The sequence below is a fragment of the Biomphalaria glabrata genome, chromosome 11 (genome assembly GCF_947242115.1).
Source record: "Biomphalaria glabrata chromosome 11, xgBioGlab47.1, whole genome shotgun sequence".
NCBI lineage: Eukaryota > Metazoa > Mollusca > Gastropoda > Planorbidae > Biomphalaria > Biomphalaria glabrata.
In genome coordinates, this window is record NC_074721.1 from 7,517,501 (window position 1) to 7,628,294 (window position 110,794).

At 36.7% G+C, this 110,794-nt stretch overlaps 4 protein-coding genes and 1 long non-coding RNA gene across 12 annotated transcripts in view; 1 reads left to right on the forward strand and 4 right to left on the reverse strand.

Moving 5' to 3' along the window:
* LOC106061829 (collagen alpha-1(XII) chain-like) overlaps positions 1–4,513 on the reverse strand; it is a 12,514-nt gene extending 8,001 nt beyond the window's left edge. The window contains exons 1-3 of one of the 3 annotated variants that reach the window (XM_056004169.1): positions 4,439–4,513; positions 2,693–2,774; positions 593–822 (exon numbers count right to left, since the gene is read on the reverse strand). In XM_056004169.1, the coding sequence (XP_055860144.1) occupies positions 593–822; positions 2,693–2,753 (291 nt within the window). In that variant the 5' untranslated portion in view covers positions 2,754–2,774; positions 4,439–4,513. Of the gene's footprint in view, positions 1–592; positions 823–2,692; positions 2,775–3,323; positions 3,583–4,438 lie in introns of those variants that run through there. The other 2 variants (XM_056004168.1, XM_056004170.1) reach the window with 2 other exon arrangements.
* On the forward strand, positions 3,443–6,523 carry LOC129921699 (uncharacterized). The gene is made up of 3 exons (XR_008773683.1): positions 3,443–3,528; positions 4,468–4,669; positions 6,150–6,523. It is a non-coding gene; the product is annotated as an uncharacterized LOC129921699 (long non-coding RNA).
* Positions 6,524–13,848: 7,325 nt separating this feature from the next.
* Positions 13,849–24,592, reverse strand: LOC106075769 (collagen alpha-5(VI) chain-like). Its single transcript, XM_056003990.1, has 6 exons — positions 24,307–24,592; positions 23,705–23,842; positions 20,160–20,392; positions 17,164–17,329; positions 14,821–15,003; positions 13,849–13,931 (listed from the first exon to the last, which is right to left on the reverse strand). Exons 1-6 carry the CDS (start codon positions 24,359–24,361, stop codon positions 13,915–13,917), a joined length of 792 nt encoding a protein of 263 aa, XP_055859965.1. The 5' UTR covers positions 24,362–24,592; the 3' UTR covers positions 13,849–13,914.
* Positions 24,593–34,347: 9,755 nt separating this feature from the next.
* Positions 34,348–55,560, reverse strand: LOC106065374 (collagen alpha-5(VI) chain-like). Of its 4 annotated transcripts, none has more exons than XM_056003987.1 (12): positions 55,422–55,560; positions 51,783–51,858; positions 51,175–51,198; positions 49,139–49,162; positions 45,939–45,965; positions 45,335–45,361; positions 44,312–44,368; positions 42,362–42,544; positions 40,614–40,846; positions 37,234–37,399; positions 36,141–36,323; positions 34,348–34,418 (listed from the first exon to the last, which is right to left on the reverse strand). In XM_056003987.1, exons 2-12 carry the CDS (start codon positions 51,838–51,840, stop codon positions 34,402–34,404), a joined length of 999 nt encoding a protein of 332 aa, XP_055859962.1. In that variant the 5' UTR covers positions 51,841–51,858; positions 55,422–55,560; the 3' UTR covers positions 34,348–34,401. The 4 variants fall into 4 exon arrangements, with proteins under 4 accessions (XP_055859962.1, XP_055859961.1, XP_055859963.1 ...); XM_056003986.1 differs by lacking the exon at positions 55,422–55,560 and adding an exon at positions 53,075–53,201; XM_056003988.1 differs by lacking the exon at positions 55,422–55,560 and adding an exon at positions 52,903–53,032.
* An 8,560-nt stretch (positions 55,561–64,120) lies between these two features.
* LOC106054748 (collagen alpha-6(VI) chain-like) lies at positions 64,121–99,223 on the reverse strand. 3 transcript variants are annotated; one of them, XM_056003984.1, is made up of 18 exons: positions 99,205–99,223; positions 92,283–92,361; positions 90,280–90,294; positions 89,284–89,307; positions 88,681–88,698; positions 88,522–88,536; positions 86,933–86,956; positions 85,937–85,960; positions 84,870–84,899; positions 83,728–83,742; positions 79,977–79,997; positions 79,193–79,216; positions 77,971–77,997; positions 75,325–75,438; positions 71,119–71,351; positions 67,001–67,163; positions 64,473–64,658; positions 64,121–64,326 (listed from the first exon to the last, which is right to left on the reverse strand). In XM_056003984.1, the coding sequence occupies exons 2-18, from the start codon at positions 92,344–92,346 to the stop codon at positions 64,319–64,321; spliced, it is 1,005 nt and encodes a 334-aa protein (XP_055859959.1). In that variant the 5' UTR covers positions 92,347–92,361; positions 99,205–99,223; the 3' UTR covers positions 64,121–64,318. The 3 variants fall into 3 exon arrangements, with proteins under 3 accessions (XP_055859959.1, XP_055859957.1, XP_055859958.1); XM_056003982.1 differs by lacking the exon at positions 99,205–99,223 and adding an exon at positions 93,872–93,999; XM_056003983.1 differs by lacking the exon at positions 99,205–99,223 and adding an exon at positions 93,816–93,835.
* Positions 99,224–110,794: the final 11,571 nt, after the last annotated feature.

Here is a 110,794-nt window from a genome sequence, read left to right on the forward strand (position 1 = left end):
AATATTTGTGCGGGTCTTAGGGACTGTAGTCTGTAGGAAGATTCTAAATCCAAATCTCCGTATCCTTTCGACCAAATCTAACATGGGTAAGAGCCGATTAGAAAGCTAGCCGGAGCTTACAGCACTTTGTGCTATTTTCCTGCAGATTTAGATGACCCAACAGGTGCGTGAAGAGGAATGTGGCAAATATTGTGTGAAACCTTTTTAAAATCTTTTTTTTTATAGGTTTTAGCGTAATTTTCTTCCCACTAGTAGCTAGCCCGAAATCAGATGCATACATATTGTGGCAAAGTCTGCCGCTCCAGAATCGGCTTAATTAGCCACACCAGATTCTGCCCCTTCTCAAGACGAAAACAAAAACCAGTGACTCATCTGGGCGCATTCATTGCCTTCCGAGACAAAAAGGAGCCATGTATTCTGCTCACTAAAATGCCTTCATATACGATAGTGCATTTGGCACCCACTGGGCCCAGATCCTGACAAAAAATAGTGCCAGTCAGCCGAGAATTCGATTGATAAGGAGGCTTCTGTAAAAAGTATTAAAGCAAATATTGTTACCATCTAGACTTTCAAGTTGATATGAGCTACTTACTTTGCTTAAAGAATCGTTGTCCAAGTAGTCTTTCAAGTCAAACTTTTTGGTTGGATTTGTGTCAAATATCAGAGCGCCAAAACGAACTTCAGTTGGACTGACACTAAAAGCCCCAGTTACATTGGCTACGAAGTTCTTCTGAACCTCAAAGTTTTTGTACCCGATGGAGGACGAGGCGTCCATTACAACTAAAATGTCTCCAAGTTTGATATCGCAGGTTCTAATGACACCTGTAAAAATATTAAGGAAACGGATTATTTTTTTTAAATGTGATTTCATAGTAAGTATTTTAATTTTAGCTTTAAAGATCAGCGCCAACTTGCTTTATGAGACATGAAAGAGCGCCCTAGATAGAAGTTTTCTTCCAAACAAGATCTGGCCTTCGTATCTCATACAAAGGCCATAGGTAGCCTACACATTTGAGACCAAAATGACAGGCGTAGACGGCAGAAAGAAAATTTAAACCGACCACCGGCAGACGACGTTAATGTCTGCTCTGGATGTTGCAAAATGTATAGATCACAGCTAGGACCTCGAAAAAAAAAGGGAAGAGGTTTTATAATAATGATGACCATGATAAAAATCAGATATAAAATTACTAGTCTATTAGCATACGAGGTATCAATTTAGTATGGATCAATAAATCAGTTCTAGTCTTCGTCTTAGTATTTAGTCATTTAATACTTAGTGATTAACTCTTTCTCTCCTAACTGACGATACCAACGTTGATTTCACCAGAATGTGGTAAATAATTACGGAGAGAATGAGTTAAATTAATATAATGCTACTACATAGCCAATTTAAGATGTATATTTATTGCATTATATTCTTAACTTCAAAAAGTAATAGCGAGTCTAAAAGATGAAATGGAAAGAGTGTAAGTGTTAAAACGTATAGTTGCGGGAGGTGATGGAGCAATGCAAATCTCTCATATTAAAGTTTTCTATCTATCAATAGATCAAATGAAGGGAGGGTCATATTGTATAAACACTTTTAAAGAGAGATCATATAGATATGGTACGTATTTACGGTCTACACGACTGAAAGTTTAAATCATACTTCTTCCTCGTTCTCATGTTGGAGCGTTCAGTTGACTAGGTCAATACATGAGATGAACTGTTGGTGCGTTCAGATGACTAGGTCAATACATGAGATGAACTGTTGGTGCGTTCAGATGACAAGACCAATACATGAGATGAACTGTTGGTGCGTTCAGATGACTAGACCAATACATGAGATGAACTGTTGGTGCGTTCAGATGACTAGACCTATACATGAGATGAACTGTTGGAGCTTTCAGGTGACTAGACCAAAAGAAGAGAAGAACTGTTGGAGCGTTCAGGTGACTAGACCAATACATGAGATAAGAACTGTTGGAGCGTTCAGGTGACTAGACCAATACATGAGATAAGAACTGTTGGAGCGTTCAGGTGACTAGACCAATACATGAGATGAACTGTTGGTGCGTTCAGATGACTAGACCAATACATGAGATGAACTGTTGGTGCGTTCAGATGACTAGACCAATACATGAGATGAACTGTTGGTGCGTTCAGATGACTAGACCTATACATGAGATGAACTGTTGGAGCGTTCAGGTGACTAGACCAATACATGAGATGAACTGTTGGTGCGTTCAGATGACTAGACCAATACATGAGATGAACTGTTGGTGCGTTCAGATGAGTAGACCTATACATGAGATGAACTGTTGGAGCGTTCAGGTGACTAGACCAAAAGAAGAGAAGAACTGTTGGAGCGTTCAGGTGACTAGACCAAAAGAAGAGAAGAACTGTTGAAGCATTCAGATGACTAGACCAATATATGAGATGAACTATTGGAGCGTTCAGACTAGACGAATATATGAGATGAACTGTGCTGTGGTTTGAATCATAAGTTTGAGGACCTTATTTTGAAGGTCTAAGGGAAGTTTAAACAGACATGTTAAATAAGGAAACACAAACGGGCAACTGTAACATCAAACTGTTAGATCTAGATCTACTCAAACAGTCTATTCGTTGTTGGAATATCTAAATCTCTGACATAGAAATATTAATAATGTTTAATTAATAATTAACCGCATAACTTTAAACTACTTACCCGCTTCAATAAATGACGCCATGGATAAGAGTGATAACGCAATGGCCACTAGCTGAAACATTGTGATAGTCAGCTCGTATTTCTGTTTCCAGACAAAAGGGTACACTATTAGTACACATTTTATGTATAGTTGTTCAACTTACAACAGAACACACATCTTTAAACATTTCAGCTAAATAGAATTTACCCCGTACACCCACTGCTATGGAAGTAGTGCTTTCACGTTTGCTAAATTGCTAGTTGTTATGGTGTGTGTGTGTGTGTTTCATTGTTGACGGTGAGAAGAAGTTAGCGATTGGTTGATGGCTACGCAGTGTGAATGATGCAAGATAAGCGTAACTGTCCTAAGCTATCTTAGACGACTTCAGAATGCCAAAGTGAAAAGACGTGTTTTTGTAGTGAAATAGATTTTATTTAAAATACCATTTTACTTTATTATTTAAGTCTCCTACAAATATGTCATTTCATCTCATGCTGAATTTGTCTATATTGTTATAAAAGTTTTATTTAGTTGTTGTTGTTTTCACAAAAAAGTTATTCAAGTTCAAGTTTTATAAGTTAGAATTGTATATTAATTTTATATAAGTTTATATTAAGTTTATAATACGCCGACAGCGGGTTAGTTATCTACCAGCAGTTTGGTGCTACAAGTCAACGACCTTCCTCAACACTAATTGTATTCTCTTAGAGTGTCAAGATTTAATTCACTCCAGACAGACCTTATGTTCTCAAAAAAAAAAAAAACAGCATAATCAACACTCTGTATGGTAATGTGGAGCAGCCGAGAAGAACAGCACGCTACTTCCAAAGGCCACAGACTGCAAAAGAGCCTCCAGGTAAGCTAAGGTGGCTAAATGAAGATGAGGAATATATAGTAATAGGTGCGTTAAGTAACAAGAACTTTTCGTTGATCAAGGCTTATAAACTGAATGAGAGTATTGGCTGGAGCACATGTGCACATCGACCACAGTATCCAGTCGAGTGTGAACGAAATGTCACGACTAGCCACGCCTACAAATGAGCACAGGTGAACAATATGGCGACATTTAATCTTAATTTAATGCATTATATTTCATTTTAAATGAGTTTTTTTTAATGTACATTTAAACAAAAAAGACTTTATTTATAAAGAACTGTTCTACCCACCCTCTTTAGACCATACGGTCCAAAGGGCAGAGGATGGAAAGGTCATCTATTTCTGTGGTGTCATTGGGTGAGCCCAACCACCCTTACTTTTTTCCAACTAAATTTAGGTGCCCATTAGAGCTGGGTGGACTCAAGGGCGCCCTAAAGATCCCGAAGTTAAAAATCCTTGTGTTCAACAGGATTCAAACCCGGAACCCTCCTGTTCAAAAGCCAGTCTATAAAGCTCGATGTCTGTTTACACTTTTAGCTGGGTCTTGACTCCTTCTCTCATGAAATGTCCGTGTTTCCGCGAATCTGCTTGAAAGTATCAAATGTTAAGGCAACTTTTTCTGGTCTACGGTCAATCCTGTATCATAACAATATCTGTTGTGTGATTCTCTGCAGGCGAGATACATGCTATCAAGATGTCTTTCTATTCCAAAATCTCGGCCAAAAATAGTCACTTTTACAAGACAAGCAGTATCAATAAAACCGTTTCCTCTTGACCCCAAGTCCTTCGCCAAACTACGTAATGATAGCTTCTGTCTTTTTCATCAAAGTACTACGCGTTAGTGAAAAGTTATAATAGTTATCTCATCTAGTTATAAGTACTTTACTCACTCTTTTAGAATCTACCTTGTTCCACAGAGGCTACAGACTAAGCACTATCTCCAGGCTTTTTTATAGTAGAAGGATCTGGATGAACAGAATAGCAACCAACTTAAAAGTATTCTAGCCTGGTGACAGCTTGTCCGTCCCATGCCGAGACCATCTTTTCGAGCCGCCTGCTTGGCGCGGTTACCTAGAATCATTGGCGGATTTAGGTGGTGGCTACAGAGGCGATGACTCAAGGTAGAAAACAAGAAAAAAAAATAAAAATACTTAAAAAAAAAAACAAAGCTTATATTAAGGATACTTTTATTAATTATTTAGAATCAGTCATGTAATTAAATTTGTAAAGATCAAGACTAACAATAAAAAGCATAAATAAAAAAAAAAGGGAACGACCTGAACTCGAACTTTTGAGCTAAAACTTCTCAAGTTTCTCAAGCTAATGCGGTAACCAACTTTACTACAGAGAGTTTATGAACATGGAGGATTGTATAGATATCTATTGTTATCTACTCACGTCTGGCTTCACTAAGCCTGAGACGGCAGCCTAATATAAAGGAAACTTATTCAGCTTATATCACCACTTCAGTCAAGTACTATTTCATTTTCTTGTTAGAGATGCCAAGCTAAGTAATTTATTACCAATAGTTTAATTAACAAATTTTTATTGATTCGGTTGATGTCAGGTAAAAGAAAAAGAAAGAAGGGGAGATGATGTAAAGGTCTGTGGCCTACGGTTAACAAGGATGATATGTGGCCAGCACAACGACCAACCGCCTTTACTTTCCCCAACTAATTAGAGTTGGGTGGACTCAGAGGTGCCCGAAGATACCGAAATTTAAAATCCAAGTCTTCACTAGGATTTGAACCCCAGACCCCGGTTCGGAAGCAAAGCTCTTTACCACCGCGCCTCCTAGGTAAAAAGACATAATTGTGCGAAATTTCAGCTTGATCCGAGATTGGGTGTCGGAGAAATAATGTGTACATACTTTTGGCCAGACAGACAGACAGACAGAGATAGTGAGCTGATATAAGCTTTGGATATTTTGTTTTTCAAATTAAAGTTATTTGCGTTTTCTTTTGTCCAATCTTTCGATTAGGTCTACTTATTACACTTATCTGACTGTGTATAGATGCATGTTCTGTTCTGAAAAGAATGATGGTTTGAATAAGATGAATAATCTATACTATAAATTAGAAAGTAATGCGTATGTATGTATACATGTATGTTTGGAATAGAAATAAAAAACGCTTGACCAATCTTGATAAAACTTGGCAGAAATGTTTCTTGGGTACTAACTTAGACCGTAGTGTATATATTGTAGGCCTAAAACAAACTTAAGACCCTCAAAAAAAAAAGTTGACCGACTCTATTAAAGATATAGTATTATATGGATCTAGGCTTTGTTTACAATGTTGACATGAGAAAAGATCGAAAGGATTTAGATCTAGATCTACTTTTAAGAACTACACTTTGCACATATAGTTTTTTACTATGACACATGAAAATGCAAACTATAGTCTATTGATTTATTTATTTTATTAAAATTAACCTTCAAATGTGTGTTTCAAAAGCTGTACAACAAAATGGACTAATACTTTAAAAGAACACAAACAATTTTTTATAGAATAAATGTTAGACGGCCCCCCCCCAATGTTTAAATCTGCATTTTATGTTATCCGTTATTGATATTATTATTATTTTTTTTTTTTTTTTTAGTTAGAACATGAAAAGAACAAAAGAGAGAACATAGAGAAAAAGAGAGAAAAAGACAGAAAAAAAGACAGAGTTAAGAAAGGGTGATAAAGAGAAAAGATAAAGAGAACTATAAAAGACAAAAGACAAGTTGAAGAGAACTAATCAATGCACAGAGGCACAGACAGAAAAAAAAAGACAGACACAACTAACATAGAATTAAAGAAAAAAGTAACAGTACCGAAAGAAAGAACTAATAGAGAGAATGGAAAGAAAGAACTAACAGAGAGAACTAATAGAGAGAATAGAAAGAGAGAACTAACAGAGAGAATAGAAAGAAAGAACTAGCAGAGAGAAAATAGAGAACTAACAGAGAGAATAGAAAGAGAGAAATAACAGAGAGAATAGAAAGAAAGAACTAACAGAGAGAATAGAAAGAGAGAACTAACAGAGAGAATAGAAAGAGAGAACTAACAGAGAGAATAGAAAGAGAGAACTAACAGAGAGAATAGAAAGAGAGAACTAACAGAGAGAAAGGAAAGAAAGAACTAGCAGAGAGAAAACAGAGAACTAACAGAGAGATGGACATAACTGGGAATAAAAACCAAGATAAAAGACAGAGAGAACAGAGAAACTAGACAGATACAACAAAAACGAAAGAAAACAAAGAAAACAGACACAGACATTAGAACCTATCTGTATGTAAACAAGAGAGCGAAAACTGAAACGTTTCTACTGAGCCTAATTCTGAGAGAGAATTCAGAATTTTCGCACTGTCTATAATTTGACCTTGTTGCGCTAATTTTTTTTAAATTAGAAAAACGTGGCCGGGGTGGTGGGGGAACTGAAAAAAAAAAGAAAGGGTAAGGGTTTAACAGAGTCGACATAAATTCTAGACAACTCCTCATCATTAACGAATTGGCGATTTTGTGACTTCTGCTCACTTATTTCTGAGCCAGTCAAGTGTTAGAAAAAGAATTTAGCCGAATAGCGATTGATTAACTAATTGACATAACTGTCTTCTAAGATAAATCGTCTGGTTGGGGCGGAGTCCAGCAGTAAAAGGTGTCATTATTAATGAGCTTTTAACATTTAAACGTGACGGACGGACAGAAAAACACAAAAAATATTATCGCTTTTCCACTTATGAAGGCCTCTAAAATGAATACAAAATTAAAACGTGGACAAATATGCCCGGACAAGATTGTAACATAAACCCAGTAGCTGGTATGGAGAGACCTAGAAACAGCTTGTGAGGAAGATTGATAACATTTTAATTAATTGTCTTCTTTTTTTAAGTAATGAGGTACTGGATTGTTTAATGCAATTTCAAGTGACCTAAATAAACATTTGATATGATATTCTACCTTTTTTTCTGCATTGTGTGAATTGAACAAAAATAGCCGAAATAGACTTAGTATAACAGCATTTTGTCTTCGACATTCAGTCTTGTAATAAGTCGTTTATCTGCTTCTATGTTTGGACGGCATTAAAAAACTTTGTTTTATGAATCTTTTCTTTTTTGGCTTACTTCTTAAAAAAAAAAGTCTAATAAATACACAATTAATTTTTTTATGTTATGTTTTATTAAACTTATGATTTATCTTATGATCCATTGGCTTATCAGTGGTACATGAAAGCTTGCGATATTTCTTATACACTTAAGTGACTGAAGAGCTCATTTGATCGTTTAGGGGATACGCCCATGTGTCATTCATTCACGTCTGGAATTTAGAGCGTGTTTATTTCAATAGATTTCTGGTTAGCCATTGTCTAATTTCGCAGAGGCGTAACCAGGCTCAGTACTACTTTGTGCGGTTATCTCATGATAACACCCACCCCCTCCTCCAAAGTAAGATTCCCATAAAAACTATGGCTGGTTTTTGCTTTTATTAAACTACAATATAGTAAGCTAATTGTCTACATTCGTTAGTTGTTACACGACTGAAAAAAATAGATACATTTTTCTCTATTTTATAAAATTATATAATATTGTTGTTTATGACATTTTATCAAAAGTTATCAGTTGTATTAAAATGTAATTTCAACACATTTACTGAACATGTTTTCTTTAGTTGACTTTCACATTTATATCCTAAGGTTTTATAAGACGAATGAAACAACGCAACATTTTGTTTTACAATACATCAAAAGGGCAAGTGAAACAAAATAATACAGCAGTGTTTCCCAAAGTGGGGTACGGGTAGGATTACATAACACAGGATTGGGGCAGTTCGCGAATGAGCTTGAAAAACTATTTCCCTGATTTAAACAAATAGTATTGAATTGATCACATTTACAAAGGTTTTTCGCATACAGACGAAAAACAATTGTTGGAATTAGCTTCAGACGCAGTCGCGTTTGTCCCAATAACGATCTTAAAAAATTCTTTAAAAACTTATTAATTATTAGTAAGTGGGTATATAAAGTATCCCTTTCAGAACTTACAGATGATGTCATTAGTTTCTGTGGCTGCTTTTAACGAGGGTGTCATGTTGCCAGCACAACGAACAACCGCCTTTACTTGTCCCTAATTAATGTAAGCTACCCATTTAGCAGGAGGGACTCAGTGGCGCCATAAATATTCCGAAAGATCTTTATCAGGATTCGAACCCGGGGCCTCTAACTTCGGATGCCAAGCGCTTTACAACTCAATTACCACTTAAGTTTGTAAAGTTTCCTTCACATAATGCCATGGATGCGAAAGAACAGTTCAAGCCTGAATTAAAAGGTTGATAGAAATTCTTGGAAGTCCGAGTGGTATGTAAATTGTGAATAACTTATTAAATATTGCCCTGGTTTTTTAGTTTTTCAAGATCAACTTGTGCAGCCTATAGATGTGCCTTCCCAGACTTGGCATTTCTGTTAAATTTTCCTCTTGTGGTATAATTATCATATAAGCGAGTAATTTTGAAACGGACATCTACATTTTTTTTTCATTGTTTGCTGAAATAAATCTTATTGGTACAAATGCATCAAATATATCTGCTACTTCAAGCCAAAGTTGAAGGTCAGCTTAAAAACTATCAATGTACACAGCATTGACCTCTTTTAGTCTAGAATAGGAAGAATGCAATTTTTCTCCTTTTTTTTTTTTTCTTACTTCTTTTGTTTCTGTCAGTTAAATGACCAGCAAGTTATTAAACTAAACTACTACTAAAGGACAGATGATGTAAAGGTCATCTGATTCTGTGGCCTAAGGTTAACGAGGGTGTCATGTGGCCAGGGGAGGAAACAATGAGCTTTCTGTAAATGTTTCCGTGGTCGCTTTTTAAATACATTACTAAAACTTGTATGTCTTGAATTCGAACTCAAGGGAACTAATTCAACTTAAAGCACCACATCGAACTGGTAAATTGTTTTAATTTATTCTCGTATTGTCAGGTACATGAAATAATTGTTAAAAACGTTTGACTCTTCATCACAAAAGTTACACAGACTTAAGGATAGGTGAAGGCCTATTTAAACAACACAAATCAAATTGGAAAGTGCCTTAAGGTGTATTTCATGTATCCACTAGTGCTTATTGTTTCAAAACCAAGTCTGTATTTACTAGGATATATTTTTTTTTTAAAAGAGGGTTTTATGCTTTTGCACCACCAGCCCCACCATCTACTGACGCCACTGTAATCTTAAAGTGTATACCATGTATCCACTAGTGCTTATTGTTTCAAAACCAAGTCTGTATTTACTAGGATATATATTTTTTTTTAAAAGAGGTTTTATGCTTTTGCACCACCAGCCCCACCATCTACTGACGCCACTGTAATCTTAAAGTGTATACCATGTAACCACTAGTGCTTATTGTTTCAAAACCAAGTCTGTATTTACTAGGATATATTTTTTTTTAAAAGAGGTTTTATGCTTTTGCACCACCAGCCCTACAATCTACTGACGCCACTGCAATCTTGTAATACATTTTTGCATTTTTCAAACTCCTGTAGCAGTCAAAACTTTACAACAGAGATGGCAGTACGTAACCGATTGGTAACAAGTTACTGATACCTAGTCGTGGAGGCATTTGTCAGCAACAGTATCATCTGTAACTGACTAAGCATTTAAGGTGTGTCTTTTTACAGGCTCGCTTGATGGTGGGAAGAATAAGGTCCTCCTTCAAAGACATCTCCAATGAGCTTGAAGACGGCTGACAGATGAGAAGTCGGATCCTTGTTTTGAAAAGCCGATTTAACTCTATACCTGTGTAGTTGCCGTCACTAGTTGGGTCCTATAGCATTATTGTCTACGTTTTCGCTGCATTTGGTTTGGGGTGGGGGGCGCGACACGATGGGATATGTTGTTTTTTTTCCAGTCAGAAGTGATATGAAGTGTGCATATGTATATGTTCACAAAGTGACGGGGAAAAATTAGCGATTGGTTGGTCGCTAGGCAGTGAGGATGATGAAATGACAATAGCGTCTGGCGTAATGCAAATGTAAAGTGGCAGACTACCCCGAGATTTGAACAAGTAAAGACGTACTTTTTTATATATTAGTACTACTACATTTAATATATTTCAACTCAATTTGAAGTAGTCTATATTGTAATAAAAGTTGTATTTGGTTTGGGTTATTCAAGTTATTTCAGGCTCCAGAATTTAATTAAAAATGTAAAACGATACATCGGTTTAGTTGGTCTAGTAATAATGGGTGTCATTCTATAAGTCTTTGAGATATCACACGTAGGAACCGCACAGATTATATTCCCAGCCATGTTATGTCGACACTTTTTCTTTCTCTTATAGATTACAGACGTTACTTCAAAATAAGTAGGTAATTAGGTCCTACGCATTTCATGTGGCAATGTAGTCAGACGTGTTAATCAGTGATTTAAACCCAATCTATTCTTTAATGGCACTAGAGAAGAAAGAGCACTACTACGAATTCGTCCTAGTTTAGGAAATAAGAAATGTGACTCTATCTTTGTGTCTTTCTGAGTATCTAGTTAGATAAATTTATTTAGAGACACTGTCTCTGGTGGCTATAATGTTGTAATAATAGCTGAGGAATTGACACAAGAAACGTGGTGGGCATAGCTTAGAGTGGAAAAACCCATTATTTATCGTGGGAAAACTAAAGCGGGTCAGCGGTCAATTTAATTCTGAATCAAAGAATGGAAATAGCCATTATTCATTGTGGGAAAACTAGAGCTGGTCAGAGGTCAATTTAATTCTGATTAAAAGAGTAATTAAATAGTGAAAAAACTGTCAAGAGACCAATCCAGGGGGCTCATCTTTTCATTGTTCATAGTGCAGCAAGGCACGCATGAGCTTTGTATAACGTGACCAAATGGCGCTTATCATCCAATCGTCTATACGGACAAAGTATCCCATGATACATGATGAGGATGAGGGTGATGACATACAAATACAAAAATAAGCGAGAGAGAGAGAGAGAGAGAGGAGACAGAAACGGGTTTGCGGGGGGGGGAAGATTGTATGAGGTAGTAGCAGAGAGAGAAATCGATTAAAAGAGAAAGAAGAGAAATGCAAGAAAAGAGAAGTGCGAAGAGGTGAGGAGAGAATGGAGAGAATAAGAAAGAGAAAGGAGAGAGAGAGGGAGAAAGAATGACAGAAAGAGAAAGGAACAGATAGACGGAAAGAAAAAGAGAGAGAGAACAATTGACATAGAAAGTAACAGAGAGAAGACGACAGATGTAGTCTTGACAATCTGATATTTCACTTTCTCAGTTGACACAATGTTCTCTCAGTATCTTGGATACTGACCATTATAGTTGTATAACCTATTTAAACTATTTTACAACAAACACGATAATTTTAAGTCATAACAGGTCTGATTAAAGGTGTTTGTTTTTGGAGTCGACCAATTCACACAAATTTCTTTTTATTTCTAGAGGCAGAAAGCATTTTCCTTAATTCTTGTATTTTTGTATAAATGTTTCATATATTTTTTTCTAAATTGGTTATATATAGCGCATCTGCCATTGCGTATAACATGCTCAGTGCGCTATGATCAGATATCTTTTGTGGACCATTAAAATGGTGGGTTTCTGGGGGAAGGTTTTCGTGCTACCTTAGGGGCTCAGCAAACAACACTCTGGTGATTTTGGGACTCGAACCTAGCTAGTCAGCCAAGACGTAGTCGAGCGGTTTCGGCCGTTCAGCCACACATCCCACTATTGACCATGTCTGTCGGTGTTTACCCTATACTGTGATAGGGCTATACAAGTGAATGTCTTGGAAACTAGATATTGAAAACTTTTTTTTTTTAGGGCTAGATGTTAGATGTGCGCATGACTCAATTATAACAACGTTCAGATAGAATGGCAGTACGTTTAGGGAACCCGCAGAACAGTTTCACGCATCGTTCACCTTGTAGAATGAAGGAGCAGAAGTCATTAGCGTTAGGTTATTGTTAGCAAACACTGAACAGTGCAGCGCATCTCAAAAGGTTACACTTGGCTTCTACATACATAAACTAAATTGTACATTGTAAACAGCTTGCCGCCCAATGCGGCGAACGGCGATGGAGAATCAAAGTCTAAGTAATTATTACCTTGCAAAGCTTAACAGTAATGATTTGGGAGACAATGTGTTGTCACTTGAAAGAATTTCATTTCATGTGTCATGAGAATCTTGATCAGACACAGGGCCGGTCCTAGCAAATGCGGGGCCCTATGCGAAATGGATTGCGCGGGGGCCTAGTCTGGGTAGGGATAAGCATAATGTCACAATTAAGATTATTTAAGTTAGAAAATACTTTCGTCTTTGCAATGAATTTTTAATAAATGAAAGCCCTCAATGCTGTTTTTATTTAATGGCACCCCAAAAATGACAATATCGTCCATTTTCAGGAGATTTTAATAATTTCAGGAGATTTCAAGGAGTTTTTCGTATATTTTGCTTTTTCAGGAGACTTCATAAAAATCAGGAAGCCGTGAAAACCCTGTAATTATTTAAAATTTATAATGATTTGGGATAATTTATAATAATTTACACTTACAATTAGCGCGGGGCCTATGAAAGAGAGGGGTCCACTGCGACCGCATAGGTTGCAGTGGGCTAGGACCGGCCCTGATCAGATATGACAAGTAAATATTAAAAAACACAACAAAACATACGTTTCTTTAAAAAGACAATTCCTCCTGTATACAGACGCCTGATTTTAATTAAGACTAAGACTAAAACTAAGACTGCTTTATTGATCCTTACGTAAATTTGTTGTGATTACAAGGACTCGTTTCTCATATAAAGACAACACAACAGAAACATACACATAAATACAACAGACAACATGAAGAGTTCATTCAGCGACTACACACAGGTATCTTGGTGCATTTCATGTTCCCTGATCAATGAGTGGCGGTGATAGAGTCTGACCGAGTGAGGTACGAACGAGTTTTTGTACCGCTCCGTTCTTGTTTTGATTGACAGCAGTCGCCCACTTCGCAATGAAATCTTGCTTTTATTAATTAACGAATAATATATTTTAAATAAATTGAGCATTTTTTACTTTGTCTAATTAAGATATATTTCAACACTCCCTAAAATTACAGGCGTATTAAATATATGTGTCTGATTTCAAATATAAATTTGATCATACGTTTTCTCTTTATTTTGCGGTGGGCAGGGTTCAAATCCGGGACCATTGTAAAGACATAAGATCCAGACCAGGTAGCTTAACAAATAAACAAACATAACAAAAAAGAAGTTGACAAACACAAACGCATACAGACAGACAAAAACACAAATAAGAGTCAATACACATTGTACTAGCCCCAATAATGTTAATTTTATTATTATTACAACGAATTCATGTTGTGTCAGAGCTCTCTAGAGACCACTGGCTTCTGTAGAATCAAACAAACAAAATTAATTTAAAGAAAGAGTTGAATAGTTTCACAGTTGTTGTATTTATCAGTTTTACATTTGATCTCATGAGCTACTCTCCTGCTACATCAACAAGAATGATAATGTAATTAAAATTTTAAGAACAAGAAAATGTCTGTCGAAAATGAAATAGGATTTCTATTCACGTTTTAATACATTACAACGGCTGGAGAGAATGAATGATAGGCAGAGAGAGAGAGAGAGAGAGAGTGAGAGAGAGAGAGAGAGAGTGAGAGAGAGAGAGAGAGAGAGAGAGAGAGTGAGAGAGAGAGTAAGAGAAAAGAATTAGGAACGAAAGAAAAGACCTATTCCGAGCGAGAAAAAGCGACAGAAAGAGACATATTAGGATTGCTATGATCTTTGACACAACATTGTTCAGAATACTATGAAGGTATCAAAATATTTGCCATATGGATAGGAAAAACAATTTAAATATAAATAATACTTTTGAAGACCTCGGTTATATTACGTGAATTTAAATGAATTATTTTCAATCAATCATAACTGCAAACAGTGGCGTTACTTATTCTCCTGCTCTTACGACATTTACACATCTGCAAGCCTGCATGTTGACAAGAGACCCATTTTCTTTAGGAAATGATCACCAATGGCTGCCATATCTCTCATTATTACAATACTTATCTCCCATTAGCTTAGTACATTTTTTTACTTATCGGTTTATTTATTATTATTTTTTTTATATAATTCTTGAGTTTACATTGATAATGAAAAATTGTGCAAAGCTTCAACTTACTTTGATTTTGACCAGAGACAGACAGACAGACTGACAGAGTGATTTGATATAATCAAGATAAAAATAAAGCCATAAGAAGGTGTTAAAGCTCTTACTGTCACATGTAAAATTAACAAGTTTATTCTTGATGACGTCCAGTAACTCGTAATTCTCAGCTGTAAACACTTTACTTGAATCACTGGCCATCCCTTGAAGCTCAGAGCTGTCAACAGCGTTCCCGATGCCAACTGCTATAATGACAACTCCTTCTTTTTTCAACAGTTCTGCTTCCTCAATAGCTGTTTGGAGACAAAAGTACAACGTGAGTAGATAATAAAAGAGCAGCATGTTCCTCTGACGCCCAAACTTTTTCCACCCGTGCGCCACATTAATTGTTGTTGACTCGACCTGAGTGCCACGTGCTGCATTATCCAAAAATATAATTGTAGAGTCCCTAGATATCCCTTCAGAAAGAGCCACGCAATGGCCTAATGTAACATAATAAGCATCGCTGACATATAACATAGGGCATAGCTAAGACCCCAATGCATTTTGCAGGGTTGGCCTTAGGCCACTGCAGCCTATGCGGCCACAGTGGGCCACGCACTTTCTTATGCCCAGCGATAATTTCTAGATGTAAATTATTACATTAAACCATTATAACTGATTCTCCTGAAATTGCAAAATATACGAAAAAAAAATCCTGGAAATGTCCCGAAATCATTAAAATCTCCTCAAAGATAAACAAAACTGCCATTTTGGTGTGTCATATTATATGGAAAATGCAATCCTACACGCGGGGAAAAAAAACGGCATTAAATTAATAAAAAAAAAACAGTAAGGCGAATTAAAATCATAACTTGAAGTTCCAACACTTCATGCGCCTCAAACTAAAAAAAAATTACTAGAGGTCAACATTTCACGAAGATAGGTTGAACAATTTGGTCATTCTTGGTGTAGGAAACAGAAATCTGATAATATATCGTATGACTTCGCTACACGCAAGGCTCGTAATGTAAAGTTCAATTGACCGTGATTTTACACATTTTAGAAACCCGCGCAATTTAACGGACACAGAGAAAGACAGAGAGTTAATAATAATAATAATAATTTTATTTATAAAGCGCTGTTAACAAACAAAATGTAGGCTCAAGGCGCTGTAACAACATTACAAACATAAACACAACTGCCGAAATAACAATTGCTAAGAGTTAAAGAAGCAACAATGTGTTTCAAACACAAGTCTTCCAAGCTGCTAAGAAAGCCAAATAATTTCAAAAATACTATAGACTAAAGATCAAACATCATAGAACTAGACTCTATGCTCAAAACAGACAACAGTGATAGGAAAGAAATGGAGATAAGGCGAGATTTCACTTTTAAAAAATTTCATTGTGCTTGCAAGGACTTTCTGTATGGCCTCAACCAGTCGCTAATCGACATTGGCTAATCTCACGGAAATGAGATGAATACCCTACCCCAGCTGATGTATCCAAAGGAACGGCGATTGCCGATACAGTCTGGGTCTGGGATACTTGTTTTGCGACTAAAGAAGAACATTGCTTTCTCATGCTCTAAGGAAGTAATTGTCAACATGATTTTTTACTAATGGGCTTCTGTTACGAGTCTGGTGTCAGCAGCATCGCTGGTTCTGCCAGGCTGTCGCAATGTGCTGCAAGCTAGCTAAGGGTGGCAGGCTCCTATATTTCCTCCGTAATTTGTGTGGTACTCTTTAAATATAGAGAGTTGATAACTTATATAAGAAGTCTGAATACATTGCTCTTGATGACACAACTAACTCATTGTGGAACAATATGTCAGGTAATAATTAAATTTAGTATCAGAAGTTTTATTCACATTCGTTTTAATGCATACATGTAAACAGCACATACATTAAGCAATTAGTTTACCATTGTGGTCCTCCGAAGAAAATGCTTATCCAACCTTTGGATTTTTTATTTTCACTTACTTGAAGAACTCATTTACTTTGGTTTGTAGCTGATTCCCAACAAGTTATGTCTGATATATCTAGTTGTTTCTTTTTTATCTCATAAAATTAGAATCTCCATGGATTGACTGTTGTATCAGTACTTTCATGTGTTTGTCCCAGTGTTTTCGTGTGTGTGTGTGTGTGTGTATGCTTAAGTGCAATGGTGTGTAACAGAGTGTGGAAATGCGTAGTAGTTTGTAAAAGTGTGAACTAGTGTGCACTAGCGTGTGCTAATGTGTACTAATGCATCCTCCTCAAATCAACTAAAGTCTCTACAAATGTGTTCTACGGTCGGTGCATTAGTGTGTAATAAAGAGCTCTAGTGTACAATAGTATTAGTCTGTCATAGTCTATAATAGTGTGTACAAGGTATACTAATGTCTGTCAGAATATTCATTAAATGACTTGAACTGTAACTTAGCTAAAACATTATTCTAATTTTAAAAGACTGACTTATCCATATTCTTACTTTTGGCTTTATCAGACGACTGCCCATCTGTCATGACAATAACGATCTTGCTGGCCGTAGCTCTGCCACCATAAGCAGCTGAGAACAAGGCATCTTCTCGTATTTTCTTAAAACCTTTGTAAGTAAAAGTACCCTGGCCAGTGGGATATTGGATACCTCGGATAGTCTGCAAACAAATAAACAATACAGAAACAGTGAATGCATGCTTAGCATTTATTTCATTTTTTAAAAAATACACATGTATGTAAGGAACTAACATTGATTAGAAAACAATCTTTGAGTGACAGAAACACGTTTATAGAAGTGCAATGCAGTGGCGTAGCTAGGAATTCGACAACATTTGGGGACCCAGGGGGCTTGACCTCTTTGGGGTCCCTGGAATTTTGTGTATTATTAATATTTAATGTAAAAAACACTCCTTTGGGTTTCCCCCTCAAGTGGAGGCCCGGGGGGGGGGGTGAAATTCCTCCCCTTCCTCCCTGTTACGTGCGGAGCATATCGTGAATGTGAAATGGTGCGAATGCTTGTTGAAATGGTCAGAAAGAGAGGAGATCCAAAAATGGAGACATGAAAATGAAGGTGTAATTGACATAGTATTGTTTGTTACTCAAGATTCAAGTCTTCATAACCAATTGGAGATGAGTCTCTTGGTGAATAATTAAGAGTCTCATCTGCCTGTAATACTCCCCCACCCTAACTACCACTCTGGTGCAATGTAACATTGTCTATTTAGTTATTGATTTTTTTTTTATTGATTAATAATTTTGATATTATTTTTTTTTGCTGCTTTTGTTTTAAATGTGTATACTTCCCTGTATATATTTGTATGACTAGCTAGCAAGAACTTAAGATGGCTTAATGTCTAAGAGGTAAGGTGCTTGGCATCAGTTATGGATACCTAAATTTAGTTCTGGGAGGTAAAGCCTGTTGCTCGTCGTTTCGCCACATCACACCTCGTTAACTGTTGGCCATATACGTCTATTCTCTCTGCCTTATTGATTGCAAGGTCTGAAAGGGGTTCTTCTTAACAAAGATTTTCATTACAATTAAAACAAATACATTTTCTAGTCATAACATGTATTACAACAATTAAAAAGACAATTACAATCACACCAGAGTTATGAAACTAATAGCCATTGTCATTATCGTCATTCTGAATGAATTTGACGGTGCGAACAGCGTTCCTAATTTATTAATCAGATGACGCTACCCACCTTTGTGAATAAAGAAACGAGCCAGGTCAGACTAATCAGACTAGAATATTTATTGAAGATGTCTATATAAATTTCACGAGACAGATTTTTTTTTTCAAACGGGAAGATACTTTTGTTCCGTTAATCAATTCCGACATAATCTCGAAAGCATCCAATTCGAATTCAGTATTTAATTGCAAACAAACGTATAGTCATATACAGCATCGGTACCGTGGTCAGGACTGTGATCATACAAAAGTTCAACACCGTAGCCTAGATTTATCATAGACAACATCGAGACGCAAGCAAAGACTGTTTTCACCGTAGCCTAGACTTATCATAGACAACATCGACACGCAAAGACTGTTATCACCGTAGCCTAGATTTATCATAGACAACATCGACACGCAAAGACTGTTATCACCGTAGCCTAGACTTATCATAGACAACATCGACACGCAAAGACTGTTATCACCGTAGCCTAGACTTATCATAGACAACATCGACACGCAAAGACTGTTATCACTGTAGTCAAGAATGGACCTCATTCAGCAATCGACAACAAACATCGAGTCACGTGCTTCCCTATCAATCAATAAAACTTAAGACCTGATTCGAATCAAACATGGACATCATGTGACCTTTTGTTTCTTATCTTATCTTATATAATATAGACGTTACTTCAAAAAAGAAGATGATTACGTCCTACGCCATGTTTTGATGAGTAAGGTCATCAGATCTTAGACAACATCAGCAAGGTAGCAGAGATTGATCCTGAATAACTTTAACACCTTGCCAAGACTGTGCTCAAAAACAGCATCAGTACCATGATCATGGATGTGGTTATAGACAAAATAGAAACTACTTTTGAAAAAGTATCGTTACTAACTACTACTATCTTTAAACTGATCTTAAACAACACACGTGTCTAAACTTATAAGATAAAGGGGTCGTGGTGGCTAAGTGGTAAAGCGCTTAGCTTCCGAAACCAGAGGTCTCGGGTTCGAATCCCTGTGAAAACTGTGTTTTTACATTTCGGAATTTTTATAGCTCCCCTGAGTCCATCTACAACGGGTACAGGACGCAAAGTTGGATGGCTGCCTGGTCTTGCGGTTTGCGCGCTGGACTGTCGTTATGATTTATCGATGGTCGAGGGTTCAAATTCTGCCCGCTCCCATCCCCCGTCGTCCTGCGGGAGGTTTGGACTAGGAAGTAAACTATCTTCAACTCTGAAGGAACATCCGAAACATGTAAAACATTTTACAAACAAACATTTTTTATAAGTTGGGGAAAGTAAAGGTGGTTGGTCGTTGCGCTGACCACATGACACCTTTTTTAACCGTTGGCCACAGAGAACAGATGACCCCTATTGATCGCTTGATCTGAAAGTGGAACTTTACTTTTACTTTACGTACATTGTAAAAAGCTGTTTTCTACTATCTTGAGACAGATCATAGACAATAGACGAATCTAACTTATATAATAAAAAGCTGTTGTCTACTATCTTTAGACAAATCATAGAAAATATACGAATTTAAGCTTACACTGTAAAGAGCTGTTTTCTACTATCTTTAGACTTTAGACATGTCATAGACTATATTTGAATCAAAACTTTCTGTAAAGAGATGTTTTCTACTATCTTTAGACAGATCATAGACAATATACAAATCTTAAGTTATATTGTAAAGAGATGTTTTTTACTATCTTTACACAGATCATAGACTATATATACGAATTTAAACTTACATTGTAAAGAGAAGTCTGATCACAGGCAACCTAAAAGTCTTCATTGTCTAGACTTACATTGTAAAGAGATGTCTTGTCTAAATAGGTGTTCAGGTCGAATATCTTCGTGACGTCATAGTTAAAAATTAAGCAACCAAATAGAATGTCGAGGACTCCAATGGTAAAAGCTTGAGTGATGTCCGCTGCGAATTTCGTCTGATGAGCCCAGTTGGTCAATCCAATACTGCTGGAAGCGTCCAGTATGAACCAAATATCAGACTTGGCTCTCTTCTGACACGGTTGTACTGTGGCTGACAATAGTTAGACAAGTTTCAATATCCAGAGCGAAAGAAAACAATGGGGCTTTTGTAAACAACATTGACAATGTTTAGACATTGCATAAAAAAAAATTTTTACGATATTGCAGCTGTTTAAGTGACACTTTTAGTAGTTGTGGTTATAAGGAACTTTAAAAAAAAATACTTTAGAAAAACAAAGGGCTAATTATTCCAATTAGTCTGAAACTGGTATGGTTAGCTCTCTTTCAACTACGTAAACCAAAATTCATTGATGAGTACTAATTAATTGATTTATTGGTTAATTTATAAATTGATTCATTTATTGTCATCGACTATGAATAATTATGCGAAATTTTAACATGATCCGAGAAGGGGTAGACAAAGCTTGGCAAAACAGAATAATGGGATTGAATTTATTTATACATCCACATCTCTCATTTAGCAGCACTTACTCCCCTTATTTCGATAAAAAACAAAATAATCAATAACCAATAATTCATTAACTAATTGTTTATTATTTTGTATTGAGTCATCTCTTGTCATGTACCATGTATTATTGTGACAAATTTCTGATCCGAGAATGGGAAATGAGAGAAAAAAAACATGTTCACAATTTTTACCAGACAGACAGACATGCAGACAGACAGAGAGAGAGGGAGTTTATAATATACACTTTCTTGTTTTTGTACAAAGGAGACACCAACAAATATTTATTTTTAGCTGTAACGCCGCCAAAGATGAAATTTTCTTATACCATAAAAATGCACTTTTAGAACTACTCTTGTTGCCATGGCAACAATATTACCCATTTCGAATAGAAAAAGTGTCATGTCTCTCTTATTTTGAGTCATTGAGACCTTAGTGGTGTTGTAACGATAGAATCTACGCCTTTTCAAAGTTTAAATTCAATGTACAAATTCATTTACTTCACTCTAGTATTTGAATAGCTTTTAATCCTTGTCTTAAAATTATTTAACTATTTAAATCTGTTAAGTAATAGGTTGACGGGTACATATTCCGTTGGTTTCAAAGGTTGTCATGCCCAAGGGGTCTCAATGGAGATAAGCTCCCTTTGTCTATTAAATACTCCTAATGGCTAGCGTCTCAAATGGCCTCTAACAACTAAGTCCAGCACCTGGCCTGCTCGTGTGGCTCATATATTAAGCCCGGCGAAACTGCTCTTACTAACAGGTGAAGGAGTGAAGGCGGATACCTGGCGCCATAAAACCGTGAGCTTCGGGCAGATGGAGCTCGTCAGCCTAGTAAGGCAATTCATCTAGGAGAGGGGTACTCTGACTTCAAACCCCCGCTGCCTTGTAGTACTGAGGCTTCAGGAGACAACCTCGAGGAAAAATCAGGAGTGAAGACAACCTCGAGGAAAAATCAGAAGTGAAGCCCCTTAGGCATTGGGAATAGTAACTATCACATTCCCTCAAGCAGCTTCTGCAACTAAACTGGTGTCGAATGTAATGCGAAGCGTTCCTTTGGATCTCATCAGCAAGGTCGAGAGAGGGACCATGACGCATGGGCTACCCATGACCCCTCATCTAAGGCCCAGGAATGCACCAAAACCAGGGACTCATCTGGGCGCATCCATTGCCCTTCCGAGACAAAAAGGTACTATATATAGGCCTACATATTCCGCCAATTCTGATGCAGACAAACCTTTTAAATCTTTTTTTTTCTTTTTAAGTTTTATTTTCGTCTTCTGAGCCTCTCTCGGACAAGAGCTCTTCTTTGGGCCTCAAAAGTATGGAGCTCTCCATATATCTCTTTCAGACGTCATCTGATGCTACCTTAAGTACTCTGTGTCAATGAGGTGAAATGGCGCCTTTTGGGCTTCGTTTTTGGCGAAGAATGTAGGTCGAAATTGGGATTGATGAGTGATCAGGGGAATTAATATTTTTTGGCGTAAAAAGTCTGCAGGAGGGTATCTATACCAAATTCAGATCGATCGCTGCGTATTTTACTTACGGCGTTTCTATCCCATACAAAGTGAACGAGATGATTGTCACTGAGCTTCTTTCTGCGAATGCTTGCATCCTTGTATCACACACTTGTTAAAGTAAGTGTTAGAAACGCACTAAAGTAGACAGACATTGAACGCGACATTTTAGTGACGACATAAGCATTGGGTTAGAACAGTGTTTCACAAACTTTTGACCTCTTTTATAATTTTTGTAATGCTGAGTACCTCTCGACTGTCCCCCCCCCCCCCAAACCACCACAATCAGCATAGTTAATGAGGTGCAACGCGTACCCCCCTCCAAAGTCTTCCCGTACCCCTGGGGGTAAGCGTACCCGTTTTGGAAAACACTGGGATGGAGTCTAAAAGAATATTGGTGTAGACTTTTAGGACAGTTACTGCTAGGCGCTTGAAGGGATAACATCGCTATTAGTGACTGACTCGACTGTGGCCCATTCTGTATAAAGTTCTTTATTTGATTTGATCTCGAGTGAACCTCATTACTAGGCATCGACCTTTTGTATTCTGTTTGTAACGATGTATGTCTTAGAAACAGAACTCACATCTGTAATACACCATAGAAGATGGTATCTGGAAATTTAGGCACCGGATATTTAGGCACAGGATATTTAGGCACCGGATATTTAGGCACCCGGATATTTAGGCACCCGGAAATTTAGGCACCTGGATATTTAGGCACCCGGAAATTTAGGCACCCGGATAATTAGGCACCCAGAAATTTAGGCACCCGGATAATTAAGCACTTTTTGACAGGGCGGAAAATTAGGCACCGGATAATAAGGCACTCTTTAATTAGCGACCTTAACCTTAGGGGTTGGTGATGGAGGGAAGCAATGAGCGGAGAACCATCTCTATCTCCCCTCCTCTGAATCCTGTGATGTCTATATTATATAATGATCAGGAGTCATTTTTTTCCACACATTCTCATGATTGTCATTTTCCCCCATTTTGTCAGCATTTCTTTCGTTAGAATCGTTATAGTTGCTATTTATTATAATGTCACCAATAGCCCATAGCCAAAGGTTAAAATATACGTTAAAATTTTTAAATTATTTTCAAAATTAAGGTCGCTAATTAAAGAGTGCCTAATTATCCGGGTTCCTAAATTTCCGGGTGCCTAAATATCCGGTGCCTAAATATCCGTAAATATGCGGTGCCTAAATTTCCTAAATTCCATAGAAGATACCCAAGTATTTAGGATGACTATCAAAGTACTGTAGAAATAGGTCAAGCACACACTCACATATATATCCGTTACTCACCGTGCAGGAGCTTCAATCAAACAGGCTGTTAATTAGAAGTACATTTATATATTAAAAACGCGTCAATGTACTTACTGGTTGTGGTTGGTCTAGTTGTCGTTGCTGGTCTTGGGGTTGTGGTAGCTCTAGATGGCGTTGTTGTCGATGGAGCAGCAGTGGTCTTGGGCTTACACTGACACGCGCACGCACGTTTGGCTAGTGTCGAAGAAGCATCTAAATTAGAAATAACAAAACTGCCCCAAATAATACGACCAAATGCAAGGATGAAATTTTATTGAAGCAATTTTAAAAGATTGTTTGCTTCAACCGTATGGAGGCACACACAAAATGTTTAAAATAGTTATGAAAGAGTTTGTCTTTTATTTTTGCTCTTGGATTTCTATCTATCTATCTATCTATCTATCTATCTATCTATCTATCTATCTATCTATCTATCTATCTATCTATCTATCTATCTATCTATCTATCTATCTATCTATCTATCTATCTATCTATCTATCTATCTATCTATCTTTCTTTCTTTTTCTAATACTATCTTCCTATTTACAAAATTTGTTAAAATCGCTAAATATTTTTTGGGGCCTCTTTAATTATGGAAATTCTTTATTTGTAATCTTACACAGAGGAGTAGCCTACATACGATGTCATTTTCCAAATATGCTTGCACATCTACTTACCATGTACTAGAAACGCTAAGGCCAAATAACACACCAGGAAAATTGATGATCGCATTCTCTGCTCTTTGGTTGCACTCTATGAGAAACAATTGGATTACCTGGTTAGCAGTGTCAAAACTGTTACAAATATTTGACAACAAAACCTGCGGACGTTGACAACTGTCTATTTATTTATTTGTAATGACTGACACAGATAACTAGATATAGTGTGTGTGTTTTTTTTTTTTAATAAGTATAGGTTAAAGTAAAAGGGTAATCAGGCTATGTACATGTTCCGGCAGGTCGTTCAGCCCTCAATGCGAGAGAATTTAATGATCTTTATATTTGGGATCCATTCGTCACAGCTTGTCAATAGGCATCAATTTGAAATGTACTTTCTAAAGGTGCACAGTATACATATGTTTTTTTTGTTTGTTTTTAAATTACTGTCTATGTTTTTGTCTCTAAATAAAACTTGTGTATTTTGTTGATAACCAAAGTTAATAATAACGAGGCTCTCTAGAGTGTCGCTAATGGAGGCTAAATCCATAAATATCCAGCTTTCGGTGTGTCGGGCGTTCATGTTACATGTAATAAAGAGATCTGAAAAAGATTTATTCTTCTTACAAAATTAGATAAATTGGCAACACGAAATGCACTTTCTAAAGGTGCACAGTATACATATGTTTTTTTCTGTTTTTTTTTTTTAAATTACTGTCTATGTTTTTGTCTCTAAATAAAACTTGTGTATTTTGTTGATAACCAAAGTTAATAATAACGAGGCTTTCTAGAGTGTCGCTAATGGAGGCTAAATCCATAAATATCTAGCTTTCGGTGTGTCCGGCGTTCATGTTACATGTAATAAAGAGAATCTGAAAAAGATTTATTCTTCTTACAAAATTAGATAAATTGGCAACACGAAATGCACTTTCTAAAGGTGCACAGTATACATATGTTTTTTTTCTGTTTTTTTTTTTTTAAATTACTGTCTATGTTTTTGTCTCTAAATAAAACTTGTGTATTTTGTTGATAACCAAAGTTAATAATAACGAGGCTCTCTAGAGTGTCGCTAATGGAGGCTAAATCCATAAATATCCAGCTTTCGGTGTGTCGGGCGTTCATGTTACATGTAATAAAGAGATCTGAAAAAGATTTATTCTTCTTACAAAATTAGATAAATTGGCAACACGAAATGCACTTTCTAAAGGTGCACAGTATACATATGTTTTTTTCTGTTGTTTTTTTTTAAATTACTGTCTATGTTTTTGTCTCTAAATAAAACTTGTGTATTTTGTTGATAACCAAAGTTAATAATAACGAGGCTTTCTAGAGTGTCGCTAATGGAGGCTAAATCCATAAATATCTAGCTTTCGGTGTGTCCGGCGTTCATGTTACATGTAATAAAGAGAATCTGAAAAAGATTTATTCTTCTTACAAAATTAGATAAATTGGCAACACGAAAAAAAAATAATCCTTGACCCACTTTAGGTAGTGAGCTAGCTAGCTAGAAATGATCCCAATAGGTGGTTGGCGCGATTTTTGTGTGTATGTGGGTTGGGGGGGGGAGAGAAATGCCAGTGGTAAAAACTTTTCTGGTTTCTTTACTTATCAAATATAGCTACACTAAATACCGACCAAATGGTGGGGGTCCTGTGTTTGAACCCTAGTGAAGAATGTGATTTTAAACATCGTGATTTTTAGATACCTGCTGAGTCCACCAACTTGAATTGGAACCTAATGGACGATCTGTATCTCGGTTGGTCGTTTTGCTGTCTATATAGCACCCTCGTTAACCGTCGGTCAGTTAAAAAACAGTTGTGCTTTACCTCGGTTCCTCATAGATTGCAAGGTCTGAAAAGAGGACCTACTTATCATTTAATGGATAAAGGCTTCTTGAGTTTCAGTAACTACGATGGTTAGCGTGTAGGCCACATCGTCGTGTGCTATGATCTCGATTCAATATTTTAACTCATTACTAGTTGTCATCGACGCCATTACACTTTTTTTAAAATTTACACTTATATCGAGAAATCTTGCTGATTAAAAACCAACATTTGTTACCAATGTCAAGAGTCTAAGAAGGCTGACGAGTTGGGTTTTATTTCATTTTGTTAATGTTGTCTCCTTTATCAGGGCTTGTTCTCACATCAGTCTACACCAATGTACAGCTAACCATTGTCTAACAATGTGGGGTGGGGGGTGGCTAGTAGCAATAGTACAATGAGTCACTGCCTAAAGGCTAGGACGCCCTGTTGTTGTCGATTTGCTGAGCAACTAATGTCATTTTAATAAGTTTAGATTAAACTTCCAATGTTGTTGTTTTTTTTCAATTATTAAGCAGTTTGCAAGTGTGCTAACCGCTAGGCTATTAACTCCACATGTAGGTTTAACTGGCTGATTCATTATAAGATCGAAGTAATGTATAAAGTATACTTCAGCTAGACAGTTCTTGGTCTACCTCGTTCATACCCAAACCATCTTACAATAATTACCAAATATAGTGGCGATAATTCACATACATCATCATGGGCGCCTTCAAAGGGTGCAAGGTGGTGCACTTGCACCCCCCTGGATTCTGAGTAGCTAACTTGTAGCAAATTTTTGCACCATCGAATCAAAAAACTTTTTAGCAGCAAAAAAATGAATTACAATTGTAAGGATAAGATAGACTAGCCTTGGCTTATTAGGATCTGATGGCCTACCAAGTACCTGCTATTTTTTGCACCATCAAATCAATTAACTTCTAAGAAATAATGTAGGAGGCAGTATTTCCGCTGACGTACAGTGTGACCTAGAATTAGGATAGGTCATAAGACCAGTGACTTCTGCTGTACTGGCAAGTTAGTCTAGTGATATTTTGTGGTCCCAAATTATACTACCCAGGCTATTAATTATAACCTCTAGGTATATAACTTACTAAGACATACAAGTAATAACTTTGAGATTTCAGTACAACTAATAAAGTGTTTATTAAGGAACAAAAGAAAAAGATCATTAAAAGAAAATGGGCATAAAGGCCAACAAAAGCAAGTCAAATAATGAAAAAAAAATCAAGGATCTGCCATCTCAAAACAAACAATGGATTACAATATATAATACAGGTCCTAACAGTCAAATGACCGTCATCCATGAGACACACAACTGTCTCTTATCAAGACAAAAGTTTGTCTTTTACATACTATACGACCCAAATCTGTTTTTTATATAAAAAAAAAACACATACAGGAAAGGATAAGAGACTAAGTAGACATAATATTTACATAAACTAACTTATTAACAACAAATAAATAAAGTCTACTTAGCTCGTTAGTGAAAGATACATTCCTATAAAGTGGCACACTCCTTGATTAACACAGTCAGAGCCGAACAACACAGTCAGAGCCGAACAACAAAACTTTTATATAAACATTATGGAGATTTAGTTCACAATAATGTACAGTGGTCAGCTCAAAGACTCAACAGGAAGTGGCAATTGTACACAGTTAACAGGGACTTAAATCAAGTAATAAAGGGGACTAACTCTAATATAAAATATAGGTAGCCACCCTTATTGTCCCTCTTGTCACATACAGTTATAAAGATAAATAAATGTTCTAGAGGAATAGCCTTAGATAAACAGAAATTGGTGGCCAACCATGTGGGCCTCCGTGCACCCCACTGGATTCTGGGTAGTAAAATTTTAGCCAATTTGTTTACACCTTCAAATTAATTAGCTTCTTTAGAAATTTAACAAGTAGTGCTTCCACTGAATTATAAGTCCGTGAGCTTATAAGTATAAGGTATTATTGTAATAAACTAGAATGAGCTAATCAGGATGGCCAACCATGTACGCTTTATTATAGGCTTGCAATTGTTTGCACTATAAAGGAAGTGAAATATTCTATGGCGCGTTAGTCATGACGATTGTTTTCATTTGCACATAATTATTATTATTATTTATATTATTATAGTTATTATTATATTTAATTAAGGCCTAGAATAGGCTATTTTTTTTTTTTGGCTCTGGAGGAGAAATGCTTGCCAGCTGTCTTTCGATGTGATAAATTTGAAAGTCTCTTTGAGCAAGAGTGAAGAGTGCAGACATCGTATTAAATGTGATTACGTCTTGCCGAGTTACGGTTGGCGATAGCGCTAGATAAATAGCAGTTTAAACATGTCCACCAGATGACGATGGTAGAGGATTTAAGAAAGTTCTTCTCCCTAGTCGGAGTCAAATGGAGCATTGACAGCAGCAACAAATCAAAGGAAAAAAAAAACGAGCAGCAGCTTCATGAATTGATTGCTGGGTATTTTGTGGATGAAACTGCAAATATCTCAGACCCTGGCTTTGGGCGTTCGGTTTGTAGATGGCGATCAATTCGAGTGTCTAATGTCTTTGACAAGAATACATTATGTACAGTCTAGGAAAACCAGTGACTTAGCAGAATTTAGGTCATTGGTTAATATGCATGACTAAATGCATGTCGCGTAGAACGTAATCATCTTCTTTTTTGAAGTAACAAGGACAAACTACTTGGCCAAGGCTAGAATGGCTACCCGTGAAAGCAGCATTAAGAACCTTGTTCAGGCAAGGATTCATTAAAAATATTCTAAAGCAGACTTAACCTTGTTATCAATGACCTGAATGATGTTTCGGACATACGTAATGCTGTTGGTGTCGTCAAGAAGATTATCTATTTCTTTCGTAAAGTCTTAAGTGAGACCATTGGTGCTAAATTTATCTCGTTTGTGTGAGACACAATAGACTGGGAAATACGAATCCATTCGCGCTTTAAATCTCAACTTTGAGAAGATCTTTGACTGTTTGGCTGATTTTAAAATATCGAAACCAAATTGCGCATGTACAATAAGAGCCTGCTTGTCACATGTTTCTGACTTGTCTTTTCATTGTTGTCAGTTTTTCCTTCACTGTGCTCTTGGAATTTGGAGATTGTCGCTTGCTTTTTTTTTTGTTTTGTTTTATAGAAGAGAGGGATTTAACTGCAAAGCCTCGGTAGGAGGTTTTAAACTCAAAGCCCCATGGTAGGGGGTTTAAACTCAAAACCCCCTTGGTTAACCGCCCCCCCCCCGGCTACTCACATGGATGAACAATAAAAGCAAACATTAATCCAAACATGGAACCAAAGGCAGTGCCGGTGGCTGTTATGTCCCTTTATCTCTGAAGATCTATCCGTTAGTTTATGTTAGCTTAGCTATTTCAATAAATTATTATGTTAATACATGAATCACTTAAAAGTTATGTATGTTCTGCTTTAGATAAAGAAAACAATTGTTTTAAACCATGATATAGTTTCAAAATTGTAAAACAGAACAGGTAAACAATATTTATATCATTTTTACTAAGTAATGGTAAGAGGGGGGGGGGATAAGAAAGAAAAATAAACCATGCCAAATTCTGGATGCCTTCCCCTTAGGTATACGAAATGTCTCTGACACCATCAAGTAGCCATAGCTTCTGGAGGAATCATTTTGTAGGCCCTGCGACGATTTGTCTGTTATAGCTTTTAACAGGTGTCTATTAGAGTCGATGGTACTTTTCAAATTGGAAATAATTGAGATGGTTGAGTACTTTTCTCATTTATAATCAGACTAAATTAAAGGTTTTGAGGTCCCTTCGTGATAAATAGATTCACAGAAGTAATTTCTGTTTATAAATCCTTTTTTTTTGTTTCTTAATTTCCCTTTCTTCCTTTACATATTATACCAGGGATGTACCACACACAAATTGGGTCATTAGTTTTTATGATTTGTATTTGAGTCGCTGTAAATGTAGTATGTTGAACATTTATTTTTATATTGGACAGCTTGTAACTCTTCATTATTATATATCAACACCTGCTCAAGTTTTTGTCCGGGGTATTTTTATCTCAAGCATTTCTCCTTCTTTCCATACAAAATTCTGAACAACTGAAATTAACGCTCAGTAACAACAACAAAATTGCATTACTATAATCATTTCTAACATATATATAAGATGTACATTTTGGGTATATTTTTTTAAAAGACTTGGTCTCTTACTGATCCAATACCAGGTCCCCCGTTGGCTTCACTTGTAATTTTCTGCTCTTGTATAAATTCTATATGATTATTTTAGTTTTTGTTGTTTTGTTCCTATAGGCTCTTCAATGGCTCTGACAGGTGTTCGTCAGGGCCGGCCTTAGTACACTGAAACCTATCCAGCCGCAGTGGGCCCCGCACTTTCATAGGCCGCGCGCGAATTCTAGGTGTAAATTATTCAATTGAACCATTTTAACTTATTATTAAATAAAGGGTTACCGCGAGTTCCTGATTTTTTAAGGAGATCCAGGAATTCTACTGAAATTGCTAAATATACGAAAAAGTCATGAAAATCTCCTGAAATTATTAAAATCTTCTGCAAATCTCTTTAAAAACAGACAAAATTGTCATTCAATATGGAAAACGCCAATCCTTCTCGCGATAAAAAAAAATTGCCATTGTCAGCTTTCATTTAATAAGAATGTAATAATAAGGCGAATTTTAGCCAAAACAAGAAGTTCAAATATTTTATGTACTTTAATAGTAAAGGTAAATAGTCAGTGGCATACAAATATATAATTAAATATATCTGGACCTTTAAAAAAAATCAAAAGCGATATTTTGCTAGTCGATAGTAAATCTTAAAGGCAGATCTGAATGTTTATTGGCTTATCTCTACTGTAGATGGCTCGTAAAGTCAATTTGACAGTGGTTTTGTACTTAGTAAAGTATGAATAAAATGCAAAGACGAATTTATGTTTTTAATACAAAATCTTAATTTTCACTTATTATCTTTATCCCTACCCAGACTGGGCCTCACGCAATCCGTTTCGCATAGGGCCTTTGTTCTATCAGCGGCCCTATTTGTTTTGTTTGTCTAGTTCCAAGGGATGCAATTCTTGCGACGCTTCACTTTTGGTGTATCTAAACAGTTGCGTCCCTTTATACACTTCTAAGGCTGCGGGTTACTCTCCATTTTATATCATGGGGATTGAGGTCATTGCTTAGTTGCATTGTTGACCCAATGGTAAATGAATATTAGTTAAAAATTCATGCAATAAGTTTGATTTTTTTTTAACTTGTTAGTATTTTGCATAAATCTTAAATTCTTATGTTTAGAATGCACTTCAAAGTGCGTACCGCTAAAATTATTTTACACTTAGAACTAACTAGCATTGCCCACAACCTTCGTCCGTTGATATTGTCCCAGGCTATATATTGGTTATTCTGGGCCATTCTGGGGCCCTAACGTACTCCCGTTATGTTGTTTGGCACTTCAAATAAAAGCTTGTGAATAGAACTACGTGCTCTTTCTCTCACTTAATCTCCTTCTCTCTTTCTCTCTCTTTAATTATCATTTTATCTCTCTCTCTCTTCTCTTTCCCATTCTCTCTCTCTTTTTCCCTCATTCTTAATTAATCTCTCTCTCTCTCTCTCTCTTTTTCTCACATTCTTCCTTTATCTCTCTCTCTCTCTCTTTTTCTGAACCTGCGCTTTTTTTTGCACGCTACGCCTTGAAATAACTGCTAGTTAGACTTTAAATAGTTCTCTCTTTGTGTTTTTCTACACATTTGTTTCATTCGCATTATCTCCCTGAATCTTGTGCTCTCTCTTCATCTCTCTCTATATCTATCTATCTATATATCTATCTCACTCTCTCTCTCTCTCTCCTCACTCTCTCATACTCTCTCACTCTCTCTGGTCTCTAACCTTTTTTTTTGGCACCTTGCTTGTCGTCATGGTCTCCCATATATATATTTGACTTGAGCTCTGGAAATGGCCGATGTATACACATATCACACATCACACATATCACACATATCACACATACACATATCACACATACACATATCACACATACACATATCACACATCACACATAATGTAGCCAATGAATTCTAGTTCCCGTTCTCCCACAAACACACAACAACAACAAAAATAGTTTTAAATATTGTCTCTGACTTTTCCCGAGTTCTCCTTTCAATATCGAAAGTTTTAAAGGCTCTATGTTGCTTTTTGTCCCCACTGACACAATCTGTAACATAAGGCATCTCCCCAAAACACACTGACACAATCTGTAACATAAGGGATCTCCCCAAAACACACTGACACAATCTGTAACATAAGGGATCTCCCCAAAACACACTGACACAATCTGTAACATAAGGGATCTCCCCAAAACACACTGACACAATCTGTAACATAAGGGATCTCCCCAAAACACACTGACACAATCTGTAACATAAGGGATCTCCCCAAAACACACTGACACAATCTGTAACATAAGGGATCTCCCCAAAACACACTGACACAATCTGTAACATAAGGGATCTCCCCAAAACACACTGACACAATCTGTAACATAAGGGATCTCCCCAAAACACACTGACACAATCTGTAACATAAGGGATCTCCCCAAAACACACTGACACAATCTGTAACATAAGGGATCTCCCCAAAACACACTGACACAATCTGTAACATAAGGGATCTCCCCAAAACACACTGACACAATCTGTAACATAAGGGATCTCCCCAAAACACACTGACACAATCTGTAACATAAGGGATCTCCCCAAAACACACTGACACAATCTGTAACATAAGGGATCTCCCCAAAACACACTGACACAATCTGTAACATAAGGGATCTCAACAAAGCACATTCACACAGCTTTAATAAGCCCCTTTGTATTGTTGTGTATTGTTTAAGATAAAAAAAAATATATTAATCTGCTTTTTTTAGTAAACTTTTTACAGTGTCCACAATCACAATGGAGAGTTATGCATCAAAGAATATTCATTTTATTTTTAATTTAGTTTGTATAAACTTTGAACACTCGCATTCATGCAGTAGTTTCTTTTTTTTTTTAGGGAAAAAAAGAAAGTATGCTTAGAATAAAAAATAAGAATTTCTATTTTGCTTTATTAAACATTTGTATTTATTGTTTATATATAGAATTAGGATTTATGGCTTCTCTCGATAGAAAGGAACCATAGATCTAATATATTCTACTTTCTAGTATATCAATCGTAGACTGTAATAAAAATTGTATCAATATATTTGAAGCCCATACCCCACCCCCAACATCATTTTTAGCAGCCCCTGAAAGGGAAATAGAAGCTATTAGTTTTGTGTGGTATGTCTGTACGTCTGTCCGCCCCATTTAGATCTCGCAAACTAGAAAGGATATTTGAAATCCGACATCATGATATTGTAGACATTTCAAAGTACTGATGCAACGGCTACTTTTTTCTTTTCTGAAATCAACTATGCAAGCAGTTTTTTCATAAAAATACACCATTGTTACTATTAATAGTAACAAATACGGAAGGCGTTTAGTAAGGGAATCTTTCATCAGCAATATTTTTAACAAATTTATGCAAACGGTTTTAGATTTTTTGTCAATTTTTTTTTTACCATGTATTGCTAAGTAGATTAAGTTCTGTTCTAATTTATTTTTTAAAAAAATGTTTACTTATCTTTTTAAAAAGAAAAAATCTATTTAGTATACCTATAAGTGAAACATAGTTTAAAACAACAATTACTAAGTAGTTTTTCATATTATCGTGAGAACTAAAATGCATAGGGAAATGTATATACAACAATCTTCTGCAATTTGTGCGCCAGTTCTCACAGCGCGACGCCATGATGCTCTATCATGTACTTCTATCTCCATGGTGGCAGGGGTTTTAGAGAAACTTCGAGGGTGTTCCTGAAGCTTTTTCTTTGTCCGCCTGTGATCGCTTCCCTTTCCTTAATTGGTCTTATCTTATCTTATCTTTTATATTACATAAGTTACTTGATGATTACGTTCTACGCGTCATACACTTAGTCAAACAGAAGTCGTCTAGTGATGCGGGGGTCTTCCATTCTCTAGCTGTGTCCAGCCCATCCCAAGTTGGGACTGCATCAGGATTGTGTGGATGCTTTGCAGGCCTGCTCTTCATATGACTTCTAGATTAAATAAACAGACACAGCCCGCCCCACATACATTTGATAATGTTTAATTTAAGAAAGACTAACCAAAACCAAAAAAAAAAAAAAAAAGAAAGACGACGTAGTAGTGTTTGTAACATATTTTAATCTTCAAAATATTCTTCAGTCTGTACACATTGCTAACTCCTGCCAGTTTCTGTTATGAATATATATATATATATATATATATATATATATATATATATATATATATATATATATATATATATATATATATATAAATATATATATATATATATATATATACATATATGTATATATATATATATATATATATATATATATATATATAAATATATATATATATATATATATATACATATATGTATAAATATTAATAAAATGTAATAAAATTCATTTTTAAATTATATATGAGAGCGAGACAGAGACACAGACAGACAGAGACACACACACAGAGAGAGACAGAGAGACAGATTTTTTTTACAACTCCGTGGACAAAATTATAAAGAGAAAAGGCATTAGTGTCTTAAAACAGTAGCAAGCACATATACGAAAATAAGGGGGTCCTTTGAATGCGCAATTTTAATACTTTGCTTCTTATCAAGTTTCCTAAGTAGGTAGGCCTTAATCAGATTATTATCTATTGTCATATTAAATACAAGCAATACTGAATCTCAGTCTAATTACTGTTAGGCCCTTCCGAGCTGTGTCTAATGGAGATAAGTCAAACGAGGTAACACCCAAATAACAAAATCACATAACACTGTTTATTTTTTAAATGGGTTCATATATTTATTTAATGGTTTTGTTTATTTTCTGTTATGTGGCCTGCGACACGAGTGCTGGAAATTAAAATGGCCCACCGGCCCACCGGCCGACTAATGTTTCACATCGCTGTTTTATCTCATTAATAATTGAATTAAACATTATTGCATGTACCTAGTTTTTGCTATTACCTAATTTCATAACATCGAACCAAACCCGAATCCAAACTATAGACCTGACTGAACCGAACTCGAACAATATATGTCATCAAAACGAACTGAACTTAAATCTTGCCGAACCGAACCGAGCCCGAACTTAAAAATAGTTTTCAAATTCCAATTTCTACCTAAAATCTTAGTTTTGTTTTGACTAGTCACGTCATTGTTTCTAAGCCAGTAAGCTTCGGGGAGGAGTGGCTCGTTAGCCAGGGCTGGCTACCCACCTAAGAGAAGTAAAACTCTGAATTCAAACCTCTGTTGCCTTGCAGCTATACCCAATCATGGAAAAGCTTCGAGAGTCAACCCTGAGGAGAAAATCAGGAGCTGGCGACCCTAAGGCAGTTTGCAGTACCCGGTGCTACACTCTGGCAGAACCTGCGACGCCGCTGACTTCAAACTGTTTCGGCACTGCCGTTCCTTTGGATACATCAGCTTCGTGGAGAAGGGGGGGGGAACTATGTGTGGGCGACATCGTTCCGTACACAGCTAATGCCCAGGCATTCATTTCATTTCCATGAGATGATCCATAGTCGCTTGGCGACTGAAGGAGGCCATAGCCTTGTTTCTAAGTCAAAACTTTCCCTTTCCTAGAAAGAAATAACTATTTCCCAATCGTTCCATAACATTACGCAAGTACTTTGAAGTGAACTCAAGCAAAACCCAATTAACCATCGACTGACTGATTCAACGGTTTGTAAAGAAAAATAAAAAGGAGTTAGGTAAAGAGTGGGTTTGTAGACCTATGTTATTGCGTAGCCGAAAGGTAGCGAAAATCAAGACATCTATTTGGTTAACATTAAAAACAAATAAACAAAGACCATTGGACAAAGAACAATGAAAATAGGTTGGCATACTTGTAAAAACATAATATTTCAACTCTACTTCGGTTAAATCTATGACATTAGTACACTTACGTTCGCAGGTAAAATTGACCAGTTCTTTCTTTATGACATCCAACAGGGTAAAGTTTTCAGCGGAGAACACCTTGTTAGGGTCAGTGGCAATTGCCTTCAGCTCTGTAGTGTCCACCTCGCTCCCAATACCAACGGCTATGATAGTGACCCCGGACTTCTTCAGAAGTTCTGCTTCACTGATTGCTGCAATTATAACATTCGCACTATTGTTTATATCATCTATTGATCTATCTATCTATCTATCTATCTATCTATCTATCTATCTATCTATCTATCTATCTATCTATCTATCTATCTATCTATCTATCTATCTATCTGTCTGTCTGTCTGTCTGTCTGTCTGTCTGTCTGTCTGTCTATCTATCTATCTATCTGTCTAAATATCTATCTATCTATTTATCTATCTATCTATCTATCTATCTATCTATCTATCTATCTATCTATCTATCTATCTATCTATCTATCTATCTATCTATCTATCTATCTATTTATCTATCTATCTATCTATCTATCTATCTATCTATCTATCTATCTATCTATCTATCTATCTATTTATCTATCTATCTATCTATCTATCTATCTATCTATCTATCTATCTATCTATCTATCTATCTATCTATCTATCTATCTAAGTAAATATCTATCTATCTATCTATCTATTTATCTATCTATCTATCTATCTATCTATCTATCTATCTATCTATCTATCTATCTATCTATCTATCTATCTATCTATCTATCTACCTATCTAAGTAAATATCTATCTATCTATCTATTTATCTATCTATCTATCTATCTATCTACCTATCTAAGTAAATATCTATCTATCTATCTATCTATTTATCTATCTATCTATCTATCTATCTATCTATCTATCTATCTATCTATCTATCTATCTATCTATCTATCTATCTATCTATCTATCTATCTATCTACCTATCTAAGTAAATATCTATCTATCTATCTATCTATTTATCTATCTATCTCTTTTTTCTCTCTCTCCATATATATATATATATATATATATATATTTCTCTATCTTTCTCTTCCTCTCTCTCTCTCTCTCTCTCTCTCTCTTTATCTTCGAAGTTTACTTTTTGCCTTGTCACTAGACTGCCCATCTGTCATGACAATTACGATCTTGCTGGCTCCCGGTCTGCCGCCATAAAATGGAGAAAACAATCCTTCTTCCCTGATCTTCCTGAGCGCCCTGTACGTAAATGTGCCCTGGTTGGTGGGATAAGCAATGCTTCTGATTTTCTGTGGAGATATGGAAAATAGTGTTCAGCATTAGAACTTTAGAACATTGGTTTTGGTTTTAGTGAATCTTTCTAGACTCAGGACACGGATTGCAGAACGTTTGAGTAGAAGAGATCAAAGGGTCGATCTGTGAATGTGTACATATCATTTTTTTTAAACAACTTGACGTGTAATCCAAACACCAGTGACTAACAAACAGATAATTAACAAGCAATTCTCCTATCTTAAAATTTTAGTAATAGAATTTGTTAACAAAGATTTGAAGTGTGGTTGATTTAAAACCGTTTGAAGCGTACGGATTTTTTGTTTTCGTGTTTGACAAGATCCATTGTGTTAGCTGGTTGATTTAAGAGCTATAGTGTCATGTAAGACCAAAGATAAGGCTACAGTGGCATGTAGGACCTATCCATTGAGCAGGCTATGGTGGCATGTAAGACCAAAGCTAATAATAAGGCTACAGTAGCATGTAGGACCTATCCATTGAGCAGGCTATAGATGCATGTAAGACCAAAGCTACTAATAAGGCTACAGAGGCATGTAGGACCTATCCACTGAGCAGGCTATAGATGCATGTAAGACCAAAGCTACTGATAAGGCTACAGAGGCATGTAGGACCTATCCACTGAGCAGGCTATAGTGGCATGTAAGACCAAAGCTACTAATAAGGCTATAGTGGCATGTAAGACCAAAGCTACTAATAAGGCTACAGGGGCATGTAGGACCTATTCATTGAGCAGGCTATAGTGGCATGTAAGACCAAAGCTACTAATAAGGCTACAGTGGCATGCAGGACCTATCCATTGAGCAGGCTATAATGGCATGTAAAACCACAGCTCTGAGCAAGCTCTAGGAACATGCTATAAAAAAAAGTGTTATGAAAAAAAATTTAATAGCTTTGAGCTAGAGGTGTGTTTTCTTGCTGTTGCAGAAATTTTATTTTATTAGAACAAATGTTTCATAGCAATGTAATAAACTTACGGTTACCAAACAAGAACAAAAAAACACAAAAAAAACAAGATCTCTTGTTGAGGTTGTTACATCGGGCCAGGAGGTAACAGACCAAAAAGTATAAATGTCCGACTTTCACTTGGTTGTTTACTGTGGAAGTTTGTTATCAAACAATCTATCTATATATATAATTCTCTTCTTCCCTAAACAGGTCAAACAAGAAGTAAAGGAAAGATCACTCTCTTATTTCTGCGGATAGTCACCCCACGAAAAAAAACAAGAGGGGGGGGCGGGAAACACGTTTTCACAGCTCGCTACGGATGGCTGCGCGCTGGACTGTCAAACCCTGCCTACTCCCATCCCCCTTCGTCTTGCGGGAGGTTTGGACTAGGAAGTAAACTATCGTCAACTCTGAAGGAACATCCGAAACATGTAAAACATTTTACAAACACTAAAAAGCAGGGCCGGACTTAAGCATTGTGGGGCCCTATTCGAAACGGATTTCGCAGGGCCAAGTTTGGGTAGGAAAGCGGACAATAAGTCAAATTTAAGAGTTTGTATTAGAAAATAAATTCGTCTATGTATTTCATTCATTCTTTACTACTTACAGAATTACTTTACGAGCCTTGCGTGTAGCAAAGTTATACAGTATATCATAATAATTCTGTTTCCCACATAGATCCCGCTCAATAGCAAGAATTACCAAATGCTTCAATCTATCTATGAGAATTGTTGACCTCAAGTAATTCTTCATTAGTTATAGGCGCGAGAAGCTTCTTTCACCTGATTACACAGTTACGGCTAATGCATAATGTCGTTTCTATTAATAGCGCGTAGGGTTGACGTTTTCCATATTGAATGACACCCCAAAAGGACAATTTTTTCTATGTATTTCCGTATATTTTAAGGACATTTTCGTATATTTTACAATTTCGGGAGATTTCCAGGAGCTCCTGGTAAATCTACAGGAGTGCGCGGGAAATCTGTTTTAAGTTATAAAATGGTTTAATTTAAGAATTTATACACCTTGAATTAAAAATGCGGATCCTTCGGTCACATAGGTCGCAGTGGCCTAAGACCGGCCCTGCAAAATAGCGGCGTATGCTATACCGCCGGTCGACTAGTAAAATTAAATCCTTCAGATCCTCTGGTGGACACAACACATATGTTCAAGTCAAAGCTAATACTTAGAGATCTTTAAGATCTTTAAGATCTGTAAATTGTTCATTTAAAGAAAGAGTTTTAGCTGATCAATACATCGCCTCGCTGATTGAATGGACGAGAGAGACTCTAAGACAACGTGAACACGGAGGCACTCTTTTAACAAAGCACAATCTGAAGAGAATGTCTTGAGAAAAATTAATATGCAGATTATGATTTATGACGTCTCATTAATTAAAAGCTTTAGCCGACTTTTCTTTGTTCTTCTTTGGACATGCGTCGTCTTTCTGTTCTCCTTTGGACATGCGTCGTCTTTCTGTCCTCCTTTGGACATGCGGATGTATGTTAACCCTAAACTATATAAACCTTGACTTCGAGTCCGAAGATTAATGAGGAGTGCAATATTTCACTTGGTTATGCAGTCCAAGCTGCGACCTACATATTTAGCCACTTCTAGCGCAGACGCAAACATTGTCCGCCGATGGTCGATTTTGATTATCTTTTCGACGTCTACGTCTGTCCTAGGCTGTGGATTTTCTTGTGGGCTCAAATGTGTTTCCCGCGGCGTTTGTAAGTGACCTCCATCTGTATCGTTTCGAAACCAACTGCAGCCTAATGTTCTCTTCTATATAAGTTAAAGCAAGATGGCGCCTAAACTGGTCTGTCTAGCGTTTCCCTGGGGTACCTCTGTTACGCCGACCACCTTTCAGATTACCAAAAAAAAAAGACTGCCTTTTGGCATACGTTCGTCCCGCCTTCCCAATATGGATACGTGTTCATAGTATCTGTCGAACAGTCTCGGACTATAAGAAATCTCTTCCATACCGGCATTCGCTAGAACATCGCTGTTTGTAGTGCGGTCTTGCCACCATATGTGTGGGATAGAATGCAGAGATCTATGAAGCAAGCGATCAAGATGTCTTAGTTGCTCTCTGTATAGTACCTGTGTATAAAACTCATATAGAACTGATCTGGCCGTGGTTTCCATTCCCTCAAACCAAGGTTAAACTAACTCTTGACCCAAATACGTCTGCTAGTTTTACGCAGTCAATAATTCTGTTTAAATAGTTTAAGTAAAGGTTAGCAGCTCCTACAAGTTACCTACATTATAAAGAGATGTCTTGTCACTGAATGTTTTCAAATCAAATATCTTTGTGGTTTCATTGTTGAAGATCAAACATCCGAATTGAATGTCGTTTGGTCCGATTTTGAAGGCCTGTGTAATATCTGCAGCGAATTTCGTCTGATGACCCCAGTTCGTTTCTCCAATACTGCTGGAGGCGTCCAGTACTTCCATTATATCGGATTTCGCCGTTTTTTCACAAGGCTTCACAGTTGCTATAGAAAAATAGTAAATAGTGATTAGGCTTAACCAGCAAAATAAACCTAGCAAAATAGACCTACCAAAATAAACCTACAAAAATAAACCTACCAAAAAAAAAAACAGTAAAAAAGCAAAGAAAAGTACAATATATATAAAATTATATCAAATATATTGATATTGAAAGCGAAATTTTCAACGGGAACCAAAAATAATTCAATATCAACTGATTATGAAATGGCCCAGAACTATCGTATTGCTCGTAATGTTAAAACCAGACAAATCAATACAAATGTCCGTGATACCAACAGAAAGCTCTGTTCACTCTCGGTCTTAGCCTTTTGGCTTCCCCGTGCGGACGGTGGTGCCACGCTCCGAAGATGAAAAAAAGATGAAAATAATCACATGATTATGCAGACCCAGTGTTGACCTTTTAGCTATTCAATTTGTTTTTTTTAATAAACACTATACGTTACATTAATAGTGCTTCCCAATGTTTCGTCTTAACTCTTTCTCTCCTAGCTGACGATATCAGCGTGGATTCCACCAGAATGTGGTATAAATGACGGAGAGAAAGAGTTAAATAAAAGACAATGTAAGTACGATGATCTCTTGGTAGTCTTGATTTACTTCTTGCCAATATGGCCCTGTGGCTAAATAGCCTTGTAGCTATTCACCATAGGAACTTCAGAATTTTTTTGTAGAGACACTATACATGACATTATTAGTGTTTCTCTAGTTTGTATCTAGCAAGACAATTCGAATACGATGGTGTCTCATAGTCTTGATTTACTAGTTGCCAATATGGCCCTGTGGCTAAATAACCTTGTAACTATTCACCATAGGAACTTCAGAATTTTTTTAATGTTTTTGTAGAGACACTATACATGACATTATTAGTGTTTCTCTACTCTGTATTTAACAAGACAATTCGAATAGGATGATGTCTCATAGTCTTGATTTACTAGTTGCCAGTTTGGCCCAGTAGCTAAAAGAAAGTCTGAATATGATGATCGCTCATTAAAAATACTTTTTTCTATCTAAGGAAAATAGTGTCTGACCATTAAAATTTTCTACTAAAACATTGGAGTGGGCACTTTCAGAAAACGTAAATTTTCGACTAAAACATTGGAGTGGGCACTTTCAGGAAAAGTAAATTTTCGACTAAAACATTGGAGTGGGCACTTTCAGGAAAAGTAAATTTTCGACTAAAACATTGGAGTGGGCACTTTCAGGAAAAGTAAATTTTCGACTAAAACATTGGAGTGGGCACTTTCAGGAAAAGTAAATTTTCGACTAAAACATTGGAGTGGGCACTTTCAGGAAAAGTAAATTTTCGACTAAAACATTGGAGTGGGCACTTTCCGGCAATGTAACTCTCTTAAGAAGAAAATACAAAGAGTCAAAGAAAGGGCGACAAGTCATGTTATATTCTTTTGATACGTTTACTTTATTTGTTTTTCAGCACATTTGGTCCCCCCTTTTTTTATTTTTTTTTCTGCTGAAGAGGAAAAAAAAAAACAACAACTTACTTGTTGTCGGGGCAGGTGGATTTGTAGTAGTAGGTTTAGGCGTCGTTTTGGTCGTTGTTGGTGCTGCTGTAGTTGTTGTTGGTGCTGCTGTAGTTGTTGTTGGTGCTGGTTTAGTTGTTGTTGGTGCTGGTTTAGTTGTTGTAGGTTTCGCTGTTGATGAGGCACATGGTCGTCTAGTAGTTTCTTAAAAATAAAAAATAAAACAATTTAAGAATTAATATAAAATTTAAAAAAAATAGAGATCTAAGATTTCATTAGTTCTTTTGTGAAAGATAAACAATGGGATATTTTAAATTATGCAGCTTTTCATTTTTAATTGCGATCTTAGTTAAGATGACGCGTTGGTTGTGAGGTAAAGTGCAGGGGTGCCGAGTTCCAATCTTAATAAAGACTGGGATTTTTAATTTCGGAACCCTGCCAGCTTTGATTTCTTGTTAATGGCTACCTTTTGGTTTCTACTCTAGAAAATGTAGAGGCATTTAGATAGAGATTTTGCTAAACATATTGTTAGACATAACACTAAAATATTGCTTGACATACATCTGAACATATTGCTTAACCTTTGCTAACCAAAAGCTAATCGATATTGAACATATTTCTTATGTGATCCTATAAATTGCATACGCTCCTAATAACAGTTGATAATTATCTCCTACGCTTATTAATGTGCCGATCTAAGCTTGCATGCTAATTAAAGAATAAAACTCTGTTAAGAATTTGATTTTCATGGCTGATTCAGGCAACCCGCTCCATGCTCTAGTGGCACTACGGAAGAGGGAGCATGTGTAAAGCATATAGAATATGTAATGGGCCTATATCTTTGTGTCTTTATTAAGTGGGTGTTTCTTGTCAATTTGAAGCTGCGCAGCTGTCAGAGGGTAAAAGGTTAAGGCTTCTTCTTCTTCATCTTCCTCGTTCTCATTGTTATGTTGGAGCGTTCAGATGAATAGAGTCACTAGACCAATACATGAGATGAACTGCGCAGTGGTTTCCAAATCAGGGAGCTCTCCAAATACTTTTCTTTCCATTGGGGTGTTTTGAGAGCCAGTGTCTTGTTCGGGCATCTTGGTAAAGAATGCAGTTTTGAAGGACATGGTCAGCATTATCTGGTGACACTCAACATGGGCAGATTTCAATAGCCATTTTTTTTTATAGGTTTATAGCCATTTTTTATTGGTCTATAGTCATTTTTATAGGTCTATGGAACAACATATTGCTGACTAGCAGTACTAAAGCCCTAGTCTAACGGACCTGTGTGTTGAGCACCTTGCTGTACAGAAGTGAAACATGGTCAACCTAATCATGGCAGGAAAAAAAGCTGAATGTCTTCCACCTCCGATGCCTAAGGCGGATCTTTAAAATAAGGTGGCAAGATAAGATAACCATTGAGGAAATGCTACAAAGAGCAGGGTGCCAGGACATCCGCTCTGTTATCAGCAGCAGACGCCTTGGCTGGCTTGGCCACGTTCGTAGAATGCCAGTAGGTCGACTTCCACAGGACATCTTGTTTGGCGATCTAATAGAAGGCAGGAGAGCCGCTGGTCGCCCACTTTTACGTTATACTGATGTATGCAAACGCGACATGAAGCTCTTCAAAATCGACACTGGCAACTGGGAAGAGGTGGCACTGGACAGATCCACATGGAGAGAGAGTATAAAGGAAGGGTCACGGATTGCAGATGTCATACACAACAGAAGCAGAAAGAAGGGTGAAAATGCAACGGCGCCTGGTGATTATATATGCCCAACCTGCGATCGCAGCTGTGTATCAAGGATTGGCCTCTTTAGTCACACAAGAAGTTGCAAAGGGAAAAGATCGTCTCTCGAGACGTAAAATGCCATTGAGATGGTTATTTTTTAAACTGTTCTTTTTTAAGTCTCTGAATTCTTAGAGTTATTTTGACATAATGAACACTAATTTTAAACAATCAAAAGAAAAAAAAAATATACCTTCTGGATAGTCTGGGTACTCTTGGTAATCTGGATACTCGGGGTACGTTGGATACTCTTAAAATCAAAACAGAAATATTTGTTATTATTTGTAATTGTTTTTATTAGTTATTATCTTTCTAAAAGTTATCCTCGGAGCACTCCAGGCCAAAGTGTATTCGCAGTAATCTGCTCATAGTTTACAATTTCTTGGATTCTACGGTGTACATAAACATGAATACATTATCCAAACTTTCGTATTCTGCTTATCGGAAACACCAAAAAGCTATTAATAGATTTGTCTCCATTTTATGAAAATCTCAGGTAATGGGAAGCATACAAGAGCAATAACCCAAACTGAATTGAACTGAATTTTTTTTCTTAGTGACAAACGTAGAATACCAAAATAAGACCATCTATTGTAAGAGAGTGAATTAAAACATAAAAACATTTCAATAAATACTTAAAAAAACAAAGATTATACTAAGCATAGTTGAATCAATAAGTTTGAATCACTCCTGTAGTTAAGTTTGTAACAGATCTAGACTAACAATAAAAAGCATTTATGAAAATAAATAAAAGGTGAGGGGAACGACTTCAATTCGAACAATTTAAATTCATTTCGAACGATTGATCCGAGAATGGAAAGTGGCAGAGAAATAACGTGTACAAAATGTGTACCAGATGGATATCAGCTTTGTATTTAAAGGGGCTCCTATGTGTTAATTAGTGAAGGTCCATTATTTTTGTTAAGTGGACATTTTGTCACAAAGATAAGAAAAAAAGTTGACACCATAGCCCAAACTTCCTACAGATCATCAGATCAGATCAGTGAAACAAGAGGCAAAGACGACACGATGGACAAACACTTAACTGAGGGAATCGCCCAGAGCAGAACCCGATGGCGAAGTACTGTTGTGGTCATTATACTCCCCATGAGTGAAACGTATAAAGTCAATTAAGTCAAGATCAACAAATTGAGGTAGTTCTATATATTGTTTTTTAAGTATTTCGTTTTATTTTTGTTTGTTTGCATTACCTTACCTGGATACGAGATACCTTCTTCTTTTTCTGAAAGTAAAGAGAAGAAACACAAATGGTAAACAAAAAAAAATACTTTAAAAAAAAAAACAAAGCCAGGATATATCAATATTTTAAGATCTATTTTCCTTAATACATAAAAAAAATTATTTAATTAATTAACAATAATTAATAATTTATTTTTTATTGATATATATTTTGTTAGGGACGAATTAGCAATTGTGCAAAGTCTCATTCATTCATTTCGAGAATGGGAAGTGAGAGAAATAACGTGTTCAAATCTTGTACCAGACAGACGAGTGAGCTGATATAAGCTTTGTAATAAAAGGAGGCTCCTCTGTGTTATTTAGTGAAGGTCCATTATTTTTGTCCAGCGGACATTTAGTAACACAGATGAGAAAAAATGTTACACCCTAGTCCAAACTTTGTGTAGGCCAACAATCAGGTCAGTGGAACCAGAGACAAAGACGACAAGATGGACATTCACCCAACTGAGGGAAATCTCCCATAATCCAATTAGACGCAAGCGGAATAAGTCAATCAAGTCAACGAATCAAAGTCGGTCTAGAAAAAAAAATACTTTTTCTTAATTGGCATGACTATTTACCTGGATAAGCGACACCTTCGCCATTTTCTGAAACGAAAAATGTAAAAAATACTTTTTTTAAAAAAGCCAAAAAATGTTAATATCGTAAGATTTATCTCCCTTAATCAATTAAAAAAAAATTAATTAGTCTTCACTAATTAATTAATTATTTGGTTATTTTTTAAATTGATGCATATTTTGTTAGCAACAATGAATAATGGACCTCATTCACCAAACGGTCACGTGATAGTATTGATAAAACAACGAAAAAAAAACAACAACATAATAACCATTGTTGAATAAAATTAGATAGTAATTTGTATAGAAGAGATAGAGCAGCACGTGACTCAGTGTTGTTTGTTGACGATTGGTGAATGAGGTCCATTGTGCAAAGTTTCCACTTGATCCGAGAATAAAAAGTGGGAGGTTATTGACAAAGTTGGTATTAGCTTTGCCCAGGTACGCTATTCTGCCTCAACTTGGCACTCGGGTGGAAACGATTACTTGAGGAAGTGATTAGGCTAAATGAATAGCAAAAAAAAACAACTCCTGTGGGAGTGTCCAAGGGAATACGAGAGCTTTCCCATTGCACAGTGCGGAGTTGAAAGATAGCCTCCAGGGACCGTTACACTAATGGCGAGCCCTGCACGGTTAGGAAAATGGCAGGGTTCCCGGTGTGCTCGGCCTTTGGCCATGCATTCTAGTCCATGCGCCCGGAGTGCGGATATATCGGAAATATTAAAGTTTTACATAGACATTGACTTGGACCTCTTCCAGACAGAACGGTTAGTTCAAGCAGGCTTACACGCCTAGAGCTCGAAGAGCCATCGGCTCAACTCTTTTGACAATCACATGGTATTAGCTTAGTAAAAAAAAAACTTATATAATTGTATACATGGACCTTTACAAAACAATACTTGAATACACAAAAAAAAGGCCTATTTTAAAAGTCAAAGTTCTAAAAAAAAAATTAACTCAGTTTTATTATCTGTATAGTCAGGCAGTGGTTCTTCTTTAGCTAAAAAGAAATATGAATTCGTATAGATTTTCAGAAGAGTTTTAAGACGTGTCCTAGGCTGAAGTTCACATCAGGTTGCAAGCAGCAATGTGAGATGTCGAAAGGGGGTCGGTATTGGTGATCGCCGCCTCCTCCCTGTTTTCAAAAGCTTTGGATCCGTCCTTACAGGCAGCAGTAGTTTTAGACGATATCACCTCTTCAAACTCACAAAGCCTTCACAGAGCTGACAGCGATATAATCGGAGCGCAGTTTTAAAAGCATACATACAATTACTTGTCATACAGAAGCTGAATGTATGCACCGTTGAGAAACAATAAGTCTGCTAAAGCGTTTAACTTAATATCAAATATATCATTGTTGATTTATTTTGATTCATTTGCAAATGTTATTACAATTGAAAGATTCATTTGTTTGTAAAATGTTTTCTTATATAAAAAAAACAACTGACCAAATGTATTGGTTACTAGCGTCTGTCAAGATCGTTCTGATAGATTAAGATATTAGCAATTACACAATCAACGGCCCGTCGTAATGAACCATTGAAATGTCTCTCGTTTAATTGTGATGCAGGTTCGAACGATACTCTATTTATAGGCTCCCGACATTCCTTTAGAGAAGAAGATTATTTCGTCCTAGTAAACCCAATCAAACCTAATCAAACCTAGTCAAACCTAATCAAACCTAGTCAAACCTAATCAAATCTAGTCAAACCTAATCAAACCTAGTCAAACCTAGTCAAACCTAATCAATCCTATTCAAACCTAATCAAACCTAGTCAAACCTAATCAAACCTAGTCACACCTAATCAAACCTAATCAAACCTAGTCAAACATAATTAAACCTAGTCACCTAATCAAACCTAATCAAACCTAGTCAAACCTAAGGAAACCTAGTCACACCTAATCAAACCTAATCAAACCTAGTCAAACCTAAGGAAACCTAGTCACACCTAATCAAACCTAATCAAACCTAGTCAAACCTAATCAAACCTAGTCACCTAATCAAACCTAATCAAACCTAGTCAAACCTAGTCACACCTAATCAAACCTAGTCAAACATAATCAAACCTAGTCACCTAATCAAACCTAATCAAACCTAGTCAAACCTAATCAAACCTAATCAAACCTAATCAAACCTAATCAAACCTAATCAAACCTAGTCAAACCTAATCAAACATTGTCAAACATAATCAAACCTAGTCAAATCTAATCAAACCTAATCAAACCTAATCAAACCTAATCAAACCTAATCAAACTTAGTGAAACTTAAACTTTGTCAAACCTTCTGCAGGACTATTGTGATAGAAATTGGCTAGGCTTAACTCGTGACCATCATGACGACGATCTCAATCGCAAGGCACACTTACTTGAAGCCATTCATTGCCGCTACAATGTGCTCTGTAGTCAAAGGTGTCGCCAAAAAAATAGGAGTTGGGAAAATAGCATTTGATTATAATGTAGACATCGTCCACGGGTAGTAGGCTGGACCTAAATGATCTAGAATACTAGATCTAGATATACTCATAGGATTCTAGGTCCCGTGGCCTTAACATGTCGTTCGAAGAAAGCATCTGTTAGTGGAAGCAGGGGAACAAGAGTTAGGGAACCATCCCAAGGTCGGGTTACCTTGAGTGACCTACTTATTTTTTAGATGAAAGAGGGACCTGAAAACCTGGTCTGAGACCTACCGTTATAGATAGCCTGAACACTGACCTGCAACGTCACAAGCTGTGACGTGACAACAAGCTATTGTTCTACACTGCCCACAAGCTGTGACGTGACAACAAGTTATTGTTCTACACTGCCCACAAGCTGTGACGTGACAACAAGTTATTGTTCTACACTGCCCACAAGCTGTGACGTGACAACAAGTTATTGTTCTAAACGGCCCACAAGCTGTGACGTGACAACAAGTTATTGTTCTACACTGCCCACAAGCTGTGACGTAACAACAAGTTATTGTTCTACACTGCCCACAAGCTGTGACGTGACAACAAGTTATTGTTCTAAACGGCCCACAAGCTGTGACGTTGCAGGTCAGATTTGAGGTCTTCTATAACGAATGGTCGCGGTCCAACACGTCGGCCTCAAGTGGGCCACTATATGAGAATTATAATGGCGATCATTGCACAATAAGAAAAGTAATTCTGCAATACTCTTTCTTATAATACTTAAGAACTGTACAAGTTGAAAATGGTACATACCATTGTACTCTACCTCGACGTATTCTAAAAAGAGACAAATATAATGTGATCATCATTATGTACATTGCATTTCGTGTTTAATAACTGTATTTCATTTGTGTTTAATTTTTATAACTTAATTTGCATTTATTGATAAAGTAAATATCATTTAATATGATATGATTTTTGGGTGTGTCTTTACTGTAGCTAATTTGTATCTAAATTCTATCTCTACTGTATTTAATTTTCGATCTTATTAGCAGTTACAGTTTATCTAGTTTGAATTTAAATTGTAACAGTAAAAAAAATCTAATATTTATCAGATTGTTGAATATACTGTATGCAATTTTCAGTTCATTTTTTATATGAAAGTAAAAAAATAATTAGCAGAAAGTAACATTAAAATAAATGTATTTTGAATTAATTCCAGATCGTCTATGATTTCCATTCTATTTATTTGTTAAAATCCTTCATTGTAGCTTTTTAGTCTTTATATTGTGCTTTGAACTTTCCAATTCATCTGTTAACATTTCAGTTAATAATTTCTATATAATTAACTCCTAACTGATTACAAAGGAATATTTGAATCAAGTATGGTACTTCCTACTGAAGCGTTAAATCTCAAACTAATAATATTGTGAAAAATATATAACGGTTCAAACCTAAGTTTTTACTTCACGGCCAATTCAGTGGTTACTTTTTTCACCAAAAGATCTATTAATTTCAAAGAAAATGTTTAGACCCTTTTTTCTTAAGAACCCGTACAACCAAAAGAGTTTGCAAGCTAATTGGAGGAGTTCTATACCATTAAAAAATCGCATAATATATATGCGTATCATTTACACTTTGTGTTTATACGCTATTCTCGGATTAAGGGGAATCATGGTGAAGACTGGGATTTTTAATTTCGGGATCTTTGGGCGCCTCTGAGTCCACCCAGCCCATATGGGCACCTGAGATGAACTCCTATTGAAAAATCAGAGCAGGAAGGACTAGTCCTCCCGTAGTGCTCTGGCAAGAAACTTAGCCGTCCGGCGTAGTGCCTCATAGCTACCATACAAGTCGAGTGACTGCACAGGCAAGTCCCCCCTTAGCTCGCTGAGCTGGGGACACTCGTACAAGACATGCGACACTGTTTCGACGCTCTCTCCACAGTGACGGCATCGGGAGTCAAAGTTAGTGCGGAACCGGGCCATATGGGTACCTGACATTAGTTAGGGAAAAGTAAAGGCGGTTGGTCATTGTGCTGACCACACGAACCATCGTTAACCGTAGGCCACAGAAACAGAAAACCTTTACATCATCTGCTCTATAGATAACTACTACAGTTTAAAAGTAAAAGAAAATACTATAAATATTTCGTACTATTTCACTATCTGCAATAATTTTTACATTTTTCTAGTCATGCCTTTGAATGAATCAAATGAAAACGAATTTGTTTGCCATTTGAGGATATTAATCATACCTGACTAATACGCGATACTATGTGGCAAACTATGTGATGAAGAGCCCGTTCGACGATTCGAATGTCGAGAGTTAAAGTCAATGCGCACAACTGTAGCATGATATGAATTCATGAATTGAAGTCTGGATCGTATTTTTTATTAAAATCAATTAAAGTGGTATCAGTTTTAAAAAAGAACCGTTGATTCTTGTTTTGGCCCCGTCATGACTCGTTAGTAAGTCGTATAGAAGTTGTTACTAATCGGGGATTCCCTTGGTGACGCGACGGTACATTAAAAGAATGGTAATAGATAAGAGACAGTCTAACGGATAACGGAGACCTCTTGTAGTTTTGCTTAGGAAATTACATATTTTCTAAGATTCAACGACAGCGGACTATGCCCTCTTGTGTAAATACTTTATTATATTAACGAGTCATTATTCTTTTATTTCTAGTTAGGGTGCCTATATTAGGAACTTGCGGCTCAATATATTTGTAATCAGCGACATCTCAAGTTACATCACACAATCTCTCAACAGATCTACATTGGCAGGTTTCGTAGGAGACTTAAGGTCACTATTTAAATTACTTAAATCTGTTTCATTTTACTAACCTGTGTATTGAAGACCGTTACATACTGTAAGCAGAAGATAAACAAATAACATTACAATACAAAATACTACAACATAGCTAGACTTGTATTAACACAGAACAATATCAAAGAGTCAATGAACGTTTCCAAGATAGACACAGTGTTTACATATAAACTGAGAGGGAGAAAGAAAGATAGAGGAAGAGAAATAGAGAGAGAAATAGAGAGATAGTGTAAGAGAGAGAGAGAGAGAGTGTGTAAGAAAGGCAGAGAAATAGAGAAAGGGAGACTTATAAACCACAGTAACCCAGAATTTCTTTTGTTCAATGTTTTTTTAACTAACAAAACATCCATATATACTGTTCTCTATATAAGCAGGCCAAATCAATTTGACATACTAAAATGGACCCCAGAAAAGCTGTACAAATGCCTGCGTAACAAATATTTCCTTAATACTTCACATCCCCTTCCCCAGCCAGATTTTTTACTGCTGAGCTGTAAGGCTCATTCGCTGTCTGTGTTCAGAAAAAATTCTGTTCAATGTTGTTGTTTTTTTTTCCCTAGTTGTTCAATAACAGGCATGATACATTGTTATGTCTGAAGATATGTCACTAGTGAATCCAACTTACGGAACGTCAGGTAAGGAGTGGCCAGGAAACACAGCAGTACAGTGTTGGAGACCCTCATTGTTGGCGTTCAAGAGAGCTGTGTATACAAGAGAAGCATTTAGTTTCTTTTTGTAGCAAATGTCATCAAGAAAATTGTTTCTACCTATGATCACAAGAATACCGAGTGGCCGAGTGACAAAGTGTTCGTCTCCTTAACCATATGGTAGTCCGAATGCATTGCGTGTACTATAACGTGTCGGAACGAGAGAGAGAGATAGTGAGGAAGATTTTCTTCTCAATGATCCGAAGAATAACTAGGTGGCCGAGTGGAAAAGTGTTCAGTTTCTTAACCAAGTGATACCGTGCTCGAATCCTTGTGAAAACAGAAAATTTGGAGTTGAGGTTGTAGGACATTCCTGAGTTCAGCCACCCCCAATGTACGTAAACTGACGCTGTAGTGGGAGAGTGAAACCAAACACACTAGTTTACCGTCTTTTCTAGAAACCTGTCAGCTTTACATTATCTTACCCCTACCTCCACCACATCCAAACATAAATTAATTTATCTCCCTTTTTCAGTACCAAACAGAATACTTAATTACCAATAATTAATTAATTGGTTACTTTTTTTTGTTATTCATTCATGTTTTGTGAGGTACAAAAATTATGTAAATTTTCAACTTGATCCGAGAATGGGTTTTAAAGAAATATTGGGAAAAAAAAATGTTACCAGACAGACAAACAGACAGAATGAGTTGATAAAAGGTTTTTAATAATACAGCAATGTCTTCCGGTCTAAATGTTTGGGATGAGTTCAGTATTTCACATACCAAATTCACCATGAGATTAATGTCAAGAAATAATAACATCATGAATAAGTTTTAAACTTCCTTAGGTAAAAAACAACTACGAATACTATATTTAAAAAATTACAGCGGTTCCTACAGTATGTTCAAATACTGTTGTAAACATTCATATTTAATCATCAAACAAATAAACAGAAATAAAAAAAAAGCTCTGGCCATTATGGGATTGATCCCACGATATTAGCGTTATTAGTGCGATGTTTTATCAACTACGCTAACTTTCCATGCTACTAGATACGAAAATTTAGCTTAACAAAAATGATTAAATATTTTTACTTCCAACTTCCACCTTCTAACTTTCTTAGACCATATAGAAAGTGTAAAAGCTTATATTAGACATTGAACAATGATGTCGTCAAGGAGAGAGAATATATATCGTTATTTAAATTGATATCACATGTTAGATAGTATGGAGTAAAATAAAATAACAAAATATATAGTCTTTTACCTTATCTGGGCACTGAAATAAGTTAGTATGCATAAAAAAAAAATACATGTCGATAGACTATTTATATCTATACATTAGTCACAGCTTGTTGTTAGTTAATTAGGCAGAAATAGAATGAAGTCAAGTCACGTGGCGACTCCATTGTTACAAACAACGTAGGTTATTAAAAATCCACTTTTCATTATAAATTTCATGAAATAATTTGAAATAGATCATCTATCACTTTGCAATTTTTTTTTATCTTTACCTATCCTTCAGTCTGCTGGACCGTTGGGGCACCATGCAAGATCTCCATTTCTCTCTGTATTTTGTCTTAGTTAGAATCTCTTTCAATGGCAGGCCCGACCATTCTTGTATGTTTTCTACCCATCGCTTTCTCAATGTGCCTCCTTTTCTTTTTTCTGGTACTGTTCCCTGAAGGAAGGTTTTTGCGAGCCCTAAAGACCTTGTATTTACCTTGGTACAACTGAGATTGGACCTTGTATTATGGCCATAGTTTTTTAGCCTGCGTTTATTTTACGATAGTTAGCAGGTCATCGTGGAGTCCAATCGCTGCAGTGACCCTGTCTATAATATCTTCGTTTGTGATGCGGTCTTTGCACTATAGATGCAACTAATTAGGTGGCTGGAAAGGAAAAGCTGAAAATGGCCGAGGGATGAAGCGCTGGGCTTCTGAACCGGGGGGTGCAGAGTTCCTATCCTAGTGTAAGACATGACTCAGTATCTTAAGTCATCCGTCAAGGTACAGGGGTGGGAGTACGAAGAAAGGCTTGCTGGACAATGTCTAACGGACCGGCCTGCTAAAAACAGCTATGGAGTGTGGTGTGTGTGTGTGTGTTTCTATGTTGACATTTTGGAAGAGGTTAGCGATTGGTAGTGTACGATGCAAGGTAAACGTATTTACGTCAGTGGTCTTAGGACTGACGACCACAGAACGTGAGACTGAAAAGAAGTGTTATTGTAGTGAGTTAGATTTTGTTCAAAGTAGCAATAAATGTTATTACTAAAGTTTACTACATTTTAATTTATTTGATATCAACTTAACTTTGTCTATCTAATATATAAAGCACACAGTAAAGCGTATATATCTATGTATGTCCAGAATAGAAATCGACACCGTTTGACCAATCTTGATAACGGCGGAGACAGAAGTGTATGTTTAATATCCCTTCCACAACAAGAGGGCGCTAGGCATAGACAAAAAGTACCTAATTGTGTATCTCTATTAAAGAAAAGAACTTTTAAACAAATTAGGTAAACCTGTGTTATATTTAATTATACAATACTTCTGTGTGGGAAGCGTGGTCGAGAGGCTGAGTACTCCCAAACTTACCTTGGCTTGACTACCTATGAAGGGGGCTCGAGGTTCGACACCCGCCTCGGGCAGAGTTGTGTTTACTGAGCGCCTAAAGGCAGCACGGAAATACCTTCTCCAAGATACCCCCTCTCCCCCGCCCCCACTGGTCCACAACTGAGATTGGACCAAAAAGCACTCTTAGCATGCTATAAGCATGAAAGTAGCGCTATATAAAAGCCATTATTATTATTATTATTATGCCATCTGAACAAGCGAACTCACAACTATGGAGAAACAGTATTGTCATGATAAATTAAAAAGAAATGTGAAAGGAAAATTCTCTAACTTTGACATAGATCTAAATTCAATCCATTAAATCAAGTCAAGTAATATCAGTAATACTAAGTAACTAAGTAAGTAACTAACTAACTAAGTACTTGACCCGCAATCTGTGGGTCATATCAGGCTAGTACTATAGTAAAAGTAATATTTTGCATTGTTCACAAGGAAGCTATTCAAGTTATATTACGCATACAGCGGTTTTGTTGTCTACCAGCAATTTGGGGCAACAAGTCAATGGCCGTCAACATCACTCGAGAAAATGGAGGGAATTGGTCATTTGAACTGTCACAGCACGCCCTACGACGAAAGGAAAGGGACAGATGATGATGATGATGATGATTCTATACAACTTTCTGTGATCAGGGCAAAAAAAAAATTCTTTGGGACCGCTGAATATAAAAGCTTTAAAGGCCTCTACAACATTAATTGCTAGCGTTGCGGGAATGCCCAGCATAAGGTAATGCAGTGCAGTCATCCATTAGTGGGTTGTTTATTTTAATCTGTACCGATGTACCAAGGTGCAATATTGCATGGCATACTTTTGATCAGCTGATTGATCAACAGATCTTAAAAATAACTTACGAATGACAAGTTGGTGAATCAGCTTAAGCAACGATTTGGGTAAAAAACAAGAAGATTTAGACAGAAAGATTTAGCAGTGATTTCATAAAACGAAAAGTAAAAATTATTTTTAGTTAATAGGCTTACCTAATTGTCTAGCTATTTCTATTAGTCTAACCATAAAATTGAAAACAAAACCTCTCAATTGCCAACGATCAACCATGATTGGAGAGTAAATAATGGTGGGCAAACTAAAATATCGGAATCCACCCCCCCCCCTTTTTTTGCGACCCACTTAATGGTCTTATAGATAGTTTTATAATAAAAATGTTTGGATTTCTTTGATACAAAAATACTGCAACATTAAAGGGCAGTGTAACGATATTTTAAACATCCAGCCAGTGTCGTAGTGGTGTTCATTGATCTCGAGACTGCGAGTTGAGCTGCAGGTAAATGGGACTTCTGTTGACTATGCGTGATTACTTTATAATGGCGCCCTCATGAGGGCTCGTCTTATCATTTGCTCATTTACCAGAATGTCCAATTTTGTTTTCCTCCAATGCGTGCCGTGTCAGATGAGTATATCTTACAGGGAATATATTCGATTAATTTCGTGATCAGAATAGGTCCATATTTCTCAATCTACTGATAAATATTTGTTCTAAAACAATTCTAATGCACCATTCGTAAACAGCTAAGCATGTGATTGTGGTGTAATTACAAAGCTTAGAGTAATTGACTTGGGTAGAAACATTGGACACGTTATATCTTCCAGACCCATTCGATGATTATCTTGAAGCTTTCCACTATTATTCATTGGCGTAGAAAATACATGAATTATTGAAAAAAAAAAAGCAACCACTTAGTTACTTAATTACTGTTAATTAATTATATTGTTTTTGTCTATTAATTATTGTTAATTAATTATATTGTTTTTGTCTATTAATTATTGTCAATTAATTATTTGTTTGATATTAGCAAGGTAAATTAATCATACAGAGATTCACAGATATGGCTAAATATGTAGGGTTTTGTCCCCTTCATTGTACACCTTATTTCTCCCACACCCATTTTCTGATCAAGTTGAGCGTTTAATCAATTATTTATTGTATCTAGCAAAACATGAATTAATTAAAAAAATTATTACTTATTGGTAATTAATTATTTTGTTTGAACCGATAAGGGGAAATAACTTCTACAGCAGTAAGAAATATAATTGTAAGTGTGAACCTACCTCTTTCCTTTAGATAAGCTTTGTTGTTGTTGTTTTATATATATATTTTACAACACAATACGCATGCGCTGTGAGGGATCTTTTACAAAAGTCCTGAGCTGGTTTGACTCAGTTTATTAGTATTAGTATATTAGTATTTTTATTATTTTTGTTGTTTTACTTATAAGCATGCACAAAGCTAATCATTTCCTGGAAAAATATTAGATTCTAATTAATAAGACCATAGAGCAATTGTGAAGGGAAAAAATGTAGACTATCTACAGTAAAATGATTATAACTGTTATTCCTAAGGAACATTTAACCTCCTATGTCAGTGATGCCCAACCTTATTTGGTCTGCGGGCCATTTCAATTTTCGGCATTCGTGTCGCGGGCCATAACACCAAAAAGAAAAAAAGAAATATACAATAAGCTACTTTTAATAGTTTTATTTGTAGACCTACTTACATAAATTAATGTGATGCATGAAGCTTATCCAAAACCATCTTCTGAATATCTGGCTACATAGATGAAACACCAAGTCGGAGCACTGAATCTAGATGTTCTGCCGTGAGGTGATTACGTCACATGGTTTTCGCCCGTTTTATCATTGAAAAAGTTTGTTCACACAAATAAGTGCTTGAAAACATTGTGATCATCTTTAGCGCTTGTTTTCAAAGATTTGGAAACGCTTCTGAAGGAAACAAGAAGTAAAAGTCAATGGTCTGCATCACTTGAAATTTGTCAAGCAGGAATGTCTAGCTTTGTAAGTCAATCAGTTCCAGTTGCAGATCTCTCGAAGCACTTGACACATCGGCAGCAAACGGATTTTCAAAAAGACGTATTTCATTTTTTAAATTCTGAAAATCCACAAATCTTTCACTGAAATTATCCATCAAGAGCCTCAGAATTTGGATCATTCTTTCTTTTGGGAAAGACATATTTAGCTGCTTATCATTTCGTAGAGTGGTACAGGTTGGAGAGTGGACAAGATGCACCTTTTCCACCTGTTGAATGAAGAATTGCAATTTTGTTTGGAAAGCGCTTATGTCTGCATACTCATGTGAAATCAATTTATCTTTCCCTTGTAGTTTGGTGTTGAGTTCATTTAGATGTGATGTGATGTCGCATAAAATAGCCGAATTCCACAACCATGAGGGGTCGTTCAGTTGTGGCACTTGTTTTGATTTATGGGTCATAAATATTTCAATTTCGTGTCTCAAATAAAACAAAAACGTTTTAACACCTTCCCTCGGCTTAACCAGCCCCGCACTTCACTGTGAAATAGAACGTCTTCATATTCGGACTCTATTTCTGTCAGAAACTCTTTGATAGTTCTGTGATTCAACGTTCTGTGATTTGATGAAATTTACAGTGGTGAGCTCAATCATCATCACATGGTCCAGATTCAAAACCTTTCCATAGAGATTTTGTTGGTGAATAATGCAGTGAAGCCGCAGGAGTTCAGTTCCATTTGACTCAACAACTTTTTTGAAATAACTCTTGCTGTCAGTCCGCTGTGACATCCAGGCATATTTCTAGCGCCATCAGTAGTCACTCCAACTCATTTATTCCAAGGACGAGCAAGGTCCTCTATGATGGTTGACACTTCTTTGAACAGGTCTTCTCCAGTTGTAGTCCCATGCATGCTCCTCATAGCTGCTAACTCCTCTGTTATATCAAAATTACTGTTTGTACCGTGAATAAATACCAAAAGTATCAGTTATGTCAGTGGACTCGTCAGCAGCAATAGAAAACATTTCGACTTCTGCTGCTCTATCTTTTAATTGTGAATGAAGATTTACCCCATGTTTTCCACTCGCCTTGTAATTGTCATGCGAGAAAAGCTTACAGCTTCTACTAAATTCTTCTTTTCAGGTCACATTTCTTCCATTACTGCTAGCAAGCCCTTTTTTACACATTCACCATCAGAAAATGGCTTTATAGATCTACTTAAGATGTGAGCAACTCTGTAGCTGGCCCTTATCGCAGACTCATTTTCTTGTCTCTTTTTGTTAAATATTCTGGTTAATTTCCCAATCTCTAGTCGTAACTTGGCAATCTTGTCTTCGCGGCTCAAACCAAGAATGCCACCATATGTGTTTATGTGTTTGGCTTCATAATGCCTTTTAATTTATGTTCTTTAAAAACAGCCACACTTTCTTTACAAATTAGACATCATATTCCACAAGAAAGTAAAGATCTGTCCACTTTTCTTGAAAGTTTCTACATTCAGAGACCACTTTTCGTTTCTTAGGCTCTCCCATTTCATTAAATCACAAACGTTAAACAATGCGGTACCAATCGCTTTGATATCGATATATCGATTGATAAGATATCGATATATCGATTGATAAGAACACGACCCAAAATGAAGCATCAATGATGCTCTGTGTTGCACACACAAGGTGTCAAGGACACGGCTTGCTCAAGACAGTAGCGGAATTTTCCACGAATTGAAAATAGCTGTCAAGTTTTAACGCCATTGAAAAACAACACTTGACTTGTGTTCTTACAATGAAAAAAAAATATTTATTATGAATATTAGAATACCAAACCTAAAGATGGAATTCATCAAAGAATGAGTGAGAATCATAACTTAAATAGAATATTTTTTCAACATTCTAATTTTTTAATTTCTTGTTTTTTTAATTTTTAATTTTTTAAAAAAAAATTTGTTCCAATGCTTTGGCGGGCCGGATAGAAGCACGTCGCGGGCCGGATCTGGCCCGCGGGCCGTAGTTTGGGCATCGCTGTCCTATGTGACTAAGATTGTGACTAAGTTGATCAGTACTAATAGTTCATTAACGGTCAAACTTAATAGCGTCAAAAACTGTAAGTTTAAGTTTCGTTGTTGTTTTTTTTCACAGCTAAATACGATATAACTTAAATCCCTGTCTTTTCGTCCCTGCCTGCATCCGCCCCACCCCCTTACGTTCTGCGTCCACGTTGGCATGATTATCTATGTCTACCAATTAATATGAACGTGACTGTGCGCTCAACGCTAATTATAGGTGTAAATTATTATATTAAATAATTAGAAATTAGAAATGGGTTCTCGTGGCCTCCTGATTTTTCAGGAGCTCCTGGAAATCTCCTGAAATGATTGAAGTCTGAAAACTCAAAAACAGTGGCGTCACTAGGGTCGGTGTCACCCGGTGCGGTAAGCTGTTTTCGATTCTATTTGAAAATGTTTTTAACATTTTATCAAAAGTGATTACATAAATTTAAAATGTAAAATTATTTAAGAAACAATGAGTTGAAAAGTGTATTTATTTAAGAGTCATTTATGAAAAGGTTTTTAATTATACTAATGTTTCTCAGCTGCTTCCGAAAAGACAAATCAAGCACTGAACAGGTTTACGTCCTCGATACCTCGTCGAGCAAAGCCTGGACTACCAACGAAGGATGTTGATCAGTTTTTAAAATAAGTTAGATTGCGTCCATCGGAATCACTTTTGGAAAATTGCTAGAGAATAAGGCATCTAGCAACAATTTTTCCAGATTCAGCGACATGTCTAAAGCAAAGCTAGCTGTTGTGTCACTACAGAGGCTGGAGTTCTTCAACATTGGGACGGAAATGAGATTAGAGTTTATTTTATCCCCATTTCTCTTTCTTGTTATAGAAATACTTTAAACAGGCTGCATTCGGGTTCCAATGGCGTAAACAAAACCGAGTTGGATTTTGCTGACGACATAACATTACTTATAAAGATAAAGACGACCTCTAGGTTATGCATATTGGGTTCTGGTTACCCAATACCCCTATCAACATTGGTCATACAGATCTGGAGATTAAAATCCACCTACTCAATACAATCCCAACGCCACCTATGCTTCAAGACGTGGAAGGTTGAAAAGAGGCTGAGCAGTGATGGCTGAGAAGGATCCTACAAATAACATATTGAATGTTACCAATAGAAAAATATTTTCCCGCACAGACATTAGCCGTCTAAGAAAATTGGCGACTGAATGTCGATTGAAATTTGAGAGACATATCATTAAACAAGACGAAAATAAGAGACTGCGTCTACCGAGGCTCGAACCAGTGACTCTGGAAACGACACCATCGCCTAGCGATAACGATCTAAGCGAACTTAACCCACTGAAGCTTCTATATGTAATGTGTTTATGTTGTCCACTTGTCATTATCAGAGATACACAATAATTTGTCTAATACATGCCTAACGGCTGTCTGTGTCGGCTCTGTTGTAGTTGTTAGCTGCGAGGTGGGGGGAGGGGCTAGCTAGAGCATGTGGCCTTTGACCACTGGGGTGGTAATTTGCATACGGGCGAAATGACTCTAGACCAGAAAATTTTTTTTTTGGACATTCCGATGGTCTAGAGGTTAAGTTTGCTTAGTGCGTTATTGCTAGGCGGTGGTGTCGTTTCCAGAGACACTGGTTCGAGCATTTTAATTCACTACTTTCTCTCTTAAAAACTTGGTCCCTGGTGCTGCTATTCAGTTATGTCTAATATATGTATGTATCACATTTGTTTCACCACCTAGCTTCAACTCTATGTTTACTATGTACTCTATACTCTATGTTTACTTGCAACATTGGTAGTTGTTTTTCGCAGGGTGTGTTCTATCCAGCTACTCTTTCGCTTTTTTTGATATCTTTGCTACGGGCTTTTGTCTAGCTTTAATGATCAGTTGACACGTAAATTTAGATAGCAAACGATAAAAATATGTTTGCCAAATATAACCAGGACATTGTGCTAAGATTACGTCTTTTCTATTTCATTCAATTTTAAAAATGATTTCATTTAATTTAATTAAACATTAGTAATAATTACTTTTTTTTTTAAATTGAATATTGCCTCAACCCTTTTAATTATATAGTTTGACCTTCGAATAAGTAATAGTTCCATGTCCAATAAATACTAAAAGAAAAAATAGTCCGTTCATTTTAAAACACTACAAGCAAAAGCTCAGGGTCTCTAGGTACATTCCGTTTGAAAACGTAGAAGGCGAAAAGAGATAAAAGCCTGGGCATTAGCTATGGTCGAAGCAACATCGTCGTACAGCAGTTCCACCTTCTTCACGCAGTTTATTGTATCCAAAGGAAAGGCTAAAGCTGCCACACCTCTGCTGGGAAACTGTATTGTGAAACTGACCTTCCTTTGGACTCTTTAGTTGCTTGGAGAGGGGAGAACGTCTATGAAAGGTGGCCATAGTCTGCTTCCTTCACTTTGTCTCTAGTTTCTCTAAGATGGATAACTTTCTATCACAGCAGGTTCTATCAGAGTGCATGACACACGGCATAAGTGTTATTTCATAACTTTCCCTTGTTAGATGTTTTAGGTTTGGGGGTAAATCTGTGGCTAGCAAAATATGTTTTATTTCATAACTTTCCCTTGTTAGATGTTTTAGGTTTGGGGGTAAATCTGTGGCTAGCAAAATATGTTTTATTTCATAACTTTCCCTTGTTAGATGTTTTAGGTTTGGGGGTAAATCTGTGGCTAGCAAAATATGTTTTATTTCATAACTTTCCCTTGTTAGATGTTTTAGGTTTGGGGGGAAATCTGTGGCTAGCAAAATATGTTTTATTTCATAACTTTCCCTTGTTAGATGTTTTAGGTTTGGGGGTAAATCTGTGGCTAGCAAAATATGTTTTATTTCATAACTTTCCCTTGTTAGATGTTTTAGGTTTGGGGGTAAATCTGTGGCTAGCAAAATATGTTTTATTTCATAACTTTCCCTTGTTAGATGTTTTAGGTTTGGGGGGAAATCTGTGGCTAGCAAAATATGTTTTATTTCATAACTTTCCCTTGTTAGATGTTTTAGGTTTGGGGGGAAATCTGTGGCTAGCAAAATATGTTTTATTTCATAACTTTCCCTTGTTAGATGTTTTAGGTTTGGGGGGAAATCTGTGGGTAGCAAAATATTGTTTGCACTTTGATTACAAGATCTTAATTAATACAGATAATTAAAAGGTCAATCTTCAAAAAAAAAAAATTAGAAAAAGGCTAAAGAATTGAAATTGTCTGCGTTTAGTGTTCGTAATATATAACAGACCCAGTGGTGAGCTACGAGTTAGTGTGAACACACAAACTACTTTCGTTATCTTGTATATTTTTTTTATGACAGAATTTCGAAAAAAATAATTTTTTTTTCATCATTGACTATTAGATATTTATGTGGCATCTTTTATTTCGAGAAATTATCTTATAGGCGAGATGACGAATTGGTAAAGCGTCTAGATTCCGAATCGAGGATTCTCGGGTTCGATTCTCTGCCAAGAGTTGGATTTATGAATTAAGAGATTTTTAAGACTCCGCCAAATCCACAAAAAATTCCAATGGGTACCTGACATTAGTTAGGAAAGATTAAGCCGTTGTGCTGGAAGCACGACACCCTCGATAACCACCGGCCAAATAAATAAATGCCCTTTACATTATCTGCCCTATAGACCGACAGGCCTGAAAGAGAAAAAAATATTTTAATGATGTTCTCCTTTTGACACTTCTAATGTGACTAAACACGAAATTCTTGATACACACCCACAGTCACAAGCTAGACATTTTCAGCTTCCTTCTTATTTCTTTTGTGTTCACAACCATCTAGCCTGGACCCTTCTTTTGTGCTTGCCCACCATGTGGACCATGTGCTTCATCTAGTTTTATACTTTCTCTGTATGTTTTTTAAAAAAATATCTCATTATGGTAGAATGTTTTGTTTTTTCGAGTAGTTTCTCAGTGTTGTCGTTAAGTTGTTTTCTGCTAAAATATTAAGCACTCAGAGTTAAATGATTTAAACATCTTTAACAATCACTCAGGCTTACTTAAAATCTATGTACGTAGCTTTATAAATAACTAGCCGGATAAGGCCCGCGGCTTGCGTTTCTCAGTTTTGGTATTACTGATCTACTGGATTGAATTTAGATCTGTCAACCATGGAGAATGTTCCCTTCATATTTTTTTATTATTTTACCACGCAAATAAAATATAATGGGTTTACCCGTTCAACCGGCAGATTCACATCCATTATAAATGTCTGTGAAACCAGGTTTACCCGATATGTTAAAAAGATTCGTTATTTAAAAAGAGATACAATTAGGTACTTGTTGTCTATTTTTAGACCCATCCGGTTGTGGGAGGGACATTAAATATATTAAGGAGTATTTTTTCTGCCTTAAAAATACTTAATCTTTTTTAATATTAATATTAATAAGTAAAAAAAAGAAGTAAAGTTACCCTTTCAGACCTTGCGATCTATGGGGCAGAAGATGTGAAGGTCATCCGTTTCTTTAGCTAACGTTTAAGGAGCAGGGTGTTATTTGGCCAGCATAACGACCAACCGCCTTTACTTTCCCCAACTAAAGTCAGGTACCAATCAGAGCTGCATGGACTCAGGGGCGCCCTAAAAATCCCGAAATTCAAATTTCCGATTTTCACCGGGATTCGAACCCAGGATCTTATGTTAGGAAGTCAAGCGCTTAACATTTCAACCACCGCGCCTCTATTATTATTAGAGATACGTTAAAATCAAGCTAAAAAATATTTATTCCATTGTTACATTTAACAAACAAAAACTGCGTACAGTTAGCAATGAATAAAGACACTTTCAGACTGTATTACAAAGAACAGCATGCTTATCAGAAGGAAATGAAATACAACAAAGACAAATAGAACAATTCCTATACTGTTTTGTTTATTGAGTCGTCATTCTAGAAGAAACACAGTAGCATACACTGTACTGAGAAGTTGGAAGGCACTTAATAAGTTATACACGTCACATCGATACCATTCAATATTTCACATTATTTTAAACTCCAGGAATAAACAAAACTCCATCACAGAATGAACTCCATTTTTTTCCATATTGCTTAAGCCTCTGTAAAATAGGGAAAAAAAACAACTTTATGTTAATAGAGAGATTGAATCAAACCTAATTACATACCACCTTAAGACTTTTGTAAAAGAGCCTTTACTACGCATGCGTATTGTGGGGTGAGATTCAAGAGTTTTAAAAAGGCTTACTTTCACATGTGATGGTCAGTAAATCGTTTTTGATCAAATTCAGCATCTGGTAGCTGCCAGCGATAAATACATTCTTAGCGGGGTCAGAGGCAATGTCTCGTAGCTCTGTTATGTTGATTTCATTGCCGATGCCGACTGCAAGGATGGTCACTCCTTCTTTCTTTAACAGTGCTGCTTCATCTTTGGCTGCATAGAGAATATTTTTTTTCTTTTAAAATAGAACTGTAGAAAAAGGTCTCTTTTATTTTATGATAACCATTACATAATTGTTTGATCTATTTTATCTTGTATTATAAATTACTGATGTTCAATTAAGATAAAAGAAAATTGCGTCCTATACGTATTCATGTGCTCATCTAGTAGTGCATGTTTATAAAGAGACATAAACTTTTTTTAAGCCATCAGATTTTCCTGGCTGATTCAGGCAACCCGTTTGCACATTTAGCGAAACACTTTGCTTCATTTTTATTAGAGAGATTAAGTTACGTGGTGGCCTTTCAGTAATTTTTTCCAGTAGTTCATTGAGCGATCTACTCTGGCCTCGCCGAACATTAAGGTTCCGTGGAACATAGTTTTGGGAAACACTGCTCAAGTCAAATGTGAATATTTATTATTAGCGGCTCCCGAAAGGGGAAAAGACGTGGCCTGTCTGAGCGTCCGTCCGTCTGTCCCGTTTAGATCTCAGAAACTAGAAGAGAAAAGGAAAATCGGACATCATAATATTTTAGATCATTCAAAGTTCTGATGCAACGGCTACTTTTTTCTTTTCCGAAAGTGAACGATCTAATTTTAAAAATTATTTATGCAAGTAGATTTTTCATAAAATACACCACTTTTACAACTATTCACTATTAATAGTAACAAACATGGGAGGCTCTTTAATAGGGGGGATCCTATACACCATACTTTTAACACATTTATGTAAACGGTTTTAAATTTTTTATTTCAAAATTATTTTTTACACTTATATTGCTAAGTTAAGTAAGTTCTGTCAAACTAACTACTACATTTACACACACAAAAAAAATGTTAACTATTTTTTTTAGAGAGAAAAAATCTATTTAGTATACATATAAGTTGGACAGAATCTAAAACAACAATTAATAAGTAGTTTTTCATATTATCACGTTAACTGTAGTGCTCCATTCCCTACATAGAACACCCAACCAAAGATGTACATTCATTGATAGAAAATCTTACGGCTCTATTTTTAGATTCTCTATGTTGTCACTAGATGAAAGGTCCTAAACAACTATTCTTATATTGGCCTAACCAAAAAATGAAATAGCATTTTAAAATTCTAACAAACGTTCTTGAATATTTTATGAAGCTGTTAGGATTAATTTTTATTGACCACATATAAAATATAAACCACATATCACTCAAATATCATCAGATATTAGCCACATCATCAGATATTAGCCACATCATCAGATATTAGCCACATCATCAGATATTAGCCACATCATCAGATATTAACCACATTATCAGATATTAGCCACATCATCAGATATTAGCCACATCATCAGATATTAACCACATCATCAGATATTAGCCACATTATCAGATAGCCACATCATCAGATATTAACCACATCATCAGATATTAACCACATCATCAGATATTAGCCACATCATCAGATATTAGCCACATCATCAGATATTAACCACATCATCAGATATTAGCCACATTATCAGATAGCCACATCATCAGATATTAACCACATTATCAGATATTAGCCACATCATCAGATATTAGCCACATCATCAGATATTAGCCACATCATCAGATATTAACCACATCATCAGATATTAGCCACATTATCAGATAGCCACATCATCAGATATTAACCACATCATCAGATATTAACCACATCATCAGATATTAGCCACATCATCAGATATTAGCCACATTATCAGATATTAGCCACATCATCAGATATTAGCCATATCATCAGATATTAACCACATCATCAGATATTAGCCACATTATCAGATAGCCACATCATCAGATATTAACCACATCATCAGATATTAGCCACATCATCAGATATTAGCCACATCATCAGATATTAGCCACATCATCAGATATTAGCCACATCATCAGATATTAAGCACATCATCAGATATTAGCCACATTATCAGATAGCCACATCATCAGATATTAACCACATCATCAGATATTAGCCACATCATCAGATATTAACCACATCATCAGATATTAGCCACATCATCAAATATTAGCCACATCATCAGATATTAGCCACATCATCAGATATTAACCACATCATCATATATTAGCGACATCATCAGATATTAGCCACATCATCAGATATTAACCACATCATCAGATAGTAGCCACATGATCAGATATTAGCCACTTGATCAGAAAGCCACATGATCAGATATGAGCGACTTCATCAAAAAGTTCAGAACGAGATTGTATTTAGTAATTTTTTAATGCGACTGATTCGATGCTTGTCCAGGAAGAAACAATGTACTAACCAATCCTTTGGTGTTTTTACTTACTCTTTACTTTGTCCGTGGACTCTCCGTCAGTCATGACAATGACAATTCGACTGGTCATCCTGCCGCCATACTGGGCACTGAACAGTTTGTCTTCTCGTATCTTTCGAAGTGCCCGGTAGGTGTATGTCCCAGACAGGTTGGAGTAGGTGATATTTGATATAGCCTATCAAACAAGCATGAGCAGATATAAATCCTATACAGTGAGCAATTCTTGTATATATATAAATATATATATATATATATATATATATAGAGAGAGAGAGAGAGAGAAAGAGAGAGAGAGATAGATAGATAGATAGATAGATAGATAGATAGATAGATAGATAGATAGATAGATAGATAGATAGATAGATAGATAGATAGATAGATAGATATATAGATAGATAGATAGATAGATAGATAGATAGATTTAAAGTTTATTTCGAAAACGGCTTGAACGATTTTCTTTAAAATTTCAAGGTATATGTATATAAATGAGAAACATATTCTCAATTCATTGGCTACAAAGGGAAAACTGGATGTCGACCGTTATATCGCTTTAAAAATGATTCATTATCGAAAAATCAATTTTGGCTAGAATGTTTTATCAATGAAAATTTTCCATGATGTCAAAGGGAAAAAAAATAACACCGCTTACGTCACTAGGCCTACATTAAAACATTTCATTGCAAACATGAACATGTTTTAATGAATTAATTGGCTTAATTAAACATTTGTGCACCATCTAATTGTACATTGATTTATGTTGGGACTATGAAAGAGAAATAATGAAATTAAATTTGCCAATGCATGTATGTACTAGTTATTGTATTTTAAATGCTTTATAAATTGTTAACACTGTAATTGCCTAGAGCTTTACTTACATCTTATTTTGCTGATGAAGTATTACAGTTTGTTTAAGCTTCGAAGTCTACTGTCTCATACCAAACAAAGAAAAAGATCATAACACAGCTTCTATGCGCCTTACTTGCTGACACTGAACATGATATAAAGCTCACGGTTAACGAATTTGCGTACGCTGCCGCTTCTTTTGGTTTAACTATAAACCTTCTTATAGTCCGACAGTCACGCTGGGCATGGCCCGTATCCCGTACGGGTGACAAACATATGCCAAAGGCAATCTTTTTTAATGAGCTGAAAGGTGGTCGGCGTAAAAGAGATGACACACGGAAAGCTTCTTTAGAATGTGCCATTTATTTTGTTACAAAGTGCATGTTTTACCCTATAACGTAGAGATTTAGCGTCACTTGATGTTTCGTACTAAAGCCATAATGAATAGAGGCCTACTAATAGCAATATTAAATGTCTGAACTTAACCATTTGAGAAGTTAGACTGCAATGACTTTCTTCCAAGCCAATAACAATCCAATAGTTTTACGCAAAAGATGCAATGTTAAACGATACGACGTGATCTGTGTTTTTTCTCCACTGAAGGAGGACTTAAGAGACTTTCAATTGAATCGCATTGTACAATTACTTTTAGAACTAACAGAATACAAAAGATACACTTCGGATTTGGTAGTCTTTATCCAATCGTTCATTTTCGTGTTTACAAAAATATTCCCGAAATGACTTCCGGTATATATCCTTCCTTAAGAAATTATTTAACCAAGCCAGGCTCGGTCACCTGATACTCTAATTTTAAAGAAGACAACGGTAAATAATTAATCCAGACAGGTTTGACTGGGTGATATTTGTTATAGCCATATACAAAGACATGAGCAGACAACGAGTATAGAAATCTAGTTGTAAGGTGCCTGCGTATAAGTCGCTATTTAGCGAAATTAGCCCTAACTGGTGTTAATAAAAATTGGCATGAAAAAATACTTCTAAGATCATTGCGGATTTTATAGAAAATGTTAAACCCTCGTCAACACCGAGTGACCTAAAATATTTAAGGCGTAGGCTTCGGTTGCATTAGCATTGCCTTACTCTTTTTACTCGGGAAATGACAGTATATCTGTTATTAACATAATATTAACAAGAAAAACAAGAAAAAAAAACTAAAAAAAAAGCTTATAGGAAGTTTGTACCAATGAGTTTGGATCAGTTATGTAATTAAAATGTAATAAATCTAGACTAACAATCAACATTTTTTTTTGCGTACTGTGCAGATTAAGTAGAATAGAAATTGCATGCTATTAAAGTCGAAATTTTTCATTAATTATAAAGACTCTGCAAATCTTACTATGCACTTACTGAATAAAGGTGTTTTCAAACTCAAAATTAATTTAGCGCATAGAAAAGTTATAATACTCTGCACTGAAATCAGATCACTGATCAACATGATCATGGATCTGCTTGCATGCTAGCAAATCATGGACTCTAGGTGTAGAATATTAGAGGATGGCTCTAGCCATGGAATCGAGATTGATTTCTAACTATCGCTTCAAAAATGACGAAATACAAAACAGGATCACACTCGCGATTAGATCCGACAATAACCTTCTGGCTATTTACAAAAAAACGAAAGTTAAGACTGTACATTAATATCACAAGATCCACGGAGTTTCCCCAAAGACTTTTCTATATGGAGAGTTAAAAGGAAATAAGACGAGGCTGAAGTGATGGAAAGTTCAAAGGAAAGAAGACTAGGCTGAAGTGATGGAAAGTTCAAAGGAAAGAAAACTAGGCTGAAGTGATGGAAAGTTCAAAGGAAAGAAGACGAGGCTGAAGTGATGGAAAGTTCAAAGGAAAGAAGACGAGGCTGAAGTGATGGAAAGTTCAAAGGAAAGAAGACGAGGCTGAAGTGATGGAAAGTTCAAAGGAAAGAAGACGAGGCTGAAGTGATGGAAAGTTCAAAGGAAAGAAGAAGAGGCTGAAGTGATGGAAAGTTCAAAGGAAAGAAGACGAGGCTGAAGTGATGGAAAGTTCAAAGGAAAGAAGACGAGGCTGAAGTGATGGAAAGTTCAAAAGAAAGAAGACGAGGCTGAAGTGATGGAAAGTTCAAAGGAAAGAAGAAGAGGCTGAAGTGATGGAAAGTTCAAAGGAAAGAAGAAGAGGCTGAAGTGATGGAAAGTTCAAAAGAAAGAAGACGAGGCTGAAGTGATGGAAAGTTCAAAGGAAAGAAGAAGAGGCTGAAGTGATGGAAAGTTCAAAGGAAAGAAGAAGAGGCTGAAGTGATGGAAAGTTCAAAGGAAAGAAGAAGAGGCTGAAGTGATGGAAAGTTCAAAGGAAAGAATACCAGGCTGAAGTGATGGAAACACAACATCGAAGAATGGTCGTGTCTGTTAATGCAAGAGACTCCAGTCCTGGCAAAAGACTAAAGAGGAATGGAGAGAAGTGGTCGACGGATCATGGGTGGTGTCCTAACAGTCCAAAAGACTAAGTGTCAGGTAAAGGTGAAGGAAAAGAGAACATTAAAAAAGAAGTACGACTGTCTGGTCGTGTAGCACGCAGTCCGTACTGTCGTCACGATGGTTCCAGGTTTGAACCTCTCCCACAGAAGTCCCTTACGTTCTCTAGTAGGATTGGGCCATGACGAAATCATTTTTATCGCTAAAAGGTAACGTAAAAACAAAATGTGGTGAACTTTGACTAGAATTCTAAGTATTTAACATACGCTTCTATGTATTTCATTGCTCTGCACAAACCCATGTCATCTGTATCACTACGCTAGCAATCTGTCGGTAGTTTGTAGCTGCATTAGCTCAGAGCTAAGAAAAGAACCGTAAACCGTTGTTTGAGACAAACATCTATAAAAAAGCTAACAAGATCCTCGAAATAAAGAATCACCCTTTGTGTCAGGATTTTGTGATTTTACCATCACAAAAGAGATACAAGACACCGATAGCAAAGACAAACAGACACAAACACTCTGTTGTTCCCCTGGCAATCAAATCATTAAATAAGAACAATCTGGTATAAACTTTGTCACATGTACATTATGATTGAGTCTGGTGTGAATGTACACTTTGGTTTCTTATAGTTATAATGTTTTTTTTTGTTTGGTGAAATGCACAAATTGTAAGACAAATTTCCTTACGGATAATAAAGATTATTATTATTATTATTATTATTATTATTATAGTAATAACGCGTTACTTTGGACAGACTGGACAAGATAGTACAGACAAAGTTACATTAACAGTTTTGTTTTTGTTTCCAAGCTTACGTACGTTATAAAGAGCACTCTTGCTGCTGAAAGTATTCAAGTCGTGAATCTTAAAAACTTCGCTGTTGAATATTAATGTCCCAAACTGCACGTCATTGCTCCCGATAGTAAAAGCCTGAGTAGTTTCAGCTGCAAACTGTCTTTGGAGTTTCCAGTTCTCCGGGCCTATACTGGAAGATGAATCTAGCGTGAAGAAGATGTCAGCCTTAGATTTCTTGGTACATGGCACCTGAGTAGCTGGGGACAGAGAGTGGTAAACAACGGATCCAGACGTTATTTATGCTAATTATTTACAGATTGATAACTACTCATAAACACATTCTCTTTCAATTAAAAGCATTCAAAATATAAAAAAATATTCATTAAAAATATATATCTTAGGGAAATAACTCCGCACTTAGAACTTTATGTATCTAAATAATGTAGAAGTTATGTCTTTTATTCCACATAAAACAAAATAATTAATCGCCAATAATTACCAATTTTATTGATTTCATGTTTTATTAGGTACACAAAAGTAATGATTTAAATGTTCAACGTGATCCGAAAATGAGTCTGGGAGAAATAACCCGATTAGTTATTCAAGGGGACCAAAACCCTACATATTTGGCCGTTTCTATAAATATTGAAGGATTACTTTCCTTTGTTGGTATATACAAAATAATAGTTAACACCATTTAATTGACTAAGTGGTTAATTTGTTTTAAAGATTCGTATCGTGACTATGCCAGTGTATAAGTGTGCAAAGTTTCAACTTTTCAAGAATGGGTGTGAGAAAAATAACGTGTACAAACTTTTTACCAGACAGACAGGGGATCAATATAAGCTATGTAAAAACTGTCAAAAGACAATTAGGTAAATTTCTAATTATTAAAGTCAAATGTAATAAAAACAGGGCTTTGTTTTCAATGCTGAGGTTATTATGCAAGAGTGAAGACTCGTGATCTATATTCTGGTCAGATCTATCCCACTCTTTAAGTAATCTGGTGTGGTTTCGCACGGCAGTTCCAGCTCCTACCTCACCGTGGTTGCCGTGTGAATACTCCTCCGGGGTGGCCAAAAAGAACTGGTTTTGGTTACGGTTTAAAATTCCAGGTGACCAATGTAAAAACAGCCACTCGACTCCGCCTCCAAAGTGCGGGGGAGCATGGCGAGCTTGGTAGCCACTGCATCTGACTCACGAGGTTGGGTAAGGAGGTAAAAAGCCTGGAGAACCATTCCCCCACCATTCTGAGATTAGGATTTCAGGAGTTTTCCAGGAGAAAAAAATTCGATTTCAGGAGCGGAAAAAAGAGCTATATATCTAGTAATTAATAAAAGGACGAACATATGTCATACATGTATGAAATTATATGTTTTTTTTTCCTTTTTTAAATTAGCAAATTTTAAGGTAACTGGTTGAGAAAAAAAGTACTAGTAAAGCCAATAGTTGCTTTACTCTTTCTATAAATATATTGTTTTTCTTACTCAGCATTAGGGATTGATTGAAATCTCTAAAAAGAAATCGCAATGTATGACACACTATCAACATCAATTAACTATTTCAACGGAAATCTATTTCATTAATTGTTTTTATTATTAACAATAGCTGTCTATTCAATCTATAAAATCTAGGCCTGAGTCATAAAGCAAGAATTGAATTTGAAAGTAAAACCATGAATAGTTTAATACTACAGTCTACCTGTTCATGCGTGGGCGTCGCAAACGTCTCTAGTGAGCCTAGACGCTGTTCAGAATCGAGACGTCAGACTTAGCTGTGGTACGTTTCATACAACACCGATAGCTGCAGGCGAAATTATGGCCAACGTGCCGCCGTTGAAATTGCGCTGAGTGCAAGCCGTCCTGCAAGCTCACGAGAGATTAGGCGGCTGGAGGAGGGACGCTCACTCAGAAGTCTGGTCGACAACTGGGAGGAAAAGAGACATCTTAATAACCGTCCCTGCTTCATGCGTGTGGCGCGTGAGCTGCTCAGAGTGATGAATCATGCGGTGGAGCGGGCTGCTCTTCCCCCGTCCGGTTCCTTCCTCCCAGATAAGGTTTTCGGCATGCCGACGGTGCTTATGTGCCTTATTGACCCGGTGCTGACAAGGCAGTGCGATCCTACAAGCAGCCAGAGAAACCATCGCATCGTATCCGGCAGGAGTGTCTACCATCTACACAGACGGATCTGAGCAGACGTTCAAGGGCACTGTGAGAGCTGGGTATAGAGCGGTGGTTCGACTCTATGGCAACCACAAAAATGAGGAGCTGAGTGGACTCTAACATGGGAAAAGCAGCCTCGAGGCTGAGTTGGTAACGATGTAGAGAAAAGAGTCTGAAATGGATCTGCGTCACCAGCAGACGTAGTCATTTTCACCGATTCGATCCCTGTCCTAGATGCCCTTGAAGGGCAGCATACATGTGTCAGAAGGGTGGAAGCGTTCCTCGCGGTCGTGGAAAGTCTTCTGCAGCTCAATGTACATATTTTTATTTAATGGGTTCCAGCCCATTGTGGTCTGGTCAGTCATCAGAGGGCTGACTTTTTAGCGAAGTTAGCGGCGCCAATGGCAACCCTACATGATAAAACCTTCACTCCCGATAGTGCACGATCCATAGCTGACACCCCATTGTTGGCACTTTGGTTAGACGGCTGGGACGCTTCCGATAAAGGCAGTGAGCTTCATAGACATTTGAGTAGAACAGACCGAAAGGACGCGTAGTGGTAAATTAATCGTGCGGAGGCCCTAAAAATAATTCGAGGAAATATTGTTTCTATATGTCAGATACATTCTTTATACTGGTCTAAGATAATTAGACTCTAACATGTGGGAAGCTTAACATACAGGCACTCTCAACAGAAATTTGTTACTAATAATGAAAGTATGTAGGGGGAATTTCCCTAGACCAGAGAACTTCACGGTAGACTTAGGCGACAATAGACCGTAGGAAGGGTGTCGTTGACTTACAGTACCAAACTGCTGGTAGACAACTGAACCGTTATAGGCGTATTCTATTTTAACTTTAAAAAACTTGAAACAACTTGAATAAGTTCTTTGAGAACAAAACTAAATGTAACTTATTTTACAATATAGACAAAGTCAACTTAAGATGAAATGAAATAAACTAAAATCTAACAACAAAAACACATCTTTACACTCTGCCAACCTGGAGTCGTCTAACCTTTTTCAGTTGAATTACGCAAGACCTTACTGTGATTTTATCATCCTCACTGCCTAGCCATCAACAAATCGTCAACATCTTCTCACCGTCACCTTAGAAACACACACATACACAAACGTACTCCATAACAAAGAGGAAGAAGGTTTCTAGATCAAATAGCTCTAAGACATTTTAGTTATGCTCAAGAACTGTTGCCAAGTTTGCCGCTCCTGGCTTGGCTTGTTAAGTCACAGCAGACCAGCCAAATGATTGATTCGTCTGGGGGGAGCAATGTTTTGGATGGTCGTTGACGTTGGATGGCTGCCTGGTCGTGCAGTTTGCGCGCTGGACTGTAGTTCAGATTTATCGATGGTCCCGGGTTCAAACCCTGCCCGCTCCCTTCCCCCGTCGTCCTGTGGGAAGTTTGGACTAGGAAGTAATTATCTTCAACTCTGAAGGAACATCCGAAACATGTAAAACATTTTACAAACAAACAGACTTATAACACTGCTTTACTTCTTAACTTGTACAATTTTAAATAACTTGAATAATTTTATTATGAATAATATTAAATACAAGCAACTTTGACTGCAATATAGACCTGTTAGGCGACATTTATGCACTACGCAAAACAGCAGGGTTTCTGGCCAGGGCTTTTGCAAGAGAGGATTTGAGCCTCTCATGCCCTCACTCAAAAGGAGTTTGATGATGATGATGATAATTGCAATATAGAAAAAGCTTAATCTGATATTAAATAAAAAATTGTAGTAGACTTCATTTATAATATATAATTGGTATTTTGAACAAAATCTAGCTCACTACAAAATACACGTCTTTTCATCTGGCAATCTGGAGTCGTCTGTTCTACCTTAAACTGCTGATGATAATGCCACATATCTTGCATTATTTAGACAGCAAAGCTAACCTCTTCCCACCGTCACCACAGAAACACACACACACACTTCATAACAAGCATTCATTGACTGTCGGACTGAAGGAGCCAGTGAAACAAAAACACACTGCATTTAGCTAGTGTAAATTTCAATTAGAGAAATCTAATGACTCAACTCACTTGTTCTGCTGGTAGTGGCGGTTGTAGTAGTAGTAGTAGTTTTAGTGGTTGTCGTCGCCTTTGTGGTTGTTGTGGGCGCTTTAGTTGTAGGTTTGGGCGTTGTAGAGTCTTCGTCTGTCAACGTTGAAAGAAAAAAAATTATTACAAGAAAATAAAAATTAATTATTATAAGAAAATAAAAATTAATTATTACAAGAAAATAAAAATTAATTATTATAAGAAAATAAAAATTAATTATTACAAGAAAATAAAAATTAATTATTATAAGAAAATAAAAATAAAAACATTTTAAAAAAAGAAAGAGTACTTGTATCAATTAGTTTGATCGGTCATGTAAATACATTTGTAATAGATCTAGAATCTAGGCTAAGAATAAAAAGCATTTATAAAAATTAAAAAAGGGGGAACGACCTAAATTCGAACTCATGGCTCAAGCCTTCTCAGACTTCTCAAGCCAACACGGTAACCACTCTGCTAGTGGAGAGCTTATGAACATGATAGATAATATCTATTGTTTCTATAGTGTCGCCCTACTTTCATGTTTGTGTTCACTAAGACTCATACGACGACATTTAAAGGGGACTATTTCAGCTTATACCATCACTTTAGTCAATTACAATATCTTTCCTTTGTTCGAAATACCAAACAAAATAATTTATTACCAATAGTTAATTAACTAATTGGTTATTTTTAATTGATTCTTGTGTTGTCAGGTAAAAGAAAACATGGTGCAGAATTTTAGCTTGATCTGAGATTGGGTGTGAGAGAGATAACGTGTACAAACTTTTTACCAGACGGACAAACAGACAAACAGATATAAGCTTTGTGATCGACATGGATGTTACATTTGGAGACAAAAGAAACAATACGTATAACACGAATCCTGTTTCATATTATAATTATTCTAATCCTAATTTTATCTTGTAAGTAAATCACTAACACATTTTTTATACATCATATTTTCAGGAAAAAAAACAACACATTTCTTTTTTCTTATCATCAGCATTTTGTCACTGTGGAAAATCAAAAGGTTCCTATTTAACTGAGGCTTCACTTTCCTAAGCAGCCATTCCTAATTATAGCACATCAAAAGTAATTAATCTCATCTTACATATTACAAACGTTACTTCAAAAAAGGATTTCCTGTGTCAATCTAGTCATGCATATTAATTACTGACTTAAACTCTGCTAAGTTGTTAGTTTTCCTTCCTGATTCAGGTAACCCCATTCCATTCTCTAATGGCACTAGGGAAGAAGGAGCACTTGGAATAAGAAATGTGCCTCTATCTTCGTGTCTTTCTGAGTATTTCATTTGGTTTTGTTTTCCTAGTTGTAAGTTATGGTTCAGTGTTTCATTTATTATGACTTTTTTACTTTTTATTCTTCTGTCCAGAAGTGTCTCTAAGTCTAGTGATGGTGTTACTCTAATCACATTTGAATATGCATGACGCGTAGGACGTAATCATCTTCTTTTTTGAAGTAACGTCTGTATTATATAAGATAAGATAAGATAAATCTCTATGCTCTAATTAATATTTGTTCTAGTTTCTTTATGTTTTCTTGAGTGGAGTGATCCCAAACAGAGGATGATTATTCTAATAACAAATAAATTAAAATAGCATTTTAGTTTGATGTTTCAGTTTGATTAGTAAAAAAAATATTTTAATAAACCATAATGTTCTGCATGATTTTAAGTCATTGGTTAATATGCATGACTAAATGCATGACGCGTAGGACGTAATCATCTTCTTTTTAGAAGTAACGTCTGTATTATATAAGATAAGATGAGAAGATTTTTTAAATAATTTCATCAATATGGGGATTCCATGATAACTTTTCATTTTTTATTACACCTATATATTCTGAGATTTTCAGGTACATGATTCGTTTACTGTGAATATAGTAGGTTTTTTTTTTACTTTTTCTGGGTGGAAAAACATGTTCAGTATCTTGTGCTATTTTTATTGTTCTATTTTTTTGCAATTGTCTGCAAATAATATTTTATAATTAATTGGTAAACAATATATCTTTTTTTTACAAAATCTTTATTTAACTCGTATCTTCGTGGAAACTACAACTTTCTGTGTTGGTGGGCTCAAAAACCTGGATAGATACTCTCGAAACGACCAAACGAAATTTTCTTCGAAATTAGACAGTAGATGCATTTCGTCGGGAAAAGTATTTTCATGTTTTGTAGTTTACTAACCCAAATGTTACAAGAAAGCTTTTCCCATGAATTTACTGGAAATAAAAACAGAAAATAAAAATTTACAATTTTATGAAGTCTGGCCAGCAGATCTACAAGTGGCAGGCAGACGTAATAGATATTGCCAAAAAGGCGTGTAGCCAATGGTCAATGAAAATTATCTATTCTTGAAAGCGAGATGAGATGAATTGCTAAAATTGCCTTGTATTCATGTAACACCGAAAAGATCGTGATGACCTCTATGTTGCAGATTGCGGGGAGATAGCTTTGTGAACTATGAAGCAATGAAACAGAAGTGAGATATAAAAAATGTTGTTTTTTTTACATTTCTGCGTGAATACTAATGATCATGGGATATCATTTTAGTATCAGATAAGCTGCAAACTCTGCGCACTTTAGAATTATTATAAACTTTAATGAAAAAATGAAATTGAACTTACAGTATTCATATCCTTCGTAAACATAATCTGTCAAAAAATATCAACAGTGTTATTATGCATATCAAGTAATACCTATTTTTAAAATGATACATAATAACAGAAAACAAAATAAATTTGCAATTACATCGTGCAGCGTATGAAGCAAAAGATTAGATAAATAATATTTTAAAATTGGTAAAAAAAGATTGTAGTTTTGGAAACTATGGTTTGAGTTCTTGTCTGGTTAAACCTTTGTAGTTTTGGAAACTATGGTTTGAGTTCTTGTCTGGTTAAACCTTTGTAGTTTTGGAAGCTATGGTTTGAGTTCTTGTCTGGTTAAACCTTTGTAGTTTTGGAAACTATGGTTTGAGTTCTTGTCTGGTTAAACCTTTGTAGTTTTGGAAACTATGGTTTGAGTTCATGTCTGGTTAAACCTTTGTTAGCACTTCTGATTAGTCCCTTTTATATTTAATCCTGTGTTAGTGCCTGTGTTCGGCCTCTTATTTGTTTAATATCCTGGTATTACCTGAATTAAGCTTCATCGGGTTGAACTGCTGATAGTGTCTCTCTTAGAGCCCTCTTAGTACCTTCCTTTGAGCCATCTGGTAGTGCCTCTCTTGGAGCCTTCTTATTAATTCCTTTTGAGCCATCTGGTAGGGTCTCTCTTGGAGCTTTATTAATTCCTTTTGAGCCATCTGGTAGGGCCTCTCTTGGAGCCTTTTAAGTACCTCCTGTTGAGCCATCTGGTAGTGCATGTCTTGTAGCCTTCTTAGTACCTCCTTTTGAGCCATCTGGTAGTGCCTCTCTTAGAGCCTTCTTATTAATTCCTTTGAGCCATCTGGTAGTGCCTCTATTGGAGCCTTTTAAGTACCTCCTGTTGAGCCATCTGGTAGTGCATGTCTTGTAGCCTTCTTAGTACCTCCTTTTGAGCCATCTGGTAGTGCCTCTCTTAGAGCCTTCTTATTAATTCCTTTGAGCCATCTGTTAGTGCCTCTAGTGTAGTCTTCGTCTGGATGACCTCCTGAAAGTGTCTCTGTTCAACTCTTTGGTTGGTCTTTATCCCATATGGCATCAATTTTATTTCAAAGCCACACTAAGACTATGACTCTCCTGTATGTTTCAAACGTAGCTGAGTAGTTTCAATGTAGTTCTCCCTTTTCTTATTGTGCGAAAATTTTATAAGTAATGTTTAATATGTTTCGCTATATAAAAGCTATTCCAAAAGATAGTATCTCTGACTTACCTCCATATACTGGGTCTTTTATAGCTGCAATAAAATGTCAGATTATGTTAGAAATATTTTCTTTTAGTCTAGAAAAAAACATACATGTTCAAGGCAATATTTTATAAATATCGATTCCCCAAAATTAAAAAAGGAATCGGAAATTATTTGTATCGTTAGAGGGGCTCTTTAAAAGAAGAGGATATTTGGGTCCCATGTATATTCGCGTGTTAATTTTTTTTTTTTTTGCATGTTAATTTAATTATTATTTTTTTTGGTAATCAAAACTGGGTACAAATATAACACTCCTAGACAAAAAAAAAATTTATTGAATTAGTTTCTTCGTCAAATTTTTTTAAACAGCTTCAAGTGTAATTCCAATGTCGAAAGTGTTTTAAACTTGTCCATTGATGAAGTAACATTTAAATTTACGTATTATACTTTTCAGACATCTCTTGTTTATCTCGCATGTTTTCATTATGGTTTAAATTAATCAATATGTTTTTGTCTCCATGGGCTAAAGACCCCGATGCAAAGTAATTATTTAGAATGTTAGCTTTAGTTCCATCATCATTATGTGTTAAGTTATCTTCTCCTTTTAATAGGGCTACTCCAGTTGTTTCCATTTTCTTAGATATAAAAAATGATGCTAGTGATGATGCTAGTGTTATATTTATATTCCTAGATAATACTTTGTTTATTTATTCTCGTTTGCTGATCTCTGCTATCTACTACTTTTTTTTAGATTAGTTGTTTAAATTTAAGATACTAGATCGTTGATTGTAGAACAAAAGTTGTTACTTACGTGTGTAATCTGGCTCTTTGTCTGTAATTAAATAATTTAAAAAAATAATATTAAATGAGTTCAATTTATCTTATAATTTACTATGAAGAGACATTCTATAAACAAGAAGCTAAATGTGTCTATTACTATCAGAAAGTTATTTCTGACAAATTACAAATTGAAATCGCTTAATTAATACAATGTACTTTGCCGTACTGAGATTTAATAATACTGTTATAGCTTGAGCTATGATTTATTTGCTTCTAAATAATCCTTATTAATTGTGTAACAAATAGATCTAAATAAAAAAATGATTTCTAAAACTGCTCCATTTAAAGCATAAAAATTGTAAATTTGACATAGATAATCAATATTGTATTATTGTTTCACTTTTTTTTTTACCCTTACATATTAATAAATTGGGTTAGGCAATAATGTCTATTTACATAAGGTCAAAATGTAAACTTTCTTTTTTGAGTCTAGGGGCTTTCTGTGTTATGTGTAGTTGAAAAGAGAACCTTCAGTTCCTTGATCAAAAGCTTGTCATAAGAAGAAGAACCTTCAGGACAGTGACCAAAAGCTTATCATAAGAAGAAGAACCTTCAGGTCAGTGACCAAAAGCTTATCATAAGAAGAACCTTAAGGACAGTGACCAAAAGCTTATCATAAGAAGAGGAACCTTCAGGTCAGTTACCAAAAGCTTATCATAAGAAGAAGAACCTTCGGTCAGTGACCAAAAGCTTATCATAAGAAGAAGAACCCTCATGTCAGTGATCAAAAGCTTATCATAAGAAGAAGAACCTTCAGGTCAGTGACCAAAAGCTTGTCATAAGAATAACCTTCAGGTCAATGACCAAAAGCTTGTCATAAGAAGACGAACCTTAAGGTCAGTGACCAAAAGCTTATCATAAGAAGAAGAACCTTTTGGACAGTGACCAAAAGCTTGTCATAAGAAGACGAACCTTCAGGTCAGTGACCAAAAGCTTGTCAAAAGAAGAAGAACCTTCAGGACAGTGACCAAGAGCTAATCATAAGAAGAAGAAACTTCAGGTCAGTGACCAAAAGCTTATCATAAAAAGAACCTTAAGGACAGTGACCAAAAGCTTGTCATAAGAAGAAGAACCTTTAGGTCAGTGACCAAAAGCTTGTCATAAGAAGAAGAACCTTTAGGTCAGTGACCAAAAGCTTGTCATAAGAAGAAGAACCTTTAGGACAGTGACAAAAAGCTTGTCATAAGAAGAAGAACCTTCAGGTCAGTGACCAAAAGCTTGTCATAAGAAGAAGAACCTTCAGGTCAGTGACCAAAAGCTTGTCATAGAAGAACCTTCAGGTCAGTGACCAAAAGCTTGTCATAAGAAGAAGAACCTTCAGGTCAGTGACCAAAAGCTTATCATAAGAAGAAGAACCTTCGGGTCAGTGACCAAAAGCTTATCATAAGAAGAAGAACCCTCATGTCAGTGATCAAAAGCTTATCATAAGAAGAAGAACCTTCAGGTCAGTGACCAAAAGCTTGTCATAAGAATAACCTTCAGGTCAGTGACCAAAAAGCTTGTCATAAGAAGACGAACCTTAAGGTCAGTGACCAATAGCTTGTCATAAGAAGAAGAACCTTTAGGTCAGTGACCAAAAGCTTGTCATAAGAAGAAGAACCTTTAGGACAGTGACCCAAAGTTTATCATAAGAAGACGAACCTTCAGGTCAGTGACCAAAAGCTTGTCATAAGAAGAAGAACCTTCAGGACAGTGACCAAAAGCTTGTCATAAGATGAAGAAATTTCAGGACAGTGACCAAAAGCTTGTCATAAGAAGAAGAACCTTCAGGACAGTGACCAAAAGCTTGTCATAAGAAGAAGAACCTTCAGGACAGTGACCAAAAGCTTGTCATAAGAAGAAGAACCTTCAGGTCAGTGACCAAAAGCTTGCCAAAAAATCAACTGTTAATCTTTCATCGTGTACAAGAACAATGAGGTACAAGTGTACATTAGTAAAAAGTGTGAAATAATTTAGGCATTACTCCATAGATCTACAGTCAATACATAATAGCTCCTCCTACGTGGCCGAAGATAAACTTTTGTTATTACATAGAAACTCAAAAAAATGGCTATAAAGTACAATCCTCGCTTTAAAAATAAAGGGCCACATACTTGGCATTAATAAGTATGGTGTACTGCAGATAAGCCTGCTTCTTCTTTCAGCTTTTTGATAGCTCTGCTTTCTTTCTATGCTGGTTACTGATTACTCTTCTTGCCTTGTATCTTGAGACTCACAGCTTCACGCTAAGAGTGTTTTGAACCGTGAATCTCAATATCACATCCGTCCTGGAGGGGGGATTTGTAACGCTTGTGTTGATCGCTTTCCTGCATACAGCTCCCCATAAAAATGTCGTTTGGTAAGACAATTTCCTGGCATACGGACTACATTCCCGCCCATGGAAATAGGAACCTTTTTGCTGTGGCGTGGATACTTTTAATATGTGACAACTGTAGAAATTCAACGTCTGATATGTGGTCAAACCAGTACACTTAATGTGAAGTGAAGGGAGACTACAGCACTGGAAACTTTCAGTTTTGTAGATATACTGAGTTCTCTCCGTTGCTATACTTGATGTTAAAGTCTGCCAAAAGCAGCACTGGCAAGTTCAACACGGAAGCCAACCACGTCATCTAGGTTGGCATTGGCTGATATGGTACTTCCCAAATAGAGAATTATTTTAACAGATCTACAGTAATGTAACAGTAATCCACTTTTACTTAATAAATTAGATGGACTGTCTTTTTAAACGTATTCATTATTTTAATGGAATGATCTTGTTAACTGCAATGTTTAGAGAATGTGTTCTCTTAAAGGGAAAAATATTGTACGGGGCAGATAGAAAACTCTGGGGAAGGGGTTAGAAGGCGGAATGTTTTGGAAATGGATCCACGGCCCCAGCGGACGAGGTCATTATCACCGATTTAATCTCTGTCCTCGATGTCCTTGAAAGGCAGCATGCAGGTGTCAGGAAGATAGAAGCGTTCCTCGCGGTGGTAAAGCGCCTTCTACAGCTTAATGTAAATATTTTATTCAATGGGTTCCAGCCCATTGTAGTCTGGTCATTCATCAGAGGGCTGAATTTTTAGCGAAGTCCGAGGTAGCAGCGTGCACCATAGATGATGAAACGTGCACTCTCTCGAGTGTTCGATCCCTAGCCGACATCCGTTTGTTGGCACTTTGGTACGACAGTTGGGAAGCTACCGACAAGGGCAGAGAGCTTCATAAGCAGTTGATTAGACCAGATCGAAAGGACGCATGGTTTGAACTCTGCCGTGCGGAACAGGCAGTCCTAGCCCAGTTCTGAGTCGGACACTGTCCAATAGGCACGTACTTTGGACGGTGGGGGGGGGGAGAACTATGACACACGGTGCCGCCATTGCGTCGAGGACCACGAAACAGTAAACCACATTCTCTGTGAAAGTCGCGTTTTGCATGAAGAACTTTAGGGACAAGGAATTGAGAGAGAGATAACTGGTCCATGTGCAGCATTAGGGCTGTCCTTGTACGGAGGCAACTCACTGCCCGCTTCCTCTTCCGTGCTCTAAAGAAGTAATTCTCAACATGGTTCGTTACTAATGGGGTTTCTGACTCGGGGGGATAGTAAATATTTTGTGATCATTTTTCTTTTAGCTACTCCGCATGGTTTAAATCAGGCTCTTATTGGTATAGCCATTATGCAAAAAATAAAATCAATAATTAATATTTTTAATGCAAAAAAATATACAATATATATTACTTACTTGCATAATCTAATCCTGTAAAAAAGAACAAATGAAATACATTTACACTAACGAAACAACAAATCGAATTATATTTAAAAAAACATTTTTACTATTTCTAATAACAATACTTGATTCAATATAATATATAACCAATCAGTTTTTGTTGCAAAGTAAAATAATATAAACTTCCTTGAATAATTGAAGCTTTATTTTTTTTTTAAATATCCTTTTAGAATTAAAGCTGTTGGATTGAGTTTGTTGTACAACACTGGTTCTGCCTGAGACATACATACAAACGGCCACCTCTGGTTTATGGCTTTACCAACTTAGATTAATTCGTTTAGATTTGATGAAAATTGGTCCCTTCAAGAAGGGCCCCGTCATTTCATTTCTACATGGTTGATATGTTTGTAAGTGACAAACAATCAAAATATATTTTTTAAATTCTTTAAAAAAAAATAAATAAAGCTTATCTAAGGGGGAACAACTCTTCCCTTAAAACTATATCAATAATGTAAAAGTTATTTCCCTTAGTCGATATCAAACAAAATAATTAATTACCAACTAATTGAGAATTTCTGTATTTTTTTATTTGTTTTGTTTGGTACAATAAATAATTATTTTAAGTATCAACTTCATTGGAGAATGTGTGAGGTAGATGTAGCTTTCAAAATAATTTAACTTTACCAAACCCAACAAATTTAGTCATATCGGTGAGTACTGAAGTTGGTGTCAAACAAAATAAATAATTACCAGTAATTAATTGTCGCATTGGTTACTCTTCTAAAACTGATTCGTAGCTTGTCTATACCAATGAATAATTGTGCTAAGTTTCAACTTGATCCGAGAATGGGTGTGGGAGAAATAACGTGTGCATACTTTTTACCAGACAGACAGATATATAGACAGACAGAGTGAGTTAGTATAAGCTTTGTAAACATAGCTCGTGGCGGAGTTTTCTATCCAATTTTATTAACATTGATTCTAAACTTAAACTGAAGTCTTTGGTGAATCTAGTGAAACTAAGATTGTGACGTGAAATCCGTTGTATGCATTAGCTTTATAGACATGTCACAATACAAAGGATTAGACTACTATAATTGCAACAAGTGTAATACTATGAACCTTTGGGACCATCCCTGAAGAGCTCTATCACTTACCATTGTAGTCAGGTTTAACGTTGCCATAGTCTGAAAAAATTCAGCACAATTCATCATTAGAACAATAATAAGGGGAACCAGGCTTATAAAAAGAAAGAAAAGAACATCGCAATCGCTGCCATATCTCTAAAACTGCAAGTATTATCTCCCCCTTTCTATATAAAAAAAATATTAATCAATACTTATTAATTAACTAAGGTTAATTTCTTTATTGATTCATATACTCATTTACTGTCTTCAACAATGAATAATTGTGCAGAATGTTAACTTGGTCCTATGATGGGAAGTGGGAGAAAAAAACGTATAAACGAATGAACCTAGACAGACAGACAGACTGACTGAGTAAATGTAAGAGTTGAAAAAAATATGATTGCAAGAAACATTTTAATGGTAACTATTTATCGTCTAATCAGTTATATTAACTATAACCTGTAGAGTGCTCTTTAACAAGCTTAATTCATCGTTCACTGCAGGCATAAGTAGACTTACCCATAGACTAACCCAATTTCTTATAGCATTCTTATCACACCTTAAATAACTTTAGATCTAGTCAAATAGAAACTTTGTCTAGTTTTCTACTGTTATTGGTATTGTTATTTGAACAAAGCTTAGGCGTAACTTTCCTTGGCTGACATGGAAGAGAGCACCTGGTTTCATGCGGCCTCAGAACGAGACATCTGGAGGTCACTCACGAAGGCCGAGGATACACATTTGAGACCTAAAGAAAATCTGCTGCCGATGACAAACGTAGACAGGGAAAAGAAAATCTAAATCGACCTCCTGCGGACAATGGTTATATTTGCGCTGCTTGTGGCAAAATATGTAGGTCACAGCTGGGGCTGCGCAGCCATGGGAAACACTGCACTCCTCACTAATCTTCGGACTTGTAAACAAGCCTTATTATTATTATTATAATATGAACTAAAAAAAACTATCAAACCTAGATGACTTTTATAATAGTATAAGTATTATTATCTGCTTGCATAGAATAGTTTAAGATTGTACTAAAAAATGATAAATACGTAAAACATAGATAAAGAAAATCAACAACCTAAAACTGTACTTACCAACATATTGAGGGTTATTGGCAACTAAGAGTTAGAAAACAAAAAAAAATATATTGTCATGAAAAAGAGAAAACAAATTGACCCAGTGCCATTAGTGTCTTCACGAGGTGTTTACACTTGCATTGGGCCAAACGGTTTATACCAGTAACGTACACAATTTATCAGTATTAGTACTATTGGTCATTTAATGTAGATAATAAGAATAACAAACAAAATGTAGGCTTAGCGCATTCTGAGAGCTTAACAAACATAAATATAAGAGTTTAATGGGCAAACGAATCTAAATACGTTTTAAACAGATAGGCCTTCAGTGTTCTTGTTGGTTGAAGTGGAGTATGTTATTTGTCTGAGCTCAATGGGGAGACAGTTCTAAGCTTTTGGCTCGAGTACTAAAAAGACCCGCAAACCGAAAGTTAATCGGAAAGGATTAGTTCATGAAGCGCAGGGCTCCTTAACAAACAAATGGAGTGATGCGGTCACAGGGCGTGATAACTTATTCAACGAATACATTACAAAATAAAACAATCGCACCAAAGGAATGCATTATACGTGTATAAAATAAAGTTCCCTTTTCAGACTTTGCGACATATGGGACAGATGATATAAAGGTAATCTGTTTATGTGGCCAACAGTTAACCAGCGTGTCATTTAGCCAGCACAACGAACAACCGCCTTTACTTTTCCCCAACTAATGTCAGGTACCCATTAGAGATGGGTGGACTGAACATTCTGAAATTCAAAATACCATGGGATTTGAACAGGATTTGGAAGCCACCACAGCCCTCATTAGGTTTATAAATGATAAAGAATTTCATTCAGCTTTTTCTCACAATAACCTACATACAGGGCCGGATTTACCTATTAACAGCACAAGTTACAGCTTGGGCTTCCCAATAAATATTCAACACTGACATAAACTTATAAAGGGCTCCTTAAAGGGCCCCCTATCTCAAATAGCTAAAGCTTTTTCAAAATATGTCTGTACTGCCTACTCACCATCGTACACAGGAATTTCGCCACCTAACAGACAGGTAAGAAAAATACATTTTAAAAGTTATTTAAATTTAGATTATAGAAAAGAATTCATTTTAACAGTGACAGACTAAAGCGAAAAATCATTTTTAATCATACGTTTTACTTTTCTTTTTTAAAAAAAAGTTTATCTCATGCAGTTAAGAGTTTACACAGGCAAATTTTTACAGAAATATCTCAATGCAATTCTTTAAAATATCCTTTTAATACATTTCTTTTAAAAAATGTCAAAGGAAACTATTAAATGATATAGACAAACAATTAACATAGAACTACTAACATCATTGTGTAATGGTATGTTCTAATAGTGTATGTTTGTATCTGCATCTATACCCTATATGTTGTAGTAATACTGCTGAGGGGGGGGGGGGCTATTGTGGTCAAACGGAATTTCCATGTGTTTGGACCAATACAATTTTAGATACGAATTTCTTTTAAAAGTTAATAGATGGAAACAATTATAAACGTTTAAGATAAATTAATAATTTATTGTATGATTCAATATCAACTTCACGTATTCCTTAGTCTGTTGGACATTTGGGGCACCACACAAGATGTGTTGACCGTAATTCTCTATGCCTCTTTCTTTTATGTTGTCTTCCAGCCTAGGACTGTTCCCTGAAGGAAGGTTTTGTTGAGCCCTGGGGACCTTGTGATATATCTGTAAAGTTTTAGTTTGCGTTTTGTGATAGTGGTTAGCTGGTCATGGTGGGGTCCGATCGCTGCACTAATCCTGTTTCTAATTTCTTCGTATGTGATGAGGTCTTCGTTTGTGATGAGGTCCACGTTAGTGATGAGGTCTTCGTATGTGATGAGGTCTTAGTATGTGATGAGGTCATCGTATGTGACGAGGTCTTCGTATGTGATGAGGTCTTCGTACGTGATGAGGTCTTCGTATGTGATGAGGTCTTCGTATGTGATGAGGTCTTCGTATGTGATGAGGTCTTCGTATGTGATGAGGTCTTCGTATGTGATGAGGTCTTCGTATGTGATGAGGTCTTCGTACGTTATCCCTAGCATCTTTCTGTAGCATCTCAACAAATACAAAATGATTCCATAGATTGCGACTTAAACAACGTATCTGAGACACAAGTCTGGTTTGTGTCATGTGTGCTGGCAAGTGTGGCTGAGATGTTAGAACCGCTTGGCTACCTAACAAGGGGGATCGAGCCGAATTGTGTTTGCTGAGTGCCTAAAGGTAGCAAGGAAACATAATTGAAGATACCCCCCCTCCCCCGATGACTGGTCCACAAATGAGATTGGACCTTAGCGCACATGCTATAAGCATGAAAGATGCACTATATCAAAACAATAAAACTAATTTTTTATTAGTTTAGGTTGTATATGTTTTCTGAATGGAGTTAAATCACACATCTTATCAAGTACAGACGTTACTTCCAAAAAGAAGATGATTACGCCCTAAGCGTGTTCCTATGTCAATCTAGACATGTATGACTTAAACCTGCCAAGTCATTGATTTTCCTGGTTGACTCAGGCAACTCTAAAGCGTTCTTTTAAAACATACGCCTTTGAATAGAAAAATGTGAGCTTACCTTCGTAAGTGGGGGCTGAAACAAAAGAAAAATAAGACTGTCAAAAACTTTATATTTTAAGATGAATTGAACATGTCATAATAGTCTATGCATTTCAGTATTTAAGTATTTAAAAAACATAAAAACCAAATGAAAGCTACTGGTAGAGGATTTCCTTACCTGCGTAATCAGGATATTCTGTAAATATGTAACAATAGAAAAAAACAATTAAATATAAAATTTAAAAAACCTAATATGTTATTGGTACAAAAAGATAATAAATTAATAACATAATTATACGTGATAATAAAAAGAAGTACAATCCTGCAACTGGTATACATTTATAAATATGTATTTCATTTAGAGTCAATAACCGTGAATGATGTCCCTAAATTATTCATTAGCGCAACAAGCCTAATTATCTTTACTGTGTTAGACTAGTAGAGTTTGTAAGGTACCGCAATATACAGTTACCTTGGAGGGTATGTGGCCAACACAACGACCGATCGTTGTTCAAATCATATTTTACTAGTTTTAATGACATAATACTCGAGTCCGACTAAGGAGGAGTGTAGCATGTCATCTTGCTAGATATTACATTTTCTTCAGCTTGCGCTCAGTATTTCTATTTTAGTTAGTGCCTATGTGCCAGTTAGGATTATTCAACAATTTATTTTAAGATATTGAATTGGATTATCTTGCCTATATTTCGTCTAGAAAATGTTTGAGATTTATAAAAATGAATAATCAAATAAAATAGAAAAAGTTAAAACAAATTCTTACCCTCGTATGCCACGGTCTTTTCCGCTTTTAGAGGAGAAAGTAAAATTTTTGTATTACAAATAATTATATCACATTTCTTATATAGCGTAATAGCATTACATTCTTCATAAACTAAACATAAAAAGCAGACATTTTAGAGTCTTGGTTTAAAAAAAACAAAAATGCCACGTGGAATGAATACCCTGGTACCACATTCAAAACAGAACGTGCCATAAAAACATATCTATGTTTTCATAACGAATCAAACACACCTAACGAATTATCTCAATGGCTATGATGCAACTACATCTGATACAACGAGCTTTTACTTTTAAAAGTCATGTATGTATTTTCTTGTAGCGATTCCACAAACCTCTACCCCCTAGTATCTTCTTGTCATTCACCTTTCCCTGTCCCTTAGTCTGTTGAACCGTTGGGACTCCACACATGATCTGTTTAACGTTTTCTCCATTTCTCAATATCTTTTACCTTTTTTTGCCTCTTTCAATGACAGACGCGTCCATTCTTTGCTGTGCAATTTCCTGTCCCTTTCTCTGTCTTCCTCTTCTCTTTTTTTTTCTTGATATTGTTCCCTGAAGGAAGGTATTTGCGAGCCCCCGAGGACCTTGTGATATGGCCATAAAGTTTTAGTTTTCGTTTTTTTAAAACTGGCCAGCAGGTCGTCGTACGGCACAGCAGCCATTGTAATCGAGTTTCGTGTCTCCTCATTAGTGCTGTGGTCTTTATACCTCGGATCCTTCTCACTAGTTCTACAGTTTGGGTCCAAGATTTTAAAGCATATAAGAATGTGGCCATGACCAATGAGCGCATCAGTCTGATTTTAGTACCATGGCTTTGGTTTTGTCTTTCCAGATTGTCATTTGGTACTAAAAATATTTGTCATCATTGTATTAACAAGATTTAACATAGAAAAAAAACGCCTTCTGGTAGTAAAAAAAATAATTCTTTGTTTCAATAATTTAATTCATAATATGATTGTAAATTAAAATCACTTACCTACATAGTCTAATGCTGTAAAGAAAACAAACGAAATAATTATGAAATGTAACAAAGAAGGAAGATTTTCTAACTACTTCTGCTTAAAGTAAGTTGTTCTAGATAGGTCAACCTTTTGATAATAAAGTATATTTTTAGTATCTTGATAGTTTGTTTTGAAACAGACGCGGCCTATTGGATTGGCGAGTGAGGCAATCGCTCCTGGCTCGTTACCATAATTGGGCCCTGTTATAAAGAGAACCTTTTGTCACCGTCAGCCCATTGGACAAATACTCGAGGCACTGAAATGACTATTTCTAAGGACCCCGCGCACTGCTAATGCCGCCTCTGGAGCACATTATATGATTATATATTGTTAGCACATTATATGATTATATATTGTTAGCACATTATATGATTATACATTGTTAGCACATTATATGATTATACATTGTTAGCACATTATATAATTATACATTGTTAGCACATTATATGATTATACATTTTTAACACATTATATGATTATACATTGTTAGCACATTATATGATTATATATTGTTAGCACATTATATGATTATATATGGTTAGCACATTACATGATTATACATTGTTAGCACATTATATGATTATATATTGTTAGCTCATTATATGATTATACATTGTTAGCACATTATATGATTATAAATGGTTAGCACATTATATGATTATATATGGTTAGCACATTATATGATTATATATTGTTAGCACATTATATGATTATACATTGTTAGAACATTATATGATTATACATTGTTAGCACATTATATGATTATACATTGTTAGCACATTATATGATTATACATTGTTAGCACATTATATGATTATACATTGTTAGCACATTATATGATTATATATTGTTAGCTCATTATATGATTATATATTGTTAGCACATTATATGACTAGATATTGTTAGCACATTATATGATTATATATTGTTAGCACATTATATGACTAGATATTGTTAGCACATTATATGATTATATATTGTTAGCACATTATATGACTAGATATTGTTAGCACATTATATGATTATATATTGTTAGCACATTATATGATTAGATATAGTTAGCACATGATATGATTATATATTGTTAGCACATTATATGACTAGATATTGTTAGCACATTATATGATTATATATTGTTAGCACATTATATGATTATATATTGTTAGCACATTATATGATTATATATGGTTAGCACATTACATGATTATACATTGTTAGCACATTATATGACTATACATTGTTAGAACATTATATGATTATACATTGTTAGCACATTATATGATTATAAATGGTTAGCACATTATATGATTATATATGGTTAGCACATTATATGATTATATATTGTTAGCACATTATATGATTATACATTGTTAGAACATTATATGATTATACATTGTTAGCACATTATATGATTATACATTGTTAGCACATTATATGATTATACATTGTTAGCACATTATATGATTATACATTGTTAGCACATTATATGATTATATATTGTTAGCTCATTATATGATTATATATTGTTAGCACATTATATGACTAGATATTGTTAGCACATTATATGATTATATATTGTTAGCACATTATATGACTAGATATTGTTAGCACATTATATGATTATATATTGTTAGCACATTATATGACTAGATATTGTTAGCACATTATATGATTATATATTGTTAGCACATTATATGATTAGATATAGTTAGCACATGATATGATTATATATTGTTAGCACATTATATGACTAGATATTGTTAGCACATTATATGATTATATATTGTAAGCACATTATATGATTATACATTGTTAGCACATTATATGATTATATATTGTTAGCACATTATATGATTATATATTGTTAGCACATTTCTTTTTTAGCTATCCATTGGCTCTTTTTGTTATATGTTTTTAAATCATTCTTTCATATGTACAAGATTTTTGTGTGTGCCACGAATACAACTAGGCTACTTACCATAAATGCTTGGCGAATAGAGTACAAAGTACAAACCAACCACAGAACTTAGTGACCAATGCATTATTTTCACCTGTCACTAAATATGTAAAGAAAATATATGAAACGTTCAGACGTATGAGGAAGGAGACTTGGACGAAACGCTAAGCACATTGTATATAACTTTAAAATGTAACTTCTTTCTATCAATTTAGTTCTTCCACGGTCATGAAAGTTGTAATGCTTTAGTTAAATATGGAACCAGTCTTGTTAATATAATAATGCTTTGTGTCAAAAGTTAGTCAAAACGTAATTTGTCCATGCGAAGCTTATCTATATTTTAGGAAAACGTCGACCGACATAATGAGCTTACTGCCTTAATCTACGTTTTTAATTCATGTACTTAACCATCCCATCTGAATTTATCTTATCTTGTAAAATCTTCTGGTGAGACTAAAGATTTTTTTACTGAGAATTTCTTTCCCATTCAGAGGCTGGCTTTAAGTAAGTGGAGATTTTAGGTAGGGATTTTCAGGAAACTTCTACCCTCTTTTGAAGACTGATAAAATACACTTATGGCGGATGAGCTCTAGAACTGTCCGTGTGATATTTTTTTTGAAGGAAAAACGAATCAACTTTTTATTTCAAAATAAACAAGTAATATGAAATTTCAAAAACAAAAAAAAATATGCCTCTTTGTAGCACATGATAGTAAAATAATATTCATATTTCTTGCACCATAATTTTGTAGCAACGATAAGTACTATAAATATATTTTAGATAATTAGTATGGCAACAGTACATATGATAGTCCGAGTATTTCCAAAACACATTAAAAAGTAAAATGCAAAATTATTATCAGTTCCCTGAAGTCCCAAAGATGAAACACTGACTTCAACGCTTAATATTTGTAATTTTTCCATACTTTAAGAAAGTTATCTTTCTGAAATGTTAATATTATGTTTTGTCACGCAGCTCGAGTTCAGAAATTTCAGATAAAACTGTAAAAATAAATGATTAATTACTTGACCACGACGAAAGTGTGAGTCAATAGCAGGAATTGAAAAAGAAAACTTCCACAATTAAAGCTTTGTATTGTCTTGTATAGCAATACTCCATACCACCCAATCTTATGTTGAAGTTAATTGGTTTACATGTAAATAGGACTAGATTTTGATCTTGTGTAGATTCAATCCTATACGAAGCTGCATGCTTATCAACACAAAATATTATTCATTTTTGCGATTATAATAATAACTATTTCTTGTTTAAAGAAAAACATAATATAATCTGATCAGAAATATGAAATTTAAAACACCCTCGCTAGGCACGAAATTTGATTGTTGTGCGCGTAATGCTGGCAGACGTCAAAAAGATTTTTAACAAAATATAAGCTAAATTGTAAACTGATGAAATTAAATTCATCATCAGACGAGCTTTAAACTAAATATGGCGAATAATGTAATAGGCTATTACACGACAAGCTTTGTAATCATACAATTATGCAATGGGTATTAAGTCATAGTATGTAAATTAAAGGGAAAAAATGCATACCATAGATCACACACTAAAGAAATTATAACCAAAGCTTATTAATAAAATGAATTTACCCGTCCCTAGGTGATCAAAATAAGGATGAAAAAGTCACTGCCTGTAAAGAGGACCTTATATTTAATGATATCTCTTGCAAGCTGTTGGGTTCATTGAAGGCTTTAAACCCATGGCGGTAGTTGCACGGTAAATGTGTTTTTGAATGCATGGTAATGAGGTCTTGCTAATTTCTTGGCGCGTACCAATCCAAGTGAGAGCATTGCAATCGAGCAGCTCTAACAAATAAAGAGTTAGCTACACTTTATACTGGCATGGATAGCAGCTCAAGCTGGACAAAAGAATAGCTTTAAATGTTATATTTTGTATTCCAATAAATCTCTGGCAGTCTAATTAATACATGTATAGAAAATATGTGTGGGTATGTGTGTAGATTATAAAAAAATGAGCAGGGTCGGCTTTACACATAAGCAAAATAGGCAGCCGCCTATGGCCTACAATTTGTGGGGGGCCTCATACACCTTAAAAAAGTGAAATTGAAATTGCCAACTTGAATAAAATCTCAAAATTAGCAAAGCTCTAATATAGATTTATGGGTCTACTAACGCATCCTAAATTTATACGTCTTATTTTTTTCCCCACAAATAGTTAAGTCTACTTGTAAGACTCCTATTGCTGGAAGACTCCTATTTTTGGAAGACTCCTATTTTTGAAAGACTCCTATTGTTGAAAGACTCCTATTGTTGGAAGACTCCTATTGTTGGAAGACTCCTATTGTTGGAAGACTCCTATTGTTGGAAGACTCCTATTGTTGGAAGACTCCTATTGTTGGAAGACTCCTATTGTTGGAAGACTCCTATTGTTGGAAGACTCCTATTGTTGGAAGACTCCTATTGTTCGAAGACTCCTATTGTTGGAAGACTCCTATTGTTGGAAGACTCCTATTGTTGGAAGACTCCTATTTTTGGAAGACTCCTATTTTTGAAAGACTCCTATTGTTGAAAGACTCCTATTGTTGGAAGACTCCTATTGTTGGAAGACTCCTATTGTTGGAAGACTCCTATTGTTGGAAGACTCCTATTGTTGGAAGACTCCTATTGTTCGAAGACTCCTATTGTTGGAAGACTCCTATTGTTGGAAGACTCCTATTGTTGGAAGACTCCTATTTTTGGAAGACTCCTATTTTTGAAAGACTCCTATTGTTGAAAGACTCCTATTGTTGGAAGACTCCTATTGTTGGAAGACTCCTATTGTTGGAAGACTCCTATTGTTGGAAGACTCCTATTGTTGGAAGACTCCTATTGTTGGAAGACTCCTATTGTTGGAAGACTCCTATTGTTGGAAGACTCCTATTGTTCGAAGACTCCTATTGTTGGAAGACTCCTATTGTTGGAAGACTCCTATTGTTGGAAGACTCCTATTGTTGGAAGACTCCTATTGTTGGAAGACTCCTATTGTTGAAAGACTCCTATTGTTGGAAGACTCCTATTGTGGAAGACTCCTATTGTTGGAAGACTCCTATTGTTGAAAGACTCCTATTGTTGGAAGACTCCTATTGTTGGAAGACTCCTATTGTTGGAAGACCCTTGCTGCTTCATTTTGTTGACTGTGTCCAAAAGTAGTTTCAGCCTGTTGTGTCAAAACGCTAATGAAGGGCGTGATTTTTTCTTTTTTTCGTTGTTTATTTTTTTTATTTCATTTGTGGCCACTAAATTCACTTTGCCCTGGGCAGGGGTTCTCAACTTATGGGTCTCGTGTTCCTCGCAGATCGATTTAACATTTGTCAGAGGTCGCTTAAGGCCATCGAAAATATGTATTTTTCTCGGTCAATTCTGACATGAAAAATTTGTCACATACAAAGGATTTTTTTTCATTTGAATTTATTTATATTGTTATTCGAGGGTAGATGTTGCTGACGATTGAATCGGAATTGATTTCAAACATTTTCATTGTATCAGCAGATATATTTTTAACAGTTTAAGTTGATACGTATTAATGTATAGCGTGTCTTTACGTATAGTGGCATTGTAAAGCACTGGATTCAGTAGTAATATTAAGTCACTAATTTATAAAGATATTAGTAAAGTTTAAGGTCAGCCAATTATAGCATGCGGGAGAGTATGTGTTGAAACTATACATTGTGTTAAATCTGTAATATGTGAACAAAAATGAATTGGATGTGAAATTGGTTGAATAACGAATTTTTTAATATGTAACCTTTGTATAGAAATGCATAACGTATTGGACAACATGAACCTTGGATTAACTCCAAATGGTAGCAGGGGAGGAAAGCATGGGCCTCCCGTAGTGTTCTGGTAAGAAACTCTTGTTGAACGTAGCGCCTCATAGCTTCCATGGAGTTCAAGTGACACTTCAGTTGTCTCCCTTCAGCTCTTGGACACTCCCCGTAAGACATATGCGCATCTGTTTCCTCTGCCTGCCCCTTTAGTTTGTCTGTCATTTGTAACGAAGTTCTCTTTTAAGTCAAATCTATGGAGCCGAAAAAACTGTAATGTCATTGTGATAGCTAGCGTCCGAACTTTGTCGTCATGGGTACCCAGTAGTTGGGAGGAATGGCTAAGCATGTAAATGCTGAAGATTTAAAGATGAGTTTTTCTTTTGCAATCACATTGAATCGACTACGACTGAGAGTGGATGTGTTAATTTTTAGAAAAAATATCTTTGAGAAATATTAGTGGTGTCTGCACATATTGTGCTCCAAGTATGGTAGTATTTTGGACTAGATTTGTGATAATTATGACTGTATAATATAATATATTGTAGCATATTAAAACATATTGTTTCATGATAAAACATGAAGCTTTGGCAATGCAAATCAGATATTTACATTAGGTCTACAATTACACCCTTCGAACAAACAAAACCATAGTTACTTATACTTATAAACGAAAATAAGTTACTGTTCGGGGGTCGCGGCAGTGTGAGGAATTGTAAAAAGGGGTCGCCGAGTAAAAAAAAAAAGGTTGAGAACCGCTGGCCTAAGGCATTCCATTACCTAAGGCTGACCCTATTGGAAGAAACCAGACCGAGCGGGAATAGTTAAAGAATTAAAGAAACTAAAAACAATGAATAGTTATGAAAGTAAGAGAGGGAGAGAGTGTGAGGGAAGCGAGAGGAGGGGGGACAGCGATGAAGAGAGAGAGAGAGAGAGAGAGAGAGAGAGAGGTTGAGAGAGAGAGAGAGAGAGAGAGGGAGAGAGGTTGAGAGAGAGAGATGAATGCGTGGAAAAGACGAATAATAAAATAGAGGAATTAATACTGCTTTTGACTTTCACTTTTAATAAAAATCGATATTCAAAAAGCAGGGTGCTCTATGCGTATTTTGTTTTAACCTCATTTTTCTGTCCAGTCTTCTTTGACTTAATCAAGCGTGTATAATGACCTCTAGGCAGTAGACGATTCGATCCAAAACAAATTTGTATTGCATACCAAGGGGAAAGAACGTCATACATTGTCAGTATCTACATACTTAAAGATTGTCTTATTTTATTCAATATGACTTACTGTAGGAATGACTCCAGTTGAGCTTTTACATGGATGACCTCTCAATGTTTTTATTTCTTACACTGACCAGTGTGTAGTTAGATGTGAATGTTTTTATTTCTAACACTGACCAGTGTGTAGTTAGATGTGAATGTTTTTATTTCTAAGACTGACCAGTGTGTAGTTAGATGTGAAGGTCAAGCCCTGCTGTCCTGTAACGGGTGGTTGTACTGTTTGCTAATGTCGTATGTTGGGCTTTTTCATGATGCCTGTACAATAGAACATAAACAAATGGACATGCCTGAACGAACTTCTATCAGAGGCAAAAGACAGAGAGAAATGGAGAACGACGTTCTACAAATCTGGTGTCTTACCCCAACGGTTTAAATGACTAAGGGATAGGTGAAGGTGAGATGAGAACTACTGAAGTCTGAAGAGAGATGAATGAAGTCTGTGAATCGGGAATACATTTATAACACTTTTATCAACTCACTCTGTCTGGTAAAAAAAGCTTAAAAACGTTATTTCTCCTACACCCATTCTTGGATCAAGTTGTAACTTTGCACAATTATTCATTGGAGAAGAAAATACACGAATCAATTAAAATAATTAACTAATTATTTAATTCAATGATGTTAATTGATCATTCCGTTTGACAATGACAAGGAAATTAATTCTTTAGTATTTACAGATATGAAATGGGTAAATATTTGTGGGTTTTTCCCCTCAGATAATTGTAAACTTTATTTCTTTCACAAACTTTCTCCTATCAAGTTGAAAATTTAATTAACAAAACATGCGTCTATTTAAAAAAAATTAACCAATTAATCCATTAATGATTAGTAATTATTGGTAATTAATTATTTTGATATAGAAAAAGGGAAATAACTTCTACACTATTGACTCTTACTTTTGCCCATTGTCACTGTGTTATGTAACACTTGGGTATTTTATTTTATTTAAAAAAAAACCGCATAAATCGTATGTACATACAAACAACCCTAGTTGTCTGTTTAGTATTGTATTGATTTGTTTCTATGTGCCTGACAGATCACTCAGCCACGCTTCATTGAACTGAAAAAAAAAATGTTTTTATAAAATCTCTTAATCACGTGACTGTTTTTCTTCTCCAGGTGATACTGAGACTCATCAACTGTGGCCGCTGATTTTAATTGAGAAAGCGATGGGAAGATGACATCGAAAAGATATTCTAATCAAGTCAAGAGGTAGAGAAAGACGGACAACAGTTTAAGTGTGGTGCCCCAACGGTTCAACAGCCTAGGTGATAGGTGGCTGTCATTAGAGCTGAAGTTATGTCTCTTGAAACCCCATGTTTCTCTCCAGTGGCCTGAATTAAAGCAATATTACTTTTGGTGTGGGTTTCAAGCAGACGCAAATGTGTTGCACCATTTTTTAAGAAGAGTTCTAAACTTAGAACAGTCTAGAGGGCGAGACCGAAACCCTAGTACTTCGTGTAGACCTCTTTTTTTTTCCCTATATCACATCTGCCCTTCAAGTGCCGTGTAAAGCTATCGAGATCCAATGTATTTGTGAATGAGAAGGCACCATTCTTCACGACACTCTGTTTATGGTTTCACTATACGTTACTGTTAATGTGTAAACTCAATGATTCTTATTGTGTGTAAATATAAATTTACTAATAAAAATATATCTTGATAAACGCTATGGATAAGAAAAATTAAGAATGCAAAACAAATTGACAAAAATAAGTTTTTTTTTCATTAAAAAAAAAAGTTAGATTTTCAAACAATGTTATCCCCATATCAATTAGTTATATAAATGTCTAACTGTTTTTTTTAACTTATGTAATTTGCAGACAAAAGTAGATCTTGGTATCTATTGAAAAGCAATACGGTTAATAATCAACTCACGTGTTAGTATTGATCCCACCTGTTGTAGACTCACGCTAAGTAGAAAATGTGCTCTCGGTCTACGGGTTGGGAGAGTTGATGTTCACGGAGTGACAACATCGCGCTAATCGTTTGTGAAGAAGTCAATGTCAGAATATGGAGGCGAGAACATCTAATTACAAGAATTACAATAATTGATTAACAATTTGTAGATACCAAGGTGGAGTAAAGTAGAGTGGAGCTTGGTGGAATAATGCGTAAATAAAATGGAGTATGGTTGAGTCCTATGGAGTATGGTGGAGTTATATGGAGTAAGTTGGAATAATATGGAGAACGGTCGAGTAATATGGAGTATGGTGGAGCTACATAAAGTATGGTGGAGTTATATGGAGTCTGGTGGAGCTACATAAAGTATGGTGGAGTTATATGGAGTATGGCGGAGCTACAAGAAGTATGGTCGAGTAATATGGAGTATGGCGGAGCTACATAAAGTATGGTGAAGTTACATGGAGTATGGCGGAGCTACATGGAGTATGGTGGAGTTATATTGAGTATGGTGGAGCTACATAAAGTATGGTGAAGTTACATGGAGTATGGCGGAGCTACATGGAGTATGGTGGAGTTATATTGAGTATGGTGGAGCTACATAAAGTATGGTGAAGTTACATGGAGTATGGCGGAGCCACATAAAGTATGGTGGAGTTAAAAGGAGTATGGCAGAGCTACATAAAGTATGGTAAAGTTACATGGAGTAGGGTGGAGCTATATGGAGTATGGCGGAGTTACATAAAGTATGGAGGAGTTATATGGAGTATGGCGGAGCTATATAAAGTATGGTGGAGTTATAAGGAGTATGGCGGAGCTACATAAAGTATGGAGGAGTTATATGGAGTATGGCGGAGTTACATAAAGTATGGAGGAGTTATAAGGAGTATGGCGGAGCTACATAAAGTATGGAGGAGTTATATGGAGTATGGCGGAGCTATATAAAGTATGGTGGAGTTATAAGGAGTATGGCGGAGCTACATAAAGTATGGAGGAGTTATATGGAGTATGGCGGAGTTACATAAAGTATGGAGGAGTTATAAGGAGTATGGCGGAGCTACATAAAGTATGGAGGAGTTATATGGAGTATGGCGGAGCTATATAAAGTATGGTGGAGTTATATGGAGTATGGCGGAGCTATATAAAGTATGGTGGAGCTATATGGAGTATGGCGGAGCTATATAAAGTATGGCAGAGCTATATAAAGTATGGTGGAGTTATATGGAGTATGGCGGAGCTACATAAAGTATGGAGGAGTTATATAGAGTATGGCGGAGCTACATTAAGTATGGTGGAGTTATATGGAGTATGGCGAAGCTACTTAAAGTATGGTGGAGTTATATGGAGTATGGCGGAGCTATGGTGAAGTTATATGGAGTAAGTTGGAATAATATGGAGTATGGTCGAGTAATATGGAGTATGGCGGAGCTACAAGAAGTATGGTCGAGTAATATGGAGTATGGTGGAGCTACATAAAGTATGGTGGAGCTACATGGAGTATGGTGGTGTTATATTGAGTATGGTGGAGCTACATAAAGTATGGTGGAGTTATATGGAGTATGGCGGAGCTACATAAAGTATGGAGGAGTTATATGGAGTATGGCGGAGCTACATAAAGTATGGTGGAGTTATATGGAGTATGGCGGAGCTACATAAAGTATGGTGAAGTTACATGGAGTATGGCGGAGCTACATAAAGTATGGTGGAGTTATATGGAGTATGGCGGAGCTACATAAAGTATGGTGAAGTTACATGGAGTATGGCGGAGCTACATAAAGTATGGTGTAGTTATATGGAGTATGGCGGAGCTACATAAAGTATGGTGGAGTTATATGGAGTATGGCGGAGCTACATAAAGTATGGTGAAGTTACATGGAGTATGGCGGAGCTACATAAAGTATGGTGAAATTACATGGAGTGTGGCAGAGCTACATAAAGTATAGTGGAGTTACATGAAGTATGGTGGAGCTATATGGAGTATGGTGGAGTTTCATGGAGTAAGGTCGAGTTATATGGAGTAAGGCGGAGCAATATAATGTATGGGAGAGTTATATGGAGCATAACGGAGCTACATAAAGTATGGTGGAGTTTCATGGAGTATAGTCGAGTTATATGGAGTATGGTGGAGTTATATGTATGGTGGAGTTATATGGAGGAGAAGGAGAAAGGTGGATTAAGATTGAGTCAAGTGGAAGAGGAAATAAAATAGAAGGATAATTAAAGTAGAGCTTGGTGGAAGAAGGCGGATCAAGCTGGTGGAGTTAGATGGAATGTGATGGTTAGGGTCCACACCTTGGATGCCCTGGCACCCTGCTCTTCACATCACTTCCTTTTTGTTTGTTTTTTGCCTTGCCACCTTATTTTTTTAGAAATCCGCCTTAAGCATCGGATGTGGAAGATATTCAGGTGTTTTTTTCCCTGCCGACGTTTTACGTTTCACTTCGGTGTAGCAAAGTGTTCATCACACAGGTCTGGTAGACAAAGCTTTAGTCAGTAAGGTATTGTCCCACACTCTTTTCTGCAGCCGTGACATGGTGCTCTTTGTCTTGGCTATGATGGAGCCGAAGAAAAACGAAAATGATCAACAATTTCCAGTGGTTGGTCACGTGACGTGCAGTGATAGTCATCTGAACTAGTAATTTGGTCTTGCTTTGACTAATTTTTAAGCCAAACTTCTGGCATGCAGCAATTTTATTTGTCAACCAGGGTCTGATGCTAAGTAGTAGATTTAGCGACAATAGCTGCATCATCAGCGTAGAGGAGTTAATAGTACCTTACTAGCTTTGGCTTTTGACATCAAACTGGATATTTTGAAGCGTTTTCCAGAGTATTATAGAGTTAGTTTATCTTTGTGTAGGAGGCGCGTTGGTGGTGGTTAAGCGCTCGGCTTATGAACCTGAGGTCCTGGGTTCGAATCTTGGTGAAGGCTGGGATTTTGAATTTCTGGATTTTTAGGGCGTCCCTGAGTCCACCCCAACTCTAATGGGTACCTGAATTTAGTTGGGGAAAGTAAAGTTGTGCTGGTCACATGGCTCCCTGCTCGTTAACCGTTGGCCATTGAAACAGATGACCTTAACAATATCTGCCCCATAGATTTGGCCAAACAATTAGAAATTCTTTTCTCAACTGTCAAATTTCTAGAAAAATCTTTAGAGCCATTTTCGAGATCCGTATCCACCCACCCAGGTTTTGCTCGTAAATTTGCAAACTGAATACAGGAATAGAGAAAAGAATCTCATATTGTTATATTACTGAAAAACACAACAATCTCTTTAAAGATGTCTTTTTAAAACATATAAAAATCCTTAAAGACAATGGTGGGAAGCGTGGTCGAGAGGCCATATACAGGTCTCACTAGTCACATGAGGAGGCATAAAACCCCAGTGCAAGGCCCTCAGTGCCCCTCAGCCCCCTGGATGACAAAGTGGTCGTCATCGAACCACGATGGACAAACTATATATATTTTATATTGTTTGAATTCGAATCTATATTTCTATTGCTTTATTAGTAATGCTGACATGGACATTGGTAATCCATTTAAATTTTTCAATTTATTAAAAAAAAAATTTGAGTGTTGTTTTTTCTCTGTTTAAAGAATTGTTACGGACTCAACAAGCTTAAGTTACACACTAATAGTTACAATTATATATAACGTTGCTTTTATTTTCTGCGTGGCAGTATGAGGACATTTCCAATACATAATATCATCTTCCACTGTCTATGCATAAATCTAGTTTATTACGAACTATAATCTAGCCACCAAGAGAAAGTCTTTGACTAATCCTTTATGTAATTTTTGTTTGTAAAATTCTATAGTTATTACCGTAACAGGTTTCTTTCTATAAAAAAATGTTATTGAAATGTTTTAATGGGCGTAAGTCTAACGTGCAGCGATCAACGCGCGGCTACTTAAAGGTGGTTTAATACATAACATTAGGATCTTCAACACAGACCACAGTCAACTAGGCAATGATCGTAAATTTACGCGTGACTTGTTCTGAAAAAAAAAAGAAAGAAAAATATGGCAGAATGATCGGAACAAAGGAGGACAATGGCTCTTGTGAAAGCGGTGAACTAAGATTGCGTTAACATTTAGGTGGAGTCCAACTTGTTTGTTATTATTGACAGAAGAACTTTAAGCGAGTCTTACCTTGCGTCATCAAGGATAAGTCTATAATTAAAGACCAAAATTGAAATAAAGGGAGATAATCTAGAACGTCTTAGGTCTAAGCAACTGTGAAGCACATGTCAAATATTTTTATAAACTGATTTTATTCATTTATTTTATACCTAAAGCTAAAATATAATTTGGTAATGTATATCAGCCTGCAAGCAACACATATTGAGTTTGAGACCTCCTTTATTACAATTGCTCAATAGTCCAATTCGATGTATACATTATTGGACATAAAAAACCTACAATACAAATTCATGCTGATCTGCCCCATAGTAAACGCTTCTACAAAGACGAACTACATTATGGAACAAAGACGATTTATGAATAAATTCGAGAGCGATGCCGAATCTTGCAAATTTTCATATACCGCATAATAGTGAGTCACTATTTCCATTTTTTTTTTTTTTTTTTTTTTGCTACTCTGCCTCAACGCGGCGTTCTGGTGGAAATAATGAATAGAAGAAACGATTAAGCTAAATAGGTAGCAAAATAAGGCTCCAGTGTCTAAGGCAGCGCGAGAGCAGTCCGATTGCAGTTGTAAGAGAGCCTCCACGACCATGTCTAAATCAAGACGCTGTTTCTAAAGGGACCGTCTCATCCACTTCACTGGCGGATCCAGGGGGGGGCGGTGGGGGGGCGGACGAATTATAGTATAGAATTCATACAATTTGTATGCGAATTTATTACTTATGTAAATAATATATACTAATTATTTATATTTCAACCTGTTTTTAGATTATTTCGCCCCCCCCCCTTCTAGTATTTTGGCCGATTTGGTAGGGTCGGAAGGGGGCGATGGCATCAATCCGCCCCCCCCTCCACCATAAACTTTCGAGTGGGGGGGCGGTCTTATTTATTTCTAGAAATCACAGCTAGCTAACAGAATCAATTAAATATCTATATGATTAAAACTTGTTATTGGTATTTTAACCGGTCTATATATAATTTCGTTCACCTGTTGGCCGATTGGAAAGGGAGGAACGAATACCTCCACTGCCCTTCCCATCTAAACCCCAGAGAGGGGGGGGCGGTCCTACTTTTATGGAGAAATCATAATATGTGAACAAAATTAGTCGAATATCTATATAATATTGTTACGAATCTCACTATCCAGGCTCTCTGCAAACTGCACCATACACCACCAACTTAAAGAACTTGACAACTCAGGGCTCCAAAGTAACGTAACACTTTAATAGTTGAATAAATAACAGCCAATACTGTACAATTGGCAGCACGTACACTGTACAAATATCTCTCCTGTTAATAGCCGTACCGCCGTATCAACTCTTGCACTGGCCTCTCCGTCTCGTTCCGGGCTTGCACTGGGTTCAACAGTTCAGGACTGACTTCACACACTAGGCTCGTTGTGTCGGACTCGATCACAGACCAAGATCAAGACGCCGTTCGTCTCAACTGTACCTTATAGTACTCCGCACTGAACCGTTGTAATGCTCCGTACAGAACCACACCGCTGAACTGTGCTGTACTCGACCGTGTTCTGAACGCTTGTCGTGAACCTCCTTTCTGAACCGTCTTGACTGCGACACCTCCGCTCACTATATAGGGTCCATACAGGCCTTCTAGAACCGGACAGAACGCCGCTCGACGTTTCTAGGTGGTCAGATGACTACAACTCTCGTGACGTTCATGAGCTCTGTTCACGACGACGATCCTACTCGAACCTTCATGTGGATACCCGTCTCGGCTGACCGTCGTAACTCGTCACGGTTGACCGCTCGTCTAGCGCTGGCCTGGGGCGATTTGCATCGGCTGACTACACACACACCACTACCCCTCTCTGTGCCATCACCAAGTTTATAACACTGCCCCCTCCTTAGATCTGTCCGTCCCGGACAGAATCAACATCATGGCATTGGCTGTGAAGTTTCATCGCTGTAGGTGGGGGTCGATCGGTGGCAGTTAGCTTGCCTCTTGAGCTTGACGGAGCCATCCATGTTGCAGTCAGCTTCCTTCTTCTCCTCCAGTTGGCCATCACCTGTTTGCCTCGCCGTCGTGCTTTCATCGCCATCCACGTGGAATTCAGAAGACGTTTTCTTCTCCTCCAGTTAGCCTTCATCTGGGTGTATCGACGTCGTGATCGCATCGTCATCCATACTGCACTCAGCAAAAGTCGCCTTCTTCTTCTTCTCCGCCAGTTGGTCTTCATGTGGCTGCAGTGATATCGAGGTTGCATCGTCATCCATCTTGCATTCAACAAAAGTAGCCTTCTTCTTCTTCGCCAGTTGGTCTTCATGTGACTGCAGTGATGTCGTGGTCGCGTCGCTCTCTTGTCGTTCGGTATTGAGGGCAGCCGTTTGGCACATGGAAAGGTACCGGATGTAAGGGCTGGGGATACCAAGATCGTTGGCAAAAGAGGTGGCTTCATATGGCTTTGCGAAGAAGGACTGGGATGGGCTTCAAATCCACAGGACAGGGAATTGTGGGACAGGTCATCATCTTCAGCCTTGTCTGGAGGGCATGCTCGTGGGGCAGGTTGGCAACACTCCTCGTGCAAAGGTCCCTCGTCTTCGGCTTCAGGCTCCATTCGGCTTTCTTTACCACCATCAGGACCTCTCTCTTTCGTCTCAGTATCGGGCCAATCACTTGTTGGTTTCAGACCTTGTCGATGACTTTCGTCTTTCAAATGTCCATCAATGTCAACGTCAGACTGCCTTGGATTCTCTTTACCACCATCAGGACTTTCCTCTCCAGTCTTGGCAGCTGGACCAACGTCTGTTAGGTTCGGACCTGGCTGGTATCTCTCAACTTGCATATGTCTCTCAACGGCTTCGTCAGGTTTCAATGGGTCATCATGATCACCACCAAGGCTCCTCTCTCTGGCTTTAGCATCTGAACGAATGTCTGAGTTGTTGATTCTCTCCTCCACAGCAGGTATGCGTTGGTTCATGGCGGCTATCTTGGTGTTCATGGCATCTATCTTGGAATTGGTGTTTTCCAGCCCCGAGTTCATAGCTGCCATCTGTCCCTGCATAGCTGCCATCTGTTCCTGCATGGTACTGGTGATCTGTTGCTGCATACTACTGGTAAGCTGTTCCAGCAAGTCCGCTTCGACTTCAAAAAGATATGTGTCCGGATCTTCATTTTCTTCCAACATGTCTTCTCGGAGGCGTGCTTGTAAAGTTTCCTTGTTTCCATATGCCTTCAGCCTTCGTCCACGGAGTTCTTCCTTCAGTTCTCTAAATTCAAGTTCGTACAGCAGTTTCAGACGAGCCATAGTAGATCCGATCCAATCCGATTCCGATCCGATCCCACTTCTGACACCAGTTGTTACGAATCTCACTATCCAGGCTCTCTGCAAACTGCACCATACACCACCAACTTAAAGAACTTGACAACTCAGGGCTCCAAAGTAACGTAACACTTTAATAGTTGAATAAATAACAGCCAATACTGTACAATTGGCAGCACGTACACTGTACAAATATCTCTCCTGTTAATAGCCGTACCGCCGTATCAACTCTTGCACTGGCCTCTCCGTCTCGTTCCGGGCTTGCACTGGGTTCAACAGTTCAGGACTGACTTCACACACTAGGCTCGTTGTGTCGGACTCGATCACAGACCAAGATCAAGACGCCGTTCGTCTCAACTGTACCTTATAGTACTCCGCACTGAACCGTTGTAATGCTCCGTACAGAACCACACCGCTGAACTGTGCTGTACTCGACCGTGTTCTGAACGCTTGTCGTGAACCTCCTTTCTGAACCGTCTTGACTGCGACACCTCCGCTCACTATATAGGGTCCATACAGGCCTTCTAGAACCGGACAGAACGCCGCTCGACGTTTCTAGGTGGTCAGATGACTACAACTCTCGTGACGTTCATGAGCTCTGTTCACGACGACGATCCTACTCGAACCTTCATGTGGATACCCGTCTCGGCTGACCGTCGTAACTCGTCACGGTTGACCGCTCGTCTAGCGCTGGCCTGGGGCGATTTGCATCGGCTGACTACACACACACCACTACCCCTCTCTGTGCCATCACCAAGTTTATAACACTGCCCCCTCCTTAGATCTGTCCGTCCCGGACAGAATCAACATCATGGCATTGGCTGTGAAGTTTCATCGCTGTAGGTGGGGGTCGATCGGTGGCAGTTAGCTTGCCTCTTGAGCTTGACGGAGCCATCCATGTTGCAGTCAGCTTCCTTCTTCTCCTCCAGTTGGCCATCACCTGTTTGCCTCGCCGTCGTGCTTTCATCGCCATCCACGTGGAATTCAGAAGACGTTTTCTTCTCCTCCAGTTAGCCTTCATCTGGGTGTATCGACGTCGTGATCGCATCGTCATCCATACTGCACTCAGCAAAAGTCGCCTTCTTCTTCTTCTCCGCCAGTTGGTCTTCATGTGGCTGCAGTGATATCGAGGTTGCATCGTCATCCATCTTGCATTCAACAAAAGTAGCCTTCTTCTTCTTCGCCAGTTGGTCTTCATGTGACTGCAGTGATGTCGTGGTCGCGTCGCTCTCTTGTCGTTCGGTATTGAGGGCAGCCGTTTGGCACATGGAAAGGTATCGGATGTAAGGGCTGGGGATACTGTGACGAACCGTTTTAGCTCACTCGAGGTATCACTCAGGTCTAAGCATTTAATTAATTTATTTACTCGCTATTAATCATCAATTGCTCTAATTTAGCGTTTAAGCGCTAAAAACACAACCACCACCCCTTCAATCCAACCCCACCCCCTATGGCAGCGATGTCACATTTGACTATCCCCACCTTGACACGTGTCACACTAGACTCTTGACAAGAGTACACTCCCTCCATCTATCGTGGCAAACATCCGTTGACCCCCCCCCCTTTCGGGAGCGGCTGGTCACTTCAAAGTGCCCATTCAACTCAACGCCTCGGGCAACGCTGTTCGTCTAGCACTAGCCATTATCATAATATAATCTCCCTTGATGTGCCGAGCTCTGATAATCTCCCCTTCATAATCCACCTGACCACCTGGGATGATTTCCTGGACTTTCAACTCGCGCCTTCGCGCAATGTCTATATACCGGAAACGCCGTCACGGTCAAGCGATGATCTCTTTGTCAAAGACGCCAGGTAGTCTAGACCACCTTTGCACTTGCCTCCCGCCACTCACCCCCCCCCCTTTCTATCCACGTGTATATGGACAAACTTCGTCGTCCGATCTCATTCACGCTGGAGAGCCCAGAGGGAGCACATCTATCTCTTGCTTGAGCTCTAGACTAATTTCATTCCCTTATTTCACTTTGGATTGGTGGTATGTAACTTAGTAAAGTGCTTGAGAACCATTTTACTTAGTAATGAATATGTATATTTGTGCATTTATTACTACATTACTTGTATATATATTGGTGCATTCTTATCATGGATAATGTAAGTAGATTACTGTATACTTATATTTTATATCATGACTTTTGTGGCTAAATGTTCAAACCAGCTGGACTAGAGTTTATTAACAATTCTTACCAGATGTATTTAGCTCTTTAACTATTATTAATTTAACTCGGATATATTAGCGCTCGTCACGAGCCCTCAATGTATTATCATTGATTAATTCCTTGGCAGGGAATTATCAAGACACTTATGTAAACATGTCTTATTACTGAGTATGCATTTACTTATGCTCTATGTTTACTTATGTGAGAGCACGGGCGAGTATCAGACGTTGATCTCCCCTTCCCCTTTCATCTCATTTATCTAAGCGATGTAGGTACTTGCTACTCACCGTGATTGGTGAACGACACTTGTATTACTTATCATATATCACTTATTACTGTTTGTTATTTCCCTTTATGGGAGTCCCCATTATTATTGTTATCTCCCTTGATGGGACACTATATTCATTTGTTAGGTCCCTTTGATAAATATGAAACTAGCTTATGGTTTCTATACACCAGTCTGAAGATGTCCTTCACGGAAAGGCATCTACCTCCCAGTGTTATCATTATGGCTAAACCGACGCATACATCATATCGTTGCAGCTTTTATCTATAGGCTACATCCGCCTGAAATCTTAGCAACCTAAAGCTGATAGCAGATTTGCTGGCACCAGATCTGTAGACATCAGACCTACTCATCCTTCAAGAGTCCAAGTAACAACGCTAGCCACAGACTCGTCACTGGCTTAACTGATTGGTAGACGCAGCTTAGCTCTGCAACCATACAAGTTGGACTGCACACGGAGCCTGGATCCACTACGCCAGCCCACCAGCAGACAGCATCAGTATCAGCCACACCAGTCTCACCAGTGCAGCACAGGACCAAAAGCTAAGCAACCAGCCTAATGACACTCAGACCATTTGGTTCTAATATCTGATGATGATAGTCTCCTAATGTAAATACGCTAGATCCCATTCTAGCATCTGTACAGCATTTTACCTTTTAACTATCCTTTGTATAATAAACTGTACATAATTTTACATCTAAATATAGTATTTGTTGCCTGCATTATAACGCTGTGCTTGTAGTTTATATGTGCAAGTAAGGATTCTCAAACTATAAAATCCCCTAGACACCCAAAACGGCCAAATCTTTAATCCGACTTGTCACAGATACCAAGATCGTTGGCAAAAGAGGTGGCTTCATATGGCTTTGCGAAGAAGGACTGGGATGGGCTTCAAATCCACAGGACAGGGAATTGTGGGACAGGTCATCATCTTCAGCCTTGTCTGGAGGGCATGCTCGTGGGGCAGGTTGGCAACACTCCTCGTGCAAAGGTCCCTCGTCTTCGGCTTCAGGCTCCATTCGGCTTTCTTTACCACCATCAGGACCTCTCTCTTTCGTCTCAGTATCGGGCCAATCACTTGTTGGTTTCAGACCTTGTCGATGACTTTCGTCTTTCAAATGTCCATCAATGTCAACGTCAGACTGCCTTGGATTCTCTTTACCACCATCAGGACTTTCCTCTCCAGTCTTGGCAGCTGGACCAACGTCTGTTAGGTTCGGACCTGGCTGGTATCTCTCAACTTGCATATGTCTCTCAACGGCTTCGTCAGGTTTCAATGGGTCATCATGATCACCACCAAGGCTCCTCTCTCTGGCTTTAGCATCTGAACGAATGTCTGAGTTGTTGATTCTCTCCTCCACAGCAGGTATGCGTTGGTTCATGGCGGCTATCTTGGTGTTCATGGCATCTATCTTGGAATTGGTGTTTTCCAGCCCCGAGTTCATAGCTGCCATCTGTCCCTGCATAGCTGCCATCTGTTCCTGCATGGTACTGGTGATCTGTTGCTGCATACTACTGGTAAGCTGTTCCAGCAAGTCCGCTTCGACTTCAAAAAGATATGTGTCCGGATCTTCATTTTCTTCCAACATGTCTTCTCGGAGGCGTGCTTGTAAAGTTTCCTTGTTTCCATATGCCTTCAGCCTTCGTCCACGGAGTTCTTCCTTCATTTCTCTAAATT

Coding starts and splice junctions, on each gene's coding strand:
- LOC106075769 (XM_056003990.1), bottom strand. CDS start 24,361: ATGCGATCATCAATTTTCCTGGTGTGTTATTTGGCCTTAGCGTTTCTA. Junction 23,843..24,306: donor CTTAGCGTTTCTAGTACATG/GTAAGTAGATGT, acceptor TTTCTAATTTAG/ATGCTTCTTCGACACTAGCC. Junction 15,004..17,163: donor GTCGTCTGATAAAGCCAAAA/GTAAGAATATGG, acceptor GTCTCCAAACAG/CTATTGAGGAAGCAGAACTG.
- LOC106065374 (XM_056003987.1), bottom strand. CDS start 51,840: ATGAGGGTCTCCAACACTGTACTGCTGTGTTTCCTGGCCACTCCTTAC. Junction 44,369..45,334: donor AGAAGGTATCTCGTATCCAG/GTAAGGTAATGC, acceptor TTTGATTTTAAG/AGTATCCAACGTACCCCGAG. Junction 42,545..44,311: donor GTACCCAGACTATCCAGAAG/GTATATTTTTTT, acceptor TTTATTTTTAAG/AAACTACTAGACGACCATGT.
- LOC106054748 (XM_056003984.1), bottom strand. CDS start 92,346: ATGCATTGGTCACTAAGTTCTGTGGTTGGTTTGTACTTTGTACTCTAT. Junction 79,217..79,976: donor CAAAGAGCCAGATTACACAC/GTAAGTAACAAC, acceptor ATTTTATTGCAG/CTATAAAAGACCCAGTATAT. Junction 64,659..67,000: donor GTCCACGGACAAAGTAAAGA/GTAAGTAAAAAC, acceptor TTCTCTATGCAG/CCAAAGATGAAGCAGCACTG.